The following is a 123642-nucleotide window of genomic DNA, read 5'->3' as shown; positions in this document are numbered from 1 at the left end:
TCCTTTTAGAGACCGTGTTTTTTGATTTTTCTTTTCTTTTTTCTTTTTGTAGGTTTCTGTCACCTTTCATAAGAAAAAGAAAATGGCTTCCGTAGATGTTCTTTCTCAGTGGGTTGATGTCACGGTCCTAGGGGAGGAACCCTTGGTCGACGCTGAGTTTATTACTCATCTTCGTACTCACCACAGGCTTTGTACTTCGGAGGAGGACGAGCCAAAATACGAGTTGGTAATCCCGGGTCCGGAAGACTGGGTTTGTTTTGGGAGGGCCAATGAGGCGGCCCCTCATTTTTTCTTCATGTATGAATGTATGATCACTCGCTTGGGTGTTTTTCTTCCTTTTTCGGATTTTGAAATATCTGTTTTGCACCACTGTCGAGTTGCCCCTACCCAACTTCACCCCAATTCTTGGGGTTTTCTGAAAATTTATCAGTTTGTCAGTCACGCTTTGGACTTTCCGACCTCTTTGAGGGTTTTCTTCTTTCTTTTTCACATGACTAAGCCCTTTAGTGGGCTAAATAACAAGCAACAATGGGTGTCTTTCCGAGCCATACAAGGTCGGAGAATTTTCACCCTTTTTGACGAATCCTTCCATGACTTCAAAAATTATTTTTTCAAAGTGCAAGCCGTAGAGGGTCACCACCCCTTTTTCCTGGATGAGCATTCTTCCCCTCGCTTTCCCCTCTATTGGTTGGAGGCCTCCCCTTGTGAGAAATATGGTCTAGATGACCTGGACGAGGTGGAGGCGGCCATTGTGGGGTTTTTCCGAGAAGCGTGGGGGAGGGCCCCATACTTGGATACTAGGAAATTCCTCCAGGGAACGCCGACCTTTGTTCGGTCGCAACTAGGTAGTACATGCATTTTCTATTTCCGACTTGTTTCTGCCGACTTGAGGTTTATCGACTTGTAACTTTTGCTAATTGTTTCTTTTGCAGACATGGCGAGGAAGAATGCTCAGGAATCTTACCAGAGAGTTCAGGAGGCTAAGGCAAAGTCCCGGGCCAGGGCTGGCGGTGCCAGGGCGATCATCTCTCCTCCTCCTCCTCCTCCTCCTCAGAACGTGGGGACTCCCTCTCAGCCCATTGTGATTTCTTCTTCCACCTTGTCTCGGCCACTCCCTTCCGTCTGACTTCTTCCTGAGCCAGAGAAGAAGAAGCGCAAGACTTTAGAGTCTGGCTCTTCTTTTGATGGTGGGGTTAAGGCGGATGCTCTTGCATTCGTCCGAAAGAACATCTATCCTCATATAAGTATGGATGATGTTTCTGTTCGAAACCACCTCACCATTCTGGCTGAGGAGAGTTTTAGGGCGGCAGATGTTTGTGGCAAGCTTTTGGATATCTTTGAGAAGACTCCCCTCAGCTCTTTGGGGGTAACCTCGAAGGTTGAGGAGTTGGAGGGGAGGCTTCTTTCTTACCAGGACCATGAGAGGGAGTTGAAGGAGGAGGTAGCTAAGCTGAGGGCAGAGAGAGATAGCCTTCGGGAGAAGGAGAGCAAGCTGCGGGCCCAATGCAATATGGAGGCGAGTTTGAGGAAGACAGCACAGGAGAGTTATCAAAGTTTATTTCAAGATCTTGTGTCTGTGAAGAAGGATTTGCTGAATTCTCGGAATGCGTACGCCGAGTTGGAGGACTCTATCGCTGATGGTGCCGAGGAGTCATGGAGGATTTTCCTGGAGCAAGTCAGAGTTATCGCTCCCGACTTGGATCTTTCTCCTTTACATCCTGATAAAGTTGTCATTGACGGTGCTATCGTGGATCCTCCTGTCCCCGTAATTGTTTCCGAGTCAGAATTGAAGACTCGGGGATAGAGGATCATTGAGTCCCCTCCTCGTTCTAAGGACGCTCCGAGTTCTTCAGTTGTTCCTCCGAGTTCTTCCCCTCCTGGTGGCGCTCCTCCTGATTCTGGTAGTGGTGATCCGTCTACTCTTCTGCAAAAGTAATTTTTTTATGGCTATATGGGGGCTCGGCCTGTGAGTCCCCCCTTTTTTTAAACTCTTTTCATATTGTTGGGTAGTGTTTGAACAATTTCTTTTGGCCTTTTAAGGCCGTAAACAAAATATTTTCGCAAGTGCCCTTTTTGAATAAGGGTTTAAATTAACATAATAAATACCCTTTTTGGATAAGGGTTTAAGCTACCTTACGCGTGTATGCCTTTCTGATTTTTCAAAGTCCTCTTGATCTTTTTCGAAAACCTTTTCCCTTGGCTCGTCTGCTTTTCCGAGCCTTTTTGTTTAAGGACTTTTTGGGAGCCTTTAAACTTTTCCCTAGGTTTTTCAATCTCTTTTTGTTATTCCTTACACCCAACCATGTTTTATTGGGTTCTCATGACTTAGGTTATTTTTGCGATGCGTTTTATTCTGCTCGGTTTTTCACTCCGACTTCTGAGTCGAAGTGTTTTCGAGCTTTTCTACTCGGAGTTTTGTTTCGACTTATGAGCCGAGTTGTTTCCGAGTTGTTTACGATCGGCTTATATAACCTCTTTACGCCGACTTGTACCTCGTCGTTTTATCCTGACGACCATCTAGGTCGGTTCATGGGATTTTCACGTTTTGTCGAGCTTAAGTCGGCGCGTTTCGTAGAAAGATTCATAAAAATAAAAAGGAGATTATAAGAGATATTATGAAAAAGATCTTTATTAATTGGGGAGGTACCTTCTTGCTACTAAGGGTTTTAATAGCCTATTTTCCCTTAGCCTCTACTATGATGCCTCATTAAAAACCCTTCTCCAGAAAAAACCCTTTAATTTTTTTGGGAAAAAATCATGAAGTTGGGAAAAGAGTACATCAGGGAGTAGAGTTCGCTTTTAACTGTAGTACCTTTTCATATTACAAGCATGCCACGACCTTGGTAATTCAGTACCGTTTAGGTCGGTTACTTTATAATAACCTTTTCCTAAAACTTCATTGACTTTGTATGGTCCCTTCCAATTTGCGGCGAGCTTTCCTTCTCCTGATTTGTTGACTCCAATGTCGTTTCTGATTAAGACCAAGTCATCCGGGGCAAATGTTCTTCGAATGACTTTTTTGTTGTACCTTGTAGTCATTCTTTGTTTCAATGCTGCTTCTCTTATCTGGGCATCTTCTCGGACTTCGGGGAGCAAGTCGAGCTCCTCTTTATGTCCCCGTATGTTTCCGACCTCATCATGGAGAATTACCCTTTGGCTTTGCTCATTGATTTCTATTGGTATCATGGCTTCTACGCCATAAACTAGTCGAAAAGGTGTTTCTCCTGTGGCGGACTGGGGGGTTGTCCTATAAGCCCATAGCACCTGAGGAAGCTCTTCAGCCCAAGCTCCTTTTGCTTCCTGCAGTCTCTTCTTTAGTTCTGCCAGTATGACTTTGTTGGCTGCCTCGGCTTGCCCATTGGCTTGTGGGTGCTCTACCGAGGTGAACTGATGCTTGAATTTCATACTGGCTACTAAGCTTCTGAAAGTAGCGTCGGTGAATTGGGTTCCATTATCCGTAGTAATGGAATAAGGTACCCCATATCTTGTGATGATATTTTTGTAGAGGAACCTGCGACTTCTTTGAGCGGTGATGGTGGCTAATGGTTCTGCTTCTATCCACTTTGTGAAGTAATCTATTCCCACGATCAGGTATTTGACTTGTCCTGGCGCTTGGGGAAAAGGACCTAACAAATCCATTCCCCATTTTGCAAAAGGCCATGGAGAAGTGATACTAATGAGCTCTTCTGGTAGAGCCACGTGGAAATTTGCATGCATCTGACATGGTTGACATTTTTTCACAAATTCTGTGGCGTCTTTCTGCAAGGTCGGCCAGTAGAATCCAGCTCGGATTATTTTTCTGGCTAGTGACCTTGCTCCGAGATGATTCCCGCAGATCCCACTATGTACTTCCTCCAATACCTCGGGAGTTTTTGAGGTCGGTACACACTTTAACAATGGTGTTGATATCCCTCTTCTGTAGAGGACATTTCTCACCAAAGTGTAGTGTTGTGCTTCCCTTCGGATCTTTTTAGCTTCTTTCTCCTCCTTAGGGAGGATGTCGAATTTCATGTATTCGACTAAGGGATTCATCCATCCGAGGTTTAGGCCGGTTACCTCAAGTACTTCTTGTTTATCTTCTATTTTTGCTACTGAGGGTTCCTGGAGGGTTTCTTGAATCAGGCTTCTGTTGTTCCCTCCTGGTTTGGTACTTGCTAACTTGGATAGGGCATCCGCTCTGCTATTTAGATCCCGAGTTATGTGTTTAACCTCAGTTTCTGCAAAGCGCCCAAGGTGTTCCAAAGTTTTTTCCAAATACCTCTTCATATTAGGGTCCTTTGCCTGATATTCTCCGCTTATTTGGGAGGTCACCACCTGTGAGTCACTGTATATCATCACCTTTGTAGCGCCGACTTCTTCTGCCAACTTTAGTCCGGCGATCAAGGCTTCATATTCTGCCTGATTGTTTGAAGCCGGAAATTCAATTTTTAAGGAAACCTCTATTTGGGTTCCTCTTTCATCTACCAATATTATGCCTGCGCCACTTCCCGTTTTGTTGGAGGATCCGTCTACATAGAGTTCTCATGTAGTTGGCTTTTCCTCTTGATCCCCTGCGTATTCTGCTACGAAGTCAGCGAGGCATTGAGCTTTGATCGCCGTCCGAGTTTCATACTTTAAGTCGAACTCGGAGAGCTCTATCGCCCATTGAACCATTCTCCCTGCAATATCCGTTTTTTGGAGGATTTGCTTCATGGGTTGGTTCGTACGGACTCTTATTGTGTGGGCTTGAAAGTAAGGTCGTAACCTTCGTGAGGCTATTACTAAGGAGTAGGCAAACTTTTCTAGTTTGTGGTACCTTAGTTCAGGGCCTTGTAGGATCTTACTGATGAAGTAAACTGGGTGTTGTCCGACCTCGTCTTCTTTTATCAGGGCTGACGAGACAGCCCTGTTTGCTACGGATAAGTACAGAACGAGGTCTTTCCCTGGTACTGGTCGGGTTAAGATAGGAGGTTGGCTTAAAAACTTTTTGAACTCTTGGAACGCCTCCTCGCATTCCGGAGTCCATTCAAACTGGCATCCCTTTCTCAATAAGGAGAACAGAGGAAGGGACTTTAGTGCCGACCCTGCCAAAAATCTGGAGAGGGCTGCAAGTCGGCCATTGAGCTGCTGGACTTCTCTCAAACAAGTCAGACTTTTCATTTCTAGGATGGCTCTACACTTATCGGGATTGGCTTCAATCCCTCTTTGTGTTAGCATAAACCCTAGAAACTTTCCTGCCTCTACCGCGAAGGCACACTTTGTGGGATTTAATCTCATCCCGTGCAGTCTTATGGTATCGAAGACTTGCGAGAGGTCTGATAGGAGGTTGACCTCCTTCTTGGTTTTTACCAGCATGTCGTCGACGTATACTTCCATTAGGGTCCCTAGGTGAGGGGAAAACACTTTATTCATCAACCTTTGATATGTGGCTCCTTTATTCTTCAATCCGAATGGCATGACCACGTAGCAGAAATTAGCTCTGGGTGTGATGAATGACGTTTTCTCCTGGTCTGGCTCATACATTGGGATTTGATTATATCCCGAGTAGGCGTCCATAAACGATAAGTATTGGTACCCCGAGCTGGAATCCACTAGGGTATCAATACTTGGTAGGGGATAAGGGTCCTTGGGACATACCTTATTTAAGTCGGTATAGTCGACACACATTCTCCATTTGCCATTCTGTTTTTTGACCAGCACTACATTGGCTAGCCATGTTGGGTACTTGACTTCTCTAATGAAGCCAGCTTCCAGAAGCGCCTGTACTTGTTCTTCTACTATTAGGGCTCGTTCTAGTCCGAGTTTGCGTCTTCTTTGTTGTACAGGTCGAGACCCTGGATAAACCGAGAGCTTGTGGGACATGAGCCCGGGGTCAATCCCAGGCATGTCAGAGGCCTTCCAGGCGAAGAGGTCGGAATTGTCTCTTAGGAGTTTAGCCAACCCTTGTTTTAGAGTTTCCCCTAGGTTAGATCCTATATAAGTGTTTTTTCCTTCCTCTTTATCGACCTGTATCTCTTCAGTTTTTCCTCCCGGTTGTGGTCGCAGCTCTTCTCTGGCCCTTGCGCTGCCGAGCTCTATTGTGTGAACTTCTTTGCCCTTTCCTCTCAGATTTAGGCTTTCATTGTAGCATTTCCTTGCCAACTTTTGATCTCCCCTTACTGTTGCTATTCCCGCTGAGGTCGGGAATTTCATGCAGAGGTGGGGAGTGGATACCACCGCTCCGAGTCGATTAAGGGTAGCTCTGCCGATCAAAGCATTGTATGCTTACCCTACATCTATGACTATGAAGTCTATACTCAGAGTCTTTGATTTTTTCCCTTTTCCAAAAGTGGTGTGGAGGGGTAAAAATCCCAGTGGTTTTATTGGCGTGTCCCCTAATCCGTATAGGGTGTCGGGGTAGGCTCTTAACTCCTTCTCATCTAACCCTAGCTTGTCGAAAGCAGGCTTGAAGAGAATGTCCGCTGAGCTTCCTTGGTCTACTAGGGTTCTGTGGAGATGGGCATTTGCTAGGATCATAGTTATTACCACTGGATCATCGTGTCCAGGGATTATTCCTTGCCCATCTTCTTTTGTGAATGAAATGGTAGGAAGGTCGGGTGACTCTTCCCTGACCTGATAGACTCTTTTGAGATGTCTTTTGCGAGAGGATTTGGTGAGTCCTCCTCCCGCAAATCCTCCTGAGATCATATGGATATGTCTCTCTGGAGTTTGCGGTGGTGGGTCTCTTCTATCCATATCATCTCGCTTTCTCTTTCCATGACTGTCCGACCTCTCTATGAGATATCTATCAAGCCGACCTTCTCTAGCCAGCTTTTCTATCACATTCTTGAGGTCGTAGCAGTCGTTTGTAGAGTGACCATATATTTTGTGGTACTCGCAGTAATCGCTGCGGCTCCCCCCTTTTTTATTTTTAATGGGTCTAGGGGGTGGCAGTCTTTCAGTGTTGCAAATCTCTCTGTATACATCCACTATAGAAACTTTCAGGGGAGTATAAGAGTGATATTTCCTTGGCCTCTCGAGACCGAGCTCTTCCTTTTTCTTGGCTTCCCTTTCCCTCTCTTTGGTTGATGGAGGGGGTCCAGGTCGCCAACTCAGGTCTCTTAATTTGGTGTTTTCCTCCATATTGATGTACTTTTCAGCTCGTTCCTGTACATCACTTAAAGAAATGGGATGTCTTTTAGATATGGATTGCGAGAAGGGTCCTTCTCTAAGTCCATTGACTAGTCCCATTATGACTGCCTCTGTGGGCAGGTCTTGAATCTCCAAACATGCTTTGTTGAACCTTTCCATATAGGCTCGTAAAGATTCTCCGACCTCTTGTTTTATTCCCAGGAGGCTCGGTGCATGTTTCACCTTGTCTTTCTGAATTGAGAACCTCATCAAAAACTTCCTTGAGAGGTCTTCAAAGCTGGTGATCGATCTCGGGGGAAGGCTATCGAACCACTTCATCGCTGCTTTCGATAAAGTGGTCGGGAAAGCTTTGCATCGCGTAGCGTCGGAAGCATCAGCTAGGTACATCCGACTTTTGAAGTTGCTTAGATGATGCTTTGGATCCGTGGTTCCATCGTAGAGGTCCATATCCGGGCTTTTGAAGTTTCTCGGAACTTTTGCCCTCATTATGTCCTCGCTGAAAGGATCCTCTTCACCCAAGAGCGGTTCTTCTTGTTCGTCGCGGGAGTTGTGACTCTTGAGGGAAGATTCCAGCTTTAAGAGTTTTCTTTCTAACTCTTTTCGCCGTTCCATCTCCTCTTTTAGGTACTTTTCAGTTTCCTTTTGCCACTCCCGCTCTTGTTCTAACTGTTCCAGGCGGCTGTGGACTAACCCCATGAGTTCAGTTACATGGGATGGTCCTCTTTTTTCTGATTCGCGCCCTTCTGAGGAATTTACCTTCGGGTTCTTTACTCCGGAGGTGCCTTCTCTATGCTGATTGTCAACTTCCTGGTGGAGGACGAGGTCCGCATCGTTATTGCCTGTGTCCAGATTCTCTTGTTCAGAATCTATCTCCACATGACCTTCTTCGTGGGATCTGTCCGCCATCGATGGATGATCTCTCGGGTCCCCGGCAACGGCGCCAATGTTACGGTGGGTAACCGGAGATCAATATATTAGATGACGTTGGTTGGCCCAATCATTCACGGATGGTAGTCTCCGAGCTGGTTCGCGCGCTGGAGCCTCCTTCCGACTTGTGTGCGTGAGTGAATGGGGGGTGGTACCTGCAAAGACACTCCGATGCCTAAGTTAGCAAGGGTGTTAGCAGGTCTAGAGAGTATTAGGCTTAAAGATACCTGAGGGGTGTCAGTGTATTTATAGTGGTGAGCCAATAACCACCGTTGGAGTAGTGCCATATCTTTAGGGTGTTAACCGTCCCATTATCTTAGGGAGGTTAAGATATGGCTTGATGAAGCGGTTGGAGAGATTTTAGGGGCGGTTACTCATTTGAATGAGTGTTTATCTGCCAGCTAATCTCATGCCCGACTTCTTTAGGACAAGTCGTAGTCAATACCGACTTCTTGACACTAGGTCGGTGCGTAGTAAGGCTCAATCCTTTGGACTAAGCCTTTCTTTTAGACCTGGGCCTTTATTATTGGGCCAGGGTATGAACAACTTCCTTTTTTTTCTTTCGTTCCCCTCCCCTGTTACGTTTTTCCTTTTTTTTTCCTTTTAGTATTTAAATAAAATATATATATATGTATATATAATTTTCGAAAAAAATTATAAATAAATAGCACCAATATTTTTTATTTTTGAAATTAAGTTTGGTGTCTACGTAGTAATTTTTCTCTAAAAAAATAATAATAATAAAAAAAATAATATTTTCAAAAAAAATTTGTTCTGTCTTCTTTGCTTTCCTATTTACCACATGGTGCGTTTAATCATTTTTGGTGTTTTGTGCTAAGGAAAAATAATGGAGAGATATCACATGGGTTACTACTCACACCCGAGTAGTGATTCATATTATGGTGGATGGAGGAACTATCCAAATTTTGGTTGGCAAAATCAAAACCAAAGAAACTTCAATGCTCCATGTTCCAACTATCAAGAGCCACCACCTCCATATTCATACCACAAACCACCATCTCCATATTCGTACCAAGAACCACCACCTTTCTACCCATATCAAGAACCATCATCCTTCTACCCATATCAAGAGCAACCATCTTCCTATTCATCTCAAATACCATCAGATCTTGAGCTCCTCATGAAAGAATGCCTACATGATATAAAGACAAGTGTTAAAAATATAGAGAACTATGTGCAGGCAATAATCAAGTCACAGGAAGAGGAGTAAGCAAATTCCTTCCCAAGAGATATAATGCAAGATCATATGGAAGAAAGTGAAGAAATCAATCAAAGGAGTTTATACTCTAGTGAACTAGAGAACTTTTCATCCTCACACATGGAAGAAAAGGAAGATGCAAAAGCAAAGGAGGAAGATGCACAACCTCCCATGCCTTTGGTAAGCAATGAAGAAGAGATTGAATTAGAAGACAGCTACCAAGATGAAGAGGTTGAAATTGAGAATGCTTGCAAAGAGGTAGAAGAATTCAAAGAAGAACACAAGGGAGTGGAGCTTGCAAAACCACCATCACCATCCAATACAACATTCAAGTGGGTAAAATTCCTATCCTTAATCCTTACTTTCCCACTTGAATATGGGCTACTAGAGACAGATGGTCAACTTAGAGCTTTTTGTGACATTGAGAGTAAGAGGAAGATGGTTAGTGGTAAGAGTTGTCAAGCAAGGTTCAGTATGGTTGCATGCTCCAAATTAAAGTGCAAGGATTGGTGTAGAGCTCACTTGACTGGGTCTAGAAAGTTGTTTGGATGTCTCTGTGAGAATTCAGATTGCTTGCCACCCGGTGGGAACAATGGTAATCCACAAGAAGACGGGTGTAAAAGCAAGGTTTGGGACCCTGGAATTCATTCCCACAATCAACACTCTTGGGGCCCTGTCACTTACTTCAACTTGCTCAAAGGCGTTATGCGTCTAGTTTGGGATCCCGGTGACCATTGGAATTACAAACATTGGTGGAGATTCCTGGATCAGTACAAGCACAAGCCACCATGACAAGGAGCTCACCACATGTCCAACTTAAGGACTTTAACTAAAAGTGCTTGGTGGGAGACAACCCACCGTGGTATGATCGTTTCTTTTCATTCTTAGTTATTTTTCGTAGTAGTAGTTTTATTGCTTATTTGATTTTTATTGAGTTCTTACTAATTTTCTAATCATACAGCTATTTTATCACAGGAACCGAACACCTCAAGCTCTATATTTCTAAAAAAAGAGAGAGAGAGAGAGAGAGAGAGAAGAGCATCCGACGCACAAGCGTCGCTGACGCGGACGCATCAGATGGGTGTGCGTGAAAAATAAATTTGAACAAAGAGTTGCGCGGGAATAGCGCTAGACTCCTGCCTTTCACACAAACAATCCCACGCGAACGCGTACCTCACGCATTTACGTCATTCGTGATTTATGCCATTCACGCGGGTGCGTCCCTGACGCGAACGCGTGACCGGTGAATTCGACGTAAAAGAGTATTGGGCAGAGAGTTGTGCTGGCTTGGGGCAGGAAGTGTGCTAAAAGCACAAATTAGATCACGTGGACGCGTGACTAACGCGTTCGCGTCAGTTGCACATATGGCCATGCACGTGAACGACCCGCACGACGCGAACGCGTCGTATGAATAATTGATTCCCAAGCACTATGAACAGAGAGTCGCGCGGGCGCGCGGCTGGCTTCGGGCGAATCGCACAAAATCCAGGGCACGCGGATGCGTGCCTGACGCTAACGCGTCTTTATGAAGAATGCGCGACCCACGCGTATGCGTCGCTTTGCGCCGCCCAGTTTTTCTTCCTCTCTCTCTCCCAATCCTAATTCTCTCTTATTCTTTTATCCTTTTATTTTTTTCTTTTTTTCTCATAATATTTGTCTCTTCTATTTTCAGTTCTTCTTTGCTTGAGGACAAGTAAACCTTTAAGTTTGGTGTTGACGCTACACTTATAGGTATCTAATCGTCAAAAAAAGGGAGGCGAATCATCTTCACGGAGGAGCACAACCTGAAGAATAAAGTGACCGCTAGGATAATTAAGGTGGTTGAGTTCCTTTCATTTTTATTCCTCCCCTCTTTTTCTATGTTATGTTCCGGTCTTCTGCTATTTTGTTTTGTTTGTTGCATGATCCTTTATTAGTTAGAATCCTAGAACTAGTTTAGTTTCCTTTTTTATGCTGAAAAGATGTTTCATGTACCACTCACTGAACTTGAATCCAAAAAGAAAAGAAAAAGAAGTGATGTATTACATGAGAAATTGAGTTTAATTCTAAAAATAGTCTTATTTACTTAAATGTGGTGGTATTTTCTGTGATTTTTGAATGCATGATATAAACAGTGCATATTTGAATTTGAATAAAGAGATGTTGATGTATAATGAATAGGAATTTAGAGAATTATTATGACTTCTCTGAAATAAAAAAAATGTAATCCTTGAAGCAAAAGAAACAGCAAAAAAAAAATAAATAATAATAAAAGCAAGGTCCAAGGCTCTGAGCATCAATGACTAGGGAGGTCAGACATGATTATAAGCTCAAAGAGTTGTTTCCCTAGTCACATGCTTGTGGTGTGATTGTGTCAACTAATCCTTGAGACAGAACATTAGAGTCGAGACCAAGTGCGCTTAACAGAGTATGCCAAAGGCTTTGAGCACCACTGTTTGGGAGTAACTAAAAGAAAAATCAGAACTCAAAGAGAGTTCCCCAGTTAAGTGCTTGTGGTGTTTCTGTGTCAAGTAATCCTTGAGACGAAACATTTAAAGTCACGGCTAGGCTCAAGGTGCAAAGCACCAAAGAAAATAAATTAAAGTAAATTTTGCTGTGTTCAAGGATTAAATTGAAATATAAAAGATCAGAGAATTCATAATATTATCCGGATTCTAATTCCAGATGACAATGACATCCTTCTGATTTAAAGGAGAGTGAGATGCCAAACCTATTCAAGATTACAGTTATAAACCCCACTATAAAAAGAGACACGAGCTTAATCGAATTCTCATTCTCATGCAAATTCACATCCTAAGCTTATATTAGTTTTGGTTGCTTGAGAACAAGCAATAGTTTAAGTTTGGTGTTGTGATGCGTGAGCATCTTGTCTATCTTTTCCTAGTGAATTTGCATCTAAATTGTTGAGTTTAATTTAGAATTAATTATATTTTAGCCACTATGGATGCTATTTTGAGTTTTGTGCAATTTTATTCATTTTAAGTAGCATTCGGATGGATTTGATAAAGTTTCTGCAGAGAAAAAGAAAAAACCAAAGAGATGACCAGCGAAGACCGACGCGGACGCGTAGCTCACGTGACCGCGCGGAATGGAGAAATCGCAATGACGCGATCGCGTACTTGACGTGAATGCGTGGACTGGAATATGCACAAATGACGCGAACGCGTGGACGACGCGGACGCGTCACATGCGCGATCTGCAAAAATACAGAAAACGCTGGGGGTAATTTCTGGGCTGTTTCGACCCAGTTTCTAGCCCAGAAAACACATATTAGAAGCTGCAGAATGGACAAATCAAGTGGTCCCCACCCATCAACTGAAAATCTGTTAATTAATTCAAATTTAAATTCAAATCTTATCTTTTAGGAAAAGATATTATTTTTAGTTTTAGATATTAGATTTTAAATTAATTAGGATTAGTTATAAAAAGGGGAGACTTCTCTTCTATAGAGGGACATTCAGATCAGAAACAGTTTACTTAAATCCTAGTTTTATACTCTGAACCATGAGCAACTAATCCTCCATTGTTAAGGTTAGGAGCTCTGTCTATTTGTATGGATTGATTTTATTATTTTTTCTATTTTAATTTATGTATGGATTTATAATTTAAGAATTGTTTTCACTCTTTATTTTACGAATTTGGGTGAAACGGAAGTATGACCCTCTTTCTATTTGAGTTCTTATAAAACTTGGAAAAGCTCTTTACTAGAACAACAGCTTGAAAACATATTCTCCTAAATTTTAATTATCTGGATTTAACGGGATATGTGACATATAATCCTTTTATTTTTTGGGTAATTAAAGTTTTTGTGGCATGTAAACTGGAATTTGATCATCACCCTCTAATTGGAATTAATTGACCAAGGAATTGGCAATTGATGAATTTTAGAGGAGACTAGGAAGGTCTAAGGAATTAGGATCTAGTTACAAATAGTTTGTCATAAATTAAATCCTACATAATTAAAATAGTTAGTAAGAAAAGTTAATCCAGAAAAATAGATAACTCTGAAGCCTTAACTGTTTCTCTAAAATTTTATTCCCAACTTATTTACTGTGTGTCTGTCTTATTTTCAACTTAAACCTTTTGAACATTTCAATATCAAAATCAATTTTTGTTTGTTTAACTAAGCCAATCACTCAACTATTGTTGCTTGATCCATCAATCCTCGTGGGATCGACCCTTACTCACGTAAGGTATTACTTTGTACGACCCGGTGCACTTACCGATTAGTAGTGTGGGTTGTAAAATACCACACCATTATGCTTATCATGTATTCAGACATTTACCATTTTAATAACACTGTTATGTTATTGATCAGTAATGGAACTCATGTTTGTGCCAAGAAAAAGTTTCAATCTCATTTCATTATCCAACCATGCTTACAAAACAATCATATATACATGTTGAAATAGATTTAACATAACACAATCAGGAACCCCCTTAATAGATAAACCCTAATCCAATTCACCAACAATAACAACAGCAGAATACACATATACATGTTTCATACTAGGTTCAATGGAATTACACACTGTTGCGTTGCCTTATACCAACTCTGCAACAACAAACAAAGAAACCCAACCCACCAAAAAAACCCTAACACTGTAACGACCTTCAGCTTCCACTCTGCTGCTTTGGTTCTTGATTTCATCATCGAAAGCTTCTTCCTTATTCTAGCAACTTCTGAATGTTCCACCTCTATCTCTGGATCTGCCTAACGAAAAAAATTGCAGCCTTGTTGCACCTGCACATACCCACCAAGACCATCCACCATTCCATCACCCAACAGACCCAATTCAGAGGAAAGGTAACAAAACAAACCTCGAAGTAAACACAACCCCAAAATCTGCAACCTGGGTTCTCCTTGGTCCCTCAGATTCGCAACACTGGCTTCTCACTATGGGAACAAAGTAGCAGCCTACCATGTGACGAAGCCCTACTACGAGATGAGGTTGAGATTTGTGCAGCCATGGCGTTCTTCGTCCAGCAGGTCCTCCACAGTGATTTATGCTCTGCAACAGTGACTTTCTCCACAGTGATTTATGCTATGCAACAGTGACTTTCACGATGCTTTACCCTTTCTTCCTTTCAATTCAATGTATACTTATTAAACTTTTCCATTCATTTTAATTTTCTATATATATATATATATATATATATAATTGTTTTTCGTGGTCATAACTGCCTTATAACGACGCAAGGGCATTTACGTTCGAAAAATGTTATAAAGGACGATTTTAAATTTAAATACGACTTTAAGGATGGTTTTAAATCAAAATATATACGAGAGATGATTTTGATTCTGACCCTCAACGTGAGGAATCAAAATAATACTTAAAAATATGTACATTAAAAATAAATTATTAAATTAATTATTATGTTTTTTTGTATAAATATATATTATTTAATTTATTTTTAATATATATATATATATATATATATTATGTTAATAATTGATTTGGTGATTAAATTTTAATATATAAAGTAGTATTATTATTTTTAATATAACGAGGAATTATGATTACATCCCTAATGCATATGTGAGGCCACATGCCATCGTGTATATAATTCGTTGAAGTGTTTTTTGTTTTGTTCTTTTTTTGGCCTTTTTAAAGAAAAGAATTACATTTTGAGAAAATATTTGTTAGGGTAGGTGACTAGGTGGATGAAGATATCTGTCTGCTAAGGGATTTTTAAAAATATTAAAAAATGCAAACGTGTATGGTTGTTAAAATCGTGATATAGTTAATACATACACAATCACATGGTTTAATTAATCATTAATTACTTTTGAGAACAAGGGAGAAACAAACAAAGAGGTAGTAATAACAATAATAATAATTTTAAGAAAAAAAAGTTAAATAGATATTTATTTTTTAAATTCGAAAATAAATAAATTTTTTATTAATTAAAAAAAATAAAAGTTATATAAAGATAAATAGATCTTTTAGATATATTGTATTTAAAAAATAAAAATTATTTTTATATTTTTAATTGATTTTTTATTATTTATATTTGAATAAAAAATTATGAATATATTTATCATTTTTATATAATTTACATGCACAATTAATCATATAATAATATTGTTAAATAAACAAAAAAATAACTATATTATTCATTAATTTAAAACTCATAAACATTTTATTTTATTTTAAACATGGTCAATTCATTATAATTCAAGAACTTTAGCTCAATTTATCTGTATAATGAATGTGTACATATATAATATTTCTCTAAATTTTTTTCAAATGCAATAAAAATTAGGCTTACATCAACGAATTATAATTCAAAGAATTATAATTCAAATAGTTACATTAATTTGAATTATAATTCAAATAGTTACATTAAAATTTTGGGTTTGACTCTTAATTTAAAAAAAAAAATAGACCTATGCTAGTAGTAAGCTGCTTATTCATCTTAAAATTCAATATAAAATAAGAGTCTTCATCCTATTGTATTTTCTTTCAAAATACACACGTTTTCTATATGCCATGTTACACTATAATTATCAAATTTCCATTTTTCAAGGTCTTTTGCCTTGCAACTTGTTCGAAAATGAGGTTGTTGCCAACATTGACTTTTTAGTTTTTAAGACGTTGACCTCTGAAAGCTGTTAACTTTACAAACTGATCCTCCGACATACATTAATTAACAGAAATTCTTATATCATAATCTTATCCTTTGTAAACGTTTATATTTTTTTCACTTATTTTTAACACGCTATCTATTTACTAAATATGTTATTCAATATTCAATAAATCATCATATTTTATCATTTAATTATAAAATAATGTCACAAGAATAAATTAGCCAAATCAGATCAACTATTTTGTTTAAACATAACACTAAATAATAAAATATTAATGTAATTTATTGCAATTTTTTTCATGGACAAATAAATAGCCATGTGCCAAAGATTTGGAAGAAGATAGAAAAAGAGAAGTGTCTGTGTATGTGGTATGAAGAATCTGGAATTTGCTTTCAGATTGGGGTACACAAATGATTGGTAATGAAATTTCTTTTTTTTTTCTTTATATATAACGTATAACTTTTTTATTATTTACCATATTTTTTTCGTATTTTTTGTTTTAATTAAAAAATGTATGATATAATAAAAAATTAGGAGACTCCTTCTTTTTTAAAGACGTCGTTTACATGTATCATAATATTATTGGACATTTTCATTAAACCGATTAATAATTTATTTTTTAATAAATCATAATAAAATCGGTTTATTACAGTAACAATAATAAACCTAATTGTTCGCATCATAATTATTAGACCCAATTTGATCACATCAATTTACACAATTTAAATCGAATCATGATTAGTCACCAAAAAAAATCGAATCATGATTAATTTTTTTTATAAAAGGATAAATATATCCCTAATTTTTGTTTAAAAAAAACCATAATCCAATGGATTATGTAAATTGGTCGATTTAACTAGATCCGATAACAATTGGGTTTATTGTTATTGTTATAAAAAAATCGGTTTTGTTCTAATTTGTTAAAAAATTTAAAAATAACATGTTCATTAATATATCTAATAATAATACAATACATGAATGTCTTTAAAAAAAATGTTTTACGTATTTTTAGTGAGCATCCTCTAAAAAAAAAAAAATTGAGAGTATCGATTCTCTGAATTAACCAAACAAAACCTTTCAATAAAGCGGTAGCAAAGTTGGCGAAATTTCCAGGAACTTACTACTATTAATGTTTCTTCATGATTCATGAATATTGAATATTTACTTCTGTGGCCCTGCCACCACTTTATTCTTATTCTTATTTTTATGAGCGGCCGAAAAAGAAAAAGAGACAAAGTTAGAGATAACATATTTACACGGCGGAGGGAGACAATTTAGTTGAGGTGGCCATAAGAATTGGTTAAATTTTGTTACATTTTCTTATATTTAATATTTTAAAAGTTTTACATCTTTTGTAAAAGAATTTCAAAGACGGCTAATCTTTAACCATATTTCAATATTTAAATATCAACAACGAATAAAATTTTTAATTTATTCTCTTAATTATCTTTATATAAATAACTGAATTAGTGGTTATTTTTAATTTATCCGCATAACTGAAGTTTAATATATATGATATTTTTTAAATAAAAAATTATTTAAAAATTAAAAAATAATAAAAAAGTTTAATTAATATATCCCTAGAATACATGATAAATTTATTATTAGTGAAAATTTTTAAATACTTTTATTTAATAAATATAAAATAAATATATTAAAAATTTAAATTTTTATATTTTTAATAAATTTTTTTTATTTTATAGGACACCCTTAAAATACATGATAGATAAATTTATAAAAAAATGAGTTAAATTTCTTATTATTTTTTGTAAGATTTATATTAATAACACATGATAAAATTATTATTAATAAAATATTTTAAATATTTTTATTTAAATATTTTTTTAAAAGATAAATGTATTACACATATTGTTTAATTAGTTTTGAGATTAATAGTTAAATTAGTCTCTCAAATATAAGATATTTTTAAAATTTGTCTTTAAAAGATTTTTTTTTAATTAAATTAGTCCTTCAAAGATTATGAATTAATCATATTTGTCCTTTAGTTATTCTACTTATAATTTTCGTCAACAATTGATAATATAAAATGTTAATTGATAACATACATGACATATAACTTGTTCAATTAGACGAAAATTAAATATGTTACGAAAATCTATCAATTTAGTCACTAGGTCATATTAAGAATAAAGTTTTTGTAATTGAAAAAAATGACTAAATTAATAAATTTTTACTATCTAATTAGATATATCAGGTATTATATATATTATTATTTTACAACATTAATTTAAAAAAATTAATGAAATAACTAAAGGAGAAATATGATTAATTCATAATTTTTAAAAAATAATTTTAATTAAAAAAATCATTCAAAAATAAATTTAAAAAATATCTTATCTTCTAAAAATTAATTTGACTATTAATCCAATTTTGACCAAAGGGCGGAGAGAATTTGTTAGTCTTTAACCATGTTTTAGAAGAAGTCATTAGGGGTGTGTATGGCCTGGTCCGGCTGAAGATTCAGCCCGGCCTCAAACAATTTAGGAGCTAATTTGGTATGATTTTATCGGGTTTAGGATCGGGTAAGGGTCTCAAAAATAGACTCGGTCATTATTTTGGATCAGGTCCGGGCCATGGCTCGGGTCACCCGAAATCGGTCCGGTGGCCCGGTTATCATACACAATTAATATTTTGTGTATTAGTGATGGATGATGGCTATTATTATGTGGAATTTAAGTATTGTAAACCTTAATATTTTGTGTTATTAGTTATTATAAGACTATAAATTAATATTTTATGTTTAAAATGTATAAGATTTTAGACTAATTAATGCATAATATTGTGTTATTTATATTGATTTAAATATTTGGTATTATTAGATAATATTAGTATTGATTATGGTTATGCTTTAATTTTAGAGAAAAATTGGTTCTTGTTATATTTTTCTAAGTGAATTTTACCATGTCAAATAATGGTTAGAGTATTAAAAATTTGGATATTTTCACATGCTAGCTTATAAAGAGATATCAAGATAATATAATATTAACGACCCAATTTTCACCCAATTTTTACCCTATATAATCGTGGCCCGAAAATATATAAATTTCATCGAATTTAAAGTCAAATTAAGGTTTAATAAATAAGCCCAATATATATTTTAGGTCGAATTTGTCCAATTTTACCCAACTCATGTATACCCTAAATGTCATTATTGGGAATTAGCATAAACTCTAGGATTTCGATAAGCTTTTTCCTGTTATGATATCATTATTATATACACACTTACGATGTACATATTAATGAAAGATAAGATATTTTTACACGATGTTTTCACAAATTTCTATTTGAGCAGAGATGATGATTCAAGAGAAATAATATAAGTATAATTTTTTGTCTTTAAATAAAAATAAAATTAGATATTATTTTTATTTAAATTTTAAAATTTAATAAATATTTTAAATTTTGTTTTTCAATATATTAAAATCATCTCCAAAAAAGAGTTAGGAATACATAAATTGAAGAAAATAAAAAATAAATCTTTTTAATTACTTTTATAAATATAAGTATACTTTTATATTATGATATATATTTTTAATAATTTAATATAGATAATTTGAATTAATAAAATTATTTATTCTAACATAAAATGTTGACCCTACATTTATACAAATATATGTTTATATAAATAAAAATAACTAATTGATTAAAGCTAAAAATCAATCATTTAATATATATTAAAAATACATAAAATAATATATAAATATATAATAATTAATTTATATAATGTTTTTTTGTACTTATTTTTACTTTGTGTTTTAAAAAAGAAGAGTAGTTTGTACTTTGTAACAAGAAAATGATTATTTGAGAGTAAATAGTAACTAAATGCGCATTCAGAGTCAGGTCTAAAATATCGCGATATATTCAGAATACAGTGTTTGCTTTCACAATTCTCCGAAACGATCAGAGAGAGAGAGAGAGATCATCAAGGTTACTTCTCACGGAAGGTTCTCACTGCAATTTTTAATAAAGCAAGCAAAACCAAGTTCTCTACTTCCCTCAAGGAAGAACAACATATAGAAGAAGCAAAACAAAGAGAAAAAGAAAAACATTGTAGTCATTCAGAAGAAATTATCATCAAATAGAGTCTGGGTTTGGGTTTGGGTTTGGGTTTGGGTTGGGGTTTCGTGACAACCTCCTTGTTCTGTTTCGCTGCTTAACCGAGATTCTGGAAAATCGATTGCTCCACGTAATCATATCCCTAACAATCCAAGATTTTCGCCCTCTTTTACTTGGCCCTATTTTCCGTCCTAATATAACTGTTTCCATCTCCTCCTCCTTTTTATATATATCGTTTTCCTCATATGCGTTGTCTTCTCTCGTTGGATTCTCGCGAATCCTTTGCTGCCTCTATTCACTTCCACATCTTGTGTGTTTCTCCACCTTCCTTCCGATTTTGCGGCCACTGAACGACGCCGATTTCCCTGAGGTTTTCATCCTTCGGGTTTTTCTCTTTCTCTGGTGGACTTTGGGGTTGCTCTTAACTAGGGTTTTTTTGGGGATCCAAGGTTCAAGTTCGTGTCTTTCTGTGAAAATCTATGCCGGGTATGTGCAAAGTTGAACTCTTGTTGCACTGGGCTTGCCATTATATTGATTGATTTCTGTGATTTTGTCGTGAAAAGCTTATTCTTTTATTGTTGTTTTTTGCGGATAGTTGGACCCGTTTGAGAATTCGTTGGATTTTGATTCTAGATATTTAAAAAAAGAGGGTGCTAATTTTTTGTTCAGTACATAGCTTAAAACCTTGTGTGGTGTGAAAAAAAGAGAAGGAAGCAGACTGAATTGTATGGTGGCGGTGTTCTTCAGCTATATCTGTGTTTGATTTCGACCCCACCGTATTAGGTCTTGATTGGTTCCCCTCTGTTTGTGATTGAGACGTAAGTGGTGGGGACTTTGCTGGGGCGGATAAGAGATGAGCTCCAGTGTCACTGGAAGCTTGGTCCGGGAGGGCCAGCTGCTGGTTCATATTGCCGAGAATGGACATTCATTTGAGTTGGATTGTGATGAAAACACGCTTGTTGAGGCAGTTATGAGGTCCATTGAATCTGTTACTGGGATTAATTTCAATGATCAGCTTGTGCTTTGTATGGATATGAAACTTGAATCACAGCGGCCGCTGTCTGCATACAAGCTTCCATCTGATGACAGAGAAGTATTCATATTCAATAAAGCACGGCTTCAAAGCAATTCGCCGCCTCCACAGCCAGAGCAAGTTGATATTCCCAGTAATTTCGAGCCACCATCACCGTCCTCGTCGCATGATCCGCACCCTCTTGATGATGCTTTGGATCCTGCTTTGAAGGCCTTGCCATCTTATGAGCGGCAATTCAGGTTCCATTATCATCGGGGCCATGCTATTTATAGTAATACCATAATGAAATATGAGCATTGTGAGAGGCTTTTGAGGGAACAGATGGTTCAAGAAAGAGCAGTGGAGGTTGCAAGGGGCAATTTAGAGCAGTACTATAGGATGATTAACCAAAACTATGGGGACTTTATGAAGCGTTACCTGCAGCAACACAGGATACATTCTGATCTTTTGTCTAATTTTGGGAAGGATGTTGAGAGACTTAGATCTGTTAAACTTCACCCTGCTTTACAAACTGCTAATCGCAAGTGTTTACTGGATTTGGTGAAGGAAGAAAATTTGCGGAAGTCGGTGGAGAATTGCACCAGTTCCCACAAGCAGTTTGAGAACAAGGTTTCACAATTTAAGCAGACTTTTGGTGCAGTGAAGCGCCAGGTTGAGGAGTTGTTGTCTAACAGGGAATTCTTATCCATGAAGACCCTAGAACAAGATATAAAAGAACATCTGAGATATATAAATGAACAAAAGAGTATCATGCAATCTCTGAGGTTAGTATTCTCTTATTCTTCAGCTTTATTTGAAATGTTTAGGCACTGTTTATCACTCAGGAAGCATCTAGATCTAAGGTTAATGCTATATCCTTATCCTGCTTTGTAATTTTGTCTCATTTCATGAGTTTGAAAAATATTATTATCAAATAATGTGTAAGTGGGCCTGATGAATAGTTATTGTGCCATTCCTGCAAGGCTTCGAACTATTCTTGAAGCTTGTTTGGTTGAGACTGTTTTTTATATTTAGGGATATAGGTATAACTACTTAATAGTTAGCTGAGGTTAAATACTTCCAAATTGTGCTATATCCCTTTACTTGTCCTGATTGCTGCAATTCAATTATACCTGTTATTCCAAATTTTTATGCCCCGAGTTGGTCCAACTTATGAATTGTATTTTATGGGGATTTCTGCAGCAAAGATGTGAACACTGTAAAGAAACTGGTCGATGATTGTCTGTCCTCCCAATTGTCGTCATCACTTCGTCCTCATGATGCAGTGTCAGCCTTGGGTCCTATGTATGATGTCCATGACAAAAATCACTTGCCTAAGATGGAGGCTTGTGATCGTTCTATTACTAAGCTATTAAACATCTGCAAGAAAAATAAGAATGATATGAACGACTTTGTGCACAGATACATGCAAAGCATAACATATGTTTCTTATCTCATCAAAGATCAGAAGCTACAATTCCCTGTATTCAAAGAGGCAATGGGTCGTCAGGAGGGTTTATTTGTGGATTTAAAGTTGTTCCATGGTATAGGTCCTGCATACAGAGCTTGCCTTGCAGAAATAGTGAGACGAAAAGCTTCCATGAAGCTGTACATGGGCATGGCTGGACAACTGGCTGAAAGACTTGCTAGTAAGCGGGAGGCTGAGGTCAGGAGACGAGAGGAATTTCTGAGAATACATAGTTTATGCATCCCTAGAGATGTATTGTCGGCTATGGGATTGTTTGACACTCCTAACCAGTGTGATGTCCATATAGCTCCATTTGATGTTGGTTTGCTTAATATTGACATATCAGATGTAGATAGGTATGCTCCTGAGCATCTAGCAGGAGTAATGTCCAAGATGGAGAAGCAGGGGAGCTTCAAAAGTTCATCTGCTCTGAGTGGTTCTAGCTCTCACTCGGCCGAGACTGTAGAAATTACCTCCGAGTCAATTGACAGATATGATTCTGAGGACCTTCTTGATGGCAGTGAGCTGGTTGAAATTGCTGGAACTAGCAAAATGGAAGTTGAGAATGCGAAACTCAAAGCTGAGCTTGCTTCAAGAATTGCTTTGATATGTTCACTGTGCCCTGAGATTGAGTACGAGTCACTGGATGATGAAAGGATGGATCATATATTGAAGAATGCTACAGAGAAGACAGCGGAAGCCTTGCATCTGAAAGATGAATATGTTAAACATGTTCAATCCATGCTTAAGATGAAGCAGATGCAGTGTGATTCATATGAGAAACGTATTCAAGAATTGGAGCAGAAATTGTCCAATCAGTACGTGCAGGGGCAGAAGATGTCCAGCCTACATGATGCTACTGACTTCCCCCTTATGTCTGGGAAGACAGACAATTGCAAATCGCAATATGTGAGCAGTGAAGCCCACATGCCTTGTGTATCTACTTCAGAGCCCATGGATGAGGTATCATGCATCTCGAGTTCCTTGGATGCAAAACTTGGTCTATTTGCAGAACACACTGATAAAGCTTTAGATGGAGTGGATGAAAACATGTTGGATTCCTCTGGAGTGCAGAACCCACAGTTGGATTCTTCTATGATGGAGCCACACCGTGAAGAAGTGCAAAGTGGTGATAAAGATAAAAAGGAAAAGCTTGTTGGACAATTAGGCATGTCACTAACTAATAGTTCAACTGCTGAGAGCATGCCTGTGCAGCATGATATTGGACCTTGTAGCTTAGCAGATTGTGCAGTATTGGGTTCCAAAATAAACAATGACAAGTTGTTGGAACTACAAAGTGCACTTGCAGAAAAAACAAATCAATTGAATGAGGCTGAAAACAAGCTTACAGCTGTTGTAGATGAGGTTGCTAGTCTCAAGAATGAGCTGGAAGCCAAGTTAATACTACTTGATGAATCTCAGGTAAATTCGAGTGAAATTTGATAAAGATACCTATGATTTTAAGGTTGTATTTAATTCTCTGAGAAGTAGCTGCTTAAGTTTCCTAAACTAATAATTAGCGTGTGTGTATAGTTTGAAATAGCAAGCCATCTCTATCCATCTCCCATTGCCCCGACCATGAAAGATATTTTCTTGTTAGTTTTTATTGACTAGAACATTGTTTCCCATGAACACATTTTGAAAACCATCTTGATCAAAATCAATCAAAGAATCTTTAATTCTTGTATATTTGAGCAGTTATGCATGAAGTGAACAAACGAGATCTTTGTGTGAATGGCATCGTTTGGTACATGTAGTCGACCCCACCTAGGGGGAAAAGACTGTCTTGTTGTTTATTATGTTTTGAGCAGTTAGGGGATACTTGTTGAATGGATATGCTTGATTAAGAATTTGGCATATAAACTAAAACTATTGAAGGATTAGAAGTAATCTAGGATGAACTTTACAGGCATGCTTCAGCAGTTTACAATTTTCATTGTCATGTGTATCTACATTATTGTGCATGCTTTTTTAATAATTTTGTTTTCCTCTTTCTACAGATGAATTGTGCTCACCTAGAGAATTGTTTGCATGAGGCAAGAGAGGAAGCTCAAACACAAAAAAGTTCTGCTGACAGGAGGGCCTCAGAATATAGTTTACTGCGTGCATCTCTCATTAAAATGCGCAGCCTTTTTGAAAGGCTCAAGACCTGTGTTTATTCTCCTGGTGCTGTGGCTGGTTTTGCAGATTCGCTGCGTATTTTGGCACAGTCTTTGGCCAAGTAATTTACTTGCTCTTAACTACTTGCATTTACACGTTAGTACTTAAGATATTAATTTAGCTCCTCGAACATCACTTGAAGTTTTGATTTCATAAAGTCATGTTTAATTTTTCTTTTAGCAGCTGACTGATTAGTTAATTACGTTTGTAATTTATAAAATTATTTGAACATTTGCGCTTTTTGTATTGTCATCTTTTGGGTGGAGAGGTGTGCGAAGCCAGAGGTAAATGATGCCTAAATTTCTCTTGGCTGTTTGTCGTCGAAGAGAACAGATTTTAGGCTATTATGTTGGACTGTTGTGTTCTGAGGTGATATTCTCTATTCATAAATTGTGAAAAGAATCATTGAACCTCCTCTCTTTTCAGCTCTGCAAATGACAAAGATGATGATGATATTGCTGAGTTCCGAAACTGCATTCGTGTATTGGCTGATAAAGTTGGTTTCTTATCGAGGCACCGTGAAGAGCTACTTGAGAAGTACACAAGAATAGAAGCTGCTAATGACCAGCTCCGGAAAGAATTGGAGGAGAAAAAAGACCAGGTCAAAACCTATTACAACAAGCATCAGCTTGAGAAACAGGTAACTAATTGCCCTCATGTTTATGATGGTTCTAGGTTGTTGTTTATATTATTGTTATTAAGGTAGTGTTTATTTCCAGAAAATGAAACTGAAATTGGGGGACCGAGACTCAGTATTGTGTTTGATGGCTGGAACTAAAATTTCAGTCCCAGGACACAATTTCAATCCCTTCAGTTTCTCCAGAAAGTGGGGACACAAGGGACTGAAATTTCTAGGAATGGATACTTAAATTTTAACATTTTCTTTAATAACTAAGGCGTATTTTAGTAAATATTTTTATTCCATCTCCATATTTAATAGCTTGAATGGTTTTTGTAGTGACCGAGTTATATATTTGCTGGTGGTTTTGCTACACAGGCTAATAAAGAGAAGATTTCTTTTGGTTGTTTGGAAGTTCATGAGCTTGCTGCCTTTGTGCTCACTCCAGCTGGGCATTATGTGGCTATTACTAGGAACTGCTCTAATTACTACCTATCCACTGAATCTGTGGCCCTTTTTGTTGACCATCTCCCAAGCAGACCTAACTACATTGTTGGACAAATTGTGCATATTGAACGCCAAATTGTGAAGGCATCAGCGCATACTGTGACACGGCCGGAGCGTCATGGTAGGTCTGATAAACTGACATCTGACACGGGGACTGACCGGTTATCCTTGAATTCAGGATCAACTCTCAATCCATATGGTCTCCCTGCTGGCTGTGAATATTTCATAGTGACCGTAGCAATGTTACCTGATACCACCATTCATTCATCTTCTCCTTCCTGATCCTGCATCATCCTGGCAGATTAGACGTGATGGAAGAATTTAATTGTACATACGAAAAACAACGTTCCAAAGATGAAATGCTCTTTCTGAGTATTGAACTGGTTAACCATTTGTATAGCTGATGAACCAGATCTTTTTCATCTCCCCTGTACATATTTTTACCTTTATGATTCTGTACAAATTGTGAATATTATTTAGCACCTGTTTATTTGGAACTTTGCTGTTTCTTTTTAAGCTCACGCGCTCATTTAGATGTATTTTTAAGCAGTTGAACGAGTATTCTGAATAAGGTTGGTCAGATTTATTATTATTGTATGTCCTAATATAAGTTATCATCTTAAATCACCTCAACAATTAGGCATGGTTATTGGGTTATACACGATACGTAGTTCACCAAAGTAATATGTTACCTAACATTCGGTTGTATCATTTTAAAACAATTTAAAATAGAGAAAAAAGATTTTAGGGTGGATAAATGTGTATTGCAATCATTCGAAATACTCAATATACACACAAAATATTGATAACCATTGACAAAAGTTGGCTTTGGTTCCGTTAAGATTAGTGCCTACGTGACTATGTAGCATGATAAGGTGTGACGAAGAGAAACCAGAAGAAACACCCTTTCAATGGTGGCAAATGGATGTTGTGCTGTTAAAGTCACGGACTGTTAATAGAAATCTTAGCTGATACTGATTCATTCTTCCCTCCTCCAATCTTGAGTACAGCAGAAATTAGAGGTGAGATGTGACTATTTTATTTGGGTTAATAAACTTAAAGATGAATGCAAAGAGAAGGTCATTTTTTATAGGGGCTTATTACACCAGTCACAATCTTGGTAAGACAATGCAAATATCAGGAAAGGGATGGACAGGATGATTCCAATGCAAAAGTGATGCTGAAGTTGATTGCTAGGATGAATTCGAAAATTAATAACCTAAGGATATTGATAATTGGTTTGTACATTGGTGTAGAGATGTTGGTTTTGATGAGCTTGTATAACTTGTGATGTATTATAATTGAAGTTATATAACTCAGATTTATCCTCAGACCTGGACTAAGCTTCACCTCTCATCCCTCGATTTCGCAAGCCACTGCAATTAAGAGTAAAAGATAGAGTTCTTTCAAAAATTAGGACACCCAATACTCTTTACGATTTCTAATTTTCTTTTTTAATTTCTTAAATTAACTTAATTTCACCTAAAGCTCACTAAAATCCACCTTGTTATGAAGACACTAAACTTAACAGAAACAGAACCCCACTAATGATATATGACTTTTGTCCACTGTTATCAATCTGTTGTGTGTGCATCAAGTCTATCCTATAAAATCTTTCATGGGTACTTTTATCTATTTACTCTTCAAAATATATTGGCAATAAGAGCAGTATGGATGGCTGATAACAGAATAACAGTATTTACACTTTAAAGAGCTAACATCGTGAATGTGACATCGTCAATCAAATCTGAAAAGAATTAAAACCCGTGACTGCTGAAAAACTTATTAGGCAATAAATCTACTTACATTACAATAACCGTCTACGAAAACTAGAATGACCACAAGAAAAGAACTAAAGCACCTATCTAAAGAGTTCTAACATGAGCTCTACACCACGATTCTTCATTAAAAATTTTTCAGAATCCTAGTGACTCCCATGGAAGAAGTTAAACTGGTACATGCGAGTACATTAACATATTCTCGATGCAACTTGACTATTTTCACATTTCAGAGTAGCTATCTGCCTTGACTGTCGCTATCCTCTTCTGATATATTAAACAAGAACTTCGGAAGCGATGCAATTCTAGGGAGATGAAGCAACAATTCTCCAAACGAGTCTTTCCTAGACATGCCTGGTGCCTGCTTGCTAGATGAAACATCTCTAGAGTCCTCTTCCAATATCTTGAAATCTATTCTACTTTTGTCATCCATCACTGTTTCATGAGTATGGTCAAGTTGAATACCTTTCCCACGGTCAGGCCCTTCAACCAGAGTTTCATGGTCATGTGAGTTCTGCACGGCTGGAGGGTCCTTCTGAAGAAGACAACAAAGAGAATTGACCCTTGACATGAGTGATTTTTCATCAGAAGCTGCTGTACCTATAGCCTGATTGTCACTAAGAAGATACTGTGCAATGTCCTCCAGCATTTCCTGGTACTCTGGCTCAGATGTTATTTGCTCAGAAAGGCAATGTTCAATGTGGCCAAGAAAATCGCTGACTGACATAGAAGGGCGTAATCCAGGCACTTTAATCTCATCCCAATTTCTAGGGGCCTTGGATTCAGCTTCAGAACTTGAACTCCCTTCAATTGCACGGCAGTCCATGACTAGTTTATAAAAGAAAAACAAAACAAAAAGTTAATATAAAGCACAATAAACCTTCAACACAGTGTAATAAAGAATCAATGATCAGGACAATCAATACAAGAGCCAGGTTCTTATATTACCTGAACTAGGGGAAGGCGCTTCACGGGGCAGACTATCTATGCTAATGGCAGGAGGATTATTGTGCTCAATCGTAAATGATGGTGACAGGGATGCAATAGGTGATTGCACGTCCAGAAAACTAGACATGGCAGATCCCTTACTGTTGACTTGATGCACATCATGATCTTTTGGATTGTCCGCACTCTCAGCAGAAGAGGGCCGTGTCTCAAAATGAGGTGAATCCAAAATTATATCTGGTTGTTGGCTTAAAAAATTAAGACGGGCATCACACTGGATAAGCTTTTCAAAATGCTTGGTCAACAGCCCTTGTGGACATTGCAAAAGATGCTGCCTACAGAAAACCCAAGTTGAGTTAGACACATCAGGTCTTAGAAATATAATAACATAGGACTTGATGATTATAGCATGAACCCAATATAAATTAGAAGTTAACACATTGAACCAAACAAATTTTCACAATAAAAAGCCATTAACGACTATGAATGTGTTAAATCTATATCATAAAGACTCCTCTAAAACTTAACAAATACGATATCCAAAAACCAAATGCAACTGGGCCTCCCTTCCTCAATTATTTTATTGAGCTCTCTCGTTGTTACCTAATAGCACTCTCAGTAGTCCTATTGGAGATCAGTCTTCAATATTGAATGCTACCTTTGGTACCCAACTTATAACTTTTAAATCCATACCAAATATCAATGAAAATATTTGAGCCCACATCTACACCAGAGGATAATTGCAGAAAAGAATATACCTATGTTTGCTCGCCTGTCCATCCGTAAAATCTGATGTTGCCTGCCACAGTGTATGCTTTCTAGGCTGAGGATTAGTTTCCCTGAAGAAAAGAGGCTGTCTGGCAAGCTGCACATATACACAAATAAATTCCCAGTGAATCAAAGAATACTGAACAACTAAGCATGCCTAGATATTAATTATAAACTAGTTAATATAGAGAGATGACTAGGCAAATAATTACCACTACAGACAATGAACTAGGTCCATCCTCAGGGCAATTGGCCTTCAATGCTGTAATATCTGACCATTGGATTTCTATTTTGCTCTTCAGCCCACCTTCAAGAATTTCCCAAACAAGCTTATGCTTAGCGAAGTAACACTTTGCCACCAAGTCGCCCTCATATTTTGATTTATACTGCACAAATAAACAAATAAATTTCAACCTAAGCAGAATTCAAGGGGGGAGGGAGGTGAAGATATCTCCCAAAAATACTAGTAACAAGGTAGGAGTACTTGAACTATACCTCCCATGTACCAATTTTTAAAAGTGAAGCTGGGAAATTCGAAGCCTTAAGCTTGTCAACAGAACTGGTTCCGGCAGCAGCACGCGTATCCTTTTTCCCTAGACAGCTTAAGTTGTCACTTTCCGTATTTGTAACAGGCACACTCCCTTGGGAAAGCTTCATTTGTATCAAATCCAACAGTGAAGGACTCTTCTTCAGACGCAAACCCAAAGGGCTAGGCTCATCAAGTATGCTGTATGCTGAAGCATCACCAAGAGATGCATCACTTGAGATAATCTGCTCATGTGCGAAATTCCCAGAAACCAATCACAAGGAGAATAAGTCCCCGAAATAAAAGAACATTGTCAAATAAAAAGCTTATGACAACAAATCCCCCCAAAATTTTAAATTGAATATACTTTTTTTGTTTTTCATCTGCGCATGCGGTAACACGCCAATTAATCTTTCAATGAAAATTATGGTTAACAACAAAATAATAAAATATCATATTCTTCCGACTCTTGAAAACAAGAAAGGAACTCTACTCTTTTCTAATCTCAACAGGGAATATCAAAAGGAGCAAAAAATTTGCACGCCAAAATTGGCTTCAATTTTGGCTTCAATTTTGGCCCTTTTCTTTTTACCCAAAAACACGTTTTCTCTTACTTTTTTTTCCCCTTGAAAAGATAATTATTTTAAAAGTCCAGCTGATCACAAACCTCTTTCGGAGCGAGCGAAGATTTGGAGCGCTTGTTGATGGGACCATTCTCTTCCTCGAGAGGGTCCTCGATCTCCAGTTTTACCAGCCTCCTTTCACGGAGCAACGCCGTTTCGGGGTCTGAATGGTGGTTCCCTGAGCCCATCAGCTGAACCATGGAAACTTTTCAGGGAGGCAAGAATGATAATACTTTGAAGAATCGAAGAATCGAATCAGCAATCGATTCCGACGCAGCGATCGCAAAGATCGGAGATTCCGAAACGAAACCCTAAAAAAAGAAGAAGGAGAGAAGAAGAACACACAACAAACCACGAAGAAGAAGGAAAGGGGGCTTTGGTAATGTTCGACGAATCAGAGAGAGAAACAGAAAGAGAGAGAAGGGCTGGGTTTTAAATTAAAAATTCTAAGTGCTTGTGAAATTATATAGGAGGGAGTTTTTTAAAATTAATTTGTATTTATTAAAATTAAAAAAAATTAATATAATAAATATTTAAAATTATTATTATTAATTATTAGTACTATCATCAGATTTTATTTTTTTTTTATATATATTTTTTGTTATTATATTGTTATTAAAATACTCGTATATTTTTAATTTCTCAACTTAATTTTTATAAATTTTAACATAATTTTTATATATTTTTTATTTTTCAATTTAATCTTTATAATTTTAATATAAATACATCACTATTTTTTGTACATTATTTTTATATTTTTAGTAGATATTTATTTTTTTTATTCTTTAAAACGTGAAAAAGGAGACTTGATTTATAAAAATCAATCATAAAATTTTCGTACTTCGTGAACATTAGTCAAAATTATAATAACAACATATGTATATATATATATAAATATAGATATATAATTTTACTTGAGTTATGTGTCTCATTTTTTGTGATTTATGAAAGTGAGTCTATATATAAATGGATAATGAATATATCAGTACTAACATTAGATTACATACAAATTTTATTATTGATTTATATTAATATAAAGAGTAAATTAAATAAATATTTAAATTATTGGTCTCTAAAATTTGAAAAAAAATAATTCTTCGTTATAAATATATTTATTATAATTTTTTTAATTTTTAAAAATTTGTTTTACCAAACACAATTATAGTGTTTATGGTTATTAAAAGCTATTTTTAATATAATTTTACCAAATGTAAGTATCGCAACTTTTAAAAAATTTATCTTTTAAAAGACAACTTTCATGAGCTATTTTCGAAAAATAAAAACTTTACCAAACTAAGTTAAAGAATAAAGGCATGCACGTGAGTGAGAAGCACGTGCGAGATTCGTCGAATTGTCAAAAATAACCTCTGGTCCCTGTGGTGTGACGAGCTTTGAGGTTGGCGTGGGTTTTAATGTCATTTCACAAAGACACGTATGAAATTTATGGATATATGTGGGTCCCATTTTACCTTCCTTTCGCTTCAACTAAGGGTGGAGTTTGCCACGTGGAGATCGATTCCGCCGGCTAGCTTCTGTCGTGATTGGCTCTGGCTTTGACACGTGGACTTCCTTGATTGGATGGACCAAAATTGGGATAATCTACCCCAAATGCATTGTTAAAGAGGGTGATTAAATCCGGATCCAATGTGCAGTATCACGGTAAAGATTGGATGGGATATTGAATTTATTATACCTGGATATTTGATTGGCAAATCTATAGATCCAATTAAAAAATAAAAGATATTATAAATAAATGAAAATATAATGTTTTTGTGAATTTATGTAATTTTATTATATTATAATTTTACATTTTTTTATTCACTTTAAATTTTTTATTTTTGTTATATTCTTATAATATTAATACATTAAAACTTGTATTATTACTTTATTGTTAAAACGTTGGATAATTAGATTTGGTTATTTTATTTTTATTATCTTTTTGATGTAGTTTTATTTCTATTATTAATATTTATATATATTTAGTTGTTTTTTTATTATTTAAAAATATTATTTAATAATATTTTAAAATAAACAAATATTAAATGTAAAAAAAATTATAATTTCTTATAAAAAAATAAAAAATATATTTTTTTTTATTTGAGTTATAGCTCGTTGACACCCGATCCAATATTTTAAATGCGAATTGAATCGAGATTTTATTTTTATCTTATCCAATTTGTAATATACCCCTAGAAGTAAATATCTTTGTATTGGATTTTTTTGTTAACATTATAAATTGTGTTATAAATGTGTTCCGCCTTCTAATACTATACCTTTTAACATTATACTATACTAAGTTATTATCAATATACTATCCTTTAAAAAAATTAAAATTAGTTCGACTCTATCTAAACCGATGGAAGCCTCCTTCCAATATTATATTCTTTTATTTGGATAATATATTTTTTATTACGTCATAAAGGGAATAATATCTCATTTAATATTATACTATACTAAGTTATTATAGAAATAGAATTGTTTATTCTGATTTTGTTCTTCATAAAAATCATACATGAATTATCTTTTTTACATGAATTCTTTTAACCTGACTATTTATATAGCTAGCATGGTTGATATTTTATAAATGCCACCCACTAAAAGAGTGCAAAGTAGATATTTAAGTTTTCATTTTTTCGGCATTGAAAAAATGGAATATCGTGGTAAACATTTTTTAACAATCATGCTTTGTCCAACCCCAACTTTGACCTGTTGACCAGAAACCCAATGTGTGGGGAATGTTGTTGGACAACACAACATATTCAAAGGGAAGTAGTGCTTGCTGCCATGAAGTTGTTTTTAGCTTCACGGTCAAAAGTTGCCATTTTAAATGCGCCAATGGGTGAATGAAATTCAAGATGTGTGTACCCTTTGTGATAACCAAAACCTTCGCCTTTGACTAAACCACAACTATTCTTAATTCATTCTATTCTAACCCAACCTGAGATTAATCCACTAAGGGAAAGTAATCAAAGTATAAGAAACTAATTTTTAGTTATCCAACATTAGTCAATTTTAACGTAGGGTTACAATTTAGGATTTTGAGTTAAAAATTTATAATTTACCATTTAGAATTTAAAACATACAAAATAATTTTAAAATTAACTAATGTTGACTTAAAAAATTAGAGATAATACTCAATTTGGTCTTGAACTTACACACGAGTCTCAATTTAGTCCCTGAGACCATTTTAAGTATAAAAACGTTAATAGAGCGCTGTTGTAGACTATCACATGTCACGTTAAGACTTGTAAAATAATGCAGTTTTGGTTTTGAATTTAACACTTAAATAGCTCAAAAACGGTATCGTATTACTTATTTTGTTAGGTAAAATTTTAATAAATACCATTTAGGATGTTGTTTTTGGGTTATTTGAGTACCAAAACCAAAACGACATCATTTTACAAAGTTTAGTGTAGCATCCGGCTGTCACGACAGTGTTCCGTTAACGTTTGCACGTTGAAAATTGTTTCAAAGACTAACATGAGTTATGTTACAAAGTTTGAGGGACTAAATAGAGGCAATTGAAACTTCAGGGACTAAATTGAGACTCGCGTGTAAGTTCAGGGACCAAATTGAGTATTATCTCAAAAAATTAATTACCTAGCTTTACTCATCCACTAAACAACTTGGTTTCAAATTGTCAATTATGTGAATAAATACCAATTGTTACATGATACAGGAAGGGTGCCAAATTCATATGGTACTGATATAGTGATATCTCAATTGGGAAAACTATCTCACATCATTTGAAAAATTAAACAATTTTCAGATGGTGTAAAAGCAGATTTAGAGACGTCACAAATCACTAGACTAAACAAAGCTAGGTTTATGACTCAGATTGCAACCTTTATGTAACATTTCTGTTTACTTTCAGATATGGCAAGGCTCCAATTACGTTGTCATAGTCAGCCCTGCTTACTGGGTGCTGCACATGACAATAAAAAGGAGTTAGACATGAGAATGCAAATCTTATCATCTCATATAATGATATATATAGCAAATTCAAGCTAACACTTGTATTCATGCAAACTACCCACCTTATACATGATGAATAAGAAAATTTCAAAAATGTAAAATTTCCAACGGGGCATGTTAGTTGAATCCAAGTCAGATACCTAAGCCCCTCCGCATTACAAGTTACAACTAGCATCATTCTAGAAATCCAACTATAGACGGGATGATGTTGGTTTGGTAGAAGGAAACAAGTTCAAAACACTGGATTTCTCTAAAACCCATAATCAACTAAGTGCTAAGATGAGTATAAATTTCAGATATCGGGCAGTAATTACTGACAAACTTTATGAAGTCACTCATATATGAAGTCACTCTGTGAACAGGTAGTATGGCAAGTAGAAATCAATGGAATGAAAAATATTGGGGAAGAAACTCAACTACATGATAAATGACTAGAAAGAATGACTTTTGTTCATGTTATGACCCTTGGTCCTAAATCAGACACCAATAGCTACAAACTACCAATGCCATTGAATTATAGTTTCTGACATGTTTCTTCCCCCTCCTATTTGAAGGTAGATAAGTGAAGGTGTTTTAATATCATAATTTTCAATTTATCCCCATTTCAAATGGAGAGAAGGCTGGGAGACAGTTTATACTCCAGCTTTTGCTTGTAAGCCCAAAGTCACCCCTATTCCTCTAATCCCACCACCCCAACAAAGAAAATAAGTTAACCTTAGTAAAGTCAGCAGTTATCAATTTATTGAATTCAGATAAAAAGAAAACGAGAACTAGTTGAAGAATCCTCAATAAACAAGCAAAGTTAACCCTCTTCAGAATCAGCAAACATTCAATCCAATTCCTTATAAAACAATGTCATCAGTCATTGGCCATCATAAAAATTCACCCAATATTTAACAGTCATATTACTTCTACACTCTTAAGATACTCAGGAAAATTGCACTTCACATGCCAAAACAACAAAACCAACAGCACCAATAAAAATAAAATTTAAATATCAGCAAACCAATTGCAGTTCGCAATTGCATGTAAGAAATTTGTAACTGGTAGCCAAAGCAGAATGCTTAATTTATTACTTAAAAGAAGCCTCGCACCTTGGCCATTGTTACCACTGAAATTAGACCACTATCTAAGAAGCTAAGACACAACCTTATCCATAGAAGAAAACCAAAGAACAATCAAACAAGTCAATGAAATAAAATAAAACTAGAGTACCATTTTGGAGAGTCGCAATTTCCTCTTGGTATTCTTCTTGGCCAACAAATGCTGCTTCCCAGCTCTCCTGCGCACAATTTTCCCTCGACCTGTCACCCTAAATCGCTTCGCCGATGCCTGCAAACAAAGATACAAATGACATTCAAATAAAGGATGTAATCCAAATTGGAGTTACTCTTACCTCGCAGAAAAGACCAATTCAACAAAGAAAGGAGTGGGACAGAGAGAGAGAGAAAGGGGAAGGGACCTTGTGAGTTTTCATTTTGTAGCCCTTGGCAGAAACAATGGTGAGGTGCTGAATCCTTGTAGGTTTAACGGTGCAGAGTCTGTGAGGAAGCGTTGAGCCAGAAATGCAGCTTGACGAGCTGAGTTTCAGTGAGCAGAACTTGTTCAACAGAGGAACATCAACTGAAGAAGAGTGCGAAACACGTGTATAGGGAGCGCGTGGTGGAAGCCTGAAGGCAAAGGAAACCGTTGCCGTTGCACACGCCATGTTTCGGAATTGAAGGTGTGAGGTTCAAAGGGAAGATTTTAGCTTGTGGTTGTGGATAATGATTGAAGAGAGGCTTGGCAAGGGGTTCCTCAATCTTTCTCTTTTTTGCTGTTGTGTCCCCCTATCTTTACTATATTCACAGGAAAACACAATTCTCTCCTTTTTTTTTTGGACACACTTTGGGTCTTGAGAGTTCTCTTCTGTTTAACGATTGGGCCTTGACTATTGTATTACTTTTAGTTTTCATTATATGGACTCTGGGCTTCTCTTAATTTGGTTTGGCTCACCACAATGTTATTGCTATTCTTGGTCTCCCCACCCTCCCTATATTGGAGCTTGTAAATGATTAATTGGCTATGTATTATAGCATTATAGTAACTTTATTAGCATGATTAAGATGTATATAGTTAGATTATTTATTTATCATAATTAGATCATTCATTTTATATCTTTACTCTAGTTAGTACAGCCTGTACATTTAGTTAGAATAACAATTTTGTTAGTCTCTTATCTATAAGGTTACTCTTTGTACTTATTCGGTTAGTTAGAATAATTATTTTGTTGTATTTATTCTTTGTACAGTACAAGGTGTGATTTCCCATACTAACAGAAAATTTTCAGTTCTTTCTTTCATATTCTCCCCTATCCTTCTTATTCTTCTTTCTTCACTTTCACCATTTTTCTTTTTTCCTTTGCACAGCCTCACTAGCTCATTGGCTTAGATGCCAAGTTTTAACATGGTGCAGTGAAGGTAGAGATGACGAATCTCGCTTGCCTCGTTGTGTGCAAAGAACTTGGTGAGCTGGGTTTTTTGTTTTCATATTAATCTAACTATATACATCTTAGTCATGCTAGTAGAGTTGCTATACTCGATAGCCAATTAATCATTAACAAGCTCCAACACCCTCCCCCACCAAAATCCAAAAATAAAAAATCGAAAGAGCACCATTTTTCAATGCTTTCGTTACTTACTTTGAACTTGTTTAAGTAGGCAAGTAGAAAAATAGTAGATTATCAAATCCATTGTTGATGGTTTAATATGTTTATCATTCATATATATATAAGCCTTATGTTTTTCAATCACTAAATAGTATTGAACCAAATAGAAGGAAGTGTTTAGTGTTCATTAAAAATTATAAAAAAATGACGAAATAACTTTATCTTTTAAAATTAATACTAAAAATTTTATATAATATCATTGTTAAAACTTTTCAGATAGAAAAACAATATTACTTGTTACTCCTGGGTAGGACAAATAACCGATTCAATTTTAGAATTTTGGTCTTCTAAAATATGCATTGTTGACTACAAAGTGACAGCAAGATAGATTACACATTACATTAAAAGCAATATATTAGCCTAAGCCATATAGGGAGGTACATAGGGAGAATTGGGGATCAAAGCACACAAAAAAACATGAATATGACTGCTACAGCATGTATCACCGCTCTAGAGTGAAAAAGATGATGAAGCTAATTCCTCAGCTGTCACCGGATTATGCAGCTGCAGTCACAATCAAACGTTCTAGTTAACCAACCTTAAATAACTTTAAGGTTCCACAACTATTTTCACATTTTTTCCCTCTAAAGCTTATTTTAATCAATTTAACTATCATATAATACAAGTTATGTGCAATTTAATTCCAAATCAGTGTACGGAATCTCATTCATGAAGCCAAAAAGGGAGAAACGGAACTTACAGCTTGCGAAAGAGTAAGGCAGTGAAAAGCACGGAAGAGATCATCGTTGTGGGAAGGAGCGAACTCATGGTTCCAATACGTGACGTCACGGAACGTTGCACTCGTTTCCCAACACTCATCACTCTTCTTTGATAAAACAAAACCAGAGAAGCCATGAGGAAGAGGGAGACTAGTACCTTGGAGCAACCTCCCTCTAAAATGGGCTTGCTGTAACGGTAAACCGTCGACCCCGACGCCGGTGAGCTTGGGTTTAAAATAGTCGGAAACGGAGGCTGGGCCATCGTGTTTCACACAGCACGGAACCTGGTGGATGCGACCGCTTAGGTCCTCGGCTTCGTCTTTCTTCAGAACTATGTTAGCAGGGGCTCCTCTTCCTCCTTTCTCCATTCTCTACTGTTGCTTCTCCAATGCCCTTTCAAACCCTAACCTAATCCCAAATTCCTCGATTTCCCAATTTGAAGTCAGCGGGTTTCGCGCCAAATGCATTAAAAAAAAAGATAATATGATTAATATCTTTATTTAAATTAGCATTTTTAGTTATGTAAAAATTCATTATTAGATTCAATGTAACTCGAAAATTAAATTTGACAACAATGATTAGATTATCAACAACACTGTTTATTTATCAAACACTCATAACACCCGTGTAAATATATAGTTATTGTAAATTAATTACGATTTAAATTACTTTTAAATTAACAAAATAAAAAAATTTGTATTAATTGATATCACCCATAAAAAATTTAGACGTAGCAAAATTGATAAATTATATGCCATGAAATTCTTCAGAAATTGAGTGTCCCCCTTGCCTTTTAAGTTTTAGTTTTAACTATATGCTGCTTCACCGTTTTATGTGATCAGGCGATACACTATTGTATTGATATAATATGCTGCCTATTGTATAATCGAAAACCCCGTTCCTTTGCATACAAATGGCTTAACAAAAAGAACAAAAAGTTGCTGCATATATAACATAAGAAGCATCATATCTAGTCCGTTAAAAAGATTCTCTTCTTCCATAAACTACATAAAGCTTCCCGTCCAAGAATTCAAGCTACCAATGTGCATAACTCTTCCACGTTATCTTCTGGTCAATATGGCTACTGCTTCCCACTCCAAACTACATATCACATCCTGCATGACAATCAACGAAAATTAAGATTTTGATCTTCAACTTGGTCAGTAAAAGGGAACCACCAAAAAATACCATCTGACGATTCAACATACAACAAACAATCTTAGCTGCATCAACTTACAGATGGGTTATGTCGATCAATATCAAAGCCGTTGATGGCACAAGGTTCTGCTAGCAGCTCAATAGGTTCCTCACCTACACATGGTAAGAATACAAAATTAAAGATGCAAGGAAAAAAATTTTAGTGACTAGTGCAATAAAAACAATGCTAAACTATAGATATTAGATAGTAATAAATTAGATGTCCAACTAGCAAGTTGCATTAGTAACGGACATATATACCTTGCTCAATTACGGCGAGAATCCCATCCTCTGAACAGATCATGGCAGGTAAGATCCGAGTAGACGTGGCGCTTGATTTTATGCATCGATCATATTGAACCTCCCAGACCTCGCTTTCAGATATTGACTGGACTTCAGCTCCAGAGAGTATAATGGGTTGTTGCTGCCACCTAAGATCCCAGGCAAAAACAGTACCTAAGGAGCCTCCAGCCTGAGAATATATTATGATTCCAGAAATGTCAGAAGAAGCTTACAACTAAAGAACTAAGTCTGAGCATCTCCAGACCACAAGAACTCAGGAGTCAGGAACCATTCAACCTGCAGTTGCTATCACAGAAGCTAAAAACAACAAACACTTTCCACAACCTGACAATGTCACCAAATTGGTATTACATGTTGTTTAATCAGTAATCACCCATCCAAGAGATACTAAACGCTGTCCTGGAATAATGTCACACTTATAAAGTCTTACAAATGTCATTAAACTTATCCCACATTTATATCTACAAATTTAGCAAAATGCTTCACCATTAGATACCTTTCATATATTTAGGTAGTAGTCTACAACTGAATTCAAAGAAGCACCTGCAAGCACCATAAACTACATATGCAGCACTAAAATCTAATATCAGTCATGCTCCTAACTCTTATCTGGGTATTTAGGATTTAGATGAAGTATCTTGTAAATCATTCAAAAATAAATCAATAAAGAAAGAAAGAACATGCCAGGCAAGTGTGCTTTCTCGATGGATGAATATCGATAGAGTGCACTATTCCAGCAGTGAATTTCTGATCCCTGCAACAAAACAACCAACAGCAGCTATCAAATACAAAAAAGTGGCACATATCAATGGTAACAAGAGAACAAGCATAATTGAATTTAACTAATTTCACACAATCTAATCCTCTCCAACACTTCGAACAATTGCAAAGCTCGCCATTTTCCTTACCAGTTAGCCTTAAACTGAGAAACCGGTCCACCGGGCTTCCTCTTGTCCCACCACTGAAGACTGAACCCATAACCACCTGTGGCGAACTCCATCGGCGACGCCCACTTCGCTGCCGTGTACGACACCAACCCACCACTATCGAACAACCTATCACGGCTCAAATTCGAATTCCCAATACTAACTAAGTTGACCCTCCCATCTTCCCCGACAGTCACACACTCTACCCCACCGTCCATGAGGTCAACGCACGAGCCCGGCACCGAGTGAAGCCCCTCCTCCTCGGGCATCGACACCTCCGATTCAAACGTTGCATCCGCAGGATCTGAAAACAGAATGTGGAGTGATCCGGCGGCGGTGGAGGCGGCGACGACGGTTTTCTGGAGGAACTGGGAGGCCCTTAGGGAGGAGACGCGGGAAGATGAGGAAAACGAAGAGTGAGGTTGGAGGGACAGTGGGTTAGGGTTTAAGGAGTGGATTTCGATGGAAGAGGAACCGGAATCGGTGTCGAATGCGGCGAGCACCGCGAACCGGTCGAACGTTGATAGCGGCGGAAGCCACCTAACGGCGTCGATGTACTTATGCTGTGGAAGACGGTGGATTACTGGGCGTTCCGATTCCAACATTGCCGTCGCTGCCATTCACAAGGGTTTAGAAGGGTTTTTCACTTTCTCCCAATTCTGAAGATTTTAATTTTGCATAGGGAAAAGGTGGGAAATGGGAATGTATTCTTTTACTGAAATGCCCCTGGAGTTTAAAGTGAATTACCTGGTTGCCCCTGGTTGTTTTCACCTTTTTCTTTGAATTTGTGAGGGTCAAGTATTAATTATAGATTGTGGATAAGAGTAGAATATGGTGGTAGTTGCTGGAAGGAGTTTTGGTGTTATCTTCTGCTTCGGTTGTTCTTCTCTTCCTGCGACCAAAAGTCAAAGGAAGTTTGGGACAACAACGTTGGCAAAGAGGGACGAGGTTCAAGAGAACAGCAAGAGTGAAAAGCGATCCTTTTTCTCACTGAAGATTTCAAAATCATTTCTTGCTCGAACTGCTATTGGAGTGTTTGGGTTGGGGTTCATTGATGCTGGGTAACCTTGCATTTTTTTTCTCTGTTGCTTCTGAATTCTGAAAGATTTGTTAAATGTGCGGCTCATTATTAGAATGGTTTCAAATGCTGTTATTCAGGTACAGTGGAGACTGGTCAAGGACTGGAGTGATAACAACACAGAATGAGGAATTGCTTAGGCTTGCAGCTTTTCTAGTAGTTCCCTTGTGTATCTTTCTCATTGTTTCTCTGCCCGTTGATTCAGATTCGTATACTTCTTAATTCTGCATGAGTTTAATGTGCATAACTTGTATGTTTAAGTATTTCAACATTTCTTGTGGGTATGAATTGTTGCTTTAAATGATCTGAAGATTTACCCTTTCTAGTAGCTATTGATTGGCCCTAGTTCAGTAGTTTCAGGTTAGTGTGACTGTTTAAGCGTCACAAAATTAAAAAATCGATTGGTTACTAACATTCAATGGTTTCCTGAGAAAAAACTGTAAACATTTGAATGATCAATCTCTGTTTCTCAATGCGGTTCAATCAATGAGGTGGCTACTATTCTGCAACAGAAAAAGTTTCTTGCCTTCTTGGTGTCTGTAATCATTTTATCACACTTATCAAGTAAAGTGGTATACAACACTCACCGTCGAGTTAATGAGAAAAGTAGGAACAGAAATGCAGAACAAAGAGGAAGAAAGGAAAGTTAGTGCAGATATGTGTTTGTTACATTATCTCATCAAGGCATGTCATAACCTAAAATTTTCATGCATATAATCACAAAATATGTGAATATAACCGCTGCCTTGATGATTCTGTCAAGATTTTTTTTTGTACCCACTTTCATATCCTTCTAAATTAAATTAGCCATACTAAGAGATCAAGATTAGTGTCTCATAGTCACGGTCTAATGCATGGTTCTGCTCAGCCAATATATGAAAATCAAATTATTAAGAGTGAACACGAGGCCTAGTACGTTACCAACGTTTTGCAATTGCAATGCACAATAAATATTGAGAAAGAAGTGGTACAATAATCGTACATACAAGATACAACAAGAACGGGTGGTTTCTCTCACAAGTTAACCAACCAGCTAGCCTTTCTACTGATATGTAAGATAGAACTATGACTCATACAACAGGAGACAACCTAATTGTGATTTGCTAAAATGAACAAGTTGGGGATCCCAGTCGAAAATCCAATATAACTAGTGTGGCAACACTATGAGCAAGTGCACCAAGAACAACAAAAACATGAAATATCTGATGGCTTTGCCCTGCAAGATCAAATGCTCCAGGCTTCCATCGCTCTGGTATCCTAGACACATAAAATCCAGCTCCTGTGGCATATAGGACTGCCATGGCAAGCTCATATCCAACCGCAATGTTTATATGTGGATGTCCCCAGTGCAGGGCAAGTGCATGAGCTGCAGGAATTATGCCTGAAAATCCCATGCAGAGGAACAAGGAGGCCCTGAGAGGTCTGAACCGTGGCGAGGAAAATGATGGTGCAAGAAGGGTAATAATGGCTAGGATTCCCAGCACAGATATTGATGTCAAATAGAATAATCTTGCATATGGATTGCATAAGAAAGCATAGTAAATTGGAGCAATAAAGGAACAAACAATCATAAGTGAAATTCCAGCGTAATCTAGACGCCAGAAAAAGAGGCTGAAACTTTCGGAGTGGCAAGCTAGAAGATGGGATAGAGAACTGCAAGCAAGGCACCCCATTCCCCCGGCTAAGAAAACGAACCACGGCCATCGAGGAACTATTTCTACACCAGATTCTCTCATGTTGAGAAGGATAGATGGATCCTGAACGTGTCTCAAATGCAAATCCTGGAAAATATAAATTAAAAATATATATATATATAACAAAAGAAAAAATGATTGAACAGCGTATGACTTCATTAGTTATCACATCAAGTTTACTAAATCATTTTTTAATATTTGTCATTTAAAAATCATTGTTAGTATATGAAAGATACAGAGGACATTATTACACGATTTAAGAATGCACATCAATTTCTTGGCAAGTCCCAAATCATGATCTGCCGTGTATCTGGTCTAAAAATTCATAAGACTGAAGATTAATAATATACCAGCCAAAAGGTTGTGTGACTGCTGCTTAATAATAATAAGATATCCATGAAAATGTAAAAGTAATAACATGAGCTATGATGAACAAGTATGGCAAGATAAACATGCAATGATTGTAACTTATAGTTAGTGAATAAAAGGAAGTTACATATGCTATGTGATGACACATGAAAACAAATCAAGCGTAGTGCGGTGCTCCTGATTAACAAGGAAACAAACATTTTCAAATATTAATATAAATCTTTTAACAATTTATCGTCCTTTTATTATTATTTTATTATAGATATTTAATTTTTTTGGCATATCTATGCAATATAATAAGATGATGAGAAGATGCCAACAAATGATAAAATTAAATAAAAGCTAACCGGAAATGCAACAGTGTCAGAGTGGTTTATCTCCTTCGCCGTCGTCAACAACCCAAACGCCGCCGGTACTCTGGTGGTTCCACCTCAAACACACACGACATCAGATAATCTTGGCATTATTAACACAACACAGCACACACAAGAAAACGACGCAGCATCGCTGTCAATAACTTAATAACAGAACAGTCAATACCTGAGCAAATCGCCGAAGCCTAGCTTCGCCGTCGCCGTGGTGCTCATCACGGCCATAGCAGCAAATATCAGAAATCCACCTAAGTGACTGCAGAAAAAAACACGTTGTAACCATTGCACACCAATTGTTTGTAGAAAATGGCGTGAGAGAGAGTCAGAAATCGGAGAGAAGAGTTGTGTGAAGTGCAGCTAACTCACGTCCAGATGTTTAGGGTTTCATTGTGCCATGCGAAGATGCTCCACAAGGCATCCTTCACCGGCCACTCGGAACGGTAATAATCGAGGATGAACTCGCTGTCTCGCAGGTACTCCGGAAGCTCCTCGAACCTCACCAATCGCTTCTGGAACCTCTTCGTTTCCTTCGATCTCGAATCATTTTTGATGCTCTCAACGACTTTTCGGCCGTTCTTGTTGCCGCTCCGGCGGCTGCTGGTCATCTTCGATGGCTTGGTCGCTTGTTTGCTTGCCCGCCGTGTTCGCAATGCCTCGCCGGGAAACTTCACCGGTTCCGTCTCCGGCTATGATTAACGCCCTGTCCAGGCATTCTCGAAAGTTGTATTTAACAATTTATATTTATAGTCAAGACAAGACAACACCATGTGATCCGTTTCATCTATTTTTCTTTATTCTTGGAATAATATTTTTAGTTAAAAAAAATATTTTTTAGTAATTTAAAAAGGCATAGTATAAATAGCCAAGTAAGCATGCTTATCAATACTTTGACAAGTGTACAAAATTATTTAGAGTAAAGAATTATTTTTTGTCTCCAATATTTTAAAATTGTTTTAATATTATCATGTTATTATAGATATCTTAATAGAATTTAAAGTAGTATAATATTAAAGTGACAAAAACTTTTATTAATTTTAGTTATTATTTAATTAGTATAAATATTAAATTATTTTTAATATATAAATTAATAATAATTTATGTGTGTAAATTTTAAAAAATATAGGTGCAAACTGTTATTGATTTATATGTATAAAATTTTAGTAAATATATATAAATTATATACTTTTTGTATGTAAAATATCTGTAAATATGAGTATCAATTATTATTAGCTAAATATTGACTAAAAATAATCATATAGCATTGTTCTTAAAATAATTTTAAGATATTAAGAACTTGAATAAAAAATTTTAAATATTAGAAATAAGTTTAGGATCTAAATATTAAGGGATAAAAACACTATTTTATTCTAAATTTTATTAATAATTTCTTTGTACAAAGTTATCATTTACAATACTATATTAACAATCTAAATAAATTTATCATAAAATTTATTTTAGTCCCTATTTTAATATAAGTTCTTACCTTTTATTCTTATAAGTAAGAATTTAATTTTAATATATTGTCAATATAAAACTATTTTACACATACATTCTATCACATAAATGTCATATTAATAAAAAATACTTAAATTTTATATTGACCATCTGAATAATTATCTAAAAGAATAATTATAATTACACAAATATCAAATATGTAAAATATTTTATATTATCGGTATATTAATTAAACTTATTAAATAATATCTTATAACTTATTTCAATATGTATTTTAAAATAATTATAAATATTTTATTTTTTAATTATTTTTTAATTTTATTTATCATTTATTTTTAATTAATTATATTAATGTATAAAAAATTAATTCAAATACGACAATACTTGTATTAATTAGTGTAACTTTTTAATTTGAGATTAACTTATATTATGTTAGTATCATTTTCTGTAAAGAATAATTATTAGACCAACAAATAAATATATTAGATCAAAAAACTTTTTTAAAATACCAAAATACAAAAAAATAATATTAAAAAATCTCAAACAAAAAATAATAAAATATAAAATAATAAAAACAAATACAATATAAGTTTGTCCAATATTCAAATGCATTATTTTTAAATTCTTTTAAAATGTTAATTTTTCTTACTTAATTTTTTAATTTATTGTGTAGTAAACATATAAATTCATTCATTCTTTAATTAATAATGGTTACATCCTTTTAAATATCTTTTTGTTAAAATATTTGAGTTTAACACAAATTAAAGATAATATTCAACTAAAATAACTACTATATTAGACTAAATGAAGTGTTTATTGAATAATTATAATTTTTTTTTAAATTTTACCATTTCTCACAATGATGATAGATTTATTGATTCAAAGTAATTTACAATATTTTTTCTATTTTAAGATAGATAATAAAAATTTACGTCGAAAAAATAGGGTATAATTTATATTTATTATTTATGCATAAGCACCATTATATATAATAATTACTTATGATCTCTATAAAAAAAGAAATAAATAAAAAAATTAGTAAAAGACGCACAACAGCCTCATCAACATTATTTCATCACTCATATCCTCAAAATCAAAAATAAAATTAAGCAAGGAATACAATTTAAATATTGAAAATACTCAATACATAAAGAATTAGAATAAATTAACTTGTTTTAGATAAAAATAATAAAATTTATAATAAAAAATTATAAAAACTTAAATAAATAAAAATAAAATAAAATAAATAGAAAAGATAGAGTACAATAACAAATAATAATATTTTATAGGTTATAAAAAAAATAAAAAAAGTATAAATAATATATCATAGAAGAAAAAAAGTATTACTGAATAAAAAATCAATTGGTAGAAAAATGAGATCATCTTTTAGTATATATGATTTTTTATCGTGAATAAGTTATCCAATACAAAAATAGATAAAAAAAATTATTTTTTTAATAAATTGAATAAATATTTACAATCATATAATTATTATTGGGCACATAACTATTAGGTAATAAATTACAAAAAAAATGTTATTAATTAGAAATATTAGATTTGACATTAAATAAAAAACATATATATATAATAATGAATAAAATTTGAAATTTAAAATTAAAATATTTAAAATCAAAGAAGAAAATATAAAGAAATTTTTGGTAAACAACAACTCAAACATTAACATGACAATAAATGAAATTGTTTATACTGTATCCTAAAATATAAAGCTAGGCTCAATAAGGATAAAAGGTCCAATCTTAAAAGGTAGCCTTTATTCCATGTCCGACCTCTTTAAAGAAGTCGAACACCAACAGAGAGGTCCAGCTCTATTTGTCCAAGCAAGTAACTGTCTCTGCAAATCTCTCCACTACATCTAGAAGGGAGATCTTAATAGCCTCCTAAAATAAAAGGAATGGTCATCTATCAATAAAGGTGGAACTACTCCAACAAATGTGGTTATTAACTCTACTATAAATATATTGGCACCCTCAGGTATAAGACATGTTCTAATCTACTAAAAATCTGCCTAAAATCCTTGCTAACTTAAGTATCAGAGTCTCTTGTAGGTACCACTCCCCATCTCCTCACAAGAAACTCGGACAGGTAGCACCTCAACATCAACAAGTCAGACGTTGCTATACAAAGAGATCTGAACCTCACGTTCAGGCTCAAATCAACGCTTTAGATAGCCCTCGAAACAGAAATAAAATAATACATAGTTGAATTAATTAAATTAAATAATTGATATAATAAATTTAATATGACTTTTTTACTCAATAAAGTAAGTTAAATTAATAAAAAAATAGTTTATAAATATGTCATGTAAAAGTTATAATAGTTTAAAATCATTAATCAAAATATATAAGACGAAAAACTAATATAATTAATTAGTTATAGTTAATATGGTCAAATATATAATTAATTATAACAGTTTAAACTCATTAATCAAAATGGATAAGATAAAAGATTAATACAAATTAAAATAAAATTAATTTATTTATTGTAGTCAAATAAAATAATTAATGTAATTGAATAATTATCTATCATAAAAAAATATAGAAGGATGAATTAAAATGTATTTCAAAGTTAAAAATAAAATTTATTTAAATTAAACATTAAATAAGTTTGATATATTAGAGATAAAAAAATAATATATATTTTATTATATATGTACTATTTTTTTTCAAAGTTTATCTATTAATTATTCTATAAACATAAATTAAAATCTTAAATTTGTAATACAATTCATTGAGTTAAAATTCATTTTTATTTTACCTAATTTAATAATTATTTTAAAAATAATACATCGTTTTTGTCTAAATAGTTTTTTATATTTTTAACATTTTAAAACTGTCTTAACGTTATCTTACTTTTACAATAAAATAATATTAAAATAATTTACAAATATTAAAGACTTAAATTAAATAATTTCATATTATGGACAATTTTATAATTTTTTTTAAATACAAAAATAAAAACAATACTTTAATCTATTATTTATATTTAACATAACTTCTCGATATATTATATCTTCTAAATTTCATATAGTTTACAAAAGGAATATAATAGTCCGTTCTTTCATTCAGGTTTATTATGTAGAGATTTATTTAATCCTTATCTTTTAATTTATCGTGTTTGGTTAGTATCTTAATCTTTGTGTCCATATCTATATGTTGAGTGGACATAAACACTAAACAAATCATATGTTAGGAAACTAGTGAATTAACAGTTAGGACACCAAATCAATAAATTCGTTAGAAAATTATATTTAGCAAATCAATTATGATATATATAAGTCACAAAAAAAAATATGATATCTATAAAACAAATCAACAATCAAATCTGTAGCCAGACTTTAATTTTTTAGTAACTTGTAGTTACTGTATTTAGTATTAATAAATTAAATAACTGCATTAGTTAAGAGAGTTAAAAAGTAGTTAGTTAACTTAAGTTAGTTAGTTAGATTTAATTTGTGACAGATGATTGAGTATCTTGTATATATATTTAACATCACAATAATAGAAAACATTTTTGTCACTCTAACTAATGTTCATCTCAAAATTTCTCTCTTGTATGATGTAATTCCACTATCATCTTTGATTATTCTGTAATTAGAACAAAAAAATTTTCATGATGCAGTGAGCGTGGAACTTACAAAAAAGAGTGTATCATTATATGCAAAAACTCAATTGCAGAGAGGTTCATGTGAATTAGTGTTTACATGAATTTGTTCATTAATGGAAACAAACATGCAAGAAAGAGGGACAAATCTATAAATTCAATTTCAGCAATTGAATTCCGAAATTTTACAAGAATGATAGCACAATTTAATGCGATGCAAGCTTAATATTTCTTCGGTGTTAGTCCATTGCAAGATCCATTATACCTTCATTCTAGCGAAACTCCTGGAATTTCACTTATAGATATTCCATTAACCAATTCGAACTACCATTTGTGGTCTAGATCAATGAAGATCTCGCCAAAATTGAAGAACAAGCTCAAGTTCATCGATAGAACCCTAATCAAACCAGAGGAGGACGATCCTTTAATTTGTTTAAAGCTTGGGATCGATGCAACAATTTTATTATCTTGCTTATATAGATCACTCGGTTTTGAGATTTTGCAAAGTGTGCTCCGATGCGACAACAATCATGAACTATGGAAGGATTTAAAGCACCGCTTCTATCAGGGAGACCTCTTCAGATTTGCAGATCTTGAAGAAGAAATGTTTGCTATGAAACAAGGTGAGCTCACGATCACTTCTTATTACAGAAAATTGAAAAGTGTTTGGAAAGAATTAGAAGAATTTAGAACTATACATTTATATTCTTGCTTGACTGAATGTAAATGTGGTCAGAATATTGATAAGATTAGAGAACATAGAGAATAGTTTCATGTAATACGCTTCCTTAGAAAATTAAATGATCAATATGCAAATGTTCGTTCACAAATTATACTTGTAAAACCCCTACCAGATGTTAGCACAATGTTTTCTTCACTACTCCAACAAGAAAGGCAAATGATGCACTTGATAGATAGACCCGGGATCCAAATTGATGATAAATGCTATTAAAGCTGTGAATGCAAATGCACTTAGTAATAGTGTAGCAGCTAATACAAATGCCTTTGGGACTTATCAAGGAGGAAGCAATTACAATAAAGGTAGAGGTAGGGGACGCGGTGGTAGAGGCAAAGGAAATGGTAGAGAAACTCCTAAGATGTGCTTCCGTTGTGGAAAGAGTGGGCACTTGGTTGACACATGTTATATCGTATACATGGCTTTTCACCATATATGCAAAGAAATCAATTTAAGATGAACAGTAATTCATTAAACTCAATTAACTCTATTACAGTTGTGACCTATGAGTAATGATGAATACAACACTGAACTTTTGGTTTAAAAGAAAGAAAAGATCAGTCTCGATGGCTTATTTTCAGACAAGTAGAAAGAAGCACTTATTGCCTTAATTCAACAGCAATGTAATGACCCTCCGAGTTATGAAAAATGGGCATTTGTACATATAATATCTGCATGTACCTTCTATTTCTTATCAATTTTCAGCCATTTTTTAACTAGTTATGACTGGATTTTGGATACAGGAGCTAGCGCTCATGTATCATTTCCACTCAATTTCTTTCAATCTATAAAATACATTAAGTATGTTCAAATAATCATGCTCTCAAACTGTCACAACAATAAGTAGGGCAATTTTCTTTTCAACAAGCTTTTACTTGATTGATGTACTATATGTTCCATCTTTTAAAACATTCTAATTTATGTTTCTAAAGCAACTAAAGCACTTTCTTGTTCCTTTTCATTCAATGCACATGATTGTGAGATTCAGGAGTTACTTACCTCGAATATTATTGGAGTTGCTAATCAAAAGAGAGAATTGCATATAATGAAGGCAGTAGCCATACAAACAAGTCTTCCAGTTGCAACAGAGGTTGATGCATCAAAACTCATACATCAAGCACGCACAAACAACATTACTCATTCATTAGATGCAATTTTATGGCATCATAGATTAGGACATATCTCATGTAATAAGATCAAACAGATGCAAAAATTATATCCTTTCATTTCATATCATACCACTGATGTACCTTGTTCTTCATGTCATTATGCTAAACAAAAATGAATACTATTTAATGATAGCACTACTGAATCTCTGTATTTGTTTGATCTTATACATATGGATATTCAGGCCCCAATTGCTATGCCTTCTATCTCTGAACATATGTAATTTTTAACAATTATTGATGACAAAAGCAAATTCACATGGTTATTGTTCATGCAACACAAATCTGAAGTTAGAAAAATAGTAGAGGATTTTGTTCAGTTGATTGAAACGTAACATCATAAAACAATTAAGAGCATTCGCTTAGATAATGGTAAAAAAATTCTTGATGCCCTTTTTTTACTATTAGAAAAAGATTTTATACCAAACTAGTTGTGTGAAAACACGACGGCAGAGTGGAATGGTGGAGACAAGACATCAAAAAATCTTAAACATGGCAAGAGTTCTCATTTTTAAATCTAATATACCTACTTTTTTTTGGCATTTTGTTGTGGCCCATGCCACTCATATTCTAAATTGGGTACCTCACATTAAAGTGAAAGCCTCTAGCCCTTATGAAATGCTTCATCAAAAATTGCCTGAAATTAACCATTTCAAAATATTTGATAGTCTGTTTTATGCATCTACTTTAGTGTCTCATAGGAAGAAGATCGACTCTCGAGCTCGAAAATGTGTCTTTTTAGGCTTTAAACGAGGAACTAAAGGATACATTTTTTTAGATACTAGAGTAGAGAGATTTTCATTTCTAAAAATGTGATGTTTTATGAGCACAACTTCCCTTTCAAAAATTCTACAGGGCCTATATTTTTCAACGAAATTCCAAACTCACCCTATAACTTATGTTACATATTTGTTTATGAGATTGCTTCCAATAGTTCCACTACTACTCATACAAATATTTTAGACAATATGGCTTTGCCTGTTGCACTTTTTCAATTAAGTAACACTCATCGTTTGCATCCTAATCATTCATAGCACAATAATAATTTTTTCTCACTAAATTCTGATACGAATTCAACCACACTCACGGCATGCATCAACCCCTTCTGCAGCCAATTCAGCCTTGTCAATAGCGTAACTTGAATTAAGAAGATCAACAAGACAATGATCTCAATCTGCTTATTTCGATACCTTTCATTGTATGCAATTCACGACATCAAATCAGCAGCGCTCAACCATCATCAATAAAAAATATTCTCTCTCCAAGTATGTGTGTTTGGATTCTCTATCTTCAAGCCACAGGGCTCCTTCAGTTGCGATCACACAAAACACTGAACTTAGAAGTTATAAGGAGGAAATCACTCCAAGCTGTTGGTGGCAAGCAATAATTGACGAACTAAAAGCTCTTGAAGATAATAAGACATAGACATTGACCTCTCTTCCTTGAGGAGAGAAGGCGATCAGTTGTAAATGAATTTTTAAAACCAAATTCACATCCAATGGTGAGATTGAAAGACATAAAGCCCGAATGGTGGCAAAGGGCTTTACTCAAACAGCTAGCTTTGATTACTTCGATACGTTCAGTCCTATGATCAAACTCACCACATTACGAGTCTTACTGACCATTGTTGCAGCTCGAAATTGATTTGTGCACCAGATGGATGTCAACACCATGTTTCTCCATGGCAATTTTTCTGAGAAAGTTTACATGAAACCTCCTTTAGGCCTTCGAGCCTGTGCTAGTTTTGTGTGCAAGTTGCAGCGCTCCCTTTATGGAATGAAGCAAGCCAGTCACCAGTGGCACAGAAGTTATGTTGTGTTTTTCTTCAATCTAATTTCTCTTAATCTAAGGCTAACAACTGCTTGTTTAGTAAGAGAGTTAGTGACTCTTTTACTTGTATCTTAGTTTACGTGGATGACTTAGTGATGGGAGGCAATTATTTGCATGAAATTCAAAGAGTGAAGAAAATGCTTAATGAAAAATTCACAATTAAAGACTTGGGGGACTTGAAATTTTTTGTTGGACTCGAAGTAGCACGCAGCCACAAAGGTATTGCCATGTACCAACGTAAGTATACATTAGATTAGTTAGATGAGTTTGTATTGAATGATGCAAAGCCAGTCTATACACCTATGGATTATACGGTAAAGCTCTCCAAAACTTCAGGTACTCCTTTAGGAGATGTCTCTAGCCACGGAAGATTAATTGGCCGATTGATTTACTTGACAAACACACGTCCAGATATTTGCTTCGTTGAGTAAGCTTAGCCAATACTTGGATTGTGCCGCAGACACTTATTTTAAGGCTGCACTACTTGTGTTTAGGTACCTTAAAGGTGCACCAGCAAAGAGGGTTTTATTTTCTGCCTCCACAGATCTCAACCTATCAGCTTTTTCGGACTCGGATTAGGGAGCTTCTCCGAATACTCGTCTATCCATTTTTGGTTTTTGCTACTTCTTAGGAAAGTTCTTAATTTCATGGAGATGCAATAAATAACAAACAGTGGCGCGCTCCTCTGTTGAGGCAAAGTATCGAGCCATGGAAAGCTTGTGATGTGCAAAGATGTTTGGTTGTCTTTCATTTTGCGTGACTTTCAGGCACCCTTGAGCAAACTAATACTCTATATTGTGATAATCAATCAGCTCTCTACATTGCGGCCAACCTCGTGTTTCACGAATGGACGAAACATATCGAGATTGACTATCACACTATGCGAGAAAGAATGTAAAATTGATCTTTAAAGCTACTACCAATTTTATCAGCTAACCAAGTGGCTGACATTCTGACCAAGCCCTTAGCTCTAAATCCATTTTCATTATGTGAGGTCAAGTTGGAATTGATCAATTTTCACACTCCCAATTTGAGGGAGAATATCCAGAATTTAGTCTTTCGATTATTTGTAGTCACTGTATTTAGTATTAGTAAGTTAAATAACTGTATTAGTTAGGAGAATTAGAGAATAGTTAATTAATGTGAGTTAGTTAGTTAGATTGTAATTTGTGACTGATGACTGAGTATATGGGAGCCACTCAAATAAAGACGCTGAGAATGTCTTTTTATAAAGATGTTTTTTAATAATTAAAGTTTAACATATATAATTGATTAAATTGTGTTATTTTTGTCAAAATTAGGTTAGACAAATTGATTTGACCGAAAAATGGTGAATCAAATCATGAACTGGTCTAAATTAATATTATTTTTTATAGAAAATGACTACAATACCTTATTATAGAAAATGACTAAAATACTTCTATTATCTATATTAATTTTGAGAATCCTAAATTTTAGTCTTTTATTTTTCTATCGTAGGGTTAGGATTTAGAATTTTTAAAATTAACATATATATATATATATATATATATATATATATATATATATAATAAGAGTATTTTAATCACTCTTTATAATAAAGATATTGTAGTCATTTTTTATAAAAAAATAATATTAATTTAGACCAATTCAAGATTTGATTCACCATTTTTTTGGTTAAATCAATTTGTCTAGCCTAGTGTTAACAAAAATAACATGATTTAATCGATTATATATATTAAATTTTAATTATTAAAAAATATTTAAAAAATTTGTTTAAACGTTTTTATCTAAATGAGTTCGTATATACATATTCAACATCACAATAATGGAAAACACTTTTGTTACTTTAATTAATTCTCAAAATCTCTTTTTTGATATGGTGTAACTCAACTGTCACTTTTGATTTCTCTACAACTGAAACAGATTTTTTAAAAAAAATTAGTTATTTTTGTATAATACATATATACTTAAATATAATATATTTATATATAAATATGTGATGATTAATTTAATAATTAATTTTTTTTTCACATAAAATTTATTGTTAGCCAGTGTAAAAATGTTTTTTGATATATTATTGACATTGAAAATCTGAAAGCTTCTATTTACAATATCTTTAATTATGTTTCAAATAACTTATTAGAAAAACCGATTAATCTATTTTTTATTTTACAAAGGGAGCGGGATTAATAAAAGTCCATAATAGTAAGATTGAAAAAATAAAATTTATACCAACTATGCTATGCATATATTAAAATTAACTACTAATATAAAATATATATTAAAATATAAAATACATATTAAAAATAAGTTAAGTAACATTAATGATTTATATATACAAATATATATTAATTAATTTTGATAATTAATTTTAATATATAAATAATATTTTAATTTTTTACAAAAACGTACTTTTTATAGCATTTAAAATTCTTTTTGCAAAAAGAATTTGTTGGGATATCTATAATTTTTTCAATTTTTTTAATTTTTGCAAAATTTAACAAAGTATTTCAATAGTTAAAAAAGGAAATTCAATTTTCCTGTTAGAATTTCTTAATTTTTTCGCATAAAAAAGATATAAAAATATATTTTTTTTTTACGTTTCATGTTATTTTATCAAAACAAATTATTTTAAATATTAATATATTTATATATAAATATATTTAAATTTAATTTATTTTTAATATATATTTATATTTTAATATATATTTTATACTAATAATTAATTTTAACGATTAATTTTAATATACACATAAGATAATCGATCTATCAATTACGGTCACGAACTTTTTTAAAATTTAATCATATAGTATTAATCTATCAATTAGGTACCATACTAAAAGTTAAATCCTTTAAAATACTTCACTGCTGTTTGGTCCCCGAGTAGTTATATATCCACGTCTTCTTCCCACTATAAATTAATAAGAAAACCAAACTTAATCCTAATTTGAAACCAAACTTATATGATGACTTAAATTATTAAAAAATATTAAAACCAGGTAATTGGAGCCCATCTACGATTGAGAAACTATGCTTCTTGGACTTGGATGATTAAACCCGGTCCAACACGTTTTTTTATTTAATTGGTATTTTGACAGGAGTATTATATATTTATAACTAAAAAAGATATTAAAAAAATCTAATGAAGGTCTTAGTAGACATGACTTGCTCATGGCCATGGGGACATTGACTCGCTAGTCGCTACAACAACCTTTATAGTTTAGACTAAATTTGATAAGCAATTGCTTGACAACATAGTTAATAAATTTATAAATAGTTTAATATAATTGTGACATAATTCGAATGTTAATTAGTATTTTTTTATTTTGGTGACTAGGAATGTTAAGTATTTAATCAGGGATTTAAGCTCTAACGGTGTGTACGAAGAGGATTTCTTAGTTGCTTATCTTCACTTTTTTCACAAAATCTTAGATATGAAAAAAAAAAAAATAATAATCATCACTATACTGTCTGGATATATAAACTAGGCAAGAAGGGAGAAAAAAAAGTTTCACCAGCTGTTTTTGAATAATAGTCATTACAATGTTATCAAATTCAAATATTTATTTTTTTTGTAGTAATAGTAAATAATTAACATGTAATAAAATGTTTCCATTGACATAATCACATAATAATTTGTAATTATTGTTGAATTCATATAATTGTTTACAATGAAAATACATTGATAGTAATGAATAATGAAGTCTAAATTTATAAATCTCAAAAATACTATAAAAATTATTCTTCATTAATTATCACTATTTTACTATCAATAACATATAGAAAATTAAAGAATATATAATTTTTTTGGGTTATTTAAGATACTTAGTTAGAATAACACTTTATTTAATGTATTAAACATGATATTATTATATTCTTTTACAAATTCTTAGTTAAATGGTTTTTTCGCCTAGCTATTCGGTATTTGGTGATCTGTAGAATCTGTGAGATTTGAAAATGAGTGACAATTTGTTCAACAAATTTCTTCTAGGAGTTGATATGCCTCAGCCTCACTAATTCCGATTAGCAATATTTTTTTTTAAATATCTGTATCATTTTTATCTATATTTAATAGATAATAATAATTTTGTCTATTGTTTTATTTTTTTCAATTAATTTTAATATAAGAATAAAGAATATACACAAAAATATACACAAAATAATAAAACTAACAATTCTATTTTTATTTTGTCTTCTTCATAAAAGCTATTGATCACGAGACTCTTGACCATATAATAACAGACTATTCACAATTACACATGGTGATTTATTTAATAACTAATTTTTGTGCGAAGATTTTGTACATATAATACGTACATATATAAATGTAGATAAATAGTTTAGTACATTTTCGGTTATAGTTTTTTAGGCACAAATATAGCTATCTATATGATGAGAATATAAGAGATATTTAGTGTAAACAATATTATTTGGAAGACTTTAATCATATATTTATTATTATTATTATTATTATTATTATTATTATTATTATTATTATTATTATTATTATTATTATTATTACACATATTTAATATGAGTAGAGGTAGGGCTCCCTATATAGCACTAGAAGCCTAGAAGAACGATTGTCAATAGGTTAGTTGTATCTAAATTAGAAGTATGGGAGAATAAATAGACTTTACTGAAGTATGGCTTTGAATCTTTAATGTAGGTAATATTTAAAAGTAACATATTTACGCTATAAATTTTAGCGTCAATTTTTAATATTATCACAGTTTTACCGTAATTTGGTCATCAATTTTAATAATATTTTTTTAGTGTATTTGCACTAATTAATTATAAGTCACTAGGTTAGAATTATGCTTCCAAATTAAAAACTATTTATTTCAAGTGTATATATATAAATTCAACAACCATGCTTATGACATCTTTCCTTCTTTAATTTATTTTTCCCTAAAGATATATAACTGCGCTCCTTGCTCAATACTCAATAGTCAATAGAAACACGTTGTTTAATGCATGGAATTGAATGGAATTGGTTTCGGTACCAAATGAATGTTATAAATGAACTTAGCAATCAAATGAATGTTAAAACGGCGTTTTTAAGGCTATTAATGAATAATCCTATTGCAAAGTGGTATTTTACAACTAATTGGATGCTGTATTGTTTAAATTATGCCTCTTTATATTATTACCAAGACCAATAAAATATGAAAAAATATAAGTAAATAATTTTTAATCAATCAATTTTAAACAATTATAATTAATAATAATTAATTTTGTATTTTTTAAAAAATAAAATTTAAATAATTACTATTTAATAACAATTACTTAATATAAAATATAGTAATTTAAAAGTATTTGTTAGCTTATTATTAGTTAGAACCCTGTTAATTATCTAACAAGATTGAGAAAATATTTAAAAAATTAAATTGTTTTGAATATATGTGTGTGTGACTTTGGAAAATTTACTGCAAAAGTCACATACAGAATGTAGTAATTGTGACTGGGTATATCTATTTCGTCATGTTAATAACGACTTAATATTATTTTATTTTTTAAAATGTAATATGATGGCTTAAATTAATTAATTAATTAAATCCTACCTTCTTAACATTTTCTCTCTCAAAATTATTTAACTGTAAAATAATGCAACATTGATAATGAACCTATCACACCACTTTATTTTCTACTGTAAATCTATAAAAATAATTTCTAAGACTACTATTTAACTTTATAATGACTTGTTTAATAATAATAATAATATCAAAAAAATTTATTATTTTTTACTAACACTTGGTGAACACTCAAAATTCTAAATTATAATTCTAATAGTGTAAAAATAAAATATTAATTAATCTATAATAATAAAAAAGTTTAATTTTAATATACTGATAATGTAAAGTATTTTATACAGTCGTACAATTATATCCGTTTTTTTTGTAATTATTCAAGCGACCAATATAAAAAGTAGTTATTTTACTGAAAATGTAAAACTACTTTAGATTAACATGGTGTATCAAAATTAATTTCTTGATAAAAAGTACTGTGCTAATTAATATTTATGAATATTGAATATAAGCATAGCTAGCAAGCTAGGAAACAATGAAGCATAAAAAAAGTGAGGGAAAAGAATAAAAAATAAGTAGAAAACAAGGGATGGAGTTAATAAAAGATGAGAATGAGAGATAGGAAGGTAGATTCCAAAGGTGTTGAAAGGAACATCACAGAGAGGCTAAGAAGACGAGCAAGAAAGAATTTAACATAGAGCCGATTTCACAGACGGCCACTAACAACCATTCTTTCAGCCGGCTATATCCCCACTGTTTGCCAGCCCCATCCCCTTTAAATTAACCCCCCCTTACTTTCTACTATATATTATTTGCATGCACCATTCTACTCTCTACTTTTTCATCTATCTTTCTTACTCCTTGGTGCAACTAACTTCATTTTTCTACTATTATTCATGGGAAAGGCATCACAAGTTAACAAGAATAATAATCATAATCTTAGTGTAATCAATGGCAGTACTACCAAGGTGAAACGTACGAGGAGGAGTGTCCCTAGAGACTCTCCACCTCAAAGAAGCTCGATTTACAGAGGAGTCACTCGGTATTTTAATTATTTTATTTATTGTTATTGCTTTTTTGTTTTTTTTTTTCTTCGCTAATTATGGATGGTATCATAGGCATAGGTGGACGGGAAGATATGAAGCTCATCTGTGGGACAAGAATTGCTGGAATGAGTCTCAGAACAAGAAGGGACGACAAGGTAATAATTAGTTTAATTTAGTTTGATTTCATATTGAATAATCAATGTACTAATTTGCTAGGTTTGGTTTCTTTCTTATGGAATAATCTCAATCGTGTTGTGGAACTTCTCATCGTGTAATTTCTTCAGTCTACCTTGGTACGTATATGATATACATTATGTTAAGTATGTTGATTAAGGTAATTAAGGGAATTAATTAATCATCCAAGTGTGTGTTAATTAAGGTGCTTATGACGATGAAGAGGCCGCAGCACATGCTTATGATCTAGCAGCACTTAAATACTGGGGTCAAGATACCATTCTCAATTTTCCGGTACTTTTACATTACTCTAATAACATTATGAATTACGTGAGAAAAAAAAAAGATGCATATGACATTACAAATTAAAATTATTTGTGTTCCAATAATTATAGGTATCGAAGTACCAGAATGAATTGAAAGAAATGGAGGGTCAATCAAGGGAGGAGTATATTGGATCACTAAGGAGGTAATTATATTAATCTTATACAATTATACCTACCTCTTTTAATTTAAAGTAATCAATTTACCAATCAAACTGGGTTTGAAAAATAAAATGAAATTAAATCTTTGTATTTACAGGAAAAGCAGTGGATTTTCCCGGGGAGTTTCTAAATATAGAGGTGTTGCAAGGTATATATATATTCATATAATTATCGTCAGAATAATCAAATTAATCAGAAATTAAATATTAAAATTCATGACGTTTAATAATCACATGATCAGACATCATCATAACGGAAGATGGGAGGCTCGGATAGGCAGAGTTTTTGGGAATAAATATCTCTATCTTGGAACTTATGGTACGTTTACATTAATAACATACATTATATTATTATTATCGTTCATACATATACTATATATGACGTATTATGCATTATTATTCATCATTTTGTAATTATCACATTCTGTTAGGGCGTGCACAAACTCGTCGTATACACTATCGTAATCTAATTTGCAAACCACCAAATTAAATACCATAAAGAGACATTTAATTAATTTAATTCAATTGAATTGAATTCAACCCCATCTGCATGGGCATACATGTGCTATGTGTGGCAAATTTAATCAGTCACATTCAATAGGGTAGGAAGTTCCACCAAACCCTAACCGATTTTGAAAATTTTTAACTTTTACTTACTACGCGTATGTAATAGTAGTAGTAGAGTGAGTAGTGACACTAGCATATGCCATTATTATCATTAATTTAAAACATTAATTCATGATAACATAGCATGCATACCTTATAATAAATATAAAATTGAATTTTTTGCAGCTACACAAGAAGAAGCTGCCACTGCCTATGACATGGCTGCTATTGAATACCGTGGACTTAACGCCGTCACCAATTTCGATCTCAGCCGTTACATTAAGTGGCTTAAGCCTAACAATAACAGCAACGAAAATGATCATAATAATAATAATAATAACAACAGGATTAGTTTTAATCTTGCTGCTGCTGTTGCCGTTGATTACGTTAACCCTAATTGCAATAACACCAACTTCACACCAAACTTCAATAATAATAGCCTCTTCAACCACGAACCATTATTCATTAATAATAATAATATTGATAATAATAATAATAATGGAAGTAAGTTGGGTCAGGCTCGACCTGGTGCCACGTCAGCCCTAGAGCTTCTGCTTCAGTCGTCCAAGTTTAAGGAAATGATGGAGATGACGTCATCAGTGGCGAATAATAATAATAATAATCCATCAACACCAGCAGAGTGTAGTGATGAGTTGCCACAGTGCAATTTCCCTGACGACATTCAAACTTATTTTGAGTATGAAGATTCAAATAAGTATGAAGAAGGAGATCATGATACGTTGTTCAACGAGATCCACTCATTTGTGCCAATGTTCCACTGCGATGACTTCGAGAATTGACGAATTTCCTGATTTTCTTAATTTATTTCATTTATTTAATTATTATTATTATTATTATTATTATTATTATTATTATTATTATTATTATTATTATTATTGCATTTTTGTCTTATACAGCATGTGTATTAAGACTTGATCTAACTGTTGTTAAGATTTTAAAGAACGGTTTTTGCTTGGAAGGGATAGGGGGAGCTAGCTAGAGAGAAACATATATAATTATATATGTCCTTGACAAATTAATTATTATGTTGATTATTTATTTTGATTTGTGAAATATGTATTGGGAAATCAAAACATTGTTTATAGTAGGGGTGTTTGAGTTGCAGTTTGGATTGATTTTAAGTAAAAAATTTATATGATTCAAATGCTAGTTTTATTTGTAATGCGATTTGGATTGGATGATTTTAAAAAAAAAATCGATTAAATTTCAAGTGGTTTGGATCGAATTAAATATATATAACAAGTTTCTAACATCAAATTTTAAATAACTAACAATAACATTGATATAACAAGTCTCAATAATAACATAACAATATAAATAAAATTATAAGTTAGTTAAAATAAATAAATTATATTTTAAATATAAAATATTTACTAAATAATAATAATACATGAATAATATAAAAATATATAACAAATTAACATGTTGTAACTATAACTATAAATATAATAATAAAATAATATTATAATAAATTATGCAATTTGAATTAAATTAAATCGATTATAAAAAAATAGTAAATTTAAAATTCAATCTAATTTAACAATTTATAAAAAATAGAATCCAATCAAAATTAAATTAATGTGATTTTAGTTAATTTTTTATTTAAATCAATTTGAATTTGAATACTTCTAGTTTATAAATATGGAGATTAATATTTTGTTAGTTGTTGATGGATCGAGGTAGCTAGCTAGGTGGTGCGGTTAGTTATGTTTGTTGACTAACTTCCTTCTTTGTTTTGCAAATGAAATAAAGATAAAAGTAATGTATTCCATTTTCTTTCAATCAAGTATTGTTATATATTTTCGTGCGTATATATATGTATATATTAACTAATACTATTTTAGTCAAATACTCAAATTAACAGAGTACGATTGCCCTAGTTTTTATGTCCAGATGTACGTTAGTTATTTGGCCGTCTTGTTTATTTGTGTGGTTGAATGAATGAAGTCATTTTTAAGAAATATAAATAGAAATTTTAGAAAAATAATTTGTATTTGAATATAATTCATAAAACTTTTTTATAGTCTTTTTAAAAACTAGTGTATATTTCCGTACTTTGTACGGGATAATACATAAAATTATATTGAAAAATTTTATTAAAAAATTAAATAATATATAATAATTATTATTATAAATATTTTATAAAGTTATAATTAAAATCAAACTCTCAAAATTTTTGATATTAAAAATAATTAGTATTTGTCTTAATCAATTTGAGTTTGTTAAGTGATCACTCGTCCGCTTAAACAACTATTAGAAGTTAGAATCTCGCCTTGTGTATATAGTAATCCATTAGCTAGTGATAAACCGTTGATAAATGGAGTATCAATACGTGGTTAGACTTGGCAGGAGTTTTCGAATATGCAGGTATCCATCCCGTCCATACCCAGATGAAAAGGGTAATAACTTGACCCGAGTCGGGGCAGATTTTGCTCAAGATAGGGTTTGGTCGGATTTAGGGTATACCCGCTCCAAATATATACATATAAACACTTTTTAGGAATTAGGATTTGCCTCACATTACACATGATTCATAACTTCAGTCTATACTCTATAGCCATGCAAGATAAACTCAATCATCCTCATCTAAAATCTTCTTCTTCTCGACTTCTTCAAAAAAAAACCGCATAACTCCTGTCATGTTGTTGTTGAGTTCATTGCCGCTTACCTTTTCACAACTCCCATCAGCTTCCTTCACTGCTAGAGACGGACCCGCGTTTAATATAGAGGGGCATTTGCCCCCACAACTTTTTTTTTAAAAAAGTAATTCTTATATACATATATACCACTTATTATATTATATTTGTCTCAAAATAAAATATAAATAGTTCTTTTGTATTTTATGTTATAAAATATTTTGTTAAACTTAACACATAATAATAATTATATAGTTAAATTTGATTTAGTATGAAAAATAAATAAATACACTAAAAAATTAGTGATAATTAATTATATTATATTAGTTAATTAATTAATAATTAAATTATAACTTAATTTTTTAATTAAATACAACTTAAATTATTAGTGATTTTTTAAAAATTGTTTAAGATAAAAAATATATTATCTATGTATTAATATACTGTAATTATTTTGGTTAAAAATTTATTTATACTATAAAAATTATAATAAGTAGATTTGACAATTAAGTAAAATAATTGTTTAAAAATATATATAAAAAATAATATTTAATCATGTTAAAAATAAAAAAAGGTCTTTATAAATATTTTTTGTTATTTTAAATATTATACTATGTGTATGAAATTATATTTTTATTATTTTAAATATTATAATAATGATTGTGTGTATATTTGTAGTTCTTATCAATATGTATTAGATAGTTTTTATTTTAAATTTTGAATATATCTAAACCAATTTAGATTGATCAAGTGATCAACTTAGTCGTCCGCTTAAATAAGTATTGAGGGTTCGAATTCTGTCTCGTATGTATAGTAACTCGTTGCCGGCTAATTGTAGATTCTTAAATGGAATTCAAATTCATGACAGATTAGTCCTTAACTTCTTGAATATCGTGGGAAGCAAAAAAATATCTATACCTAAATTTTATTATATTTTTGTTCCCATTACTAAATTTTTCTGGGTCCGTCACTGTTCACAGCTTATGTCATCATCGCTGCTTGATAAACCACTATTTTATAGTTTATATTGTGTTTAATTGTGTGGTTTTGTCGTGATCCTTACCCACTTATTCATCAATTTAGCATGCATTTAGATTTCCTTCCTGAATTTATTACATGTTTGAAAATTGCTTCCTAGAGACTTTAATTATTTAATTTTAATTCTCCTTTATTCCGTTCGATGTCGTAATCTGTGTGTCAAGCGTTTCAGGCTTTATAGGGCATGAATGAGACGGAGATTGGAGAGGAAGCTAGCAAAAATGGAAGGAACACAAGAGTTTGAGGAGATAACCAGCGAAAAGTGACGCGGTCGCGCGAAGGAGCGCAAATCGCAGTGACGCGGCCGCATGGCTTGCGCGGCCGCGTGGATTGGAAAGCACAAGCAACGCGGTAGCGTGGACGACGCGAACGCGTGAAGAGGAAAAGCGCCAGCGACGCGTCCGCATGGACGACGCGATCGCGTGACATGCGCGATCTGCATAAACTGCAGAATCTAAAACCAGCGATTTTGGACCCTATTTCGGCCCAGTTTTCGGCCCGGAACAGCGGACCAGAGTCAGAGAATATGCAGAAACAACAGAGAAAACATTCATTGAGTAGTTTAGATCTAGTTTTTCACTCTCTTAGGTTTTTGCTCTCTAGTTTTTAGAATTTTAATTTTCAATTGATCTTAGCATCGGAATATTGAGAAGAGTTATTTTCCTTATCAAGACTTCATCACTCTAGTTTGTTCTCTTAACTTGGTTTTATTCTTCCATGTTCTTTGTTATGTTCAATTTTGTCATTCAGATATTTTTATGATTAATTAATGCAAGGATTATTTCTTTTTAATTTAAATTCCATTCGAATAATCATGTCTTCTTTTAATTCCCTTTCATGTGCCATGGATTCTTTATTTACAATGCGTGAGTAGTTTCATTACTTGATGGGGAGTTGATTAAAAGGAACTCTTGAGTTGGAAGGATTGAAAGAAAAATTTTTAATTGGGTTGAATGTTGGATTGCTATCCTGTCACCGACGCCAATCCCTTTGAACTAAGTGGGTTGCAACTTGTGAACAGATCTGGCATTTCCACTTGTTTGACTTTCTCTTACCTAGTAAGGGATAACCAAACAGAACAACTATTAATTATAAATTAATCTTACAATCACACCATCAATGATAGAGATTCTAACCAATCAATTTCCAGTCAAGGCCTCTTATTTTTATTATTTAAAATTTCTCAATTTAAATCCCAATTTACTTAGCTAAACTCTTTTTGGAATATCTGATTAATAAAACAACACATTTTTCTGCAACTCGTTGGGAGACAACCTGGGACTTAAAACTCCTAATAATTTTAATTTAAACTTTCAGTGACATATTTCTAAATTGATAGGCAGATTTTCGGTGAGTTAAGAACTATACTTGCAACGTAACCATTTTAATAAATTTTTAATTCACCAGCTTCTATTATTTCATCACTGCTCATCCCGTTACTGTCGTTGTTGAGCCCGTCACCACCATTTTTCTGCCGAGTTTCTTTTCTCTAGGTAAATTTTCCTCTCTCTCTCTCTCTCTCTTTCTCTCTTTCATTGTGAGTTTGTTAAGTTCTTCTCTTCTTCTTCCAGAGACTCATCACTTAGTCACCTTCGCTATGAGCCCGGACGTTGCCGTTGCAGTTTCATCTGAGTCTGTCACCGAATAAAATAGAATTTTTATTCAAGTTAAAAATAGACATGCATGAGATCATTTTTGCATGTAATTTCTGAATTTTCTCATCCAAATTTGATATATGTGATTGAGTATTTTAGTATGGGATCATCATAGTTTTGTTGTGATACTAATGTGATAAAAGTTTCGGTAATTTCATAACTAATATATGAGATAGACCAGATTATTAAAGTAATAAGAGAAATAACATTCAGATTTATTCGTAAAATATATAAGAGGTTATCTCAGGAAAATATATTTATAACCCAAATAGAAGATTGTTAGGAAATTCTTATTTCTTAATATATTTATGGATAATACATATATTAATTATAATCGTAAATTAAGTAATTTCACATTAAATGACTTATATAACGGTGATCTCATTTATTGTCATAAATATTAAATTAAATAAGTCATTATTACTTTTGATTTGGATAAATGAGATTAAAATCATAGATACTATTTTATTTGAGTTTTAGGGTTTAATGAGTGTCACACTCAAATATAAATAACGACTTTAGAATTTTGGTCTCCAACACATCAAACTCGCCTTCGTAGCTCTTTTTCCACATTAAAACTATGATTCAGCCCTATAAAAAATACATAAGGTTTTGGTTAACGAAGATCAAAAAACCACAAGAGTCAAACTCTCTAATCTCAATCATACTCTCGAATGAAGAGACGCTTCCGCACTCTTAGTTATATTTTTTTCAGCTAAAATAAAACTTTTATTCAATCAAATGATAATAAATAATTTTATTGAATTAAATTATATTAATGTGATCATTGGATAATAAAGAATGCTAGAAAAATAAATAAATAATATTTTAAGAGTATAAAAATATTAAATTGTCATTTCAATTTACTTTTTTAATTAACGATAATAAATATTTTAAATTAATTAAATTTTTACAAAATTTATACACCTAAAATTATTTCATTTTTTTCAAAAATCTTTTGAAAATACAATGGTTCAACGAGAGGTTGACTGTTGAGAATTGAATATAATATTTTTAAATTTGTATTTTCAATAAAAAGATGTAATTAGTTTTATCCATCCTAAACAATTCTATATTCACTATTACTTATCCATCTAAATAATTCTAACATGGATAGAATATTATTTTTAGATGCAAAAAATTTAAAATATATTTATACTATTTCAAAAATTAATATTCATATTTAACTTTGAATTCCAACAAATATGACAAAAAATATTATATTTTTTAGTTAAAAAATTAAAGTAAAATATCTATAAATATATTTTTGTGCTTTAGCTTTAGATTTTTCAAAAAAATTTGGCAAGTTAATGGAATCAAATCATATTTCTATAACATACATAAGAATGTATATTACACATAAATAAAAAAAATTAGGTATAGTAAGAACAAATACATAAATTAAAATAAAATTTAGAAAAATAAGAACCAATAAAATATTGAAGGAAAGAAATATAAATGGAAGAGAAACAAAATTATTAGATGGAAGAGAAATAATTTAATAAATTTTATGTGTATATAAAAGAAGAATAAAAAAAGATATACAGTACTTTATTTAATTTAGCAAGATTTATGGGAATAAACACATAGAATAAGAGAATAAAAAATGATAAAAAAAGAAGCTAAACATCTGAATTAATATCAAAAAATAAAAAATAATAAAATAATGATAATCTATCATAATCTTAATCTTTTAATATAATTAATGAATAATAATATAATTAATCTACCATAATCTTAATATAATCTTTTAATATAATTAATTTTAATTAAATAATCAAATAAATTGAATATAAATATGTCTAATCTAATCATCTAAAAAATAGTAAATTTTTTACAATTAGACGTATTATATATATATATATATATATATATATATATATTGAAAATAAAACATCACTTTAAAATGAGATTATTATTATTAATGACATATAAATATTAAAATTATATTAATATATTAATAGAAATACATTATTATAATAAAAAGTTGCAAGAATTAAAATAACTGAAATTTATTAACTTTAATTAGTTAAATTAGCATAAAATAAGGAAGAGATAATTAATCAGATTAAATAAATTAAAAAAAATATTACTAAACAAAGTAAATATTACAATAATTATATTACTAATTGAAAAATAATCTATTTAATCAATTTAAATTTTTATTGAAAATAAAGAACTAAAGATTATCAATGAATAAAAATAAATAGGATATAATACATTAAAGAATAATTTTGGTAGTATAAATAATAAAATTAAATTGTTATATACAATTTTTATTTTTTATCTTATTATGATTGAAGTTAACATTAATGGTAAAAAAACTAATTTTAAATAGTCCCAATTTGTATTTTACAACATAATTAAAACATAATTCATAATTTTTTATTTTGTGATTAATCAATATTTTTAAAATTTTTTGGTTAAGTCTTCTATGTTTTATGATTGATAAAATTTGTTTACAGAACACAAATTTATGATGAGTTTTTACAATCATAATTAATTAAAAAAATAAAAAATTATAAAAAATCAAATAAAAGATAAAAAAATTGAGTAAACAATTATTTTGAAACTAAAAATTTGTTAATTGTGCTAGAAATTCTAAAAATTTATATCTTATTATATAATCAATTTTGTTACTCATTTTAACCTTATTATTCATTTATTGTATCTAAAAAGTATATAATGTCACACTTTATTTTTAAAAAGATGAAACTCTTCAAATACACGGTATAATATATAATTTAAGAACAATAAAATAAAAATATCTAGAATTTTATAATAGTATTTGAAATTTTTAATGACGATAATACAAAGTGTTTAAATAGACCAAATAAATTCAATTGTTATTTTGTGCACATCTTATTTAAATTTGAATCTTAAAATTTACTTTTATCTTTTTTTCTAATATAAATTATTTTTGACAAAAAATAGAAAAAAATTTATTAGACCAACAAAATATCCGATCAAAAAATTTTTATAAGAAGATTTATAATTAGAGAAGAAAAGAATAAAAGTATTAATAATAATTAAGAAAAAGAAACGAAGCTTGTATTAAAGAATGTTAGAAAAGAAATAATAAAGTTCATATTAATAATAATAATGCTGAGAAATGATGTTGCTGCTTTATACTTCTAACCAGGGGCGGAGCTAGGTACAAGGAAAGGGGGGCAATGGCTCCCCTAATTTTAATTTTTTACATGTAAATTATATGTAAATTTCAGTTTAGCCCCCCCTTAAAATTTTATTTTAGTCTTATTTTATTGTGTAAATATTTTTTGCCCCCTCTAATATTTCTTCTAGCTCCGCCCCTGCTTCTAACCTTTGTCTTTGGCCATCTTTTTTTCTGTTCTTTGCTCTCTTTTTTTTTAAATTATCAAGTCATAAAAAAATAAAGGACAATTCAAGAAAACAAAAGCAGCAAGATCGAAAACAGTAAGATTAATAGTAACTATACAAATCAAAATACATAGGAGAAAAATAAACTATTATATGATAGAATTAACATGAGTATATTTTATCATTAAATAAATAAAGTTAATACACAACAAAATTAAATGTAAAGAGAAAAAAAAAAGAAAAAAGAGTTAAAATATCCAAAATGATAAAAAGATTATTCTATAGAAGACTATAAAATAATGAACTTCTAACTAAATTAAACTGTACTTATTATTATTAGAAAGGGTAAGAGAGAGCAGTAGAGAAAAGGTTTGTGTGTATTCAAGTTGTGTAAAATAATACAATATAGAAGGATATTTATAGGTGCTAAGAGAATCGAAATAATAAAGACGTAATATCCTATAATAAATATTTAGATATGTTAAATAATGCTAATTGATCCTAATTATACTCTAACAATTATATTCAATTAATTGATATACATAATATTAAATTATGTGATACTTAAATATCTCAATTAGTTGATATAATTAATCCACCGTAATGAATTGTATTTAATGAGTTAAAAGAAATAAATCAGGAAACATTCTAAGAAACATGCCACATCAACTTTATCATTAAATGCAAAAATTCGATTTTTATATAATAGAATAAATAGAATAGATATATATCTCATTATTCGTTATTTTAACTTATCTATTAATTATATTTTTTTTTATATTTACCACTCAATATATTAAAATGCAATTTATATATCTAGATAAGAATTACATAGATATTTAATTAAAAGAGCATTTAATTTTTTAAAATATAATAACAGTTTTAATTTCTTTGATTTTTTTCTTACATTTTTTTGAAGAGGAAAAACACAAATATAATTAAAATTTATACATTTAAAATGTGTTTGAACTTTGAAAAATGAAATGAGACATGAGAACCCACAGACACTTGGCTTTAATGAATCTGTTTACACCATTCAACTCAGTGTTCTTTAGCTTTCTGTTTTCTTCTCTTCTATTTCATATGAATTTATCAGTGCCAAACATGCATCACATAGAGTATTTTTTTTAACTCCATCCTAATCCATATATTATCTTTGCTAAAATAAATATAAAAGAAAAAAAGACAATAAATAAATTAAAGTTATTATTATTTAAAGAGACAGTAAATATATTAGTATTTTTGTATTTTAAATTAATTAAGATCTAAATGAAAGATAACATTAATTTAAAAAAGTTAAATTAAAATTAACTCAAACATTGATATTTAAATTATAAAAAAATTGATTTTCATATTTTATAAAATAAATTACTGGCGATAATTATAAATATGACGCTATTTAAAATTAAATAAAGTAACACAGATAAAACAAATAAAAAAATAAAAAATAACTTAATCTTGTATAAAATTTACCTATAAAATTCTATACCAAAAAATGAATTTAATTTTAGTATATTAATAATATAAAATATTTTATATAATCATTCAATTCAATTAGATTTATCTATTTAGGTCATTATTAAAAAATAAATTTAAGATACTAACATACAATTACTTTAAATTAAGCAACAATTATCAATACTATACAAGGGACACACTATTCCACTCAGAGTGATTGTCATAAAGAATAATTTTCTAATTTTCTATACTAATATTAAAAAGTTTATATAATACTATATAATAATATTATAATTATCAATACTATATGATATCAAAACAAAAAAATCACTGTGCTAATATAATATTATCAATATTATATAAATCATCTTTTTATTTATTTTTCTGTGCGTATATAATATTTAATTAACACATTAAGACATATATAATATTTTGTTAATACATATATAATATAAACTGATTTACAAATTATTATTAATTCGTATATAATGTATAATTAAATTTAATGAATTCAATTAGAATAAATAATAAATTATTTATTTTATTTCAGACTTTATAAATGAATAAATTAATTAATTAATATAACAAATTACAATTAATGTAGTAAAATTAATTAAGTAATATATATTATAATAAATTATATTAATATTTAAATATCTAATCAAATCAATTAGCTGATATAATTAAGTCATGATAATAACTTGTATTGAATGAGTTAAAATAATTAAATCGGGAAATACTCTCCGAAGTATGCCACGTCAGCTCCATCATTAAGTGCAGACATCCGATTTTTATATAATAGAATAGATTACTGGCGGTAATTGTAAATATGATGCTATTTAAAATTAAATAAAGTAACACAGATAAAACAAATAAAAAAATAAAAAATAACTTAATCTTGTATAAAATTTACCTATAAAATTCTATACCAAAAAATGAATTTAATTTTAGTATATTAATAATATAAAATATTTTATATAATCATTCAATTCAATTAGATTTATCTATTTAGGTCATTATTAAAAAATAAATTTAAGATACCAACATACAATTACTTTAAATTAAGCAACAATTATCAATACTATATAAGGGACACACTGTTCCACTCAGAGTGATTGTCATAAAGAATAATTTTCTAATTTTCTATACTAATATTAAAAAGTTTATATAATACTATATAATAATATTATAATTATCAATACTATATGATATCAAAACAAAAAAAATCACTGTGCTAATATAATATTATCAATATTATATAAATCATCTTTTTATTTATTTTTCTGTGCGTATATAATATTTAATTAACACATTAAGACATATATAATATTTTGTTAATACATATATAATATAAACTGATTTACAAATTATTATTAATTCGTATATAATGTATAATTAAATTTAATGAATTCAATTAGAATAAATAATAAATTATTTATTTTATTTCAGACTTTATAAATGAATAAATTAATTAATTAATATAACAAATTACAATTAATGTAGTAAAATTAATTAAGTAATATATATTATAATAAATTATATTAATATTTAAATATCTAATCAAATCAATTAGCTGATATAATTAAGTCATGATAATAACTTGTATTGAATGAGTTAAAATAATTAAATCGGGAAATACTCTCCGAAGTATGCCACGTCAGCTCCATCATTAAGTGCAGACATCCGATTTTTATATAATAGAATAGATTACTGGCGGTAATTGTAAATATGATGCTATTTAAAATTAAATAAAGTAACACAGATAAAACAAATAAAAAAATAAAAAATAACTTAATCCTGTATAAAATTTACCTATAAAATTCTATACCAAAAAATGAATTTAATTTTAGTATATTAATAATATAAAATATTTTATATAATCATTCAATTCAATTAGATTTATCTATTTAGGTCATTATTAAAAAATAAATTTAAGATACCAACATACAATTACTTTAAATTAAGCAACAATTATCAATACTATATAAGGGACACACTATTCCACTCAGAGTGATTGTCATAAAGAATAATTTTCTAATTTTCTATACTAATATTAAAAAGTTTATATAATACTATATAATAATATTATAATTATCAATACTATATGATATCAAAACAAAAAAAATCACTGTGCTAATATAATATTATCAATATTATATAAATCATCTTTTTATTTATTTTTCTGTGCGTATATAATATTTAATTAACACATTAAGACATATATAATATTTTGTTAATACATATATAATATAAACTGATTTACAAATTATTATTAATTCGTATATAATGTATAATTAAATTTAATGAATTAAATTAGAATAAATAATAAATTATTTATGTTATTTCAGACTTTATAAATGAATAAATTAATTAACTAATATAACAAATTACAATTAATGTAGTAAAATTAATTAAGTAATATATATTATAATAAATTATATTAATATTTAAATATCTAATCAAATCAATTAGCTTATATAATTAAGTCATGGTAATAAATTGTATTGAATGGGTTAAAATAATTAAATCGGGAAATACTCTTCGGAGTATGCCACGTCAGCTCCATCATTAAGTGCAAACATCCGATTTTTATATAATAGAACAAGGGTAATTACCCGTGCCATGCACGTGAGAAGATTGAAATTATAATTTTAAATTATTTTTTAAAATTAATTTAAATTATAATAATTTGATTAATAAAAAAGTAACATGTTATGCATTGTTTGTTTTTTTTTTCTAATTCAGTGTTAATTGGATTAATTCTAAAATAGTTATTAATCGGTTTTAATAATGTACTTTCTTCAATAAATCATACATATATACTGAATGTGATCATAAATAATATAGTAATAATAGTTAAATCAACCAACAAATATATTAGCTATATTATCACACTATTAAACAAATTAAATATAAAGACTATTAACACTTATAAATCTATAAAATCGCACTTTCTTTGATTCGTGCGAGGGTTTACTTGTCAAATAAACTTAAAATATAAACAAAAATATTTATAAAATGGACCTAGCATCACTTGAAAGAATCATGGAAAATAATCAACTTATCTTATCATCCATGAGAATCATTTCTACGTAAGTTGTCTTGTTCTTGTCAAATTTGTATGGGACTTTTCATAACCTTATAATTATTGCCTTTATTTTTCAAACTTTTTCATTACATAATCTACCGTAACATAGGTAACACCATTGATAGAATCGTAATTAGTAGCCCTTAGGTATGAAAAATAATAAACAGAAGAAAATTTATGTCTAAGGTACGAATTTTCTAGATGATAAATTAAATAATTGTAACAATTCACTATTACTCCTTCTCTCTCTATATATTATATATATACTAATTATACACGGTAATAATTAGCAAATATCTTCAATGGAGATACTTACTACAATTAGGTGAAATTTATTTCATTATATTTTATTAACCTTTATGATTAATTCAATAGAGATACTTACTCAATATATGTTATCTACATTAATTATATGCCAATATTTTTAGAAAAGAGTTAAAAGAGGAGATATATAAATATATATAATATCATTGCTATATAGGAAGTAGGGCTGTCAAACGGGCTAGTCCGGTCCATTTAGGCCCGGCCCATTAAGCCAGTGAATTAAATGAGCTGGCCCGTTTAAGTCCACTTTATTTGCAGGCCAGAATTTTAATTTCTAGTCCGGACCGTTTATGGTCAGTCCGATGGGTTAAACGGGCCAGCCCGTTTATCATTTAATTTTATTTTTTGAAAAATATTTTGACAAAAAATACCACTTTTAGGTCAAAAACCTTTAAAAATAATTTTTTTATTTTAGTTGATAGGTTTGATTTTTAGGTCGAATCGAGAGAAATATCGACTAAAAGTACTGATTTATTTGAAAAAAATGTAAAAAAAATAAACGGGCCACCCATTTAGCACACAGGCTAGCCCGTTTAGCCCGAAATTTAAACGGGCTTAATTTTAGAGGCAAAGTCCACCCATTTAAATGGGTAAACGGGTTGGTCCGATGAGTTTAGTCCATTTTGACGGTCCTAATAGGAAGCATACATAAATTGATACATTTTTTATTATATTATACAACTTAAAATTGTAGTATCATGTTATTATTAATTCTAGATACTTGTTATAATTATATCAAATTTAATTATGACTCTAAATAAATAAAATAGATAACATTCAATATTTACTGTAAATATAAAAAGTAAGATAATTAATGAAAAAATATGAACAGAAAATAAAATATATTAATTCAAATTCAATTTGTTATCTAATTAATCTTGTGTCCATACGATAAAACTTTATGAAAATGTTATGAATCATAAACTTTTTTTATTCTACCAAAAAAAAAATACTATACGTAACTTTTAGTTGTAAAACCCGGTTAATTAACGGCTAATTAACCCATAAATGAGAATTTATTCTAGAAAGCCTAAAATGTGATTTTTATGGCTAAATGTGATAGAGGAGACTGAGACGAGAATTTCGGTACCAATTTTATAGAATTCGGACCAAGATTGGACTGAACGGGCCAAACCGGGCCAATTGGACCTAAAGTGGGCCCTTGGCCCAACATAACTTAACCAAAACCCTAGTTTTCAGCACTCTCTCTCCTCATTTGTTACACACACAAGCTGAAATTAGAGAGAAAGGGAGGAAGAACACTCTCTCAAGTTCTCTCCCTTGGTTGATCTTCAAACCACCATAACTTTTGATCTAGAGCTCCGATTGCCTCTCCGTTTGCGGCCACGCGTTCACCGCGGAGAGCTTTACAAAACCCATACAACCAATCTTGAGGTAAGCCACAAGTTGCTGTTCGAAATTCCAACCCTTATTTTCGAGTTTCATGAGTAAAATGTTGAGATTTTGGGTTCTTTGATGTTATAGGACCCAACTCTCTTGAAGGAGAAGGTTAATCTTGTCTCCTTGGACCTTGGGTGTGGTAAGATTCTCAACCCTAGTGTGATTTGTGATTTTATGATGTTTGGGTTTTGAGATGTTGTGTATGGGTATGATGGTTGTGGCTTAGGTTGTGTGTGTGTGGATATTGGAGCTTGATTGGTGATTTTGAAAAGTTTGAAAAGGGTTTGGTGGTGAAAAATCTGTTCTTGGAGGTGTTGAGGCCTTGAGAGCTTGTGGATAAGTGATTTGGAAGTGCTCCGGTGGAGCTTGGGAAAATCGGCTAAGGTATGGTTTCGGTTTCCCGTATCTAATATGTAATGTGGTAGGAAATACTTAGGCTAGAGGCCCTAAGATAGGCATTGAATGGTTGATGTTGTTGAATGATTGAGATATATGATGTGGTCATATATGTGATGATGATTAATGATGCCTTGATGGTATGATGTATGAGAAATATGCATGTTGTGATATATGCTTGATGATTGGTTATGGTTGAATTGTGGGTTGAACCATGTTGATGGTGAGTATGATATTGATTGCGTACAATGATGATTTATTGGAATTGGTGTTGTTGAGAATTGGCATGAGTAAGAGTATATGATATGTCAATATATTTGAGTTTGAGCCACTTGGGTGAAGTGGGTTAGAATGATGAGATAGTGATTTTGTATATTGTGGTAATGTGTCAATGTGTGAGTTGAGGAGGCTTGATATTGAAATTGATATATTTTGATTGATTTCAAAGAAAATGGATGAAAATGGCATGTTTTGATTGATTTTGAAAAGAGTTGGAAATGGCTTGTTTGCAAATGGCACTCTGTGGTATTTATGAAAAATATGGTTTTTGGGCATACTTTAGTGGGACATAACTTGGACTACGGATCTCTGTTTTGTGCCAAATCTATTTATAAATGAAATTGGATCCGGGATGTCCATGCCGTTCGAAGAACGGGTGAAAAACGATTTAAAATGAGAAAGTTATGTCCGTTGGAAGATTGGGGTTCAAATTGGTAAAATTCTGCAGCTTTTAACTTAGAAAATTTTTAGCAGAATGACCCCTTGCGCGTGGGCGCACTTGGCGCGTGCGCGCCGTTCTTCCCGAAAATGCCATACACGCGTACGCGTGATGTGCGCGGGCGCGCCGATGGTGCTGCACCCAATGTCCAGCCATTTTCCAGAGTGTTATGCCAGGATTGTGCCAGTGTTGTGCCTGGGGCACGAGGACACCCACGCGTACGCGTGGTTGACGCGTGCGCGTCGTTTGGCAAGTTTTTAATCCATGCGTTAGCGTGCATGACGCTTGCGCGTCGATGAAGTTTTTGAGGCCATCCACGCGTGCGCGTGGAGTGCGCGTACGCGCGGACCTGTTTTCATCCCAAAGTTGATTTTTGAGTTTTAAAAGCCAAATTTCATACTTCTAAGCCTCTGATCTCACCACTTATATCTTAAATCATTATGATATGCCTAGCTATGAGAGAAGGAGCTAGTGGATGTGGTAACTTGCGAGTGAAGCAAGGGAAAATGAATAATCAATAAGGATCATTGATGATTATGTGAGATGTGGAGGATGGTGGTGGAAGTGCTTGTTATGCCATTGGCCAAAGGGCTGTAATTGCTTATGAATTGGCTGGTTCTGGATTGAACCGTGAGCCGGAATAGCTGTGTATGCTATGAATATTGGCTGGTTATGGATTTAACCGTAAGCCGGATGGCTGATATGGATGTTGATCCATGGATGAGAATTCATGCATGTTTATGCTGAATTATTGATAATTGTGATTTGCACTTCCACTATCGGAGATACGAGTTTCCCTGGGTAGTAGCAGTGGCTAGCCACCACGTGCTCCAGGTTGAGACTTGATACTCTTTTGACCCTATGTCATAAGTGTGGCCGGGCACTGTGAAAGACCCGGATGAGCTCGCCCCCGTAAATATTCACCAGTGAGGGTGATGGATATAGATCATGATTATGATCAAGTTTATGATGAGTATAACTCGAGTTGGGGATGCGTGACAGAGGGACAGTCCAATGGTTAACTGCCAGGACTTGTCGGGTTGGCTCTATAACCGACAGATGATATCATCAGCCACTAGGGACAGGCATTCATCATATGCATATTATGTGAATTGTTTGAGATTGCCTATTTGACTGCATATTACTTGCTAATTGTCTAAATGCCTTACTTGTTCCTAATTGTATATCTCTTGTCTGATATAACTGTGTTTGCTATATTATACTCCTGCTGGTGGTTGGGAGGATTGAAGGAATTGGAAAGGGAAGTATTAGTTAGACTGAAGAATCTTTAGTCAGATGCCCTTTTATGGTTTAGCTTGTTTATAAGCGTTGATATTATCTGGAGGAAGTTCTAGGATTGCCTTTGCCTTTCCTCCATTATGTATTATATATGTGGAAGCTGTTACCATGCTGGGGACCTCTGGTTCTCACCCATGCGGATTTTGTGGTTTTCAGATGCAGGACGTGAGGTTTCCCGCTGAGGCATGCTGGAGACTTCTATAATTGCGAAGATCCTTCGTTCTCGGGGCTATGATTTGGTTTATATGTTTTGTTTAGATACTTTTATCTCCATTAAATAATACAACTGTGATGACTCCTCTTATGGGAGATTTTGGAGAATAGGTTTTATGTATTTGTGTCCCTTTGGGTTTCCTTTGGGGTTTTCCTTATTTTATCATATGTATATATTGCTATGCTCGGACCGGTTATCTTCGCAGCCGGATCTTGAGTCTTGATATTCCTGTTTTTGACACTCCTTTGTATATATATAATCACGCGTTGGTTATCCTTGTTCGTTACGTTATCGATCGGAGTGTTGCGCTTTCGAGTTGCGGTTTTTTGTTTACCCCTTTTTCTACAAAGGCTCCTAGTTATAATCAATCATTCATACTACTATACGGACTAAATTTTTATTTTAGAAGTCGTAATACCTTGCCATCTCTGAATTATGACTTAAGCATAAGACTCTGTATGGTAGGGTGTTACATTAGTCGTACAAAAATAATTATAAGAATTAATTATTGATGTTGATATTAATCACAATTAATTATTAATATCCTATTTTTTTAAAATATATTTTACCTTTTTTAAAATATAATGCATGTACCATGTAGACCTTATTATTATTATTATTATTATTATTATTATTATTATTATTATTATTATTATTATTATTATTATTATTATTATTATTATTATTATTATTATTATTATTATTATCCACTAATTGATATCAAATTAAATAGGTCACTATTAATATGTGCATCAACTATCTTCTAATAAAATTATTATACTTAAATGCAAATTAGAACTATATCAATTGATATAATTAGAATGATTAAAAATATCGATAATTGATACGTGATTTAATAACGCATTGAATATTGATTTGATATCATTATAATAAAGATATTTTTTAAATTAATATATTCATGCATTATTCATGAGCTAATTGTAATATAATTAGAATAAATTTATTTGAGAGAAAAAAAAGTTCATGCGTAATTTCCATAAATTATAATAATTTTTTTATTTATGTATACGTATATATTATATAATTTTGTTAAATAATTCTCTCTCTATATATATATATATCACGATAGTTTTTTTTTTTAATATATATACATATACATAAATAAAAAAAATATATAAATTATATTTTGTTAAACTTCATGTTACTGGTTATTAAAAACATTTAAATCACATATATTAATTATTTTTTTGTTATAATTATTTCGTTATATATATGATTATTTTTTATTCTACAATCGTGCAATATTTTTTTATTTTTTATACCCGTATATATTCCTGAATTCCGGCCTTATTCATACGCATATTAACAGTTTTTTTTCTAATAGTGATGTTTTAATTTTTTATTTTTCTTTTTTTCACGTATCTTTCCCTTTTTTTAAATAGTGATGTTTTAATATTTTTTCTTTCTTTTAAATATATTTTTTTAATAATTACATTACTAATATGAAATATAAAATGAGAAAAAAGGTGATACATGTATCCAAGAAAGAAAATAAATTTAAAAATCAGAAAAAAAATTTATATTAAAAAATATAAAAATAATATATTCAAAAATAATAGTCATAATATATAAATTAAGTCAACAATTTAAATTTTTCTAAAACTAATTTAATCAAATACCAATATTATAAATAAATTACTTAAATAATATTTAATCTATTTTAGTCCTTAGACACCAATAGATTAAAGTCATTCTCGTAACGACAACCAACTGAAACAACATCATAAGTTCGAACATTCAGAATTCATGCAAATTCAGATCATTCTCTTGTTCTTTGAAAATCTTCTGTATCCTGATAGAGTTGAAAACCGATTAATCAACTTTTATAAAAATATTACAAAAAATTTAAATTATCTTTAAATAAAATAAGGATACCCTTAAGAATTATTAATCAAAATAAATAAAAAATTAATATAAAACAAAATTATAGAAAAATATTAGCAAAATTAAGATAAAAAAAATAAAAATAAAAATTATAAATATTTTACCTGAAGTACAAAATAAAGAGAGAGAAAATGGATATATAAAACAATAAGATAATAAATTAAATTAATTGAGTTCATTTATTTCATTGTTTTATATATTATTTATTAAATAATTTAATATTATCTCGATCAAATTAAATCATAAATTAGTTATAATTAATTTAGTTTAATGAATCAAACAAAATTTAAAATAATTTTATATTTACTCTAATTAATTAAATATTTGAAGTTATTATTAATGTAATTTAATGAATCAAATAAAATATTAAATGATGAAATATTTATCCTAATCAAATCAAATTAAATAATTGATTAGTTATAATTAATACAATTGAATGAATCAAACATATTAAATTGAAAAATAATTTAGTTAATTTATATTTTAAGGACACATTTTAAAAATATTTTTTATAATATTTTTAAGTACTTAATTAGTTAATACAAATAATTAGTACAATTAATTTAGTTCAATAAATTAAAAGAAATAAATATGAAAAGAAGAGATAAAAGGAAAGTGAAATTATAAAAACGTGTAGCCATTAAAAAACAATAAAAAAAAGTTCCTTTTAGTTTTTTATTTATTAATTATTAATTTATTATAATTAATTTCACAACATTTATTATACCTTATTCATCTTACAAATTAATAGAATCAATTAATTGATATCAATTATCGATAATTAATTATAATTGATATAACTCATTTCGCTATACTTTCTAAAAAAAATAAAAAAATTGCACGTCTCAATTTTTTGTTAAAGTAGAATAAAATAAAATACATAAATTGAGTAGATATAAATTTGAAAATTATAAAATTTTATAAATAAATCAAATAAATTAGTACCGTAAAACTAATTTAATGTCTATTTTAAAAATAATTACTGACCTTTTATTCTTTAATTATTAATAATTTAAATAAAGTAATACCCTATAACTTATTTTGTTATCTATTTTAAGTAATTGCTAACATTCTATTTTTCTAATTATTTGCTTGTCTTATTTATCATTTAAGCTTTTAATCAATTATATTAATAAACAAATAAACTAAATTAACTCCAGTTATACTTGGACTATTCAACAATTTAAGATAATCTTTTTAATTTAGAATTAACTACTAACGATAGAAAATAAAAAATTTAGAGTAATTCAATATTATGAACATTATGTTCTAATATTTTAGCATACTATAAATCATATTATAAATTTATATATCATATTATAATTTTAAGTCAACTCCTTAAACACATTATAACATAAACCATCTAAAAAGATACACAAAATTAACAAATATCACATGGGTCACAACATACACTCTAAATTGTCTCGATATTTCAAATAGAAAGAGCATTAATACAGAAAAATCAATGAATATAACTAAAATAAAGAGTAACAAAGAGACACAAAAAAAAAATAATAAAGAGAATCAATAAAAATATTAACATATAAACCACATACACGAACAATGTATATATTAAGGTGAATGCTATTAAACCCTCTCTAAAATAACATGTAATTTACCCTTTATGATGTGTCAATTTTTTATTAGTTGATATTTTAATTTAATTACTAATTATATTCGTAATTTAAATTACTTAAATTTAACTAAAATTAATATTTTAATTATAATAAAGACTATTTATAATTAAATTATTATTTAAAATATATCATGATATAATTTTTAAAATATTAATAAAGAAACTCTTCCGTGAATTTTTTTCGCCGAAGAAAAAAAACTGTTGGAATAATATTGATGAAAGAAATTATTGAAGAACTATTACAAATTTATTAACTTAAACATTGTTCTAATTAACAATTAATTAGGCTCTATAGCTAGAACAAATTAAAGTATAGGACGGAACCATCTCAGCATAAAGGTATTTAGGTACAGTTTCAAGGTTTCGATTTGATAAAAAAACAGTGGCCAAATAAAAAAAGAAAGATCATTCTTAAAAAAAGAAATAATTCATCCTTCATATGTATAAAAAATTGTTATTATAATAACATTTGGTACAATATCATATTTAAAAGTATATCTCCTTTTAATTTGATAACCTTATAACAGTACGTAAGTGTAAGTTCTAATTTTTGCAACAATAAAAATTTATTACTGCAAATGATGTTAAAATGGAGTGAAACTTATGAGATTGGGATAAATTTTTAGTTATTAATATAATAAATTAAAATATCAACTAATAAAAAATTAGCATATTAGAGAGGATAAATTACATGTTATTTTAGAGATGGTTGGATAGAATTCACCATATATTAATTGTGAATCACAAAAAAAAAGACAATATATATATATATATATATATATATATATATATATATATATATATATATATATATATGAATTGAAGTATACATGACAAAATAAAATATTACAAAATAAAATTATAATAAAATTATTTTAAAAGAATAATATAATAGAATGAGTATATGAAAAATATTATAAAAAATTATAAATTGTACCCTAAAAGGATCAACTTCAATAAAAAATGAAGAATACATTCTTATTCTATGAAGTAGTAAAAAATACTAAATATAAAATTATGAGCTGACTCTCAAATTTAGATTTATGTATGACAGGAAAACACTATTTATAGACCTTAGTAAAACAAAAATAAATATGTAAATTAATTACTATTAAGGCAATTTGTTATTATGTACAGTAATTACGCATTATAATTGATAAGTAGTTTAATAGTGCACTAAATATTGATTTGATATAATTATAACGAAGATATGTTCTTAAATTAGTATAATTATATATTATTCATTAAATATTAAATATAATATAATAATATAATTATAATAAATAATTTAGAATAGATGAAAAATTTTATTCGTTTTGGAGGGAAAACGAACTCACGAGAGAGTGACACGTCACCCTTGTTAGCCGAAAAAAACCCAGTTTTAGTATATTAAGTAGATAGATATAAAAAGATAAAATTGTAATTGTTACCTTTTTCGGATTTTTTCTCTCTTCAAAATACATAGGAAACTATTAATTTACTAATTTATTATTATTATAATCATAAATACACAAATAAATAGCTCAAAATAAAATAAGTATTTTTTTTAGAAAATGTAATTTTTGTGTGTGTTAAAAGCACAAATAAACGAGAGCATTACATAATCAACTAACATTATTTTATTTTAATTTTTGACGCGTTTGATGACAATTTTAATATCTGATTACTTTGTTAAAAATTATAAAATAATACATATAAATATATAATAGTTAATATTTTTCTCTTAAAAGAATATGTTTAAAATAAAAATTATATTTTACAAAAAGTAAATTATAACATCACATTAATAGGGAAACAAATCAATTAATATGATCTTATATTATCTCTTAGATACTGATGTTTTGGAAAACTTTTAATAGGTAAAGTATTAAATTGGTTTTATGTTTGGGTGTAATTCTGTTTTAGTTTTTAAGGTTTAAAGTGTTTTATTTGAATCCAAAAAGGTTTTATTTAACATAAATTTAGTCCTACAGTGAGGTCAAAGTTAAATAATTAACGGATTGTCCCACATAACAACAGTACAAGAACAAAATCGATAATTTGAAGAACAAGTACAAGCTCCAGAGGCACAAAATTAACAATTAATGCATCAATACATTTATTTATCATTCTCTTTATTTTAATAGAAAATATTTTATTTATATTGTAAGAAAAATAATAAATAAATGTATTGATGTATCCATGGTTGATTTTGTGCCTCTAGAGTCTGTATTGTTCTCCAAATTATCGATTTTGTTCTTATACTATTGTTATGTAGGACATTCCGTTAATTATTTAACTTTGATCTCACTGTGGAACTAAATTGATGCTAAATGAAACGTTTTGGGATTCAAATAGAACACTTTAAACCTTAAGAACCAAAACAGAATTACGCCCAAACATAAGACACCAATTTAATACTTTATCCAACTTTTAATTCTTTGAATAAAATATTATATACTTTTTAAGAGGACAAGTATGTATTTATTAAATAAAATAATTATATTAAATATACATAAAAAATTAATCACTAATCAGTCACCGTTATAAAAATAACTATATATTTGATATCTTGTATTTTTTATTGCAGTACTATGAACAAATTTATTTATTTTTATATTCTAAGTTTTGATTATTTAATTAAAAAATGTATTAATATATATATATATATATATATATATATGCAAATATAATGATTAATTTGATGATTATGTTTGTAGTTTATTGTAATATTTTTGTAAATAAAAAATTTAATTTAAATTTTATAACAATAAATAATATTTCAATGAAAAATTATATTTCACTCTTGTGTGAAATGTTTAAATGATATTTTTTATTTATAAAATATACACTTTTCTTTTTTTTTGTAAAATTAAAATAATATACATTTTAGTTAATTTGTGAAAAGTATCTCTTAATAATAATTATATATATATATATATATATATATATATATATATAAATGATAATTATTGTTCATACCCTAACCCAACATTATGATCCAGATCCAAATATACCAAAAGGCCCAATCCCCACAGATGGCTTTCGCTACTTACCGACTTCCTCAAAAAAGGTCGGATTCAACAAAGACTCCACTTCAACGAAGTTGGGTTTGAAGAATAGCTGGCAGGTAACACTTATTCAAATAAGTAACTGCCCATAAAATCTCTCAACTCACTTCCAGGAATCATATATCAACTACCCTAAGTTAAAAGAATGGTTATCCACCTTAAAAGGTGGAACTACTCAACGGTGGTTATTGGTTCACCACTATAAATACACTAACACCCCTCAGATATCTCCAAGTGACCAAGTTCCAATACTCTCAAAACCTGCTAAACCCTTTCCTGACTTAGGCATCGGAGTGTCTTTGCAGGTACCACCCCCCATTCCTTCATACACACAAGTCAGACGGTGGCTCCCAAACGCAAACTAAGTCAGAGATCACCTCACCTTAGCGTTTGGGCCAACCTTACAAGCCCAATCCATTAAACTCATGTTACCCACGTAACATTGGCGCCGTTGCCGGAGACCTGAAGATTAGCCCATGATGGCGGATGACTTAAACGAGGATGGAAACACAGCATCCGATTCTGAGTAAGATCAAGAACTGGAACGACAGCGATAGGCGGAGAGAAACTTGAGGAGAGAGATCGAGCGACGAAAAGAGCTCGAAGAAAAGCTATTGAGATTAGAACTTCGAGGTAGGAACTCTCGCAGCAATCGAGAAGATTCTCCCTTGGGGGAGAAGACCCGTTCAGTGAGGACATAATTAGGACAAAAGTTCCAAGGAACATCAAAAGTCCCAATATAGACCTCTATGACCAGACTACCAACCCGAAGCATCACCTGAGCAATTTTAAAAGTCGAATGTACCTAGCCAATGCCTTTGATACTACTCGCTGCAAAACCTTCCTGACAACTCTGATAAAAGCAGCAATGAAGTGGTTTGATAAACTCCCGCCCCAGGTTGGTCACCAGCTTCGACAACCTTTCGCCTAAGTTCCTTATGAGATTTTCGATCCAAAAGGATAAAGTAAAGCACACACCAAGTCTCATAAGAGTAAAACAGGAGGTCGGAGAACCTTTGAGGGACTACATAGAAAGGTTCAACAAAAGCGTGCTTAGAAATTCAAGACCTGCCCACAGAGGCAGTGATTATGGGCCTAGTAAATGGACTCCAAGAATGTCCCTTCTCCCAGTCCATCTCAAAAAGACACCCGACTTCTTTGAGTGATGTACAGGAAAGATAGGAGAAGTACATCAACATGGAGGAAAACGCCAAGCTAAGAGAGCCGAGCTGGAGACCTGGGCATTCTCACTCTTCAAAGGAAAAGGAAAGGGAGCCCAAGAGAAAAGAAGAAGTCGGACCTAAAAGGCTCAGGAGATATCACTCCTACACTCCTCTACGAGTTTCCTTAGTCGATGTCTACAGGGAAGTTTGTCACACAGAAAGGCTACCTAGGCCCATCAAGAACAAAAAGGGGGGAGTCGTAGGGAATACTGTGAGTACAATAAACTATATGGTCACTCAACGAATGATTGTTACGACCTGAAAAATGTGATAGAAAAGCTGGCCAGGAAAGGTCGGCTTGACAGATATTTCATAGAAAGGTCGGACCATCATGGCAAGAGGAAGCGAGATGAGAAAGATCGAAGAGACCCACCACCACAGACCCCAGAAAGACATATACATATGATATCGGGGGGGTTCGCTGGAGGCAGTCTAACAAAGTCATTGATAAACCCATATTTTATGATATAATTTGTGCTGAATTTAAGTGTTTTATTCAATCCTTTACCCATTTATGCATGTGAAATTGTATAGTTTTACCTTCCCTTCCTTATTATGAGATGTATGTGAAAAACATGTTTTCTAGGCTTTAAAAGTATTAATTTTAATTACCTTTTATTTCCATTCGATGCCGTGATTCGTGTGTTGAGTAATTTCAGATCTTCTAAGGCAGGAATGACTTAAAGGATGAAAAGGAAACATGCGAAAATGAAAGGAAAGCATAAAACGAAGTTTTTGAAGAAACTGGCAGCGATGCGATCGCATGGGCGACGCGGCCGCATGCCAGCGCGAAATGGCAGTGACGCGATCGCATGATTGACGCGATCGCGCGCCACAAGCGAAACGCATATGACGCGGACGCATGACTGAAGCGACCGCGTGACAAGGAAAATTCCACATGACGTGACCGCGTGACCCACGCGGACGCGTGACAGAGGCCAAGCACCAGAAGTTACATAAAGCGATCCCAGCGATTTCTGAAGCCCTTTTTGGCCCAAATCCAAGTCCAAAAAGCACAGACCAGAGGTTATGAAGTGGGAGAATGCATCCGAAAGGAAAAAAGGGAGCTAGCCAATTAGTTACTTTTCATAGTTTATATGTAGTTTTAGTGAGAGAGGTTCTCTCCTCTCTCTTAGGATTTAGAAATTAGGATTTTTTAGAAATTAAGGATTTAATTCAACTCTTCATATCAGGTTCAATATTTCTTTATTTTGACCTCTCTTCTACTTTGAGATACTTTAATGCTTTTATTTATGTTTGATTTATGTTGCCCAATTGGCTTATGAATATTTTTCATGTTAGATTTGACTGCTTTGAATGAATGTTATTTGAGGTATTCCAGATATTTATGATTTTAATTTAGCTTTCTACATTCCTGGATTTGGTTAAGAAATCAATAACTCTTGAGTTATCAAACTCAACGTGATTGATAATCGCTATCTTTGCTAATTAGCTTGAACTTCTATAATCCCAATCTTTTTCTATGAATTAACTAGGATTTGAAGATCAAACTAATTAACCACTTGACCTTCCTTCGCACCAGCAGAGGTTAACTAAGTGGAATTAAGATTCAATTTTCATCATCATTGATAAGGATAAATAGGATAGGACTTCCAATTTCTCATACCTTGCCAAGAGTTTATTTTACAGTCATTTATTTATTTTATTTGTCATTTATCATACTTGTTCCTCATTCTCAAAACCCCCAATTTACAAAACTCATAACCAATAATAAGAACACACTTCCCTGCAATTCCTTGAGAAGACGACCCGAGGTTTAAATACTTCGGTTATCAATTTATTTAGGGGTTTGTTACTTGTGACAACCAAAACGTTTGTACGAAAGGATTTCTGTTGGTTCAGAATCTATACTTACAATGCGACTTTATAAAAATCTTTACTAGCAAAAATTCCGACGTCAGTCATCTCACAAAAGACACCTGAAGTTCGGCCCCGACCTTCCAACCATCTCTTTCCCTAAAGAAGATGGGCAAGGCATTGTTCCCGGACATGATGATCCGGTAGTGATCACTATGATCCTTGCCAACGCCCATCTACACAGAATCCTAGTGGATTAGGGGAGCTCGGCCGACACCCTGTTCAAACCAGCATTTGATAAGTTGGAATTGGATGAAAAGGAATTAAGAGCTTACCCTGATACCCTATATGGGCTGGGGGATACACCAATAAAGCCACTAGGATTCATACCTTGCATACAACCTTCGAAAAAGGGGATGAAATCCAAGACTCTGAGTATAGACTTCATAGTCGTCGATGTGGGTTCGGCCTATAATGCTTTAGTAGGCAGAACAACCCTAAATCGGCTCGGAGCAGAAGTGTCTACCCCCCACTTCTGCATGAAATTTCCAACATCAGAGGAAATTACAACCATCAGGGGAGACCAGAAACTAGCAAGAAAGTGCTACAATGAGGACCTAAATCTAAGAGGAAAAGGCAAGAAGGTTCACACCATTGAGCTCGGAGGAGTTCGAGCTAAGGAAGATATATGACCACAGCCCGGGGGGAAAACCAAAGAGGTGCAGGTCGAAAAGGAGGAAGGAAAGAACACCAACATAGGAGCCAATCTGAAAGAAGATATGAAGCAGAAGCTTACAAGGCTCCTACAATAGAATTCTGACCTCTTTGCCTGGAAATCCTCTGACAAGCCAGGAACAGATCCCGAGCTCATGTCGCATAAACTGTCAGTGTACCCCGGATCGCGACCTGTGCAGCAAAGAAGACGGAAGCTCGGACCTGAACGGGCCCAAGTGGTGGAAGAACAAGTACAAGCCCTCATAGAAGTCGGCTTCATCAGAGAGGTCAAATATCCCGCTTGGCAAGCAAATGTGGTGCTGGTCAAGAAGCAAAACGGCAAGTGGAGGATGTGTGTCAACTACACTGACCTGAATAAGGCGTGCCCCAAAGACCCATATCCACTTCCAAAATATTGATACCTTAGTAGACTCTTGCTCGGAATATTAATACTTATCGTTCATGGATGCACACTTGGGATATAATCAAATTTCGATGTACAAGTTGAATAAAAAAAACATCTTTCATCACGCCAAGAGCAAATTATTGCTATGTGGTTATGCCTTTTGGACTAAAAAATGCAGGAGCCACATATCAATGGCTGATGAATAAGGTGTTTGCACCTCACCTTAGAAATCTAATGGAAGTATACGTGGATGACATGTTAGTAAAAACCAAGGGCGAGGCCGACCTCTTGACCGACCTCTCGCAAGTCTTCAACACCATTAGGATACATGAGATGAGGTTGAATCCAGCAAAGTGCACCTTTGCGGTAGAGATTAGAAAATTTTTGGGATTTATGTTAACACAAAGAGGGATTGAAGCCAACCCCGATAAGTATATAGCAGTCCTATATATGAAAAGTCCGACTTGCTTAAAGGAGGTCCGTCAATTAAATGGCCGACTTGCAGCCCTCTCTAGGTTCTTGGCGGGATCAACATTAAGATCTCTACCACTCTTCTCCCTACTAAGAAAAGCATGCCTGTTCGAATAGACTCCTGAATGCGAAAAAGCATTCTAGGAGTTCAAAAAGTTTTTAAGCCAACCTCTGATTCTGACCCGACCTAAAATCGGGGAGGAACTCGCCCTGTACTTGTCCATAGCCGATAAAGCTGTAGCATCAGCTCTAATACGGGAAGATGAGGTCGGGCAGCATCCTGTGTACTTCACCAGCAAGGACCTATAAGACCCTGAGTTAAGGTATCAAAAACTCAAAAAGTTTGCGTATGCCTTAATAGTGGTCTCTCGAAGGCTACGGCCTTATTTTCAAGCTCACATAATGAGATTTCAAACGAACGAGACCATGAAGCAAATTCTTCAAAAAAACAGATATTGTAGGCAGAATGGTTCAATTGGCCATAGAGTTATCCGAGTTCGACCTTAAGTACGAAACTTGGACTGCAATTAAATCCCAATGCCTCACTGACTTCGTAGCGGAATATGCAGGAGATCAAAAGGAAGCCTCAACAACATGGGAGCTATACGTGGATGGCTCTTCCAACAAGGTCGGAAGCGGTGCAGGCATAACACTAGTCAACAAAGAGGGAATACAAATAGAAGTTTCCCTCAAGTTTGAATTTCCAGCTTCTAACAACCAGGCAGAATATGAAGCCTTTATCGCCTGGTTGAAGCTGGCGGAGGAAGTCGGTGCAACCAAAATAGTGGTCTTTAGCGACTCTCAGGTGGCAACCTCTCAAATCAATGGAGAGTACCAGGCTAAAGATTCCAATATGAAGAAGTACTTAGACATAACTCTGGAACATCTCAGGTGGTTCTCGGAGACTGAGGTCAAACACATAACTCAAGATCTCAATAGCAGAGCAGACGCCCTTTCAAAGTTAGCAAGTACTAAACCAGGAGGGAATAATAGAAGTCTAATCCAAGAAACTCTCTAATAACCCTCTCTCACAAAAATAGAGGCTAGACAGGATGTCCTTGAAGTATCCGGATTGGACCTTGGATGGATGCACCCACTAATCGAACACATGAAATTTGACATCCTATCCAAAGAGGAAAAAAAGGCCAAGAAAATCCGGAGGAAAGCACAAAACTTCACCTTGGTGAAAAATACCCTCTATAAAAGAGGAATATCTACACCACTATTAAAATGCGTCCCGACCTCAAGGACAACAGAGGTCCTAGAAGAGGTGCACAATAGAATCTGCGAGAATCATCTCGGAGCAAGGTCTTTGGGTAGAAAAGTCATACGAGTCGGGTTCTGCTGGCCGATCTTGCAGAAAGATGTCACCGAATTCGTAAAGAAGTGTCAGCCATGCCAAATGCATACAAACTTCCACGTTGCTCCTCCCAAGGAGCTCATTAGCATAACTTCTCCATGGCCTTTTGCAAAATGGGGATTGAACCTATTAGGACCCTTTCCCCAAGCACCTGGACAAGTAAAATATCTACTAGTGGGAGTAGACTACTTCACAAAGTGGATTGAAGCAGAACCATTAGCCACCATCACAGCCCAGAGAAGTCAGAAGTTCCTCTACAAGAATTTTATCACAAGATATGGGGTCCCCCACTCCATTACCATTGATAATGGAACTCAGTTCACCAACTCTACCTTCAGAAACCTGGTAGCCAGCTTGCAAATCAAGCATCAGTTCACCTCGGTAGAGCACTCACAAGCAAATGGACAAGCTGAGGCAGCTAACAAGGTTATACTGGTTGGGTTGAAGAAAAGGTTGTTGTAAAGGGAGCCTGGGCTGAAGAACTCCCTCAAGTGCTATGGGCATATCGAACTGTACCTCAGTCTGCGACAGGAGAAACACCCTTCCGATTTGCTTATGGAATAGAAGCCATGATACCAGTAGATTTCAATGAGCAAAGTCCAAGAGTGAACTTTTACGACGAGGTTCACAACATTCAGGCACACAAAGAAGAACTCGATCTACTCCCTGAGGTCCGAGAACAAGCCCAGATAAGGGAAGCAGCATTGAAGTAAAGGATGACGAATAGATATAATAAAAAAGTCATTCGAAGAAGCTTCGTCCCACACAACTTGGTCTTGATCAGAAATGACATCGGAGTCAACAAGTCAGGGGATGGAAAGCTCGCTCCTAATTAGAAATGGCCATATAAGATAAACGAAGTCTTAGGAAATTGGTACTATAAGGTAACCGACTTGAGCGGTACTGAGCTACCTAGGTCGTGGCATGTTTGTAACATGAAAAAGGTACTATAGTTAAAAGCGAACTCCACTCCATGGTGTACTCTTTTTCCTGACTTCATGATTTTTTCCCAAAAAAGAGTTTTCCGAAAGGGGGTTTTAACGAGGCATCAAAATTCCCATAGTAGTAAAAGGTACCTTCATCAATAAATAAAGATCTTTTTACACCTATTCATAAATTCCCACATTGTGTGAATTATTCTACGAAATGCACCAATTTAAACTAAAAAAAATGTGAAAATCCCACGCCCGATCTAATTGGTCGGCATAATAAAACGACGAGGTACAAGTTGGTGTAAAGAGGTTACAAAAAGACGATCATAATAACTCAGGAACATCTTGACCTGTTAGTCGGAAATCACGAGAAAAATGAAATGCATCGCAAAAATAACCTACGTTATGAAACAATTCAATATATGAAAATTGAACACGAAAGGAATACAAAAAGAGATAAGGAAAGTCCATTAAAAACAGAGGCAGAAGCTGTCCTAAAGTCTTCAAAAAATCGCAAGTAACTTAGACAAAAAATAGCCCTTATCCAAAAAGGACAAATTAAAATAACGTAATTTTTTGTTAATGGCCAGAAGGCCAGAAAAGTCAAGAGCAACCATCACAAACAAAGAAATAAAAATTGTCCAAAAAGGGGCCCACAAGCCGGGCCCCAAAGTAGCTCCAATCAATCACTGGGAAGGTAATGGGGAATCACCAGCAATAAGGGAGCTCGGGTCTGTATCAGGAGGGATCGGAGTGGTCTCTTCAGCAGCAGGAGTAGGAACCTCTAAAGAACTCGGCAGGTATTCCTCTTGATGCTTCCCGCGAGGAGGAGACTCAATTAGCCTTTGCCCGCGAGTCTTCAACTCAGAATCCATCTTAGAACGAGGAGGGGAGACTATAGCTCCATCAATAACGACCTTATCGGGATGGAGGGGAGAAAGGTCTAGGCCGAGGGCAATCACTCCGACCTGCACCTTGAATATCCTCCATGTCTCCTCCGAGCTCTCTGCCACTGAGTCCTCCAAGTCCTGATACGCCTCTTGGTTCAACTCCAACTGCTTTTGAAGGTCAACATTCTCAGAAAAAAGCTTAACATAGTTTTGCTCCACCTTCTCCTTGAGACCCTCCGCCATAGTACAATGAGCCATCAGCTTCTTCTCCCTCTCCTGAAGTCGGGCTCGCCCCTCCTTCAGCCCGACAATCTCCTCCTGAAGCCTCTTCTCTTCCTTTTGATAGAGGACAATTCTCCCATCCAACTCCTCTACAACTCTTTGAGAAGAGCCTAAGGAACTAAGAGAAGTTTTGTCCAGAATATCAAGGAGTTTTGTGCAGACCCCAGCAGCCCGAACACTCCTTCGAACCATAATTTGAAGGTGGTTTTGAAAGGAAACATCATCCACACTAATTTGAGTATGGGAGAAGATGTGATTATGAACGAACCTAGGACCATCAAAATTGGTCTCCCTAGAATGAGAAGAGCCAGACTCCGAGGTATTGCGTTTCTTCTTCTTAGGTTCGAAAGGATATCAGACTGGGGGGATAAAGGAGGAAAAGTAGAAGCAGAGGCATGAGTTACCAAGATAGGGCAGGAAGAAGTCCCCAAATCTCGAGGAGGAGGAGGATGAGCACCAGTAGCCCTCGCATCATCAGCACGAGCACACACCTTCTTCTTGGCCTCTTGGACCTTCTGGTAAGCAGCACTTGAACCACTTTTCACCATCCCTGAAAAGAAGAAAACAAGTAGTTAGCCTACAAGTCGGAAAAATACCACAAGTCAGAAACTTCAGAAAACAACAACGAAAGACTACCTAGCTGGGTCTATATGAAACTAGAAAAACCCAGAAAAAACTTCTTTGTGTCCAAATTGGGGGCTTTTTCCCAAACATCTCAGAAAAACCCCACAACAGCCTCCTCTACCTCATGTAAATCGTCCATGCCATACTTCTCCATAGAATAGGCCTCTAACCAATAGAGAGAAAATTGGGGGTTGGAGTTTTCATCGAAGAAAAATGAATGATGACCCTCCACAGCTTGAATGTTGAAGAAAAAATTCTTAAAGTCATGAAAAGAATCGTCAAAGATAGAAAAAACTTTCCGACCTTGAATGACTCGAAAAGACACCCACTAAATGGCTTGGTTAGATGAAAAAGATTTTTGTGTAAGTCGGGAAGTCTAGCTCTCGGCTGACAAGTTGGTAATTTTTTATAAAACCCCAAGAGTTGGGGTGGAGCTGAGTAGGAGCAACTCGGTAATGGTTCAAAACTTCTACTTCAAAGTCAGAAATGGGGAAGGAAACCCCCAAACGAGTAAAAAGGCAGTCATACATAAAGAAAAAATGAGGGTCTGAATCAACAACCCTCCTGAAACAAACCCGGTCTTCAGGACCCGAGGCCATCAACTCATACTTTGACTCATCAACCTCATCGCTACAAATCCTATGGTGGGCACGAAGGTCAGTGATATAGTCAATATCCACTAAAGGGCTTTCCTCCTGTACCGTATCATCTACCCATCTCGAAAGGGACTCAGGAATGTGAGAAGACATTTCTTCAACAAAGAAGTAGGCACAAAAGGGACAAGACCTACAAAGAAAAAAGAAAGGGCATCAAAAAATAGGGCTTCCCCAAAGAAAAGCAATTTCTCTCCAAAGTAAAATAAAGCAGGATCACTAGACTAATAAACAGACTCGCTAAGAACATGCAAAACTCCTATAACAAAGCACCAACATAAAGGGTAGAAGAGGAGAAAGAAAGGACTAACCTTTATCTGCAAACACGAAGAGAAGCAGTAACAGCGACAGCAAAGCACTCCGAGAAGAAAAGAGTTTTTTCTTTGAAAAGAACAGAGAGTGTGAAGCAAGAAGTTTCAGAAGACGAAAGAAAATAGAGAAAAGAGAGGGAAAAGTTTTTATAACACGCTAGGGGCATAAGAGTAAATTGACGCGATCATTAAAGAAACGCGTCGTTACCAATGTAACTGCTCCCACGTGTAAATGCGAAAACCCCAACGAACGCAACGTTTGATTAGACACAACGGTTGAGAATTTTGAATCACGTCGGTTCTAAAAATCACGTCGGCTACAAGATCGAGTTCAAATACTCGAATCTGACTCATAAATGAAGGAGATCGGACTCGAGTAGGGACACTGTTCATACCCTAACCCAACACTATGTCCCAGATCCAAATATACCCAAAGGCCCAATCCCCACGGATGGCCTTCGCTATTTACTGACTTTTTCATAAGAGGTCAGATTCAACACAGACTCCACCTCAACAAAGTTGGATTTGAAGGATAGCTGACAAATAACACTTATTCAAAAAAGTAACTGCCTCCTAAAATCTCTCAACCCACTTTTAGGAGTCATATATCAACTACCTTAAGATAAAGGGACGGTTATCCACTTTAAAAGGTGGAACTACTCCAACGGTGGTTATTGGTTCACCACTATAAATACACTGACACCCCTCAAGTATCTCCAAATTTCAATACTCTCAAAACCTGCTAAACCCTTTGTTGACGTAGGCATCGAAGTGTCTTTGTAGGTACCACCCCCCATTCGTTCATACACACAAGTCGGATGGTGGCTCCCATACGCAAACTAAGTCGGAGATCGTCTCACCTTGGCGTTTGGGCCAACCTTACAAGTCCAATCCATTAAGCTAAGTTTACCCACGTAACAATTATAATAACAAAAATATATTTATTATTGTAATAATCAAGTTAAAATATTTCATATAATATAATTACTGATAGCTCTTTTGGATAAATAGACTAAAAGACATATTATTTTAATATTTTAAAAAAGAAGGCGTATATTTTATAAATAAAAGAAATGAGAATATTATTTAGACATCTCATTAAAAAAAATAATTTTTTATTCAATGTAATTGAGTTATTAGTAGTGTGAACATCTATTTAAATTAAAGTGACATTTTAAGAATACAATTAAAATTATTTAACTAAAAGTTATTAAAATGATAAATTTTTATACTTTTAATGTATTAAATATGTAATAAACTTATTAAATTTATGTTATTATTATCTTAAAATGTACTAGCTAAATATTTAAAAGATTTACCTAACACATTAAAATAAGAAAATTTTTGTAGAAAAATATGTAAAATTTAGTTTTTAATATATTTATTAAAGAGAAATATTATAAGACTATTAAAATTTATTATTTTCAGTCATTAATATTTAAAAGTATGGGATAAAATATGTTGTTGGATTATTAGATTAAATAAACTAGACTAAATAAACTAAGTTACTAGTTAAGTAATAACAAAAACAATAAATTCTAACTATTCCTAATATTTTTTTATTTATATTTTTAACATGTGTGTCCAAATAGAATATGCTAGCTAAACTTATATTTAAATTAGGATTTAGTTAACAAAGGTTAAGGTTATTCTTAATAGAAGATTTTAAATTCTCAATAATCCACTATGCATGGACACGAAAAACGACAAAATACAAAATATATGGATACATAAATTTTAAAATCTTATAAAATACAAGACACGATATATATATATAAAATATAGCGTATTTTTTAGATAAATTATTATAATATTTTAATATTTTATTAATATTAAAATATAGAATAATTTTTTAACTATTTTTAATATTTTTTTAATTATATAAAATATTTAAAATATTTTTTATTTTAATAAATAATAATATATTATTTTTAAATTAATTTCAAGAATACATGTTAAGAAGAATGCAAGACACGCTGATACGTGATGGTATTTAGATATATCCAGAAAAAAATTTATCTTTTATTAAGACACAGTTGGATACAGCACACACGCGTGTCGGACGAGTGTCGATGAGTGTCTGTCCAAAATGTGTCTGACGCACAAATACAATAACTCAATAAAATATCCGTACTTCATAGTCAATAATTAATCTGTCATGGATCTAAGTTTTATTTAAGGGGTTTAATTACTCTGTTGGTTCCTATAGTTTCGCAAAATTTTCAATTAGGTCCTATACTTTTTTTTCCTTTTGGTTGGGTCCTTACACCAAAATTTTTTTTCAATTGAGTCCCTACACTTTTTTTTATTTGAGTCCCTACACCATTTTTTTTTAGTTGGATCCTTATACAATTAAGCTAATTACCATCAAAAGGGACCTAATTGAAAAAAAAAATAGTACAGAGACCTAATTAAAAGAAAAAAAGTATAAGAATCTAATTGAAAATTTCACAAAATTATAGGAACCAACAGAATAATTAAACCTGTTTAAAAATTTACCATTGGTTAATGAGTTACTGCCAAAAATTGCAACATAATTCAGACTCGCAGATACCCTCCCTTATTTGGTCGGCTCAGGGTCTTGGGCAGGATGAGAGTTGGAGGAGAATTAGGTTTAGGTAATACCTGTTTGTATACATAATATATATAATTTTAATATCTAATATACATAAAATAATTAATAATATTGTATAATTGTAAAGTTTTTTAGTTTAATTTATGTTATGTATGTGACGATGGTTATATAAATTTTGAAATTTTGTTTTTGGTTGGATTTTAATAATGATAGGAGCGGACGAGGATAGGTTAAGTTCCAATTTTTTATTATTCTTAGTCGCAGGATGAGTTTTATGCGGGTTATTGTATAGTGGGGTGGGGTCGGGTAAAGTAAAATCCTACCCCCAATACCAATGCCACTACTAGTTACTCATCTATAAGGCAGAATTCGAATTCTAACACTTGGTTAAGCGAACTAGTGGGTTAATTATTAGACAAATCTAAGTTGGTTAAAAAAACAAAATTTCTTAAGAATTTAGCTAACATGTGCTAATAAACTTATCATTAGTGAAATGTTTTAAAATTTTTAATTTAATAGATATAAAACAAATATATTAAAAATTTATTTATTTTGTATTTTTAATAAAAAAATTTAATTTATAATCTTAATATATGTCTTTAGAGCAACTCTAATGGTTACTTTTTTGAATTTCTCATGACTGTGCATGTCAGAAAAATTGGGAACCAACCATTGGAGTTAAGGTAAGAAGGAATTTCTTCTCTTGGATCAAGAAGGGAGGAGTCTCTCTTAATGGGGACTCCTGTTACCCAATAATAACTTGCCATTTGGCAAGTTATTTAAGAAATAAATAATTATGTATAATTTTTAATTAATTAAATAATTATATTAAATAATTAAATAATAATTAATTCAGTAATAATTATAATATTTAATTATATTAAATAATTATATTTTTATTTAATTAATAATTTATATTAATTAAATAAATAATAATTAATTAAGTAGTTAAATTATAATTAATTTATTAATAATTATAATAATTAATTAGATTAAATAATTAAATTTTTATTTAATTAATAATTTATATTAATTATTTATATCATAATTAATATTAAATATTATTTATACTATTATATTAAATTATAATTAATTAAATTTACTTACATCAAAAAATAAATTTAATTTTTACACTTTACAAAATAATTTTTGGTTGGGTTGGTTATTTTTATTTTTAAAATTTAAAATGTTAACCAAATTATTAAAATTAGCAGTTGTAAAATTACCGGTTGCAAAATTAGCCGTTGAAAACTAGCCATTGTTACCGTTATTATAATAAATTAATATTTTATTACTCTGTATATACCACTTACATACAATTGAAAGAAGACTTGATTGAAAACATATGACAATTTTATAATGTTTGTCGTCAGTTATAAAGCTTAATTATGTTTTTCTTTGTATTAAGTAATTTTACAAATTAGTTTGATCTCGAATTATATAGTGTGTATTATTGTTATATATGAATTTATTTAATATTAATATCTTTTAATAGTGAATTATTTTTAAATTTATAAATTTAAATAATATTATTGAGAAAAATTAATTACATTAATTTTAAGTATTTTAATTAATTAATTAAGTGGAACTACAATAAAGACTAAAATTAGTTTCTCCTAATGGAGAAAAGTGAGATGCTTTGAGTTTCTATTTATTGTTTATAACGCAAAAACTAATGTAGAGTTACTTTTTATGACATGTGAGCCATAAATAAAAATCGAGATGAATTTTCTACTGAAAATAGTCTTAGAGTACAAGATAGATAAATTCATTTCTTAATTAATAACATTTGGCATTTTTACAAGTCTTCCGGTATTTAATTTCATTTAATAGTAATTAATATTTTCAATTTATGAAATTAAATGTCTTTAATGGTTTTAATTTAAAAATTCCTCCGCCGCGCTCTGAGATGAAATTATAAAACGAAAACATTTTCCCGCTCATTTTATTTGGCCACTCTCCTCCTTACTCCTTTCAGTCTTTACTTCTCTCCCTTCTTCCTCATCCACCTCCCCCTATTCTTCTTCTTCGTCTTCTTCTTCTTCTTCTTCCAATCCATGCATCTTCCTCCAAAATTCTAGGGTTCCAAATTCCACCGCCAACCATGCCCGATTTGGGGAATTTGTCTCTTTCCGAGACTCTAGCTCTCCCCACCCCCGCAGACCCTCCTGTCTTAACCAATTCTCTCCACTCAGCCAACCTCAAAAACCTATCGCCACCATCCAACACCGTTGTTTACACGCGCTATGCTCTTCGGCAAGATGGCATTCGCATCCACAAAACTCACGGAACCGAGATTAAGGTTCCTGCCGTCAAAGCAGCTAATGGTGACGCCAAGGGTTTGGAGGATGGAATCAGAGAGTTCTCTCAGAAGAGGAACAAGATTGGCTCCGAGGATCCCGATCTTGAATTCTCACTTCCCTTCCTCGTTGGCGCTTCCAAAATGGTACAATTCAATTTCTTTTCCCTGAAGTCTGTAGATTTTGCTATGAACACTGGGGGGATTAGAATCTACTTCTGTGTATTGGTTCAGGTTGAATGCCTTGTTTGCCATCGTCTAGTGTGCCCAGGGGAGGAGCTATGTTGTTCTGTTCGTGGCTGTGGGGGAATCTACCATATCAATTGTGCAAAAGAAACTATGGGGATCTCGAATCCAAAAAAATTCAAGTGCTCACGACATGTAAGTATTTGATGAATCGCATCTTACAATCAGCGTAATGAATAGATTCAATTAAGATGGCCACGGGTGTGTGTGGATGCTATATGCTCATAATTGGCATTATAATCACATCTCAGTGATAGAGGGGGTTTAGGGCGTAGCTATAATTTGTGATATTAACTTTAGTGTTGTGCCCACTAATGCAATTGAGAAAAATGGTTCTATAAACAGGCATGCTTTGTCTGCAAACAAAAGAAGCAGTTGCGGTGTGTGCGTTGTACAAACGCATTTCATGAAAAATGTGCCCCATGGCCAGAGGCTGTGGTGAGCCTACAGGACAATCCTGGACATGCTATTTGTTGGAGGCATCCTTCTGATTGGCGATTGGATGGGAAGGTCATTTTATCTTTTCACAGAGACCTTTTACTGTCACTGCATATTGATTGTTTACGCTGCAATAGATGCTTTCATTAGATACATGACATATTCAGATTTAATTCTTTGCCCTGTTTGGGAATATCTTTTCTTTATGTTAGTCTTTTGTGTTTTTTGTTCCTTTCCCTCCTATCATTTTCCTCTCTACAACTTAAATCACAATCACAAGGATATGCTTTCCAGTTTATTGTGAGCTCTAATTTTACTGATTTTTTTTTAACACTAACACTGGTGGCGTCTGCTAATCTCAAATTTCTTGTTTCTTTACTTGGTTTTTCTTACTGTCTTCTTACTGTCTCTTTAATTTTGTCCAATAAAAAATTTTAAAGGAGGACGAGTGGGAGTGGGAAGGGATATGGGCACTAGTTTGAAACTTTTCAGTGAGTGTAAACTATGCCCGAATTTATTCGCAGCCTTACATTTTTGTTTTAGCTTGTCTTAGATCACGCTGTCAGATACTTTTGCACAATCATCAGAACTACATACTACTGCAATTTTATTTAGAGTTAAAATTATCTATCGGAGGTTGTCACATGTGGAGTGTCGATCATGTTTCTCACTGGATTTCACTTTTATGTTAAATCGTACTATGATCCTTGAAAACATTAATGCGTCACTTGGAATTTGGTTCTGAAGTTTAGTTTTTGTATAAAATTCTGTCTTTGAAAAAACTTGGTTGCCATTAATCCTTGCTTAAGATGGAAAAAGTAGTGGTTTGACTACTTTGGATATATTTTTCTCAACTGAGTGAGATACGTCATGAAGGACAAAAATATCAGCTTATTTTTATTTATTTCCATTTTTTTATTTTTTTATTAGTATTTTTCATTTATTAGGTTTGCTGACAGGACTGTTGTATTTGTTGGATAAGCAGCTCGAAGGTTCCACAAGTGACATACAGGTTAGATTTATGACTCATATGTTCTTTCTTCAAATCATATTTGTATAAATCTTGTGCTGTACTTCTATTTCTCGTGGAGCCATGGTAAATGTTTGGAAAGTAATGACGTCTTGGCATGGCACATTTACATTTTGGGATACTCGTTGTTAGAGATAATAAGAGATACCTATTTGGGAAGAAAAAGAAGTGCTTTATATTGTTAAATTGCCATCAATTCTGTAGGGTTCTGTTATGCAAGTGTCTTTTTTCTATATTTAGATTTTGGAATGTTATAGATGATAATATTTTTGACCATGTTCCATTTGCATTATTATGTTTAATCTCTGGCCAACAATTTCGTTGACTTCCCTGGCCTTTTCCAGGAAGTATTTCGTCGGTTGCCTGTTCCATATGTCAATGAGGATTTCAAGATTGATCTTACATGGAAAGAGATGGAGACTAAGATGGAACCACCATCATATGTGCATATAAGGCGCAGTATCCTACATTTTATTTATTTTGCTGAAACAGTTACCAATTCATTTAAGAATAAATAATCAGTTCTCCTTAAGAATGCTAAGTAAAATAGTTTTATGACATCTGTGTTAGGATATCTAGTTTTACTGTTTGTCATTGCATTCCTCATTAACAGAGGTTAACTTCTGTGCTGACTGCCGATCATGATATTGCTAACCTTAATCTAATCTTAGATTCCTACTTAGTCAAGAAGCGTAGTGACGAAGATGATGGTGCGGGGTGTACCAGTTGCAGCTCTACCTGTTCGGATGATTGTGTGTGCAGGTACTTGTGAATTGTCTTCGGTCGTTTGTTTATTTACATATTTTATCAATTTTTTTCCGCTTAGGTATAGATGGATTTTAGATTTCATTGTGTTATGCGATTTGATTCAGTGATAATGATAACCTTTTACACCATTGTTTAGTCTGGGGTTGTTACATTTTAAACTAATCTAGCTAAAGATTACCTCTTCCAAATGATATGGCAATCATGTTTAGGTTAGATGATATTGTAAGAGCATGACATTGATAAACGATAAACATTAAAATAAACATGTACTTGTTCTATTTTGTTATCAATTTATAGTTGACAATGAAATTTATGGTTATCATAGAGAATAAAGAGATATTGAAGCTTGGCACACCCGTTCAGCAAATACCTGTTGAGAAATGTCATTTGTCTGACAAAAAATGTTTTATCTTTACTCCCATGGATCCGAGAAGTTATAAATGTTCACCCATTGTTTACCCGCACCTTATATAGATTCTATTATATTTCATTTTCATGACATATACCTGTCAAGTGACTTGTTAATAGCTTCGATAAGTTGTAGGTTTCCCATATTCTATTATAACATGTAGTTTTCATTTTGTTAGGGTTCAATGCATAAGTTGCTCAAAGTCATGTCGCTGCTCAGAAAATTGCGGTAATAGGCCATTTCGCAAGGAGAAAAAGATTAAGCTGGTCAAGGTCTATGAAACATCCTTTTCTCCTTTAATCTCAATGTGTATATTCGGGATTGAATTTTGTTTGGGGTGAAAAATTCTAAATTTTTGCAGCCATGTGCTTCTGTTTCAGACTGAACATTGTGGATGGGGAGTAGAGGCAGCTGAAACCATCAACAAAGGCGAATTCATAATTGAGTATATTGGAGAAGGTAGCTCTCATTTCTTTTGGCTTATATTTTTAAAAACCTTTTTTATCTTTCAAGTGTGCCGTTCCACCATTAACGGAAATGTTCTGTTGCAGTCATTGATGATGCTTTATGTGAAAAAAGGCTTTGGGACATGAAATACGGGGGTGCACAGAATTTTTACATGTGTGAGATTCGTAAAGATTTTACTATAGATGCAACCTTCAAAGGAAATATGGCTCGCTTCTTAAACCATGGTTGTGATCCCAACTGTGTTCTCGAGAAGTGGTTAGTGCCAAAAATTCTTTCCATTGGCTTCATTAGTTCACTGTTGTACTAGTTGTGTAACCCGAAATGGGAATTCTTTGATATTATACCAAAGTTCTGCTAACTGCTATCACGATTTAATACCCATACATACATTTAACAAAGATTTTAATAGAAAGAGTTAAATAGATGGGCATTTAGTTGCAGAATGTACTTGTTCTTAAAACATGTAACAAGTAGTGAGATATCTTCCAAATATTACTACACAAAAAGGGAAAGAATTTGTCTATTCCATGGCAGGTGCCTTGCTGTGTATCCGTCTTAGTTTTCGCTGTTTCTTGCAGGCAAGTAGATGGTGAAACGCGGGTTGGTGTATTTGCTTCCCGTTCAATAGAAACGGGAGATCCCTTAACATATGATTACAGGTATTTCCTGCTTTTTTCTTTCTTCATTTTCTATTTTCTACTTAGTGCATATTCTCATCTCTTTTCTGGGTATGTTAAGAATAACACAGGAAATAAACTGTGAATTTATCTATGTGATCAGAGATTAACATTTCTTATTGACTTATCAGATTTGTGCAATTTGGACCTGAGGTAAAATGTCAATGTGGTGCCCCAAATTGTCGAGGGTTTTTAGGGGTGAAAAAGAAAATTGTGAAGTTAGATATTTGTTGGGGTTGGGGATCAAAGCGTAAGAGAACTTCAGCTGCATGTCCTGCCATAGAAACACATGTATGATTCGTTTGTTTGGTGCCTTATTTTGGTAATCCTTGTGCATTGCCATCACTTTTGTATGTAAAGCCGAGATGAATTTTCAAATGCAAAACTCATTTGAAAAGGAAAAATGATAAAGCGAAAAAAAATGAACCAGGGCGATAGGGATCAGTTTGCTAAGAGCAGACGACAATGGCATTTGTAGCAATTGAACAATGAAATAAATCTTTTATTTTATTTATCGAATTTAAGAATGAAAAAATTACAGTTGAACAAAAAGATACTAATTCAATGGGAAAAATCCAACCATTCCTATTTGTATTGTCTTCTGAATCTCAAGTACAGAGTTATGTTAATTAGTGAATTTCTCTATCCATCTAAAATTTCAATCATGTTATCTATTTTCGGAGTTATATATACTTATCATTATTATCATAATCTAATATACACTGAAAAGGTTGAATCCCAATTTAGTCACATATTTTGTGGTGTCCCTTGAGAAAGTTCCTACATATCTTTTCCCAACACTTCCTATCAGGCTCCCCCAATTCTACTCGGCACTTCACTTCTTCAGCAAACCTTTTCTGCATTATTATTGCAATAAAAATCGTTAAGCCTTTTGGGATAATATATCATTATAAAATTTCCCTTTTAGTACAAAGACGGAAAGACCATGATTATTCTAATTATAATGGACTATAAATTGTTTGTTTGAAAAAAAATATATTCAATTTGTTAATTACCTCTATCTTGTCCATACCAAGAAGGCGGTCAATTAGATTAAATAGTATATCTTTGTTATACTCAGGGTGACCTTGAATTCCAAGAATGTGATCTTCAATTACAAATATTTCAACCCCAGTTTTGTCTGAGGAAGCTATGACATTTGCACCCACAGGAACCTCAAAAATCTCATCTTGGTGTATCTCAATGATGGAGAGTGATGATGGCATGTTATGATGGTCATCAAGGTACCATAATGGAGCTCTATCTTTGGCAAAACTCACTTGTGTTATCCCAATATCCCAACCTCTTTTTGCTCTCCCAACCCTTCCACCCAATGCCCTGCATAGTACCTATATATAGAGAACAATCAGGTCACGTGACTAAGCATGTGCTGAATGAGAAGGAAATGTATACTGTATACAGTACCTGGTGACCAAAGCAAATGCCAAGAATCTTCTTCTCCATGGCATCAAGGATTTGTAAAAGGAAGCAAAGTTTGAGGATCCAATAGTCATTACCAAATGCATCATTTGAACTACCTGATACAACAAACCCATCATATTTATGGAGCTCACTGATCTCAGGAAACTCTCCTTCACACACTCTAAACAAATCCCAACTTGCTCCTTCTTCACCAAATGCTTCTGCATACACCTTCAAGTATCCGCCATACATTTTCTTCACATACTCAGGGTCCTTTGCTGCTTGAAGCAAACCATATCTTCTTCCATTTCCATTATTATTCATTACCATCTTCAAGTGAAATTAGAGGATGGAGTGGTAGCAATTATGAATGAGTTCGTGATTTGAAAAGTTGAAAGGAGAATCTAACCCAGAAACCAAAACCAATTTTTGTGTGTGCTAATTTGTAGACTACACACGTCTATTTATATTTAATTTTGTTCCAATTGCAAAATTATAATAATTTTTTTTCCGTTGACCGTCTTCTGGTAAACTTTTTAGATTAATATATATGTAGATTTTATTGTCTCTAGATTTATTGAGTAAAAGATGAACAAAAATTTTAATATGACAATTATTATACATAAAAAAAGTATAAAACTTTTGAATAACAGAGCGTTTATTTGGAATCAAGATAAATGAATATTTAGGAAATAGTAGATAATATTCTAAATATAATTAAGGGATATTTTTATAGTAATTCTGTGACATTATTGAAATGTTAATTGTACTATATGATAAAAAAAAAGGTAATACGACATCATTTCTTGAATGGACTATTTTAATGCAGCTTACATATCAATGTATAAAATCTATGAAACATGGATATTAATACAGGATAAACAGACACACAAATTTAATTTTTTTTATAAAGCACATGAATACGATAGATATATATATATATATATATATATATATATATATATATATATATATATGAAATATAAATTATAATAATATTTAAAATAATTTTTTTGTATTAATAAATAATAATATATATTATTTTTAAACTCATTTTAAAAATATAAATTAAAAATAAATGTCGATAAATAAATATTATAGTCAAAATGTACCCTACAAATAAATATGATAAATAAAAAAAAGTGTCCTTGTTTCATCCTATAAAACTAAATCAGAATACTGTTTCTTCCATAAGAAACACAATTGATAAATCATAAACGCGTGTAGTCTAACATATTTAAATAATAATAATAATAATAGAAACAAGAAAGTTAGATTATGGCAACCACCGCGTTTCAGTACAAAGACCGCAGCGTTCCGCGGTGTTAGCTATTAGGGTGGCTTATCAGCAATATATATGTTTTTTTTCTTCTATCAATCTTTCCAGAAGTAACGAATCCATCACGTGCAACACATGGTATTGGTATCTCTCATGCTACTTTCTGTGGTTATTAAATTAATCTTTTATTTCACCCACTAAAGAAAACGATATTAGTTGCAAATATACTAATCCTATACTAATACAGAGTCAATCATGATGTTAGCTAATAAGTTTTGATGTCAATCATGTCATCTTTTACTCAAGACACAGAGTTAATTTAACCGGAACTTATTTTAAATATTTCTAAATATTAATAATAACATCACATACTCATATTTAACTACACCTTTTAACTCTAGAACAAGGTCAGTAACAGTTTTTGTGCTCTTACTTGGCACAACTACAAGCATTCTCAATTGATTAATTTAAGACTATAGATATTATATAGTAAAAGTTCAATTGAATGTTGGATTTTGTAAATATCATTCACTAATTAGAGTGAAACAAAACGGGGCCATTGAAATTGAAATAGTATGACATACAAGGTGGTGATAAATAATAATGGCACGTGGAAAGCATAGCAGCACATATAAAAGTGAAGGGTTTCTCAGTTCCTGGAATTTGCTTCAGTGTTCAGTGTTCACACAGAACTGCACATGTTCAATTGCTCATTTTGCCAACCACCCATACAACACAACTGTTCTTCAACAGTAGTAAGTAGTGACAATAGGGAAAAGGGAACCTCCTTTATTTGTTTATTTTATTTTTTCAAATGTTCAATAATCTTTTTAGATAAAAAAAAATTCTACAGAAATTATTTTTAATATGAAAAGAAAGATAGTGTTTTGGTTGAATATTGATATTTGAAGTGTATTATTGTAAAAATTATTCAACACATTCTCTGTTGTAGCAAGCCCCCCATGTGTTGGCAAAAATATTGCCACGTGTTAACACGTTACGTGTATTGGTCAGAATGTTGCTACGTGTCCAATACGCTCCTAACGTGTTGACTTTCTATCTAAAAAATTCACCTATCTGTAATTACATCAAATACTTCTATTTCTACAAAAACGCCAATATTTTTTCATGGAAAAAAATTAGCCTCATGATTATTTAACTCGAAAATAAATACGACTAATTAAAAGTACAAAAATGTTTATTATTTTTTAAAATTTGAAATATTTTAATTATTCTGTCTAAAATATACTATAACAAGGTGAATGGGTTTTTATTCAAGTAGTGAAAGATTTGTTTTGTTGTTTTTTTTTTAATTTTTTTTACTAAAAATTTAAAAGGTTATGAATTTATTTATAATTTTTTAAAATTTTTTTCTAATTGATTGGGCCCAATATCCACTCCAGACGATATATAATAGGCCCAAGTACAAAGTGAAAAGGTGTTCAGCCAATAAGAATTGAACACTTTTTTGTCCCTTCTGGGCCGAACGGTTAAGAAGATCCAAGTAGTGAATAAACCGAAAAAGAAAAAGAAAAGGGTAGTTTATGTTGTCCCCTTTTACTTTAACGATTTATTAGAAAAAGTAAGAAAGGTGTATGATGAGCTTTTCAGAAATAGGAAGCGGATTGCGACGGCGAAGGAAGAGAAGGGCCAGTTCTACTTTTTCATGTGCCATTTTACAAATAGAAAATAAAATACAATATGCAAAAAAATAAAATAAAATAAAAAAAGAATTGGACTGTCATATCCACAGATATAGATAGAGTACAGACGTGAGACATATTGAGAAACGAGCCTAAAAATATTGTTCCCGCTGCTAATTATCAAAAAGTTTGCAACTTTATAAAAAGCAAATAATAAATACATAAAATAAAACTATAATGATAATGGCACTGGAAATCTGGAATTGGTTAGGTTTTGATGCCGGATACTATAACTAGGTAAAAGATCAGTGAAAAAATAAAAAATAATTATTAAATTTATAATTTTTATCATATATAAATTTATTATTTTAATTAAAAATAATTAATTATTTATTTTTTATTTACTTTAAAAAAAATTCTTTCATTGGATACCATGCACCAATGCAAATGCTAGGTTTTTTTTTTTACTACCAAAAAATAAGAGATTCGAATCCGTAACCTCTTGATTGAATATGAGAAGATTATGCCATTTGAAATATTATTCATTATCCTAAAGATAGGAGACTAAGCTCTTTTTTTTATATAAAAATAAAAATAGTAATATATTTTAACATTATAATTTTTTTGTATTTTTTTAAAATATAAAAAATACACAAATCAAAATATCTTACTTCTATACTTCAAATTTTTAATTTTTTTAATAAAAATTCTTCGATCTAATTTCTGTATTCTTACAAATCCTTTTATTCAATTTCACAAATCTCTCGGTCTAATCTTCGTATTCTAAAAAATCCAACGATCTAATTTTTGTATTTCTAAAAAATCAGACCATCCAATTTTTGTTACCTCAACTTCTCAATTTTTAACGTAACCCTAATCCTCGCACAAAGTAACCATTGTTGTTACTCTTTGGGTGAGACTGAAGAAGAACCGTTGGATGAGAAGAACTTATCTTGGTTTAAGAGCTGGTCTACTTTCTCTTGGGTTGTGTCTCGTTTTCTTCACCCTTTTACTAAAATAAATAAAAAAATTAAATTTTATTAATTGTGATATCTGACTTTTCCTCAGACATTCTGTCTCTTGCTGTTCTCTATGATAGCATTGAGCTCAGCAACACACTCACCCCTCTTCTCTTCTTCTCTTCTCTTTCCTTCTACATTTTCATACAAAATGTTTCTGCTTCTCGTCATTTTCTGCCTAATCAATTATTTTTCACTCCTTCTCAATCAACACCGTACCCCCATGCAATCTATCTATTATTTATGGGTTTTATCTATCAAGATTATAAATTAAAATTGTTTTATTAAGAATATAAAAATTTTAATTTTTAATATATTTATTAAATAAAAAATTTTAAATTTTTCACTAATAATACACTTATCATATGACCTAAAAATACATACTAGCTAAATTCATTATTTATTGACTTACACACTATTATTAGTAAATAACATTCATGAGTCACAAATATTAGTAATCAAATATTTTTTATAATTACGTTATATATAAAATTAAAAAATATGATATATATAAATAAAATTAAATATTATATATATATATATATATATATATTCACATACTTTTAGTATATATTTTTCTATAAATAATTAAGTTAATATTAATGATTAATTTTTAGTATATATATAAAATTTGCTTTCTGTAACTATATAAAAATAATCATTCTTACTTTTATTTATTTACTTATTTATATAAAAACACTATACAACTACGACTCTAACATAGCATTTTTTTGAAGTATTAGGATAGAAATGAAAAAGATTGTGATTTAATATTATGTTTATTGGTCTAGAAATTGGTATTAAAATTTCAGTTACTGTCTTTAAAATGTCAGTATTTCAGTACCTGCAAAAAATTAAAACACATGAATAGAGATTTTTTGATATAGAAACTGAAACTTTAATAATATTTTATACCTAAAATAACTCTATTTCAATTAATTAATTCTAACTTTACTACTATTTTACACAAAACACAATACTAAAACTTATTTCAGTTTCTGTCTCGCAATCTCAGTTTTTGTGTCTCTTTCAATACTTACAATGATTGTCTTCATAATTACATATTGGGATAAAAACTTATTTGTTTTATATTTTAGTTTTATTAAAAAAACAAAAAGTTTTGTCTTTTAACAAATTAAAGATATACCTTTTTCACCTCATGGGGTAGTAACTGGTAACTAGTAAGAAATGATATTTTGCGTGGAGGAAAAAGAATGAAGTTATATTATAATAAGTTTGGCATTAGATGCATTTACCAGTGATGCAAGTAAACTGCAGCAAAACACAGAAAGGGTAATTCCTTCTCAATCTCACATGTTGTGTTGAAAGAAGCAAAAACTTTTTGTTCTGTTAGAATGGAAACGTAAAATCCGGGTTCCCTTTACGAGTACCCTTTATTTGAACACACCGAAAGACCAAACTGCCCCATTGGGCTTTTTATATGGGCCCCCAACACAAGTAAATTTATATTTTCTCCATATAGTGCAAAAACCCAACCGAAACCTACCCCAATTTATTTTAAATTTTGCTTATTAAATAAATAGAAAGGAAAAAAGATTCTAAAACGAATGAATGTTAGGTGTAGAGCCACATTTTACTAAGTATTAATAGTAGTGTATAGTTGTTAGTAGTTGTAGCCTTTGGTATGGTGGTTATCTCGATAAATTTAACCTCGGCATGTGAGCCTGTTTAGTCAGGTAGAAAATGAGAGCCTTTCCAATATATATATTTTTTTGGTTGGAAATCCTATGCACCATGAATGAATTTAAAAATATTAGAGAAAAGGTCTTGATTTGTACCCAAAGCACACAATAAAATACAGGAGTTATGGGCCAGTCTCATCAATTTAATACTCTACTACTACTCATAATGTATTCTAATTTAACCGTAAGCATTTAATTCACTTTTTAAGTATATAATTATATTAAGAATTTTATTAATTTGTGTTCTAAAAATATAGGTTAAATATATCATAAAAAATATTTTTTAAAAATTTTAATATATTAAATACATAAAAAATATTTTAAAAAATTATTATTATATTTTTAAAATATATCTTTAGATACAAGTTAGTTAAATCCTTATATTAAAATTTATAAGAGAAAGTTTTAATTGGTCTAATAATCTTATGTAATTTGACTAACATTATTTTAGACAATAGAATAAGTTTAAGAGGCATGTTATGATCTTTCTAAAAGTATGAATAGACACATCATATTTGCTTTAGGGAGGATCACCAATTTAATTTCTAAAAATATAAAAATAATATTCCAAAATTTTATTATATTCATAAATTAATGCTTTTTATTTTTAAATGTATTCATATTTATTATAAAAAATATTATTCATCTTTTAAAATTCAGTCTTTAATCAATTAATCAATCTTTTTAAAAATTTATTATTATTTAATTAATTTAAATATCTATTTTTCCGTATATATTAGAGTGATTTATTATTAGGATTTGAAAAAGCAGAAAGTAAGTTAAGAAATAATTTTGATTTTGGCAAATGTGTGATAGAGAAATAGTGTAAGTCACCAGCTTACCCTTTTAATAATAATGAGGAAATAATGGTTTTGGCTGGTATTGAAGGAGGGGTAGGAGAGGAAATATGGTAAATGAGGAGGGTTAAGAGTGGAAGGAAATAAAGGACAGAGATTGCTTGCGCAAATCTAGCTAATCTGGACTTCTGGGGCAAGCAATTGAGAGCTAAAAAAGATTTCAGACAGAGAAAGAAAAAGAGAAAGAGAAAAAGAGTGGTGGAAGCAGAAGCAGAAGAACCAGAACCATAGTAGTAGCTTCAATTCAATTTCCTTCATACACTCTATTACACTTACACCCCATTATTATTATTATTATGTTTGCACACACAGCAGCCATAGCTCCACGTCCTCCATCCCTGCCTCCTTAGTAGTTTCTTTCTTCTCACCACATACACTCTCTTTGCCTTTGCTCATTCATTGTTTCATGGTACCACTTTTGGGGTGGTCTTGGAGTTGGTGGCAGCAACTGAAGCTGAAGCAGAAGAAGCCAAACATGTTGGTGTGTCCATGGCCTTTGCTTTTGGCTTCCTCAGATTCTTATTCTTATCATTATTATTATTATTATTATTGGATCCATCAAGCAGGTTGCTTTGTGTTTATTGAGATGATGATGTTGATGAGAAACCTTTACTTTTGTCAAGGATGTGCTGTTCCTGTTTCTGTTTCTCATCAACACCAATTGTTGTTGTTGTTGTTTCTCTCCTGATTTGGCTCTTCATTATTATGATGCTGCTCATGAAGGTGATATTGGCTACACGGCTCAATCTATATTATTATTATTATTATTATTATTATTATTAGCTTAGTCTCAACTCATAGTAGAATTTTATTGCCTATTATGATTTCTTTTACTTTTCTGATTTTCAACATATGTTAATATGCAAGGAGTTCATCATATTGATATTATTGCTTGTGATCTGAATTGCCTGAACAAAATAAAATCATCATATCATGGCCCTTATTTAATTTAAATTTTTGCTGGGAAAGCAAATTAAAAGAAGGAAATGGAGGTTTCTTCTTCACTTGTGGCTTGTAGGTGCTTGAATTTTTTTGCAGTAAATGGGGATGCACCTAATCCTGTAGGATTTTGGGGCAGTGATGCTTTAAATTTTGGGGGTCCCTTAAGGTACACATTACAGAGCCTTCAACATCCAAACCACTGTTTTATTACCGTTTCAAATTTAATGTCAGTCCTTGCTTCTGTCTCTTTCACCAAAATTTTTATTGTTATTTCTTGGGCATTGTGGTAGTTGCTCTTAACAAGCTAGCTAAGCCTAGTTAGTTAAAATAATAAAAGATTACGTATGTTATGTAATATGTAGTACTAGAAATACTAGTACCTGAGTTCAATTAGGCATCAATAATTAATAATTAATCCAAGTGTATATGCAAATTTGGCTGGTTGCAGTGTGTTAATATTTGGTTTTATTATGTAAGTTGTCCAATCAATGTTGTGGATGTGGGTGTGGGTGAGGTGACAATCCACATCCAATAGGAAAAGGGTAGGGTCTTGCATTGTAAAATTACTGAAATTGCCAGTCCTATTTAAGAGTGAGCCAGCCACCATTTCTTCTTTCTCTTTCTTTCTTGTAAACATATCAACAAAAACAACAAAGTTGTGAGCTAGGGGTCACCATTGCCTCATTAGTCCATTTGCAAAACTGTCCTTTTCCTTCTGCCTTGTGCCTCCCAACCTTTTTTTTCTCTTTTAGTTTCGCTAGTAATTACTAACATCATTTATTTTTTACATTCATTTTGTATTTTAAATAAGACAAGTTTTGGTTGGTTTTAGTTATTTTTTTTTTGTTATCAAATATTTTCGTACTAATCATGTTTCTAAGATTGATAATGAGGTGTATTTTGTCGATTTTAAAAATGTAATTGGTGCGATTCGAATTTCGAAAACTATTTTCGAATGAGCAGTGGCCATCACTTTGGACAATAAAGCGCAAACTAAGTCTCAAACATTCTTGTGTTAGATTTTGTATGCACGTGAAAGCATGGATGTGCAGAGCACGGTTGAAAGTTGAAACGAATAAAGAAGGGTGGGGAGAAAAAGAAGAGGAATATGATTCTTCCTCGGAAGTGTCTTATTTTGATGACGGATCCTCCTAACAATTTTTTGGAATAATACTATTGCATAATAATTAACGAACCTAACGTTGATGAGAAGCAAAATAGCTGAATACTATCATGGTTCAGGTCTTTCCGGTTGATACTACTATCTTAACAAGTTCAAACTCAAGTTCCGAACGGATTAGTCCTTACCCTGTCAAATCAGAGGATATTGTGAAAAAAAAAAAAGCATAGTTAAATGTGAATACGGCCAAACCTAAACTACTCCAATTCAAGCCCATATCCATAATTTACTTAAATAATAATGTGAATGTGTGTTATAGATAAGAGTAGAATATTAACACTACTTTGGATAAAGAGGAAATTGAAGAGGGGTCTAGTAACCCGTGAATTCACACAAAATTAAAGACATGTGTATGTAGAAACATTTCACATTTTGTGTGAATAAATAAGAGGGTAGTGGGGACGATGATCCCACCTATGTGAAATTTAAATGTACTTTGGATACATTATATTGTCCCCATAATTAGGTTCTCTTTTTGTTTCCACTTTGTTCGGCCTTATGATAAAACCCATGTTGACTTAGCTTTGCCACGTGACTTGATCAAATATATATACTCACCACATTAATTGGAACTTGCTAGTGTAGTGTAGGCACTAGCTACTTCGAATTAAACAGGATCTACCTACTATATATTATACCATGAACGATATGTTAGCTTCCGTAAATAAATTCTAATTTCATGTATCATAATAAATAGGGTTGCCTACTTCAATTAAAATGTTCTAGTTATAGTGAAAAATTATTTGGACATCAATGATTCGATAAATAATTAAATGTATATAATATAGTTGGCTCAGATGACTACTGAAACTAGGATCTGACAGAAGCTTACATTGAATGTGGCAGCGTGTGGTGATTTTCCACCTTCTAATTTTTGTAAACGTCATTCGTCAACTGACCAAGATTTTGCAAGGGACCTTTCATGCCATTCATTTTTTAACTCTTGATTAAATAATTTTTCTGTATTTTCAGGTGTATGTCCAAATTATCAATCAAAAAAAGAAAAATACATACCCATTTCTATACTATATATAAAGCTATATCGAAGCTTTTTCAAAACCAGATGCCTCTCTTAAATTTATGGGTTGCAAATAATGCATCAAGTAACACTCTAGTCTAATGTGTTATCTTGACAGTGCATGCAATGTGAATCAATTAGACATACAGCACAAACCCCTTTATCCATACTTGTATATAATTAAGACTTGAAGGCTTCTGTTACTCAATAGATTAATAACACATACAAAACTTGGGACTGTAGAATCTTTTAAAATGTCAATCAGAAGTGTGTGTATACTTTTCTGACATGTGTGTCGGCTGTATCCAATCGTGTATTAATAAAAATTAAATTTTTTTAAAATATATTTAGATACATCTAAATATCATCACATATCAGCGTGTTCAATTTTATTTTTAATTAACATATATTTTTAAAATGAGTTTAGAAATAATATATATTATTATTTATTAAAACAAAACTATTTTAAATATTTTATAAATTGAAAAAAGATATTAAAAATAATTAAAATTTTATTTTATAATTTAATCAATAAAATATAAAAATATTTTATTATTTATTTAAAAATTAATTTATATTTTATATATATCGTATCACTGTATCTTCTGTCAGGTCGTGTCCTATATCTCTGTGCATCATAGTATATATCATTACATTGTTTAATAAATTTGCATAATATTTAAAAAATCATTAGTATGCACTATGAATTCATCTCATTGTATGAGAAAGTTTAGGTGATCACGAGTTTTTGAACTAATAATTCCATTTTTTCCCACTCTAATTCGTTTACAAAAAGAAGGTAGAGCTTACCTAATTGGTTAATTTCCTTGTTTTTCTAACATGTATAAGTAACCATAACCACTCAGATTTGATATTTTATGTAGTTTATTATAAATGCTATAGAATTATGGATTCAACATTCAAGTAATATATAGAAATAGTCATTAACGTAAATATCAGATTAGGCTGCATATATCACAATTTTTAGGTATAACGTTCTCTCGAATTCTGAGTTAACGCAAGATACTTATACTTCGGATTATTAAATTTTTATTATTGTAAATGCTAAAAATAAGTCATTTTGTATAACTGCTCTTAGAACATTGTTTAAATATGTTCGGAACACATTATTATTTTCTACTCCAATAAACATTAGAAATTAATTATATTGTCCATGTTACAGAAATGATCTATGCTACTTTATAATATTCGTTTCAATCATTTGGATATTGGAATCTAATTGGGTAGTGAGATGTGTGTACGTGGAAACTACATAATTATCAATTATGATATACCGAATCGAAGCTACATCCATATATTTGAGGATTTGAGACCCTAATTAATGAGAGCTGGAAATGGCCGTACAGTTAATTTTAACTGAAGTTGATAATTGAGAACCGTTAAATAAAAATTTAGTTAAATTAGTCAAATCATTTAACGTTTTTCAACTATTAACTTCACGTGAAGTTGACTGCATCTGAGTTTTCACCTTGATCAAAAGCTATTATTATTATTATTATTATTATTATTATTATATGTAACTCATGCAGCGTTTTACTTTTACTATAATCGATTATTCACCGTATGAAGCGTCGTCTTCATCATTTGGCTACGTACTTTATGGAACTTAGCATAAGTTATGACGTCACGCCCCATCAAAATTTCTTGACTCTTGGTGAAGACATTACCGTGCTGAATGATTCGAAGTTCAAACAACATACAACAAAACAAGGACTACAGTGCTTAAATATTCTTATAATGATGTTTATTTAATTTTCTTCTTATTCTATCTTTAGCTTCCATTTTTTCACGAGAATCTCAAGTTGGATTATTAAGAGAGAATGTGATACATTATATAACTTTAAAATGTAAGTTATGGTCAAGAGTATATATAATAGTGAAATTTCATATAATAAGAACATATACCAATTTCTATTAATGAAAGAAACCCAACATCGGTGTATATAATTAAGCACTTATACTCTACTTTAATGGAGGGAAAACACTATTATTGAAGAATCAGGAAAAGGAATAAGGCAGAATGGTTAAAGAAGGAACCAGTGAAGTGATGATGAGGACGAAATATTAACCTTTTTAAATTGGAGAATATTTAAAGTGAAGCTCTTGCATGATGTTGGGTTGTCAAAGCATAATTAAACTAGAAAATAAAGTTGTTGAGCCCTAAATTATTGGATAACCGTGTCACATTACCATTGGATGATCTTATTAGTATATTAATTATAATTAGGTGAAAACTCAACTGCAGTCCAAGAACCGTTAAATAAAAATTTAGTTCAATCAGTCAAATCATCTAATAACTCTCAAGGTATCAACTTCTTCACGTGAAGTCGATTTCACTTAAGTTTTCACCTTATAATTAATATTAATATTAATATTGTTGTTGCCCGCTCCAATCTCCAAAAGAGTAGGCAAAGGAGAAACTAGCAGCAGTAAAGGGTTTGACTATTGTGGCAACGGTTTACCAATATAATCATGCAGCTTGGAATAGAAAGTGGTTTTGTACCACTTTCATGGCCGTGCTTTGTGGACTCTAATAAGTAATTTAGGGCGATAAACAAATATTTAGATGATTAATATACTTTTTTATTTTTTATTTTTTATTTTTTGGCTCTTATATATTTGCATGAGTGATGGCTATAAGTAACTGAATACCATAGAAGCTAAGCATTCGAGAAAGTGGAAGCCTTATTCCATGAAATGAATTTGAACATATATAAAATACTAAATCTGGGTGAATTGAATGACTAGTTTGTTTGTTCGTTTAATCAAAATGTTAGAGTATGTTTGGAAAGTATTTAATTAAGGAGTGAATTTTAATATTATTTTAAATTTAAATTCACGATTTAAAATAATTAATTATATGAATGAAATTAATTTTGTATTTTTTGTCATTTTATTTTGTGGTTTTTTTATTTGTCTTTTTTTATTTGTTTGTTGAGGACAATTTTGATATTTTAATCTTTAGTAACAGTGAAATTACAAATCAGATCTTTTTTTATCCGATTTAGTTTGAACATTAATGTGAAAATTAAAATTTCTTTGAGATTTGAAAATTATATTTGAAAAAATTTAAGAAACTAGCAACTTTATTAAATTTTGGTCAGCAGCACATAATTAGTAAAAGAAAAATAAGTAATTTCACACGATTGGATGAAATCTCATACTATTAAAAACATTATTAATGACTACTTGATGGTTATAAATCATAAAAATTGCTGGTCTCCTAGCACTACTCATAAAAATATTGTATTCCAAACAAAAAAAATCTTTTCTTGTGAGAATTCTATTACAAATAAATTCTTAGGTTTTCGAATTTTATTTGTGCATACAACTTATTGACTAGAAATAGATCCTTAAATGAAAACTCATATTCGTGATGAATTCATCTTGTTGTAAAAATTAAAAAAAAAAAAAGAAACCAGATTCATTCATTTGTCTCCACTTGATCCTCTTTGGCCTTCTAAATTTTTCTGATGTCTTTGTTGTGTTTGTCTTTGACTGTGGGTGCAATTGAGGGAAGCTTTGATTAATTGGCATGGGGACCTCAACACCCCCCATGGGAATGCATACAATAATAATGTTATAAATGACAGTACAGATTACCTTACGAAACTTCGTTTTTCCATTGAAGATATAAATTTTGTTTTCATGGTGTGTGATGTGTCTACTCAGCATGATCGAGTGAAAGCGATGTATGATAATATTGTGCAACCTCTTGTTTTTCCTTCTATAAAATTATCTCTTAGCTTTATATATGTATATTGGTATTTAATCCCCATTTTGTTCTCTTCTGTAGACACTCTTGTACATGTAGACCGGGATATTATTGTAAATTCATCATGTACAAGATAAGCAATTAAGCACATGATGAAAGTTGAAACTTAACCCAAGTGATACACAAGGAATGGATTGAACAGATTATTAAAAATAATCATAGTTGTGTGTGTTAGTGGAAGAGCATTATTAGCTTGTTCTAAAATTATTTAAGTTAAATTAAGATTCAATTATACGTATTTCATGCGCAGAAATACTTAAACTTTTTGGGAGAATTTGCGTCGGTATAGAAATATTGGGCTTTTTTTGGTATTAGGAATATTGGCTTTTGTTATGTTCTATATGTCTTGGGCCCAGGCCCATTTACGGTTACTCTATCTGTATTGGAGATAACAACCCAATGGAATTGTAAAAAAAGTTTGGGTTTGGGTCCAATAACATGACAATTAGAACACACGTCATTTGATAATTAATTAGACGATGCAAGTTTAGCATGATGAAAAAAAAAAGTTAGCATAAAAAAGTAAAAAAAAAAAAAGTTTAACGTTGCACCTGGTGAGGAAAGAGACAAGACGAGCTTTTTCGTCAATCTCTCTCTCTCTCTCCTCTCTCTTATTTTTATTTTATAGTGGTTGTTGATGTGTATAGGCAACCTTTATTTGTCTCTAATGTGCTCTGATTTAACCTATTCATGCATAATCCACACTTAAAAATTGACGTCCAATTATGTGTATATAATATATGTATGAGGATAAGGAGTATCACCACTAAGCGAGATTGACGGTACAAACTGAAAAATGAAACAAGTGGATCAATAATCATAATGTAAGAAGTGATGAGGTTATATGCTCCAATGATTGGAACCATACATGAGGAAGTCAATAGAATTCTACCACATTCATTTCTAGAATCTAATTTGACCAGACGAAATATCATATAAAAGATAATAAATTACGTTCAAACTAATTTATGTATTTAGGATTTTTAAAATGATGCTCATAAGCCACTCAGCTATTAGTTGGATATAGGGCATAATTATAAATATTTTCACTATAATTATGTTTAAATATGTTTATTTTTTATATCCTTTAAAACATATTCACTTATTAATTTGAACTTCAACATAATTTCTGACTCAATTGCCCAATAATAATTATATTGATATAATGTGAACTGACCCAAAAATAGCGATTACTGCTAGGCAACAAAAACAAAAGAATCGATCCAAAAATGTATGCCTTTTCACATTCTTCCAATTTTCTTTTCTAGATCAATACTTCCAAATGTTTCCACTGTGGACATTTTAGTGATTTTACACCTACAAATTTGTGTTAAAATCCAGGTGGTTAGTTACTAGGGATTTCACCATCTAAAAATTAAAAAATAATAATTATACATATTTATTTATAATAGTAAATTATTAAACTAGTACGGTTTAAAACATATATATTTATGCATAAACATGTATTATAGTTCATAAAACATGGAAGGTATAAAATCTAAAAGAAGCATTTCAGCGTTTGCCTCCAATAGATTAAATAAGTGTGGAAGACGAATATATATTGGTGAATGTTATGCGCATCCAACCTAAGTTACTAAAAAAAGTAAATAAATAATATTTAATAAATTTTGTATGATTTATTTTTTACTTTAAATATTTTATTTTTTATTTTAAAAAATAAGTTATATAATTTAGACATCATAACAAAGACACCACACATATATATATATATATGTGTGTGTTATTTAATTAAGGCGTTATCTTTTGTAAAATATTTATAGAGTTAATATTCAATTTGGTCTCTGAAGTTACACGCAAGTCTCAATTTAGTCCATGAGGTTTCAATTACATCTATTTAGTGCCCAAAGTTTATAAACATGCCTTATATTAGTACCCGAGACGATTTTTAGTATAAAAACATTAATGAAGCACTGTTATAGACTATTAGATGTCACATTAAAACTTGTAAAATGATGCAGTTTTAATTTTGGCATTTAAATAGCTAAAAAATGCCATCATATCACTTATTTTGTTAGGTAAAATTTTAATAAACACAATTTACGATGTTGTTTTTGGGTTATTTGAATGCCCAAACTAAAACGACATCATTTTATAAGATTTAGTGTAGCATCCGCCTGATCACGACAGTTTTCCGTTAACGTTTGTACGTTGAAATTTGTTTCAAGGACTAACATGAGTTATGTTCACAAAGTTTGAGGACTAAATAAATGTAATTAAAATTTTAAGGACTAAATTATGGCTTGCATGCAAGTTCAGGACCAAATTGAGTATTATCTCGATATTTATATTCTGAATATTAATGGATTTAAAATAGACTCTAATACTCTATTCATATTTCACTAACCTTTTAAATAAAGTTTTTAGGTGAAAATTCATGTAGAATTAACTTTACGTGAAATTAATAGTTGAGAGTCATTAGATGAAAATTTAGTGAAATTATTTAACGGTACACCAAGTTTTTAACTAAAAAATCTATCTTAACAAAAGATCAAGAATAAATATTTTTTTAATATATAATTACACAGGTAAAAATATTTTAAAATAATAATTAAAATATTAACACATTACAATAAATAATTTAATTAAATATATTAAATTATTTAATAATGTTCAACTATAATTTTTATATAAAAATAAGAGTAAAGTAACTATTAAATTCTTTAGGATTTGGACCTAGAATTAATTAGTCTTTGAAGGAAAAAAAATACCACTTAGATCTTCTACGATAATAAATGGTCCATGGATAGTGTGAAATAAAATAAGGTTGTCTATATATATTTCGTTATCTACAGACTACAATGGTGTGTGTTCTGTTGTTGCTACGCGAGTATTGAAATGATATAGTTTTGGATGATAAAATATTTACTATTTTTTGAGTTTTCATATAACTTTTATCAATTATTTTCTATCCATTACAAATTCCACTAAAAAAAGGGTAAAGTTTTTGCTTCACCAGTTATTATTTACATTACAATCTTTTATAAATATACATCACAGTAAGTAACGGTACATATAAGTAACACCATTAAATTTTACGTAATAAATTGATAAAGAGAAAGTATAGAGAGCTAATGGCCTAAGCGTATAATGTATACAACAGAGGTTTAGGAAGTATTAGAGATATGACCATTAATGTTACATTGTCCTGTCAGGTTACGCTTTTGGGATGAGTGGGTTCATGACATGGTATTAGAATTCTAGATCCGAAAGGTTAAGAGTTCGATCCTTAGTTATTATCCGGATGAGTAATTTTATGACATGAGATGTTTATTATCCGGATGGTTATTCTGGATAGTATGGGTGATATTCATTTTATTCATAGACCAAAGATTTAGCTCATTGTACACATTGTACGTTTAGACCATTGGCTCCCTAGCACTACCCATTGATAAAAAGACATTACATATCCATTGTGTACTATCGTAAAAGATCAAATTGATATTTTTTTTCACAGCCTAATTAGTATGAAATAAAAAATTAAAAAAAACCTAACTATTATTTTACTCAAAAAAATAATTTCATATAAATTTTAGGGTAAAAAGCCTAAATAAACCAATGGGAGATCTTTATTACCCAAATCAGCCAAAACAAAAATTTTTTCAGCAATCCACCAATGAGCAAATATATATAATTCGAATCAAGTTGATTCGAACTGCAAATGCAAGTAAATCGAAACAACATGATTTGAATTACCATTGGGACGAGTTGCATGTAATTCGAATCAAGTAAATTCGAATTAGTAAAGGCTAAATCGAATTGAGTCGTTTCGAATTAGTAGGCAAACGTGACTCAAGGGAGTTCGAATCATATTGATTCGAATTATTCATTGTTGGTTTCTAAAGGTAGTTCGAATTAACTTGATTCGAATTACTAGTAAGTTGCCTATATAAGGAGTTCGAACCAAGCTCATTCGATTCAGTTTTACTTCCTCATACCCCACCAAATCTCAGAGAAAACGACGTAGAATCTGTTTGACAAAGACTCAAGAGGCAGATTAACACGATGGGGGATGATTCGGGAAGGCTGTATCGTTTGGATGGAGTCGCTCACATCGCCGGGGTGATCAACGACGAGGTTAGTGGTTTTTAATAATGGTATATGTTTAGTGGTTTTTAACAGTGGTATATGTTTAGTGGTTTTTAATAGTCGTATATGTACAGTGATTTTCGTATATGTATTTTAGTGGTTTATTAAAGTGGTATTGCTAGTGGTTTACATAAGTGGTTTTGTATGCGGTTTAACATAGTGGTTTTCTATGTGGATTTGTTGATGGTTTTTGTTAGCGGTTTACGTAGGTGGTTATGGTAATTGTTAATTTGAGTGGTTTTGTTGATGGTTTTTGTTAACGGTTTACGTAGGTGGTTATGGTAGTTGCTAATTAAAGTATAGGGTTTTTTAAGTGTAAAATATAATTACAATTTCAGCCCATATTATTAAAAAACTTCAGTTCATGAATGTGTACATCACGAAGTTGCTAAAATACTACTTGTGAATGGATGCAGATTTAAGACTAGTTTTTTATTTGTTCTAATCATGCGGTCCTTTTATTTCGCAGCCCCAGCGCTGCATATCGAGTATGCGGTGGCAGCAGAAAATGCGACTGGATGAGCGGTACGTTCTGTACTTGCAGATGGTCGGATTATACCATCTTGCGAGACTGAATGATAGATGGTTCCGATTAGACGAGCCACTTGTGAGTGCATTCGTCAAGCGGTGGCGTCCGGAGACGCACACTTTCCATATGCCGTTCGGAGAGTGCACGATCACACTTCAGGACATAGCATACCATTTGGGGTTGCCAGTGGACGGACATTGCGTGAGTGGCTGCCTTACGGATTTCCATGTATACATACAGGGTGGTCGGCTAGCTTGGCAGTGGTTCCAGGAGTTGTTTGGTGTGTTACCCCCCCGAGCCAAATTCAAAAGTTCGCAGTGAACTGCAGCTGGTTCCAGGAGACCTTCGAAGAGTGCCCCGAGTGGGCCGACGAGGAGACAGTTAGGCGCTTTGCCCGTGCCTATATCATGATGTTTTTGGGCACCCAACTTTTTGCCGACAAGTCCGGCAATCGTATTCACATCAGATGGCTACCGTACGTGGCTAGGCTTGAGGAGATGGGTGGCTACAGTTGGGGGTCGGCGGTGCTTGCATGGCTATACCGGTGTATGTGTCGAGTGGCCAACAGACATGTCGTGAAGTTAGATGGGCCGTTACAGTTACTTCAGTCCTGGATATTTTGACGTTTTCCTAGATTTTGGCCTGATGGGTTTGATTCGTTTAGCTGGCCCCTGGCATCCAGGTACGACTATATCATTATATTATGTTTAATTATTCTATGAATTTAAGTTATTGCATGTAATTGTTATTCTACCTCGTTACATTAATAATTTACTTCATAAATTAACCTCATTTTCAGGTGGTCAGGTTACAATCTTGACGTTAGCGAGAAGGGACCTCGGGTTCAGATGACCCGGCTGAGGATCGACATGTTACAGCCTAGGGATGTGAGTATGCTAAGGTCCCATGTTTAGTCAATTTAATTTTAGACATATCTAAATAGATCTTCTAATGTATTGGGGATTCTTTTTTCAGTTTATCTGGATGCCATATAGCACACCAGAGGTCGTTCAGGTGGTCCATCCGGAGGTGCTGGAGCCTCGTCATACGGCTTTATGGCGTTTCGTCACCTCGCTG

At 32.1% G+C, this 123642-nt stretch overlaps 9 protein-coding genes and 2 long non-coding RNA genes across 14 annotated transcripts; 5 read left to right on the top strand and 6 right to left on the bottom strand.

Annotated features, from left to right (window-relative positions):
- Positions 1-19653: 19653 nt before the first annotated feature.
- On the top strand, positions 19654-26188 carry LOC112699607 (autophagy-related protein 11). Its single transcript, XM_025751721.3, has 5 exons — positions 19654-21722; positions 22141-23827; positions 24406-24626; positions 24992-25205; positions 25563-26188. Exons 1-5 carry the CDS (start codon positions 20779-20781, stop codon positions 25971-25973), a joined length of 3477 nt encoding a protein of 1158 aa, XP_025607506.1. The 5' UTR covers positions 19654-20778; the 3' UTR covers positions 25974-26188.
- A 1178-nt stretch (positions 26189-27366) lies between these two features.
- Positions 27367-31008, bottom strand: LOC112699623 (uncharacterized). Its single transcript, XM_025751722.3, has 6 exons — positions 30376-31008; positions 29678-29953; positions 29395-29568; positions 29173-29279; positions 28418-28749; positions 27367-28297 (listed from the first exon to the last, which is right to left on the bottom strand). Exons 1-6 carry the CDS (start codon positions 30529-30531, stop codon positions 27708-27710), a joined length of 1635 nt encoding a protein of 544 aa, XP_025607507.1. The 5' UTR covers positions 30532-31008; the 3' UTR covers positions 27367-27707.
- A 2949-nt stretch (positions 31009-33957) lies between these two features.
- LOC112699559 (large ribosomal subunit protein bL35c) lies at positions 33958-36237 on the bottom strand. The gene is made up of 3 exons (XM_025751717.2): positions 35769-36237; positions 35522-35638; positions 33958-34256 (listed from the first exon to the last, which is right to left on the bottom strand). Exons 1-3 carry the CDS (start codon positions 36012-36014, stop codon positions 34179-34181), a joined length of 441 nt encoding a protein of 146 aa, XP_025607502.1. The 5' UTR covers positions 36015-36237; the 3' UTR covers positions 33958-34178.
- A 1024-nt stretch (positions 36238-37261) lies between these two features.
- LOC112699575 (uncharacterized) lies at positions 37262-38308 on the bottom strand. The gene is made up of 2 exons (XM_025751718.2): positions 37714-38308; positions 37262-37517 (listed from the first exon to the last, which is right to left on the bottom strand). The coding sequence occupies exons 1-2, from the start codon at positions 38098-38100 to the stop codon at positions 37464-37466; spliced, it is 441 nt and encodes a 146-aa protein (XP_025607503.1). The 5' UTR covers positions 38101-38308; the 3' UTR covers positions 37262-37463.
- A 277-nt stretch (positions 38309-38585) lies between these two features.
- On the bottom strand, positions 38586-40852 carry LOC112699543 (nuclear pore complex protein NUP43). Its single transcript, XM_025751716.3, has 5 exons — positions 40141-40852; positions 39917-39986; positions 39191-39401; positions 38970-39043; positions 38586-38847 (listed from the first exon to the last, which is right to left on the bottom strand). The coding sequence occupies exons 1-5, from the start codon at positions 40776-40778 to the stop codon at positions 38794-38796; spliced, it is 1047 nt and encodes a 348-aa protein (XP_025607501.1). The 5' UTR covers positions 40779-40852; the 3' UTR covers positions 38586-38793.
- A 77-nt stretch (positions 40853-40929) lies between these two features.
- LOC112699591 (uncharacterized) lies at positions 40930-41564 on the top strand. Its single transcript, XR_011864369.1, has 2 exons — positions 40930-41219; positions 41317-41564. It is a non-coding gene; the product is annotated as an uncharacterized lncRNA (long non-coding RNA).
- Positions 41565-42153: 589 nt separating this feature from the next.
- On the bottom strand, positions 42154-44453 carry LOC112699506 (heptahelical transmembrane protein 2). 3 transcript variants are annotated; one of them, XM_072200147.1, is made up of 5 exons: positions 44037-44453; positions 43840-43926; positions 43647-43716; positions 43427-43476; positions 42154-43017 (listed from the first exon to the last, which is right to left on the bottom strand). In XM_072200147.1, the coding sequence occupies exons 1-4, from the start codon at positions 44273-44275 to the stop codon at positions 43432-43434; spliced, it is 441 nt and encodes a 146-aa protein (XP_072056248.1). In that variant the 5' UTR covers positions 44276-44453; the 3' UTR covers positions 42154-43017; positions 43427-43431. The 3 variants fall into 3 exon arrangements, with proteins under 3 accessions (XP_072056248.1, XP_025607499.1, XP_025607498.1); XM_025751714.3 differs by lacking the exon at positions 43427-43476 and adding an exon at positions 43182-43245; XM_025751713.3 differs by lacking the exon at positions 43427-43476.
- A 14156-nt stretch (positions 44454-58609) lies between these two features.
- LOC112777664 (AP2-like ethylene-responsive transcription factor At1g16060) lies at positions 58610-61421 on the top strand. The gene is made up of 8 exons (XM_025822090.3): positions 58610-59030; positions 59107-59189; positions 59319-59327; positions 59414-59502; positions 59604-59677; positions 59791-59841; positions 59935-60011; positions 60485-61421. The coding sequence occupies exons 1-8, from the start codon at positions 58885-58887 to the stop codon at positions 61096-61098; spliced, it is 1143 nt and encodes a 380-aa protein (XP_025677875.1). The 5' UTR covers positions 58610-58884; the 3' UTR covers positions 61099-61421.
- A 37278-nt stretch (positions 61422-98699) lies between these two features.
- On the top strand, positions 98700-103589 carry LOC112699474 (histone-lysine N-methyltransferase ASHR3). Of its 2 annotated transcripts, XM_025751711.3 has the most exons (11): positions 98706-99181; positions 99269-99415; positions 99626-99790; positions 100704-100730; positions 101093-101207; positions 101420-101510; positions 102104-102197; positions 102306-102384; positions 102477-102648; positions 102972-103052; positions 103202-103589. In XM_025751711.3, exons 1-11 carry the CDS (start codon positions 98840-98842, stop codon positions 103365-103367), a joined length of 1479 nt encoding a protein of 492 aa, XP_025607496.1. In that variant the 5' UTR covers positions 98706-98839; the 3' UTR covers positions 103368-103589. The 2 variants fall into 2 exon arrangements, with proteins under 2 accessions (XP_072053959.1, XP_025607496.1); XM_072197858.1 differs by having other exon boundaries at positions 98700-99415.
- On the bottom strand, positions 103552-104942 carry LOC112699490 (gamma-glutamyl peptidase 3). Its single transcript, XM_025751712.2, has 3 exons — positions 104496-104942; positions 104087-104419; positions 103552-103927 (listed from the first exon to the last, which is right to left on the bottom strand). The coding sequence occupies exons 1-3, from the start codon at positions 104820-104822 to the stop codon at positions 103814-103816; spliced, it is 774 nt and encodes a 257-aa protein (XP_025607497.1). The 5' UTR covers positions 104823-104942; the 3' UTR covers positions 103552-103813.
- Positions 104943-111121: 6179 nt separating this feature from the next.
- LOC140174657 (uncharacterized) lies at positions 111122-111772 on the top strand. Its single transcript, XR_011864368.1, has 2 exons — positions 111122-111474; positions 111617-111772. It is a non-coding gene; the product is annotated as an uncharacterized lncRNA (long non-coding RNA).
- The last annotated feature ends 11870 nt before the right edge of the window (positions 111773-123642 follow it).

Source organism: Arachis hypogaea, chromosome 1, assembly GCF_003086295.3.
Source record: "Arachis hypogaea cultivar Tifrunner chromosome 1, arahy.Tifrunner.gnm2.J5K5, whole genome shotgun sequence".
NCBI classification, from domain to species: domain Eukaryota; kingdom Viridiplantae; phylum Streptophyta; class Magnoliopsida; order Fabales; family Fabaceae; genus Arachis; species Arachis hypogaea.
This window is presented reverse-complemented; position numbering and strand designations above follow the sequence as displayed.

What these genes read in the sequence shown, in the direction of transcription:
- LOC112777664 (XM_025822090.3), top strand. Translation starts at nt 58,885, where the DNA reads ATGGGAAAGGCATCACAAGTTAACAAGAATAATAATCATAATCTTAGT. An exon ending in TATATTGGATCACTAAGGAG is followed by an intron (nt 59,678 to 59,790) that starts GTAATTATATTA and finishes TTGTATTTACAG; the next exon opens with GAAAAGCAGTGGATTTTCCC. An exon ending in AAATATAGAGGTGTTGCAAG is followed by an intron (nt 59,842 to 59,934) that starts GTATATATATAT and finishes TCACATGATCAG; the next exon opens with ACATCATCATAACGGAAGAT.
- LOC112699559 (XM_025751717.2), bottom strand. Translation starts at nt 36,014, where the DNA reads ATGGCGTGTGCAACGGCAACGGTTTCCTTTGCCTTCAGGCTTCCACCA. An exon ending in ACAAAATGAAAACTCACAAG is followed by an intron (nt 35,639 to 35,768) that starts GTCCCTTCCCCT and finishes CTTTGTTTGCAG; the next exon opens with GCATCGGCGAAGCGATTTAG. An exon ending in AATTGCGACTCTCCAAAATG is followed by an intron (nt 34,257 to 35,521) that starts GTACTCTAGTTT and finishes TGTCATGTGCAG; the next exon opens with CACCCAGTAAGCAGGGCTGA.
- LOC112699474 (XM_072197858.1), top strand. Translation starts at nt 98,840, where the DNA reads ATGCCCGATTTGGGGAATTTGTCTCTTTCCGAGACTCTAGCTCTCCCC. An exon ending in TCGGATGATTGTGTGTGCAG is followed by an intron (nt 101,511 to 102,103) that starts GTACTTGTGAAT and finishes TCATTTTGTTAG; the next exon opens with GGTTCAATGCATAAGTTGCT. An exon ending in AACTGTGTTCTCGAGAAGTG is followed by an intron (nt 102,649 to 102,971) that starts GTTAGTGCCAAA and finishes TGTTTCTTGCAG; the next exon opens with GCAAGTAGATGGTGAAACGC.
- LOC112699623 (XM_025751722.3), bottom strand. Translation starts at nt 30,531, where the DNA reads ATGGTTCAGCTGATGGGCTCAGGGAACCACCATTCAGACCCCGAAACG. An exon ending in TAAAAATTGGTACATGGGAG is followed by an intron (nt 29,569 to 29,677) that starts GTATAGTTCAAG and finishes TTATTTGTGCAG; the next exon opens with TATAAATCAAAATATGAGGG. An exon ending in GGACAGGCGAGCAAACATAG is followed by an intron (nt 28,750 to 29,172) that starts GTATATTCTTTT and finishes GGTTTTCTGTAG; the next exon opens with GCAGCATCTTTTGCAATGTC.
- LOC112699543 (XM_025751716.3), bottom strand. Translation starts at nt 40,778, where the DNA reads ATGGCAGCGACGGCAATGTTGGAATCGGAACGCCCAGTAATCCACCGT. An exon ending in TCTCGCCGTAATTGAGCAAG is followed by an intron (nt 39,044 to 39,190) that starts GTATATATGTCC and finishes TACCATGTGTAG; the next exon opens with GTGAGGAACCTATTGAGCTG. An exon ending in TTGATCGACATAACCCATCT is followed by an intron (nt 38,848 to 38,969) that starts GTAAGTTGATGC and finishes ATTGTCATGCAG; the next exon opens with GATGTGATATGTAGTTTGGA.
- LOC112699506 (XM_025751713.3), bottom strand. Translation starts at nt 44,275, where the DNA reads ATGACCAGCAGCCGCCGGAGCGGCAACAAGAACGGCCGAAAAGTCGTT. An exon ending in GAAACCCTAAACATCTGGAC is followed by an intron (nt 43,927 to 44,036) that starts GTGAGTTAGCTG and finishes TTTTTTCTGCAG; the next exon opens with TCACTTAGGTGGATTTCTGA. An exon ending in GGCTTCGGCGATTTGCTCAG is followed by an intron (nt 43,717 to 43,839) that starts GTATTGACTGTT and finishes TGGAACCACCAG; the next exon opens with AGTACCGGCGGCGTTTGGGT.
- LOC112699490 (XM_025751712.2), bottom strand. Translation starts at nt 104,822, where the DNA reads ATGGTAATGAATAATAATGGAAATGGAAGAAGATATGGTTTGCTTCAA. An exon ending in GCATTTGCTTTGGTCACCAG is followed by an intron (nt 104,420 to 104,495) that starts GTACTGTATACA and finishes CTCTATATATAG; the next exon opens with GTACTATGCAGGGCATTGGG. An exon ending in TTGGTATGGACAAGATAGAG is followed by an intron (nt 103,928 to 104,086) that starts GTAATTAACAAA and finishes ATAATAATGCAG; the next exon opens with AAAAGGTTTGCTGAAGAAGT.
- LOC112699607 (XM_025751721.3), top strand. Translation starts at nt 20,779, where the DNA reads ATGAGCTCCAGTGTCACTGGAAGCTTGGTCCGGGAGGGCCAGCTGCTG. An exon ending in AGTATCATGCAATCTCTGAG is followed by an intron (nt 21,723 to 22,140) that starts GTTAGTATTCTC and finishes GGATTTCTGCAG; the next exon opens with CAAAGATGTGAACACTGTAA. An exon ending in TTGGCACAGTCTTTGGCCAA is followed by an intron (nt 24,627 to 24,991) that starts GTAATTTACTTG and finishes CTCTCTTTTCAG; the next exon opens with CTCTGCAAATGACAAAGATG.
- LOC112699575 (XM_025751718.2), bottom strand. Translation starts at nt 38,100, where the DNA reads ATGGAGAAAGGAGGAAGAGGAGCCCCTGCTAACATAGTTCTGAAGAAA. An exon ending in GCCTTACTCTTTCGCAAGCT is followed by an intron (nt 37,518 to 37,713) that starts GTAAGTTCCGTT and finishes TTGTGACTGCAG; the next exon opens with CTGCATAATCCGGTGACAGC.